Here is a 122,829-nt window from a genome sequence, read left to right on the forward strand (position 1 = left end):
TCCCATGTTAAAAAGAGGGGCGAATATGTCACTCCTCATGATACTTTCATTCAAGACCATGTCTTGCTGGAGAGAGCTATTAATTTTCGATCATTAGTAATTAATTGGCAAATGGGTACTTCCATCTCTGTTTGGTTGGCCGTTACAACTTCCTGATAAGGAAAATGATATTTCTAGGGCGCTGATACCCCCCCCCCCTAATGGCTTCCTGACGTTAAACGTTAGGATCTAACGTAAATGTCACTTTCCGACCGTTTGACCTCTCTCTCTCCACACACACACAACAGAACAGTTGGTGAGCCCAACAGAAACCGTTGGTGGAATGGTTGGCCCATCTTTGAACAACGTAGGGATTTGCCTTTTGAGAATTATAGCAGCCTATAATTAATAGCTAGGGATTTGCTAGGGAATTTCAAGGAAAGGGATCTCGTAGTGCTGACTTTTGCATGGAGAAGAGCCACCCAGATGAACTAAATGAATAAAACAAAATCTCCTGAAAAGTGAGTTGTTGTTCTCTCACGCAAAAGTCACCCAGCAAATGCCTTTCCGTAACCGCTAATTAGATAACGGAAATAATATCCACACCATACTCCCTGTTTTGATAATGTCACTCCCCACTCAATTAATGTAAATGTTGAGCCTGATGTATTTTGTGATTACTGAGCTTAGCATGAAGCAAATGGAAGATTATATAATGTAAAATAGCCATCAAAAGATGTTGAGAATGATGCCATTTTGAATGGTCTACTTAGACTACTTCCAAATGGAAACATTACAAGTTACAACATATCTAAGAAAACTAATCTTATGAGAGTGTAATCAACAATGGATGAAGTTCAATCCAGATGTGCCTAGATTGACCCTATAATTTAGAATACGCTAAAACACCATAACAAGTTCTATACAGCTGGACTTATGAACAGTGGAGGACAAGGTGATCTAACATACATGGCACACAAGGGACCCATGTACATTCTTCAACTGTCAAGGGGGGCACTGCACCCCTCCATGTTGCCCAGGATTGTTATAATTTGTACACGTGGACGGCCCAGATGGCGTCACAGGCCGGATGGCGGACACCTGGAAGAGAAGGAGATGCCAGCACAAGAGGAGTATAAGGAGAAAGGTGAAGGAAGCCATATGTCTATTGAGAGGAATCGGAATCGTAATGTTTAAGGATGTATGTGCTTGGTGGAGGTCGGGGGAGGGTGCATTTATAGATGGGACAGGGGGTTTGGAAACCATATTTCCAAGCATTTTCTCCCCCCACGCTTTTCTTGTCTTTTCCTTGTTTTTGCTTGGTAGGAGGGAGAGAGCGAGAGAGAGGGTCCAACTCCTTTAGGTTGTCTGGGAATCCAAATTTCCAAGCATTTTCACCCTATTTTCTTGTCTTTTTTCCTAGAAATTACAAGCAAAATGGGGTGAAAATGCTAGGAAAAGATGTGGAAATTTCCCTATGTTTCATTTTAATTTTCTTTTTGTGGAAGGAAGGTTTGAACTTTGACATGTTATTGGTTTGGTTGCCTCCCCTCAATGGCAACGACTCTGAACCCCAGGATCAAGACCGAGGAGCTCAAGAGTACAAGAGGAAAGTATAGTGAAAAAGGAAATCATGAAAAATTATTTCATGGAATATTCGTGGGCCCCACTATAAAAGATGACCTTAGAAAGAAGCACAGGTGGATAGAGTATGAGAAACTCCAAAATAATATCCCGCTTCAAATTGTTTGTTTTTCCAAGGGCCCTTCATGCTCTCACACTCCTCCCATCTCTCACAACTGACCCCACTAATATTCCCATGGAATAAATTTTCATGGTTACGAAACAAGCCCTTATTGTGACTAGACCCATTACTCTAATCTCCGCCAAATGCTCTTTAGAACACTTTGATAATATGGTCCTAGGCCTTTAGAGTTTAGATTCATTAATTTCGGCCAAATACTGTTTACGTTTCTTACGATCCTAACTGGGGGCATGCCTAGGTATGGGACTAGGTGGGGCCCATCCTGGTATGACAGATTTAAAGGGCCTAGTCTAACGCAGTCAGTCTGTGGAAAATCACTAAATTACATGTGCTTAGACATTAGTTTGCAAGTGTTAGTTACTTCAGTTCAGGGTTCAATTACCAAAAGGGATTTGATAGGCAATTTCTTGGAAAGTCATTGCATTTGCATGGCTGCCTTTTGCGCAAGAGAATATCCACACGGGTTCACTCTTTTGTCGATTTTGTCTTATTATTTAATTCATACTTTTTGCGAAATTGCCTAGCAAATCCCATTACCGAAATATATAGAGAGATACCTTGAATGGTTAAAGTTAATTTTTGAAAGTGAAATCAAGACCGTTGATCATATAGAACATCATCACTGACAATGGTGTTGGTCCCATCCTGAACGGAGGCCCCATGCATAAGATAAAATGACGAAAAATAAAAATTAATGATTTAGCTTTTCTTCGCATAACTCCAACTGATATTTAATAGATCAAGATCCTAGGATCATCCGATCAAGGTGTTCCAAATATCGTACGGAAACTTTACAAATTACAATATATCTAGGAAAAAACACTCGTGAAACCCTAAAAACTTGAGTGTAACCATGCAATGGATCAAATTCCATCCAAAATGTGCCCAGAATGACCCCTGTAATTTACTAGATAGCTAGAATACCCTAAAACACCATAACTGCACTTATATATAAACAGTAGAGGACAAGGTGATCTGACATACATGGCACACAAGGGACCCATGTTCAATCTTCAGCTTTCAAGGGGGGCACTTCTCGCTTCCATGTTGCCCATGATTGTTATAATTTGTACACGTGGACGGCCCCGATGGCGTCACCGGCTCTCTTGACAGAGATTCTAACTTCAACGGACGGATGGCGGACACTTGCAAGAAGAGGAGAGGCCAGCACAAGAGGAGTATAAGTAGAAAGGTGAAGGAAGCCATGTGTAGGTGGAGACAAGAATTGGATTCGTAAGGTTGAAGGATGGATGTTTGGGCTTGGAGGAGTGGGGGAGGTTGGGTATATATAGGGAATTTGAAGGCAATTTTGTGGAAAGCCATATCGCGGCGCACTTTTACATGAGAGAACAGCCACCTCGTAGCATATTTTGTCTTGTATATTCATTTCATTCATATGAAGGGGCAGTTCTCTCCTGCAAAAGTGAGTCGAAATAGCTTTTGTGAAATTGCCTAGCAATTACATTGCATATAGTATGGGACCGGAGGGTCTGGAAACCATATTTCCAAGCATTTCCACCCCCCTCTCGTGTTTTTTCATTGTTTTTGCTTGGGGGGGGGGGGGGGGGGGGTGGTTAGAGAGAAAGAGAGAGAGATTTCCAAGCATTTCACGCCATTTTGCTTGTTTTTTTACTATAAAAGGCAAGCAAAATGGTGTGAGGATGCTAGGAAAAGAGGTGGAAATTTCCTTATTTTTCCCTTTATGGATGAAACTTTGACCCAGAGAAATGAAGTTAAATGGTAAGCTCAGTTGAATAATAGCTGATGTAGTTTTACAGGGTCCCATTGTAGACAGCCTTGACACAAAGCGTGTTTCTCAGATTATTTCCCATTAGAAAAATAACTCCCTATGTCGGTAAGACTCTACAAATGATTAAATATTTTCTCCATTTGGTTACCTCCTAGGTGAAACGAAAGTTAAAGGGGGGCAGGTGGTTGTGCGTTGTGGTTCATTGATAATGAAACAAAATTTTATGAAAATATTCCATGAAAAATTCATAAAAATATTTCATGAAAAAATTAGGGAAGTGATATATCTGCCTCTTTTTGTTACTTGGGACACCCAACAGCACTGTACATGGCAATCGACCCTAATGAATCCTTCTGACGTGAAGTACATCAGCCCTTCTGCAGTCATTGATCCACTGCTGCTGGGTGTCCCAAGTAATCAAAAGGGGCGGATATATCACTTCCCAAAAATTAACAAAGAGGGCAATATTATGAAAAAATGGGAGATGATATTTTCACTCCCCCTCCATTACGCATGCGCCAACGTGATTTAAAGTGAGAAGTGGGCAACTTTAACACTTTTTAGCGGGCCACCATTATCAAAACATGGTGGTGCCACTATAAGTTAGGAAGATGTAAAAATATAGAAAATCATCTCATTATCAAAACATGGTAGTGCCACTGTCAGTTACCTAACCATGTTTCTTTTCATCGTCATTCCTATTCTTTCCAACAACTTTTTTTGACCCATGTTTCTATATATTGAGTGGGATCACTGATTATATTACACCCATGCATAGAATGAGCCATGAATACTAGCTCTTGTATATCGATCGTGTGTCGCCTCATTATGTTATAATATCAGCAGTCTAAACCATTGATTGTTCACTTTCTATTAATGGGATACAAGAACGGGAAAAAAGTGGGGAAACAAAAAGAACAGGGGAGAGGTGAAAAATGTGGGAGGCAGAGGCAGATGGGTCGAAACTTCTGGAGGCGAACTAGACCTTTTCGTAAATGCCGGCTACTCCGGCGCCGGAATTTCCTCCTTATCGGCCTTCGAGAACCTGACCGGCAGCCTCGCATGGTGTCTCTCTGCCACGAACCCCAATTCAACCTCCACTACCAAGACAAAATGTAACTACTTACTATCCCTCTCTCTCACAACAACACTTTCATTCTCACTGTGTGTATGAGTGTGTTTATGTGATGAATACGCGAAGAAGAAGAAAACGTACACAGATTAGATTGAAATCATGATTTTGTTTTTGGAATTATTAAGTTATTATATGTGCATTACAAGTACTTAGACATTAAAGAAAGAGGGGCATAGTTGAAGGGATTTTCTTAATTTTTTTAATACAACTTTTCGAGGAAATTGTAGAGAATTTAGGATTTCCCATTTTTAAGGAGGAGGGCTTAGTTGAATAAGAAATTGTAGATACTTTAGGATTTTCCATTTCACTGTCATTCCTATTCTTTCCAACAACAACTTTTTTTTGGAAAACATTTTTCCTTAGAAAATTGGTTTTGCAGCTGATCTCACGCATGGCATGGTGGGGCCCTGTAGACACCCTATTCTGACCTAACCCTAATTCCCCAAAATCGAATAAAGTCCCGAGGTCGAATGAAATCCCCAACAATTTTGAAATCTCTAAAGAGACTGCACCCTGAGCACAAAAGAACCCGAAAAATTCGAATATGCCCGTTTAGAGACCATTTTTCCGAAATACTCTAGAGCTCGAATGGTCCCTAAACCCCCATTAAGTCCCTTCCTTAATTGCCCCTGTCTTAATTCGAATATGCCCGTTTGGAGACCATTTTTCCGAAATACTCTAGAGCTCGAATGGTCCCTAAACCCCCATTAAGTCCCTTCCTTAATTGCCCCTGTCTTTTCCTTCATTTTTACAAATTTTATTTATTTATTATTATTATTACAAAATACCCCAGTGTGTTGATATTGGCACCCCATTGTTTGAATGCCCAAGGATTTGAGGATACGGGCACGCCCCTATCTTGATATTATCACTAACCTGTTTTGTCTTTCCCATGAGTCAATTATTAGGGAAATGATATTTACACCCCTTTTGATCACGACACCCATTGCCAGTGTACTTTGCAATCAAAGCCACTGGATTTTTATAACATTTAGTACATTAGCCCTCTTTTTGTCATTGATCCACAGACGCTGGTTGTCCCTGGTGATCAAAAGGGCGTAAATATCACTTCCCGTCAATTAGGACAGAAAAGTCAAGCCGAGATAGTGTTATTATCAAAATACGGGTGTGTCGATAACCCGTCACTCTCGAAGGCAGCAAAGAAAGGAAAAGACAAGCGGAGTGTGTGCCAAAAACCAAAAATGATGGCGCCAATATCATATCCCCTTAAAGTGAGGTCGGATTAGGGTTGAGCGGGGGATCCCATTTTTGGTGAAGGATTGGGGAGAAAGAGAGGGCTGCTAGGGCTTCAAGGGTTTAAAGAGAAGAAGAAGAGAGTGAGGAGGGTTTTGCCACCCCATCTCTAGGCCACCATCACCATCGCCCCCATCAGCACCAATCTTCCCCTTTCTCTGATTTTCCCTCAAACCCTTTTGAGATCCAAACCAAACCCACTTCAACCATTTCTTTTCCGATTGGGGTTTGCTGGTTTTAAAGAGAGATCAGAGAAAGAGACCAAACCAAACCCATTTCAACGATTTCTGACCTGCGACCTTGCCTGGTTTATCTCTGCCACCAACCCCCAATTCAACCTCCACTACCAAGACAAAATGTAATTACTTACTTTAGGGTTTTCCTTTTTAAATGAGGAGGGCTTTGTTGAATAAGAAACTATTTGAGGCATTTGCAGATGATTTAGGGTTTTCCTTTTTTAATATGGTAATAAGTTGCTTGGCAGTTGGGAGTATTTCAATTTCAGTTTGAGTTTCTTCTTTTAGGATTTAGCTAAAACGGGTTTGGGTTTCCCCACTCAAAGTGGCCTGTGATTTCTCTCTTAGGCTCAGTTCTTTTGCTTACTGACATGGCAAAAAAGAAAAGAAAGGAAAAATAAAGAGAAAAGCAAATAAAAGAATTTTGGATTGTCTCATGCCTTGTGATTGTTGTTAATCCCTACAATCTCTCTTGATTTTCTCTTGTGCTTATATTGTAATTACATTATTTACTTATCCAAATTGCTAACGATTTTAGCAATTTCCTGTTTTCTATTAGTATTAATGAAAGAATAAAAAAAAAGTAAAATGTTAAAAAAGTTATCGAACATGGGATGTTATAAATTGAGTAGAATTTGATGTGGAAGGTTAGAAGATGATTGATTTGGTCATATCTGTTTTTCAAATTTAGAGTATATATTTTTTTTAAATTCTAGAAAGATATTGTGGTTGGCAATCCAAGTTTAGGATTGGTTTGGTCTCTGCTTCCTTTTAAGTTTTGTTTTGGCTTTTGATTTTAGAAATCTTCTATGACCGTACCACTCGCCATAGTTGTTGTTGTTGTTGTTGTTTTTCTTTTTGTTTTAGTATGTGTGAGTGTGCTTGCATGCATGTGTGTGATTATTTTGTGCTAATTTCCTATTTGTGAGGTGTAGTAAAGTTGTGGAACTCATTGAATCAGCATTACAGTTGATGGGATGTCCATACCCTCTTCAAGCACGCCAAATTCAAGACCTTGACTATAAGGTGTTTATCCTGTTGCACAATGAATTGTCAGTCGTGTATTAACAATGCGAGCAGAAATGGGAGATGAGGTAATTGCCATTCAAGGTAGATATATTGCATGACAATCCGGACACAATCAATATGCTTGTGCTTGCCAAACACATGCATATTAGTTGTTCAGGTATTCACACTTGTGGTTACCAAACACACACATATAATAAAGGATATGTCAAGATTATCATTAAAAAAAAAGGGATATGTCAAGATTGTTTTCCGATTCAAAATAAAAATAAAAACCAATCTATCTATACCACGAATTCCACAGATACTCGTGGTATAAAAATCAATTTGGAAAGGTGGCAAACAAATCTTTCTTCAATTACCTTTTTTTTTTTTTTTGCCCCTTGGCATTTGAAACTTGGGGAAATCAATTTGGAAAAATGGGAAACAAATCTTTCTTCAATTACCTTTTTTTTTGTTTGCCCCTTGGCATTTGAAACTTGGGGCTCAATCTTTTCTAATCTCGCTCATTATACTTAGTGGTTGCATTTATGATAGAAGACACCCGGTGTAACAAGGTCCATTTCACAGTATACTAGCGACTCAGTGGGAGAGAATCTTCAAAGTGACGGGTAAGTCAGATTTACAAATTTCTAAAATACCTTTTTGAGGCAAAAATTCACTTCAATAGACTCTGTTTCTTGTATGATCTTTCTAGAGTCTATTTTCACTCGTGTTAAACTTATCGATATGTTTTTTTAATTTTTAAGGCCTCTTATCCAGCACTCTATGGAGGTTCCTGCTGTCACATTTGCGTCCGACATTGTTGAGAGATTGAATCCACTCACACTAGAAGATGAAAGTCTCTTGACACAAAAGGTACTGACATTTCCGTGCATATGGTTGTGGAAGATCCTGACCCTGACGTTTGCATGGGGTTGGTTGTCTTATCCTCACTTTTTTTTTTTTAATCATTGAATTCACCCAACCGGCATGAATATTTAAGATGAAACTTCAGGAAGTACTAGAATAAGCACAAATACTATTGTGCAGATGTCCTGTATTCTGACATTATTCAGTACTTTGACAAACTATAAGCCGCATATTAGGGTTACACGAGTGAGGTTTTCTTTGTGATTTCTTGGTTGGGATGGAGAGTTTGGTAACCCTAAACTGAAATGTGGAACTCTTCTCTCGTGGACACAGGCACAGTGTTGAACCACGCAAATCTTGTGTTCTTGTTTTTGTGTGATTGTGTTTCTCTCATCTTATCTTGACGTTTTGTTGCACTTCATGCATGATCCTATTTGAGAAGGTATTTTTCGGTTTTCTACAAATACATACTCAAAATCATCACATTAGCAAAAAAACCACCCATAATGATTTAACATCAAAGCCTAGTAACAGGCTCTCTCGCGCATGTCTGATAATCTAATAAATGTCATATTTCACATGTAATTAATAGAAATATTTATCCATAAAATAATTATGGAACTCATACTGGTATAGTATACAACTAATATACACTTACGGTTTGGGTTTCACTGAGTCTTCTCCAATCGCAATAAAACTGTCGTAAAATAATGTTCGGAGTGAAACTTTACGGTAAAAAAGTAACTTTTTTACCGCAAAGTTTCCCTTTTCCCTCGATCCATTGCGCTCAATAAAACGAGATGTAAAACAAAATGGGTAATCTAACAGACCACTAATTTTATTGTGTAAAACTCAATCTTTTATATGCCATCTATTTTCATCAAGAGCAAGCTTTTAGTGATGGATTTTGTGGTGAATGAGAATTGATTCGAAAGGCGAGTAGAAATCCCTATTTTCTACCTTTTATTCTTTCTAACTCCATCCCTTGAATTTTCATTTTCCTATCATTTTTATTTTATGGAGTATTTTGGAGTTGTGAGATGGTGGACAAAAAGGGTTTTGCATGGAGATAGGCAACTCAGTAAATTGGAGAGAAACCTATGTAGTATATCTTTTATAAATATTGTGGTCAGGGGGTGCACCGAAGGTATTAACCTGAAGCGCATTATTGAATTAAACTGGTTGGCTAGATGACTGAGATGGATTTATGTTAGTGACCGTCACTTGATTTGGTTGAATGTTTTAAAAAACAGCATGGCAATAAACAACAAACAAAGTTGATGTTTTAAACTTCCCTTAACCCTGACCATAATTTATTTTCCATGCCCATAAGCATGTATGCAAGGAACATACCATCCTAGATAATCAATGCATTTTTTGACATCTCTCACACTCCCCCAGTGAAATGGCACTTCATTTTTTCTCCATTTCTAACTGAAACATTTGATCTGTTACATGTGGGACCTTTTGGCACTATTTTCATGATTGGGCATTATATTTTGTATTCGTACTTATGCAATGAAATTCTGTGCTATTTTTTGTCCCTTTATTTACTTAATGAGATTTGGAATTATAGGCTGAATCTCTTAATCAATGCATGTTTTGACATCTCCCACTCCCCCAGTGAAATGGCACTTCATTTTTTCTCCATTTCTAACTGAAACATTTGTAGAATCTGTTATATGTGGGACCTTCTGGCACTTTTTCATGATTGGGCATTATATTTTGTTTTCATACTTATGCAATGAAATGCTGTGCTATTTTTTGTCCCTTTATTTACTTAATGAGATTTGGAATTATAGGCTGAATCTCTCACCCATGAGATTGAGAAGGAAAAGATTATTGTCCAAAAACTCGAGGAGTCGAGTTATGCAGAAAGTTCGCTATACGTGTTGCTTGCCAATTTGAATGAACATGTTAGTTAAGAAAATTTACCATTAAAAAAAAAAGGTTAGTTAAGAAAATTCTATATTGAAGATACTGTTTTATGTAAGCATAACTGTGAATTTCTTCAAAAGAAAAGAAAATAAAAGAAAAATTGCGGAAGGGGAAGATCATGCTCTATCTTCGAATCTGATCTGGATATACCCATTCTGACTAAGGTATTTGTTGTCATGATGGGTTTCTAAAAATATGCATATTATACATTTGTGCTTCTATGCAAGCCTAAGATGACAGTATTCTTCGTCACCTGGCACCGATATTCTTCTCAAAAATTCATTACAAAGGATTCACTTACCCTGCAAGAAGTCTGAAAACTCAGTCTTATTATCTTATTTGCTTCCAGTAGGGCCCCTATAATCCTTCATCACTTTCCCTTGTTTATGAAGACACCCACTATATCAATGGAGCCTGTATTGCTGAAAAGGCTACGATCAATGTTGAGTTTGAGGGTGTAAAATGGTGGAGTGACCCATCTAGTCTTATCTACATTGATCTCCTTCTAGTTATGGTACAGGTCTTGCACCATAATACACCAAAGCTCCTTGCGGCCAATGGATGGTTGAATTTTTAACGGCTTGCCTGAACTTTGAAATCACATTTCCAAAATATGACTTAATGTGAAACAACCAGACCAAAAGCTTAAGCTGTTGGAGAAGGCATTATTTATTCTTTTATACTTCAACACTCCCCCTCACGTGTGGCCCCTCTTTCTTTGGGTTGGCCTACACGTGGCACATGTGGCCCCACTTTTTGGGTTGACCGTTGAATTTTCAAGGTTGATGGTGTCCTTGCTGGTGATCAACAATATGTTGCTGCAAAGAATTAACTACGCAGCATAATAGAGTATTTGGGAGACATAGTGTTATTGGTGTTAGGTACTAGACACCGAGATCGCCAAGGTGAAATGACTGAGCTGACCATAGGAGATTTGCTTGGACTTGCCGAGCTCAGCATTATGAAATGCCGTATCTAGAACTTTTATGTGGACAATGCTGAGGGACTGGACGAAGGAATCCTTTGGCTCTCAACCAACATTGAGAGAGAGAGAGAGAGAGAGAGAGAGAGAGAGAGAGAGAGCCCTGAGATGTTCAACTTCGAGTGCACCTTTAGGGCTGTCATTGATATCAGCATGTGAGATCCAGTGACATATTGTATTTTCAATTTTTAAGGTAACATGACGTTTCTTTTAGCTTCATGCACATCTTAGGGGGTTATCATAGATCTTCTCATACGAGTACTAGGGAGAGACTTTATATTGAATTTTCAACGTTGATCGTTGCATGTGGATTTTTGACATTAAGGAGGTTTGAACTCAGGACCTTTGCTATCATACCATGTGAAACTACCAGTTACTCCAAAATAATGGTATCTTATTCAAACCATCAGTATCCTCTCATGCGTCAAATGCACTATCCTCTTTGCCCCTCTTAATTTTGAATCCACCATCAGTTGGTTTCATCAGTTTGAACATGATGGCTTCTTTACTGACCACATCAAAGCCGGCTAGCAAAATGTCCATCTTCCTTTTTTCAACAAAAAACTATCTACAAAGCTTCATCAATATAATTCTCGCAAAACGACCTATGTAGTAAAATAACGAATCACTGTCAGGGACGTATATTGAAATGTAGTAGAAGACATATAGCATTAACTGCGAATCACCATATACCGCTTCCAATCCAGTCAAAAGTCAAAATCAAGTATAAGAGGTCGGAGCGGATGACGGCGTCATCCCTCTAACAAACACCATTTGCGAAAATGGCGAGAGAGAGAGAGAGAGAGAGAGAGAGAGAGAGAGAGAGAGAGAGAGAGAGAGAAGGCCTATGTTATACATGATATGGAAGAGAAGATTGGTGGCAGATTTCTCACCATTTCCGTACATGGTTCCATACATGGCGAAACTTTTCAACAGCATATGGTGGATTGTTTTCTGGGTTCTTGACCTAAACAGCCTTTTGGTCATAGCCATCAATTGTGCAAGCGTAGTCATGGAGATCTTCTACATCTTCGCATACTTCATATGCTCTTGAAGAGACCAAAAGATTGGAGCCTTAAAATTCTTGGAGCATAATTGATGTTTATGGCCCTAGTCATTGTTGTTGTTCATAATCTCGAACAACATTTATTGGTTGCGGAAATATTACGTGCGTTGTTTGGCATCTTCATGTATGCCGCCCTTCTCTTTGTCATGAGAATAGCTATACAAGCAAAGAACATGAGGCATGTGCCTCTCCCTCTCTCTTTCTTTCACCATTTTCGCAAATGGTGTTTGTTGGACGGCTGATGCCGTCATCCGCTCCGACCTCTTGTACTTGATTTTCTCTCTGCAATTTTTTTATGTTGAATGTTTTAGTCTCGTCTTCTCTTCTAATTCGCTTTCCTTTATGTTTGTGCCTTGTGGGAATGAATACTCGTTTTTTTTTTGGAAGAAAGAGAGAAGTAAACATATTCTCACTTTATAATAATACATAAGAATCAATGTATCAGCTCTTATTCATAATTCATTCCCCTCTCTCCTACATGGTTTGGAGTCGCGTTACGAGATGATTTGGTCCATCATGGATCATGCTAAAAGTCTTATGTTCTTTGCGGATGACGGCGTCAGCCGTCTAATAAACACCATTTGCGAAAATGGTGAGAGAGAGAGAGAATGGCACAGGCCTCATGTTCTTTGCCTGTATAGCTATTCTCATGACAAAGAGAGGAGCGGCATACGTGAAGATGCCAAATAACGCACATAATATTTTCTCAACCAGTAAACGTTGTTCGAGATTAAGAACAACAACAATGACTAGGGCTATAAACATCAATTCTGCTCTAAGAATTTTAAGGCTCCAATCTTTTGGTGTCTTTTAGAGCATATGAAGTAAACGGAGATGTAGAAGATCTCCATGACTACACTTGCACAATTGATGACTATGACCAAAAGGCTGTTTGGGTCTAGGAGCTAGAAAACAATCCATCTTATGCTGTTGAAAAGTTTAGTCATGTATGGAACCTTATACGGAAATGGTGAGAAATCTGCCACCAATCTTCTCTTCCATATTATGTAAACATAGGCCTTGTCTCACTTACTCTCTCTCTTTCTCTCTCGCCATTTTCGCAAATGGTGTTTGTTGGACGGCTAACGCCGTCATCCGCTCCGACCTCTTGTACTTAATTATGAGTGGATTGGGAGCAGTATCTGGTGCTTCATAGTTAATGCTATATGTCTTCTACTACATTTCAATATACGTCCCCGACAACGATTTGTTATTTTACCACATAGGTCGCTTTGCGAGAATTATATAGCAGGAATTGATGAAGTTTTCTAGATGGCTTTTTGTTTAAAAAAGGAAGATGGACATTTTGATCGCGAGCTTTGATGTGGTTAGTAAAGAAGCCATCATGTTCAAACTGATGGTGGATTCAAAATTAAGAGGGGCAAAGAGGATAGTGCATTTGAGGCATGGGAGGATACTGATGGTTTGAATAAGATACCACTATTTTGGAGTAACTGGTAGTTTCACATGGTATCGGAGCAAAGGTCCTGAGTTTAAACCTCCTTGATGCCAAAAATTCACATGCAACGGTCAACCTTGAAAATTCAATATAAAATCTCTTCGTAGTGCTCGCATGAGCAGATCTATGATAACCCTTAAGATGGGCATAAAGCTAAAAGAAACTTCATGTTACCTTGAAAATACAATCTGTCACTGGATCTCACATGCCGATATCAATGACAGCCCTGAAGGTGTACTCGAAGCTGAACCTCTCAGGGCTCTCTCTCTCTCTCAATGTTGGTTGAGAGCTAAAGGATTCCTTCGTCCAGTCCCTCAGCATTGTCCACATAAAAGCTCTGGATACGGCATTTCGTAATGCTGAGCTCGGCAAGTCCAAGCAAATCTCCTATGGCGAGCTCAGTCATTTCACCTTGGCTATCTCGGTGTCTAGTGGCTAATACCAACAACACTATGTCTTCCAAATCCTCTATTATGCTGCGTAGTTGATTCTTTACAGCAACATATTGTTGATCACCAGCAAGGATACCATCAACCACAAAGATTAAACCATGGGCATTTTGGAAGTACTGCATTTTGTAGTTCCCACGTTCCTGCCGCGTGGAGGGGCGAGATTGTCCACGTAGCTTCCACGTGGAGAGGGAGATTGTTGGGGGTTCCACGTGAAAGCAAATATCCCACATCAGATGAGTGAGAGGATGTGGATGGGAAGGATTCGTGCACCCTCCCCTTAACGGCTAGCTTTTGAGGTTGAGTTCTACCCGGGTCCCAAGCTCCGATACCATTTATATGGAATTTAACCAGGTAGAACTCACGCCTAAAAGCTAGCCGTTAGAGGGAGGGTGCCCATTTCCTTATAACCCATCCCCATCCATTTCACTTATCCGATGTGGGACTATTTGCTTTTGCGTGGAACCCCAATAATCTCCCCCTCCACGCGGAAACATTGTGGACAATCTCGCCCCTCCACGCGCCGGCAATGTGGGAACCATGAGATACTACACCGAGGTTTCCGAGATCTTCCTCGAGGGACATTCTCGCCCTCGGAGGCAAACTGGGGTTACCACGCCCCGAGCTTTGATACCATGTGAAACAACCAGTTACTCCAAATGCATAAGCTGTTGGAGAAGGCGTTATTTATTCTTTTATACTCCAACACTAGACAATCCCACCAAAAATTGCCTGCAGAACTGAACTTTTTGTTTCTTGAATATAACTGAATGATATGTTTTGGCATCTTGGCTCATCATGATCCTCTTCTTGTTGCTCGTGCTATGCACCAGGATCAAAAGAAAGCAAATTTTCTCAATGAGATGCAACATCTTCGCCACAGAATTGGTCATGAGGTTGATAATAATATGGTGCAGAGTCTGATATTTCTGCTGCAGTCATTGAAGGTATACCGTTTAGCTAGTCTAGTCGTCATTTCTCTTCATACTCAATGAATTTCTTCACACTCAATGAATTTTGTTCATCGTCAAAGAAGATTCTTGGTTCTATGGAAATAGCCAACATCGTTGACTGGATTCTTTTTTTTTTTGTTTTTTTTTTAAAAGTTATCATTGACTGGATTCTTAGTTTGGAAATAAGGGTAGATATATCCATCTATCATATTTTTGTGTGATGATCACAAATACAACGGTACTTAGTTGTGTAAGATCAACTTTGTGTAGCATGCAAGCTTTGCCCATGATGTAGTTGCTTTTTAGTTTTTATAATAATAAAGTTGTCATTATAAAAAAGAGAGAGAAGGGGTTCTTGATATCCCTTGAGGATGAGTTAATTTGATTGTTAATGAATATATAATATTTTTAGGTAGATGATTATTCTTGCCTTGATATTCAGGCTTTTCTAAGTGGTGAGCTAGCTATCACTCACTAGGTGACGTATGATACCCACATGTGATTACAGATACTGATATGGACACCGGAATAGAAATATGAATCAGCATTTACGAGAATCTAGGACACGAATACGGATACATATGTCCCATACTATGAGATATGACAAAAGATGTGCATAAATATAATACCACAAAACTTAACTAATTTAGAAGATGGGACTAATAATAAATTTAAAATAGCATTTATAAGACACTTACAATTAATTGCAAATAAGACACTAACAATCAAAAGGCATGATAGTTAATCCAAAGAGTGTGACGTGTTTGAAACATTGTAGTTATTTTGACTGACAAACATGATGTATCAGAATACGAGTTTCAATATATATTTTTTAAATGGATGCAAATTTCATTCAAAAGCAAAAGGGAAGACCAAGGCAGTCAACCTGGAGAAGTACAAAGAGAGATAAAAGAAAATAGGGAAAAAGTAAATAAAGAAAATAAGGCCAAGGAGGTAGAAAATTAAAAAAAAATCCAATCCCTGCTTTTCTACTCCTTTCCTAGGTAGACGATTGGCAATACTATTGGCCGATCTACGGATATGCATGAAAATGATAGACGAGCCGTCAACTCGGTTATGAATCTCATCAAAGAAACGAGCAAATCTCCAAGGGGGGACAATAGATCCTCTAAGCCACCAAATTGCAATGAGGGAATCACCCTCCACAATCACCCTGTCTAGACAATCCTTATGCAACATTTTAATCCCCCGATGCACAGCTTGAACCTCTGCCCCACTAGCATCCGCTATCCCAATAGGCCCAGAAAAGGCCCATATGACAACGCTCCTAGATTCTCTAAGGATGTCTCTAAGGACGACCCCAATCCTAGCTAGACCAGGGTTACCCATACTAGAGCCATCAAAGTTTAATTTTAACATCCCAAGAGATGGAGGCTGCCATTCTTGAATAATAGAGGGGCTGATGCAGATAGTAGGCCATTAGGATTTATTTCCATGTTATTTAGTTTCTAGGTTTCTTATTTACACGTTATATAGTTTTTAGGATTTTATTTTCCATGTTATTTAGATTTAGGGCTTTTATTTACTTTCCATGGAAATTTTATTTCAGTTGCCTATAAATAGGCCTCATGTATCAGAGATTTGAAAGTCTTGGATGATTAATTGAATTTCTCCTCTCTAATTCTTCTCTTCTACTACTTCTAATATTCTCTTCTTTATAGTTCTCTTCTTCCCGCTTCTCTTCTCCCCTAATTCCTCTTCTCTTCTTCCCTTGTTATTCTATTCTCTTCTTCTTCTCCCCTTTCTTCTATTTCTCCATCCCGTTCTACATCAAATTTGGTATCAGAGCTGAAGATCCAAGTCTTCCAAGAATTGTTCCCCTGGAAATCACAACCGAAAATTTTCTCCTAGCCAAAACCCACGAATCAATTTTCAGCCAAACCCCAAAAACCATAACCGAAACCAAACTCTGCAGCCTTAACCCTATCGATTGCACCCCTTTGTGTCTCTCTAGTCTCTATACGCAAACTACTTGCAGACCCGTGCGATGCATCGGGGGAGGGGAAAAATTATTATAATTTTTTTTTTTGAAAAAAAGTAGAAACAATCGTTAGAAAGATATATCCGTAAAATATATGAGACAGATTTGTAGAGCTTTTCTTTATATATGGGTCAAAATTTATGTATCTAAAATGAATTTTTAAAATCACCCTTGAACTATTGCATGCTTCTTTGAAGATAGTAGTATCTTTCATGCTAAGAATTTTTTGAAATATTTTTGCAAATAAATTAGCACAATAAAAGAGTACCTCTGCCTGATAATAATCTTGGATCCGAAGCAAAATAAATTAGAAGAAACAGAGATGGGATTGACGAACGGTAGAGACAAGGAGAAGATGGTGTGGAGGACTATAGATTGGAATATTGAAGTTGGAATAGAAGGATGCATTGCTGAACTGTATTTAATTTGGTAGAGGGGAAGAGGCATTTTTGAAAAGACGTAATGTTTGATTAAATGATAGCTACCTATTCGCATCGATTGGTATTTCTCATCGATTGGTATTCGCATCGGTATAGACTTTTTTGTTGAATGGTGATTGGAATGCGGTTTACATATTTATTAATATTAATTTAATAAATAGGACATATGATTGAAAGATATATCTTGGAATGCGTGTAGATTTTATTTTTAGTTTTTTTCCGTAATTGTCATATTTTACTACATTGTTTTGGTATTTTTTCCGTAATTTTTCAACTTTGCTTATGTCCATAATTTTTCATTTTAAACTTAGTATTCTGCCAATCCTTTTTCACATAGCCGTAATGATTATTATTTTTTGTTAGATTTATTGCTAGCCACCTTTGCACAAATAGTACTTCGGCCAATCTTTGCACCTCGAAGTAAGCACAGGCGAGTTGTAGCCTCGGCGATGGTGTGGGTAGCAAAGTCCTACAAAAAAAAAATTTCTTAAAAAATCCGGTTATAGGGGGTGCCACGTGGCAGCACCACAGTACCACGGTTTGGGTTTTTTGTGTTTAAAAAAAAGGACGGTTTGGGTTTTTTGCCTTAAAAAAAAGGGCCGGATGCGGTTTGGAGAGGGGGTGCCACGTGGCACACCCTCAGCGTACCACATCCAGCTTTATATATAAGTAATAGATTGATTTTAAAATTTTGTCTCACCAGCACAGCTCCACCATCTCACCAGATTCAAACCCTTTCCAGCAAAACCACACCATCCTGTCCAATTTCACGATAAACTAGTCCCTAAAACAATATGCCACTTATTGGCCTACCTTTACTTTTGCTTTAATTTTGGTCACATAATTGACCCCCAATTTTTTCCAAAGGACATGCTTTACTTTTAAAGTAATATCAATACCCCATTTTCCTTCCTTGGACACCTCTGTTATATTAATTAACAGTTTGGAGTTTAGACCCCTCATTTTTCCCTGTGGACCACCCTCCTCACTTAAATACAACGCCCCCCCCCCCCCCCCCCCCCAATTCTTACCTTGGGCACTCCTCACTTACTCTCTTCCCACAATTAGACCCCCCTCTTCTACCTTTAAGCATCCCCAAACAAAATCAGAAAAAAAAACAAAAAGAAAGGAGAAATATTTCAGCCCTTAGTTTCTCTCTCCTATCAAGTTAGTTTTTCTCTCTCTAGTTTCGAGCTATTTTCACTCGAAATTAGCCCGCAACTCCAACACGGAAGTTGTTCCACGTGACTAGCAGAGCACATCCACCTCAGTTTCAGCAGCAGACAGCTGCTGTCAGCCCAGTTTAAGGAGTCATCTCAGCCATCGATCACTTTCCATCATCCGATCAGCAGCTTCCCGACATCCGATCTGAGATCCGTGAAAAGCATTGTCTTCCATTCGACATGACAGACAGATTAGCCGGTTGATTTCATTTTTCAACACCGATCCTTATGGCTCCACCATTTGTTCCATATTTTGATGGGTACGACGAAAGCTATTGGCAAGGCCACACTCACAATAGTTATTATGAGGATGCATGTATACAGTGGATCTATGCTTTTGATGCATATTATGTGTACTACAACTATGATGACAGAGCGCCCATCTACTGAGCCCGAGAAACTGTGAGAGGACAAGCTCAACATTATTGGAGACACATGGGAGGTGAAGCGTCGTCACTTAGGCGAACCTCCATTCCGTCGATGGGAGGAGGTTTGTGAGGGGTTTCTCTACGCTTATGCGAAAGTAGCTCTTTATCGGTACGAGTAGAGGATAGTACGCAAAGAGGCAGCTCGCCTTGAACAAGAAGCCACAGCCTGCCGTGAGAGAAAAGTTGTGGCCCGTCGTGCACAAGAAGCTGAAATTGCAGAAGCCACCAGATATCAAGAGGGTCACATGCGTGAGTCAGATTTGCAGAGCCACTTCACTACTTCCCCTGTACCAGTTGTTGATGATATTATTGAGGAACCAGATGCTAGTGTTGATGAGATCATTATAGTTGAGTCATTGATTATGTCAGATACTAAGTCAGAGATGTCCGATATAGAGCTAGAGAGTCCAGTGATTGTTGAGGCCGACGTCGACGAGCACGACGATTCAGAGATTCCTTCAGCACTAGTTGCCGAGCATCCAGAGAGACAGCTTCACACTTCCGAGGTAGATATTGTGGCAGGCTCACGTGAGGCTGCTGCATTGACTGAGTCGACCGAGCATCATCCTAAGTCAGAGCCGAGTGACCTGACTTTTGAGCCATTACTTGAGACAGATGATTGAGAGTATATCACAGAGGATTACCCTATCTTTGAGCCGATTGAGCAGATTGTCGAGCTTTGTGTTGACACTGAGGAGCATCGTGGCAGCGTTGAGTCTCTCGTGGATATTCCGACAGAAGATTTTAACACACTAGTCGGCAGCATTGAGCCAGAATGCCCCTAGCAGATGATTTTATTGATCTTTTGGAGGATGGTCATGAATTGATACTTCCTGTAGCTCTCATGCCAGTCCAAGAGGAGTACATTGCCATTTTCCAAGCTTCATTGATTCTCATGAGAGGTTCGCGTATTTATGATTCTACATGGGCAATTTCTTTCCTATCACTTGGCCAGCATTTCAGATCACTTTCACGGTTATCACGAGTCTTAGACATCAGGAGTGCCTCCTATGGATTACGACTACTACTACTTGAGTGTGTCGTCTACGTATTTGATCCAGGCGGACTAGAACTCTTAGGCGAGTTCTTTTCAAGCAGGGGAGAATGATGCAGATAGGAGGCCAACAAGTGGCATATTTGTCCATTAGGATTTATTTCCATATTATTTAGTTTCTAGGTTTCTTCTTTACATGTTATTTAGTTTCTAGGATTTTATTTTCCATGTTATTTAGATTTATGGCTTTTATTTACTTTCCATGGAATTTTATTTTAGTTGCCTATTGTTGACTCACCAACTTCTCCAAAAGCTTAAGCTGTTGGAGAAAGGCGTTATTTATCTTTTATACTTAACACTCCCCCACACGTGTGGCCCACTTGGCAAAGACTTTGGGCCGACCATCGCATGTGGATTTTTGCTATTCGGGAGGTTTGAACTCGAGACCTTTGGCTCTGATACCATTTTAACTTACCAACTTCTCCAAAAGCTTAAGTTGTTGGAGAAAGGCGTTATTTATCCTTTATACTTAACACCTATAAATAGGCCTCATGTATTAGAGATTTGAAAGTTTTGGTTGATTAATTGAATTGAGATTCTCCCCTCTAATTTCCTCTCTTTTTCTCCTCTCTAATTCTTCTCTTCTACTTCTAAAATTCCCTTCATTCTGGTTCTCTTTTTCCCTCTTCTCTTCTCCCCTAATTCCTCTTCTTCTGTTCGCTTCTTCTACGCCTCGTCTTCTTCTCTTCTTCTTCCCTTTCTTCTATTTCTCTCTCCCGTTCTACATCAGGGGTGACGCTCTACACTGAAGCAAATCTCCTTCCAACCCTCCCATAAGTCAAAAGCCGACATGAACTGTAATAGAGGAAGGCTTCTCACGCATGCAATAGTCAAGGCAATAGCCTTAATGAATAGAAATAAAGGAGACTTTGTCCACCCATCAAATACTCTAGCATTCTTTTCTTTCCAAAGAACCCACAACGTAGCCAGAAGAGACATAGCCTATAGAACTTGCCTTTTTTCTTCCAAGGGACCGCTAACCCGCAAGGTAGCGAGAATACGAGTTTCAATATTGTATTGTGTCAAACACGAGACTTGGGCTTACACAAGTAACAGGGTATCAAAGTAGGTTACATTCCGTGAAATCTTCCTTGATTAGCAACTTCAAGTTGGTATGGTAGAAACTAAACTAGAAGATCTTTTGCAGTACCCTCTCGATGTTGCACCCCACATTTATTTATATTGATAGTCTTAAACAAGCAATTCTTGTGAAGTTTATTTGTAAAATAAGCCAATTCATGTGAATTTTTTTTTTTCATTTATTAGCATTAGAAGGCACAACTTCACATGCCAAAAATCCCAAACATGGATCTAGCATAATCAATTCAAAGTTCAGAAAACACGCTACAGAAACCAATAGAGGACGAAAAAGGTAAAAACCCAAAAAATTCCTCAAAAATTCAAATCTGTAAATTGGGAAGAAATTCTGCACTATTTCATCGAGAACATGCCATCCCATTCCACAAATAGACTAGATTGGACTAGAACAGATGTTTGGGGAGAATGTTTCGTTGTGTTTTGTTTTTCGAAATAAAACAGAAGGATTTGACCATTCTGAATGAAACAAAACATGATCAATAACTAAGCTTCCTACAATTTGAGTAAATGTTGTTTGTACATAATAGTCTTTTGAGACAGATATTCGTTGACTCCTACTATCCATATTAGTCTTTCGGTGAGGTGATTACTGGTTCTAAAGCCCAAAGATCTGAATGAGTTTCTTTTTAACCTGAAATGCTGTTAAATTTTATTGATATTAAGAGAAAAATTACAAGTGGGCATGCCGCCTTGCCTCTTAACACCCAAAGAAAAAGGAAAGAATCTACTAAATCGAATACCAGGAATGCCCAATAAATCGCATCTCATATCTTCCCTAGCACATCCAGGGAAATCCTTCCTTGTCCATAACTTATTATTTCTTCTCAAAATACAAGCACGGTTGGCAAGAGCATCTGCTAATTGATTGCCTTCTCTATACCGGTGAGAGAACTGGGGGTTAATATCAAAGGTAAGATCCAAAAGATCCTTGCAGTAGTAGCTAATAGACCAAGGTAGCTCCAATACATATTGAAGTTAATCATATCTATCAACACCTTACTACCAAAACCTCTATGAACCCAAAGACCTTACAATATCCAAGGCCCTCTAAAATGCCTCTCATTCAGCCTACAAGTTAGTACCAACTTCATAAAAATGGGAGAAGGCAAAGATGATCTTACCCTTATGATCTCTAAAGATACCGCCACCACCAGAGATACCAAGATTACCTTTAGAAGCATCCTCCATATTCAACTTCATCTTCATGTTTCTAAGTTTATGCTAGGAAAATTTAAGGACCTCTTAGGAGAAATATTTGAATGAGTTCATTCAAAAAAAAAAAATAGCAACTTTCTTTAAGAGCTTTGGGTTTATCCTATTCTAGTTCTGCATTTGTCTCAAGTGTTGAAGTTGAATAGAGTTGTGGCTCACAATGGGAGAAATGATGTTGATCAAGAAGTGGTTGATCGATGTTGTTGGATTGGTCTAATCACCAATGAGAATGCTATGCCAGAATTAGGTTGTAGTTTACATTCCTGCCAATTTTGTGTTCCATAAAGAACAAACATACAGAAGTGGATGGTCATTATGTGGGGGAGAAAGTGACTAGTGAGGAAATGTCTCCATTGGATCCATGTTCCAATTAGCTAATATGTTCTCTAAGGCAGTTGGGATGAGAAGGATGATTCTTCTTATTAAAAAGTTGTGCTTGATGAGTATCGATACCATATTCGAGCTAGTGAATTTGATTTTATTTTTTTTGAATGGTAACTTGTCAAGGTAATTACATGTATTAGTTCCTTGCGATTAATAAAATAAGGTATTGAAAGAGGTGAATGGGTTCTTTTGAATTTTACCAAAGTCCTCTTTAATTGCTTTAACAATAGTATCCATTGTCACATCTCTTGTGTTATTCTTAAGCATGGTTTTTGATAATTGATATTGTTCGCCATATATAATGAGTGTCAGAGTTTATTTTTCACTTAAGTTCTTGTATTTTTGCTCTTAGATAAAAATAAAATGAAATTATTGGGTTTCTATTTTGCAAATATTTTTAATCATTGTTAATAACTTGCCACTTGACTTCTAACTTGGTTGTGTTGACCCATTTTACAGTCTATCAGGGTTTTTTTTTTTATAAAAAAGCTGCAGAGTTTCTTTTGATGGGTAAAGCTGCAGAGTTTATGACACATAAAGCTGCAGATTTTTTTTTGTTGATTCAATACCAAACCCGTAGAGGCAGTTTGGATGCAGGAGAAGTTTTTCCATGCAAAACTAAGTTTCCATCATTTAGTAAACCTTTTTTCGTGGAATTTTTATTTGAAAAAAATTCTTCAAAGCCCCTGGGAAAAGAACCCTGTCTGACCCTGAATTTTTTCTGTGGAAACTTTTCCAGTTTTACACTGCTAACCTTTCCTTTTCTTTTGTTTTTCTTTTTGGTATTAGTGTTTAATCTGGTAGATGTCACCCACGAACATGATCTAGACTGTTCCAGCGAGTCCACATCATGATGGGAGCCAAAAGTTGACCAACAACCCACTTCAATACTCAACTCAACTAAGCCTTTGTCCCAAACTAGTTGGGGTTGGCTAACAACCCACTTCAATTCATAAAAATATTCTAACTGGATGATTAGGATCTCCCAATTGGTATAGTTTAGGGTCACGGCACATCCATGATAGGGGCTTATCAAATGGATTACTGTATTTGCTGTATCTAATTATTGATTGCTGTATCTAATTGATTACTGTATCTAATTATTGCTGCGTTTACATTTAGTTTCTGACACTTAAAAAAATTTCCAGGATCTAGAGAGGAAAGAATCTGATTTCAGGTCATATTGCAAACAGAAACGTTCTGACATGCAAGCAGAAGTGCTTGAGCTGGAGAATCAAATATTGAATAGCAACAGAAACAAAAGTCCCTCCAATCATTTTGATCATTCTCTCTCTGTCTCATTGGGGAAGTTAAATTCAGCTAAGAGTGTAAGATTCTATTGTTCCTCGTGTTTTTTACTTGTAGTTTATATACTTGGAACACTGATGTCTATGAGCAGATGTCTTTTCTAGATTATCATTTTAATTGTTAGTTAAGTGGGAGATTTTATGATCATCCAATATATGAGTGCTGATAAAGCAATTTTACTGTCGCACTTACACTTGTTTATGTCCACCAGATGCTGCCTGACCTTTGGACTCAGCTGATGCCTTCATTTCCTCTCCTATACCCGAGATAATAGTAGTTCATGGCTAACCATCACCTTAGTATCTGTTCTACAGTGTCTCCCACCCCATCAAAACAAGAGGTGTAAAATTGTGGGCCCCACCCTATGCATGGGCTTGGGTGGAGATCATGGGAACCATGCCACAAAACATGAGGTAAAATTGTGGGCCCCACCATATGCAAGGATTTGGGTGGATATTGTGGGCCATACCATATCAAAACATGAGCTATAAAAATGGGTGTGAAATTATGGGCCTTACCTTGTCAAAACGTGTATTGTAAAATGATGGGCCCACATGTGCCATGCATGAGGTGTAAAAATCCACGATGGAGAAAAAAATCTAGTAAAAATTTTCCATGGAGAAAGTTTTCCAATAAATTTTTTTCATGGAAAGAAAACATATGACAAAGGAAAGAAACATGTTTTAGTATATATTAGAGAGAGAGAGAGAGAGAGAGAGAGAGAGAGTAATCACAAGCACCCTGGGTGCATTGTATTGCCATGCACCATAGCATGTATCGTACATACGAGGCTGACCATGATTGATCTAAGCTATTCATGTGATAGAACTCACCTTTGATGATTCAATGCCAGAAAATCTTTATGGTCTGGTGATTCTAAGTATCCGATCAAGATCCATCAAAAAGACTATACAAAATATAAATATACAATTCCAGATTTAACGACCAATAAAAACACGCAAGACATGATTAAAATGATTGATTTTTGGGCTATAGGCATAGAACCTGCAACATGAGCGGTTCATCTCTATCAAGGTATGTCTCATGTGCATGATAGGGCTAGGGTGCATTGTAACATAATGTACCTAGGGTGCATATATTGTGTGTATAGGTGTATTGTGTATGGTGTTTCACGTTTAGAACTTTAGATAGTGTAGTAAGTTAAAGCAATACACTATATATGCTGTCCAAGGGTAGACTATTCACTGATTTATTATCAATGCATCTAAGGTTGACCAAGTCAACCTGACTGAAAGTTGTACAAATGCCCTGTGGTCTCTTATTTTATTAGCATTTAATACTTATTAAATACTGGCTTCTCAAGTTTTATCAGGTTGGCATCTAACTCTTTGGGAAATTCCTAAACTGGGAACTGTTTATGATCATATCATGTGACAGATTTTTTTTCGTATGATCAACTTAAGCATTTGCATGGTTTATCATTTTGTGTTTCATTGTCAGAATGGATTTCGTAGCCATTCTCCTCAAGGTCCTTATCTAAAGTTTATAATGTTTATCTTGGAGATATAAAAATGGTGTTTTTGATATACTCAGGCACTTTCGGCTAAACTCAGAACAAATTTATTGCTAAAGCGACAACTTGGTGATGTGCCATCTCAGACAGAACTAATCCAGTATGTATTCCTTTGATGTATTTTCTCTCGTTTTTTTTTTTTTTTTTGCTTTTCAATTTGTTGTATTACTTTTATTTTCTTTCTTTATATTTCTTCCTCTATGTATTGATGCCTCCCCTAATATTCTGCCACTTTTTAACTTAGTTGAATAGAAACTCAGTAAAAATATGTTGTAAGTTTTTTTTTTCTATTATCTCTAGATAACTTTTCTTAATCATGCCACCTTTTGGTTTGATGAGGGAGTTTTCCTCGTTATGTAAGTATTTTCTTTGCCACCGGTAAAATTGTTGCTGCTTGTCTCTTTTGCATCCAATTTCCCATGGGTATTGTAGTGCACTGTATCAGTGTATGTAAAGAAGTACTGATTTCTCTTTTTGATAGTTCTGAGAATTTATCCTGTCCATTAAGATTTGTAGAAGTGTTCCTTTGCTACCAAAATTTGCCAATTATCCAAATTTCGGCGGGATTTTTGGGGATGAAATGAACAATGTACTGAATGTAGCTAACCAAATGATTAGAATAGATACAGAGAGATTGTGTTTGCCTCCAAGATGGGGATCATGCTTTCAGTGTCTGGAAGGACATTGAATAAATAAATCGGAAAACGATATGAAGACCTGTTTGTGTCAAGGCCATCCCAAATAGTCCTCATACATTTTAAAAATGGGCAAACATATTTTTCTTATAAAAAACAGTTATTAATTCATGCTTTGACACTTGGGCATTAGGGAGGGCTTTTAGAGGCATCCTTGACATGGGCATGTATGTCTTAATAGCAGCTCTCAAATGAATTTATTGAAGTGTGTAGGACATGGCATGCTTTGCCACATGCCTCTTCTTCCTCCAAGTCTTCTTTGCTGAATAGTGGACTTTCTCACGAACATTGGTTGTATCAGATCCTCATTCTCATTTACCTATTTTTGGGGAAAGGATTTGAACTTTTGAAGTACTGCCACTTCTGGGACTTCTATGGAGTCTATGACCCTATGAACTTACTTTGGTTGTTAATGATATTTTACCACTGATGCGTATTATTTGTTTAGCATAAATCTTACATGATTATCATGTATTGAATACTAGTAATTCTATTTTGTGGTAATATATGCTTGCTTATACCATTTTACATGGAACCATTTTAGGTTATCCTTGAAAATAAGATGAATGTGATGACATCTATATAAGTTGTTCGTTATCATTGACTTCTATAATTTTCTTGATTTTTTTCTGTTATTGTTCCTTCATCTTACTGATGCATAGGCTTACTCTCTTAAGTTACTCTTATATTGGACCACATTGTTTCTGCTTTACTTTTTATGAGCTTCTTATAATATGTTGGATTTTTTTTCTGGGGAATGATATCCCCCCTCCCCCCCCCACCTCACGTTATTCGTTAAGTTTTAATGGCAAAGAAAAACCTTAAAGGGAGTGAATTTATCCTCAAGCAGTGAACCATTCTCACAGAAACCGTTAAAGGGGGGGAATTTATTCGTTTAAGGCGGGGAAAATATCATTTCCCTTTTTTCTTATTTGTAAGATCTTTCAACCACAACTCTATTTAAATAGTTTCTTCTGGTAAATAGTTTCTTGTGTGATATGCAGTTGTTTATTTGATTATATTATCTTAAATTTCTGGCTGAAACTCTGCATAAAGATGTGAAAATAAATTGCCATATAATAGATCTAATCTTATATGCAATCTTATTTTCAGGTATGAACATCGGTTTTCAGAGTTATATGTTCAAATCCAGGTATAAAATAAGTTTGGCGGTTAGCACTTCTGTAATAATATTCTTTGACAATTCCTTCACTGGGTCAATTCTGTAGTGATATACTGGAATATGACCTGATCGATGCCTTGGAATCCACTTGTCCGCAGGAAAAGCTTCGGCAAACTCGTAAATACTATGATACCTATAATGCTCTTTTGGAGATAAAGGAATTAATGCTAAAGGAAACATCCTTATTAAACTCAATAATTTCACAGGTTTGTGCAAAGAGGAATGCAACTTCTGATTCAGATTATGTTTTGCAAGGTCATACCCCATTTTTGTGCAACTTTTTTGAGTCAGATTTTGTTTATTAAAGTGTTATATATATATATAGTTATAGTTATAGTTATAATATGGGAACTGATATCAGCACTTCAATGTTTTGATATCCATGCTCTCCTTGCTTGTCTTTTAGTCTTTAATGGGCTTGTGAGAGCTTTTTGGGAACTGTAATAACCAGTTGACAGCCTTTTAAATACTAAAGACAGGCTAGTAGAGCGTGATATCAAAACATTGGAGTGTTGATATCATTTCCCTATAATATTCATGCAGTTATAATATAAAAAGGGTTCCTGAGCTCGGGCGCAGATATCTTATCTGTGCTCGAGTGCAGGAAACAAGGGTGGGGCCACATTGTTGGGGTGATCCTAAGCATTCATTTGAAAGGCCCCATCATGGGTGGGGTGTGTACCAAAAATCAGCTGCATTGGATCATCAATAGGTGTCCATTTGTGGGGGTGAAAATGGACAGATACTGTTTGTCCGCTAATCTGCCCGTTTTTTCACCCCATTTATGGACACCCTAAGATGATCCAATGGAACTGATTTTTGGTGGACACCCTATCCATGAAAGGGCCTTCCAAATGAATGCTTTGGATCCCCCCAACAATGTGGGCCCACCCCTGTTTTTGCACTCGAGCACGTAAACCCTTTACTCATATATATATATATACACACACACACACACACACACACACACACACTAGTAAAAAAACCCGTGGATGCACGGGGGCAACAATAAACTCTTACCACACATAGGCACATGCTTGTTTTGCAAGATTTTGAGCATCAACTTGTTGAAACTTGAGCTCAGTTTTTATGTTGATTTGGAGAAAGATTTGAGTTAATTTTTGCCCATCCATCAAGAATGCAAAATAAGAATAAATTGCAAATGTGGAAATTCAGATTCAACGAATGAAAGAATCAGAAGTAAATCCTTAGGCAAGTTTAGAGGTTACAGAAAAGAAGAATAAACAAATTATTTATTTTCCTAAAATACCAAAAAGAGTAAAATTGCTAGATCCCATTAGTGGGAATCAATGAGTCATTTCATTTTGCAGACTAATTCGATTTGTAATTGGTAAGACTAATTAAATTTTCACATACTTTCAAGGATTGGCATTCTATAATTTCAGTTCCAGAAAATCCGATGCCAAGAACTGATGCCTTTATTTTCCTTATATCTCTAGTTACATGTAACAAAAACATTCCAATATGCATTGGTTAATTGCATAAATAACTCAAAGTACAATCTAAATAAATTTAAGCAGCATTAATAAGTCAAGATGAGTAGAATCTAAATAATTTCTCTTTGAAAATGAATTAGCATGGATAAGTATAAAATCAATAACCCATGACCATGAAACAGAGACAAAATATTATTTAATAAAGCAAATGATAAGTTTAACTGAGATTTGAGAAGTTTATTTGGCCTGAAGAAATGTCAATTGTTAAGTGAGTCTGATAGAATTCAGTGATTTTGGAAAATACATGATCTTATATAATCCAACTTGAAACAAAAAAATTTCCTGCATAGTGAACAACTTTTTGCTAGTTAATGGTAGTAGTTACCATGGAGGATACTATAATGCAGGTAGCACTCATGAAATAGGATGGAGAAGAATGTACAGTTCGTTTGATCGTTCGGAGAAAATGAATCTTTAAAATAGGGGCTGAAAAGCCTAGTTTGGCTTTGCTCAGGAGGTGGTCCCAACGTAATGCCAGCTTTCGCATCTATCTTGGAGGGGAAATGGAACTCCCAAACATTTAAGTTCATTGGAATCAGTACACTGCAGCTCGGAATTGAGAAAAGGAAAAAATGAAAGAAAAAAAAGATACCCTATTGAACTCAAAATTTGGGCCCTGTTCGTTTGAGATTGTGCCAACCAATTGAGTCCAAAACCAATTATTGGATTCAAAATTAAACGTAAATTTTAGTCCAATAATTGGTTTTTAACTCCACAATTGGTTGGCATAATTTTAACTCTGAACAATGACGTGTTAAATTGACAGAATTTACAGATAAATGAAAAAAATAGCACTTTTCTCTTCTGCTATATAATCCAATTAAACAGAAAATAGATTAGCTTCAAGATGGGATATACCGAATGCAGCAAGAGCATGAAGCGGGAAATTACTCAGAACACTAAGTGAGAAACAACATATGTAGCTATAAAAGCAAGCAAAATAAGAGCTATATAGCTGTATTCAAACGATGTGGATTTAAACGAAATATTAAAAATTGTGTATTGCATAAAATAAGGTGTAAAATGAAGCGCATGGATATAAATTACAGTGATCCGCATGAAGAGCATGAGATATGGTGAATCTTATATTGGATTTATGTTCATAATTGAAAGAAAATATGGAAAACACTTGAAGCCTAACATAAATTTTTGCTTAAATGGTGAAGCATCCCACTATCTCAAAATATATTAGAATGTATACTTCTTTTGGGCATTTCATCGAACAATAGCCACATGTTCTCCAACAGTCTTAATTTCATACGGTTTCAAGAAGTGGGTAGTATACTTGTTAGATTAAAAGTCATATGGTTTCAAGAAAGCAGGAACATTTATCCAAGAGGAACATAAAGACTCAAAGAAAACCAGAAACATAATGATTCAACAACCCATTAAATCACAACCCAATATTCAAAATCAGACCATTCTACAATTACATATAGAATCCTATAAAACACATTTATTTTTTCTAAATGAAGAAAATCCTAACCCTACAATATTTCCCACCTCCCATTCAGCAAAGAAAAAAAGGCAGTTTTAGCTTCCCCCTATCTCCCTTACTTGTTTAAGCCCCTTGAATGGAAACCCTCAGACCCTCACTTGTCTTCATCACTATCTTAACTTTTCCACTATATTTCATGGACCAGAGGAGTACGGATTTCCTCATTTCATGTCTCTACTTTATACAGCCATAAAATGTGTGTGTGTGTGTGTGTGTGTGTGTGAGAGAGAGAGAGAGAGAGAGAGAGAGAGAGAGAGAGAGAGAGAGAGAGAGAGAGAAGAGAAGAGAGAGAGCATAAGTGAAAATCCTTGATTCCTGCCTTCAATATAAATCTAAAATGTAACTGAGAAAAAAATGGAAAGAAACTAAAAGGTATTTACCAAATTTTCTCGCTCTTCTCCAAGAAATGCTTGAAACTCTCCTGTAACTTCTATTGATTTGCAAGCCAACCTGACCTTTGCATGACAGATAAATAAAATTCTGAAATAAAACCAAGAAGCTAAAAAATTCTAGAAGTTTTGGGAGAAAAAATTACAATTACATGGAAAGTAAAGATGGATTGCTGAAATAAAACCAAGGAGAAGCCGCAAAAATCCAAAAGTTGAGAGAAAAAATTACAACTAGATGGGAAAAAATATGGGTAACAGATCACGAAACCTATGGGAACCACAAATCAAATTGCTTCAAATAAGCAACTGAAAACCTAACATAATCAATCTACAATATAGATTACAGGTTGTCCTTTTACTTACCCAAGAAAAACAGAAACCCTAGCTTTGAAACGAAATCTGAATGTAAAAGGCAGATAATGAAGCAGGGGAAGGTTTGGGTGGTCTCCTTAGACTGTCTTGCTGGAGTTTTAGGGTTCTCTGGAGAAGAAGAGGGAGATCGATAGTCAAGAGAGTTACTTTTTTTTTTGGTATGTAAGAGACTTACTGTTTGAGAGAGAGAGAGAGAGAGGGCAGTTCCGTAGAGAGAGAGAGAGAGAGAGAGAGAGAGAGAGAGAGAGAGAGAGAGAGACTAATGCGTGGAAACGGGGGGTACGACTGAAATTAAATAGTCTAAAGGGGTGTATTTTGCGAGAAATGCAATGAAAGCTAACGTGTTAAATTCATAGAATTTACAAAGAAATGAAAAAAATCATTCCTTTTCTCTTCTGCTGTATAGTAGTAGATATATAATATTAATCACTTGCTGAGTGCAGGAAACATGGTGGGCCCACATTTTTTGGGTGATCCTAAGCATTCATTTGAAAGGCCCCATCATGTATGGGGTGTGTACCAAAAATCAGCTCCATTGGATCAACCTAACCCTTCCATTTGTGGGGTGGGCAGATTTGTGGACAAACAGTATCTGTCCATTTTCTCACCCACAAATGGACACCCTAAGATGATCCAATAGAGTTGAGCTTTGAAAGGACAAACAATATCTGTCCTTTCAAATGAATGCTTAGGATCGCCCAAAAAATGTGGGCCCACCCTTGTTTCCTGTCGAGCATAGATAAGCTATCTGAGCACGAGCGCAGGAACTGTTTACTCACACACGCACGCACGCACTTTTTGAGTTATAATTTACACACACACACACACACACACACACACTTTTTGAGTTATAATTATAGATTATATATGCACTTATAGATATTATCATATCTCTAGAATCAATAATTTTAATTGGGGAACTACTGAACTTAATCACTTGCTGCCTTTCTATACGTGTGTGTATTGTTTCAAGACATCACACACACTTACTTTTTGAGTTATAATTATAGATTATATATGCACTTGTAGATATTATCTTATCTCTAGAGTCAATAATTTTAATTAGGGAACTACTGAACTTAATCACTAGCTGCCTCTCTATATGCGTGTGTATTGTTTCAAGACATCCATTTTGTGTAAAAGTTATCTGTAGAGCTATGTATAGGGTTTTTGTTCTACGTAAGTATGAAACTAGGAAACAAATTTACTGCATTCCTCACTTTTTAATTATATATATAGCCAAATTATGCACTTTTTTATCGTGCCTTGATTAGAACCATCATTCATAAAATTGTTCTGTTCTCTATATCAACTCTAACTCATGTTGTTTCCACCTTTTTTCTAGTTTCAAGATGCCCTAACTAGCACAACTGGTCGGACCAAACTTATTGACTCCATGGAGGGAATTTTGAAGGGAATTCAACAGGTAACTATCACTTGCTTGTATAAATGATATGAGTTTGTCAACAACTTTTCTGTGACATAATAGCCATACTCAACTCAACTCAACAAAGCTTTTGTCCCAAACTAGTTGGGGTCGGCTAAATGAATCCTTTAGAAAAATTTCATGAAGAAGGTGAAAGGAATCTACCCGGCTCTAATCCTGGCTCTAGTTGGGTTCTTCTACGTGGATCATTTTCTTCCATTCTACCCTATCCAAGGTCATGTTCTCTGTTATGTTCCTAGCTATCAAGTATTTCCTCACTGTTTCTATCCAAGTTGTTTTCGGTCTGCCCCTACCTCTTTTTACTCCATCAATTTGGCACGAGTTGCCTCTTCTTACCGGAGCATCCAGAGGCCTACGTTGAATATGTCCAAACCATCTTAAGCGGTGCTCTCTCATCTTCTCCGCAGTTGGTGCCACCCCCCACCTTTCTACGAATGCCAGGCTACAAAATGACTAAAAGTGGTGAATGATCAAGGCTATTTGTATTTATATCATTTGTACCATGTAGATAAGTTCCCTTGGCAATATTTAATTGTGGCTTGCTCATACTCATGTAACCTTGACCAGTAAATGAAAATCTATTGATGTCATTCTACTGTGGATCTTTCATCAGCTTGTGATACAACTATTTACTTATAGTAGATCTCTTTACTTTGTTTCCTTCAAACATATTAAGGTCATGGTGTTTGAATTAAATTCAACCAGGACTTTGGATCTGTTTCAATTATGGTTGTCAAATCCTTATAGGGAACCTAAAGTAATTGATACTAGCATAACTAAGGCATCAATGCCTAGGCAACAACCTGCCTTGCATCCTAGCAATTTCCTAGGCACCTTGGTGACTTCGTGATGACCAAAAAAGTTGAAGTTGTTTGTGAGTAGTATATTCCATTTTTGTTACTTAATATGTATTTGCGTTGTGTTTTACTTATTATATGGGAAATGAGTAGTACTCTTTCTTTGATTTCACTTCTCTAATCGACTCTTAGAGGCTATTACAATTCCAAAAGCTATGAACACCCAATCAGAAAAATATAAATAAGTGAAGTGTGCCATTATCAAAACAACTGAGCGGATATCATTTCTTGCATTATATTATATGAGTAGTACTCTTTCTTTGATTTCGCTTCTTTAATCGACTCTTAGAGGCTATTACAATTCCAAAAGCTATGAACACCCAATCTGAAAAATATAAATAAATGAAGTGTGCCATTATCAAAACAAGGGAGCGGGTATCATTTTTTGCATTATATTATATACTAGCATTCAAAAGAGAAAACTAGTTGTGTTGCTTTATTATATTTTGTACGTTTGTACAGGGAATGAACGCAAGAATATTAGAAGAAAAACTTACTAGGCCACTTCATACTTACAACCACAATGGAATCACTATACAGGCCTAGACCCTAACATTGGACCTCAAACACCTTCCAAAAACAGGATGTGTTTGTTTTGTACAAGGTTTTAAGTTTTGTTATTGGTATCCATGTCAGTCGCCACGAAAATGGAAACATATTAGTTTCAATCATAGATTTCGGTGGAAATCCTATAAAATCATGGAAGTTTATGGAAATACTTGCAAACGATGGAAATTTAAGATGAAACTTCAGGACATGCTAGAATAAGCACAAATATGTACTTAGAAACTATTACATGAGCAAGACAACAGACAACATCCATAATGGTTTATAGCAAAATCAAGCACCTATTGACATGCATTATCAAGAATGTCTGGAATAGTAAGGTCCATTCTAAGATGAAAATGTATGCAAACACATTTACATATGCTTTGGATAAACATAAAATATAGAAAAAAAACACTCCTTTAATTTCATATAGAAACTATAATATAATGGAATGCAATATAATGATGTAAATTTAAAGAATTTTCTAAAAAAACTAATTAAAACAATTAATTAAAATAATTAATTTTTGAAGTAAAAAAATTATGGCTCATTTAATCGATATATAAGGAAAGAATAACTGACATATAAAAAAATAGAAACTAACATGCATATCTGATAATTAAAGGATATTCTAACATAAATAAATAAAATAATTAATTTTTGTAAAAAAACTGACTCCGTCAATTTGTGGATCGGGAAAGAAGACATATATAATAAAATAAGAAGATAACATGCATTTATGATTTGTTTTTCACAAATATACATTTTCTCAATTTTCAAATCATAAATCAATGAAAATGAAATTCATGAGCAAATGCATCAAATCAACAATTAGGTGATGCATTTGCACCATAATTAAAGAAACTAGCAAAAAATATAAAATTAACACTTACCTAGCACGAATGTGAAAACCCAGGCATTCTGCCATTTTAATTCATGCCCCTTTGTGGGTCAGGGTTTGGAGTCAAGGTCAGTTGTTGGGTAACATTAAGTGTTTGCTACGGTCTTCTTTAGATGCCAAGCCATCAATAGTTTAAAGCAGGTTGGTCTTCCCTCAATATTCTTTCAGTTTAAGGCTTAGGCCCATGTCTTAGTTGGAATGGTCTCTGAGTTGCGACCACAGATTGTGGATTCAAGACTGTTTACCTACCAAAAAAAAAAGTGGTCATGATTCAGCTTATGTTTGAAGGAATATAATTCTTTTGGTAGTTTCACTAGCAGGATATTGTGCTTATATTTAGCAAAGGGTTGTTGAAAAGATTTTATTATCTTGATTAAGTTGTTGAGATCACAACATTTGTCACCTACCAAAAAAAAAAGTGGTCATGATTCAGCTTATGTTTGAAGGAATATAATTCTTTTGGTAGTTTCACTAGCAGGATATTGTGCTTATATTTAGCAAAGGGTTGTTGAAAAGATTTTATTATCTTGATTAAGTTGTTGAGATCACAACATTTGGTCTGTCATGCATGTATTTTGTAATTTCACAAGATGAATTATTCTACTTCTTGATGCCTAACATTTCATTTGAAGCTCGTCTTACTATTGTTTCCTTTTGTAGAAACTTGAAAAGGTGCAACTTAGTCTTCATGCAGAGCAGAAAATCTGTGATGCTTTTAAACAGAAGTATGCTGCAGCAATTGCGGAGCAACGGCATCGCTCTTCTCTTTTAAAAGCTTTCCAGGTTAGTACCATAGCAACATAATAGTTACCAACTTATTTATGAATGCCATTTCAGGAGGCATTTCATTTTTCTCATTGGAATGGAACATATCAGTGTTCCATCATGTTCGGTGTTCTATTTCTGAAAAGGCACCTGTCAATTTTTTTAAATGACTGTAAATTTTAAAAAATAAACAATATGTAGAAAAATGTAAGAAACCATGGGGGCCCATATATAAGACTATTTGTTGTTCTGATAAGAGCAGTTCACCGCAAATAGAAGTCTATTTGTTATCCTGATATGAGCAGTTCAACTGTCTCTTGTAGGTAAGGCTTTGTAGATTATTATATTCGTATTGTTTGTGAAAAGTAAGAAAATTCACTGTGTGCATGAATGAAACCAGCCCCCAAAATCAAAAGGCGAGGATAATGGTGACGTACGATTAAAATGTCAATGGAAAGAGATTGGTCACTAACTATTTGTTATCTTGAAATGACCAATTCATCTCTCTTGTAGTTAATGCTTTATAGATTATTATTATTATTATTATTTTTTGAATGGAATGCTTTGTAGATAATTATCTTCATATTGTTGAGCAAAGTAAGAAAACTCACTGTGTGCATGAATTAAACCAGCCTCCAAAACAACAGGCGAGGATAATTACATGTGATTAAATTGTCGACGAAAAGAGATTAGTCACAAAAACACTGGCAATGGTCGATTCATGCTGTCCCATTCCATGCCAGTGCTTTGTCTATTATGTCTTTTCTTTGCCTTCTCTAATTATGGCTAATAATTTCCAGGATGAATGTGCGAGAACTGAACAGCTTCGGAGCTTGACTTCCATGTAGCACTTCCATCATGCAGTGATTATGTTTCCTTACACTCAACCAGTATCAAGTAATCTCATGCCATATCTTATATAGTAGGAACTCTTTGGAATATTTAAACCTTGTTGTCTAATTAATTGAAGTTACTTGCTAACATTACATGTCCCTGAGTGATGGGGATTGACGTCCCTTGCGAATTTTTTCTCTACGGGGCTCCTCTAGGGTTAGAAGAAAGGGTTTATGTTGTGTAGGTTGGGGTTTTTTTATTTAGGGTTTCAAAGCTATGTATCTCGGGCAGATTTCGGGGAAGCTTCGGGGCTTGGTTTAGCAATGAAGGTGGAGATCTTCAGCGAGCCTTCGAATTGATAGCAACCTTGGATCTTTGGCTCTGATGCCAAATTTGGTATCAGAGCTAAAGATCCAAGGTAGCTCAACCCACATCCAGTCCCATCATCATCCTCTTATTCTTCTCTTTTCCCTCTTCTATTTCTCTTCCCGGTCCAACATCATTGTGTCAGAAAATTCGTTATCCGTTAACCCATTTTTTCTAGCCACAGGCATCTACAGTCTGAAGAAAGCTATATATGTTACAACCTTCTACTTTGACATAACAATAGTCTCTTAGCTGAATATTCTTAAGAGAATCCTCTTATCTGTTTATATGCAAGACAAGAAGAGAACTGCGACCTCTTGTTTCCATGCCTCAATGTATAGAAGAGAGCTTCTAATAGTGTCAAGAGGTTGAAAGGTCTCTCTCTGGAATATGACTACTAGATTTTTTTTCTCTGACTATTACAAGTTTCCTCTTCTTTTTTTTCAGTGAGGATGTATTTTGTAGTACGGTAGAGAATGAGAATCATGATTCTGCCTTCTATAGTATACAAATTAGCACATGGTGATTGTGACTCACTAGTGAACATTGCCATTTAGGCTCCGTTTCTTTCGACGTAAAAATGGATTTAAAATTGGTTTTATGTTGTAAAAATGAACATAAAACAAATTTTACGTCGGAGCCTAATCACAAATTCAGGTAAAATCAATGTTAAAAAAAAAACACCGACTATTGAACAGGAAAAAAAAAGATCCAGATCTCGGCTCGATTGGGTTGGATCAGGACGCAATTAATAAATAAAAGAACAATTCGCAATAATAATGAAACAAAATTTCATGCAAAAGAAATTCCTTGAAAAAATCATGAGAGAAAAAATAATCGGTGTAATTTCCCTGTGGAAATTGACCGTTGCTGAAGTGATCCTTTGAATTATTTTGAAATAGAACAAGTTGCCATCTATAAATCCCTCCGGTCTTTCAATAAATTTCACTTCTTTAAATAAACATTCATTCGCATCGTATCATAACACTGTCCTCCTAATCTGGACAATCCATCAGTGGGACCCACAACAGTTGAGTCATTGCAGGGAAATCATAATCATCCGTTTCTTACAGCCATTGCAATTTTTTTTGGCCCATTGATAACCTCTAGTGGGGCCATCCACTTGATCAAAGGGTCCCACTTCCGTATGCCCAATCAATCAATCAAATTTACGAAAAAAAAAAGGGGTCCCATAATGTGGGCGTCCCATCAGCTTTCTTTTTTAATCTACATTGGACCATAGACGTGGTTTCTTTTCATGTGCAGGGTAATTGAGTTGATAATGGAAGAATGAAAGTATTTCTACCTATACAAGAAAACAAAAGGTAAAAGGGCAATTGCATTGAAGATAGAGGAACTCAAGTATGGACCACTGCTTGAGAAAGGAAAGGAAAGGAAAGGAAAGCTCAGGGGTGAAAAAACGAACAGTTCAAAGAGTTCAAAGTAACCATCTTCATATGTATCTTTCAAAATTTAAGTTTGTTAAAAAACAATAATTTCTAACCATCTTCATTTTCATGCCCTCTCTCCTCGTGCCTTCTGAAGATGTCTTTATGCTTGCTCCACTAAAGTACTTTGAAGAGTTCGAGAGTTTGATACAATGAAGTTGGTGATAATGGAACTCACGGCACTATAGGAGCAGGTTGTGAGCGTCATGAGAGCGGTTTCCATCTCTTCAGGTCGCGCTCCCCCTAGGAGGTCTTTCCTAAATAACACCAAATGGTGGTTCCGGGGTGAGAGCGGCACCCATGAGAGAAGATTAGATTCTAGCTTCTAAGATCATACCTCTTTTTTACATTCAGTAACAAGTTCGGCTGCTTGAGCTGCAGTTCTCGCATCTCTAATCAACCTACTGTTTTGATGCCCCCCTACAACCCATATAATACAGAATCCGCGATCATAATCAGCACTATGTAAATTTTGACCCAGAAAAGAACTACTATGTACTGGATGAATAGTTCAGAGGATCACCAGGGAACGAGATCCGTCCACCTTGACTCAATCCATGGCTTGAAGATCCGCGAAGAGATGGCCTTCCATTTGTATCTTGTGAAAATGCTATGTTATTGACACCCGTTTCGTTCTCTCCACTGGGTGCGTAAGTTTCGTTGAGGGGTGGACGCGCACTGGTCTTTGGTAAAAGTTTTGTGGACCATGAACCTCCATTTGAGCCAGCCAAGGCCATTATTGCATCTGCCTGTTATTTAAACCAGTCATTAATTATCATTTGAAAATAATGGAGCCAAAAAATATCCCTAAGATAACTTCCATTAACAGAAGAAACCAGATTGAATGCAGAGATAACGTATGATGAAAGCAAAAGACTGGTCTACCCTTGCCTCTTGCTTGTCTCTTCAAGTAGTGTATTAGTGACTAAAGTCGCTAGCAGACTGTTCAATTTGAAAATAGTGCTTTCTTCACTGGAAATGACTACTCAAATGAAGTGTCAGTCCACTTCAATGTACTTGTTATCTTCTCATGGACTATAAGATTAGCAGCTTTAAGGAATTATTGTCGATGAACAGATATATGGATCCTAATGAAAAGGGAATCCTGGTGCGTTAATCCCAGCCAACTTCCTTCTTGCCAAAGCTTAAATGCACAAAGCGGGAGCAGCTGGGAAGCTTATTTATCAACAAGTTAATAAAATGTAGCTACATCTAATAAAAAATATAATTCAGAAAACTTGCTGATTTACTTTCTTAGTTAATAGGAAATAAAATTACGAACGACGTCTGGAATCAAGAAACAAAAACGAACTACAAACATACAATATTAATGGCAGCAAAAGGTAAACTTGATAGAACCATGACAGCAGGAGCCAAAGCTGGATTGAGGGGCTAAATTCCATACTGGGGAGTGGCAACTTGGGTAGAAAATCCCTACCATTGAACCAACCACACAATACTCTCTGCTCATGTACTTTATCTGAAACTATCTAATGACTTTCTCTTCTATGAGACTATATTCTTTTTCAAAAAAGACACAAAAACATATTGTAATCTTTTGTGAATAGGAGAGCCAGCTCAATTACCATTCATAAAACAACTAGTGAGCCACTCACAGATCCTTTCCTGCATATGAGACCGATTTCCAAAAGCATGATTTAATGTAGCGTAAACTCTCATGACAACACATTATGTTATACTTTTCTAGGCTAATCCATGATGACTTACCAATTTACCATATGTATGACATGAGTTAAGAAGTTTCAAGTAGAAGAAGAAAAAGCTTCTCACAGGTAGGCCCGGAGTATGGTACTTAACATGCCAAAGGAAGCATCAACTCATAAGTGCTTCTATGAATTCTACCTGCATCTTCTCCTAGGCAAAGAGGATTTTTACCATTTGACCATATCCGCATTTTCCTAGTTCCTGATGGACGGATTCTATTATGTATTTCTGACCACATTCTCCATAGGGCCCTCTTATCTCTTCCTTCTCCGAGCTCGGGTTATGGAAGAAAGAACCGAGATGTAGGTATCAGCAATAACTGGCTTTATTACGGCATTGGGTAGACCTCATACTATCACATACTTCTATCTCCCATCTAAGCCTAATTGTCTCTCTGTGAAAGAATTGGGAGACACCCCATTACATACATTCTTGGCGGGGTTACCAAAAAGTTCCTAGCAAGTAGAAATAGGGAACAAAGTAACTAGAAGGATGTTTTAAAATCCCCTCTTCTAGAGGGATCATCTAGAAAGTGAGTTGTTCTCGGAATGGTATGCCTCTAGGAATATCAGGTACTTTCAATTTCATGATTGTATTATTATTTTGCGTTTTTTAAATTTGATTTGAATGGAAAAAAAATTCTAGTGCTAGTGACTCCTAAAAAATAAATAATAAAATAAGGGAAATGATTTCTGCGCTCCAATGTTTTGATAAATATGCGCTCCAAATTTTGTCATGTAGTATTTAAAGGGCTTTCAGAGGAATATTACCATTCTCAAAAAGCTCTTAAAGCCTTTAAATACTACACGAAAAACATGTGGAGCGCATGTTTATCAAAACATTGGACCGCTGAAATCATTTCCTTAAAATAAAAAGTAATAATAAATTAAGAAAATAATAAAAAAAGAAAATCAGAATTCATATAATATTAATAATATAATGTTATATCCATTTCAAAAAATAATATAATGTTATAGCTGAAAGTTTTGGCACGAGTTTAAACACCTACTCATGACTTTTGGATTGCCCTTCAAAAGTCTTTTTCTCAGCATGTTAAAGCTCGTATAATGCAGCTTCAGGTACAAATTCAGAAGTATAATAAAGGAGCTCATTCTATGCATGAGTATTTACTATAGACAGAGAATCTTTTTTATCAACTTGCTACAGTTCAGCAGCCTCTAGATGAATGTGACAAGGTGCGGTATTGCTTAGAGGTGCAACTCAGGTCGATTTTTGAGAATTCGGGTTGAGCTTTTACCTTGAAATCGGGTCGGGTTGATTCCAGTTCATTTTTTAGCAAAAGCTCATCCCGACCCAGCCCAAGTTGCATTGCGTTAATCCATTGGGTGATGACTACCACATCTTCAACACATACATGTTGACCCGCTCAGAGCATTCATCCTTCTCTTACAATATGATGGCTTCTTGCCCCAATTAAGGCATTTGTTTAGCCTCCTGCTCCACAGCCATCTGGCACTTTGAGGGGTTATATTCTGTTGGGTCTTCTTCTCATGGCAATGACAGAGGCCAAGGATACGGCCACAAAGAGAAATACTATCAACCATAGGGATTTCCACATCCTCAACCTAGTACTAATGACGCTTGTCATGGGAAAGGTAGGCAACAGTGTGATCTGCTCCATAAGCTACCCAACCTAGCATATGCTCCGCATCTTTAGAATTTATCCTCGTGGCCCACATCTTATGGTTCCTTACTGTATCGGGAGCTGTCAAATTTGTAGTCATCGAAACCACACAACAACAAATTGCTACAATCGCTACAACTCTTGATATCAGCAGTTCTCTCCAATGGTCATATGGAGATCCTTCCCTCAAATCTCCATCAGAAGCTTTGTGGTTTGTTGATACAGGTACTAGCCACCATCTGTCTGGTGACTCAAATAACATATCCACTCTAGTCCTTTATTTTCGTTCTTCTTCACGTATTTTTATGGGGGATGGGGTCTTCTCTTCTCACTTCCCATGTTGCGCATGCATCTATTCCACCTTCTTTTGTGTCTTATGTTCCAGGTGTTTATCAGTTTACAACACATTTCTCACACTACTTTATCTTTACACCTTCATATGCTCTTGTGAAGGATTTATGATCGAGGAAGCTCCTCGCTAGACATGTTCATCACAAAAAATTATACTACATGGCTACCTTTGATTTACATCTTTTACCTTTGGACTCTATTGTCAAGTGTATACCACCTCCATGTAATCACTATATTTGTCCGTATCACATCATTGACTATATCCCATATGAACATTCTGGAAATATATTCGGTTTGGATTCATCCCATTATGTCATGCTAAGTTAGTTTATATAGGCTAGTGTCAGAAAAAGTGATTATGAAGTGTCCTCTCTTTGTCAGAAGCTTTAGAGAAGGTGTATGTGTCCAATTCTTCTTCTTTTTTTTGAATGATGAAGATTTTTATTAGAGAAGAAAGAGGGGAAAACTCCGCAACCAAGGTCGTCAATTCAAGCAGCAAGAAAGAAAGCAGACTACGAAGCAGATAACAAAGTACAAGGATTGTTCCAATTTTGTTTTCGAAAGAAAATTTAGTCTAAGGACCCTCATAGGTACTTGTTGGTCAAATCTTTATTTTCGTTGTGTTCAGCCATCAACATCCCAACTTCACACTTTGTTAAGGTGTGGGCAGTAGGATACAAGGAATTCTCTGAGTAGGCTATGAATTAGGATGCAAATGGATTATAACCTAGATAGGTGGATCCGATCCAAATTGGGTCTGTTGACAGGCCTGATTGTAGTGACCCACCCAAGTCAAAATTTAGGCCTTGTTCGAGTCAAGTCATAATGGAATCCCAAGTTTCCCAACCTTGAAAATGTTATTTTGGAAGTGTTGCACTTATGCAGAAGGATATAGCCCCCACACAAGCACATTCCGAGGAGTGCCAATGGTGTGTCTGACTTGTTAGCGAGAAGGGCATTGCTAGGATAGAACTTCGTGTTGGACATGAGTGTCTACTACCTTAGCCTCTTTCCGTCTTTATTGTTTCAGCTTTTGTTTGAGCTGAGGGGCCATCTCAATCCTAGTTTCTATACTACCGGTTATACTTTTTAAAAAAAAGAACAAAAAGAAAGAACTTAGCAAGATAATATACCTCGATGCTTTGCAAGATTATACATACTAGACAATTTCAATGAACTTAACAAAAAAAAAGGGCAGCCTAGTGCACGAGGCTCCCGCCATTGCGGGGTCTGGGGAGGGCTAGATGTACGCAGCCTTACCCCTACTTTGCATAGATTAAATTCAATCGTTTTAGCTTCTCATTTTAATCCATCTACTACTGTCCCTAAACCTATCACAATCAAATCGTGTTTTACTATAACGTTTATACAATATGCATCACGATGACAGGAAACAAGAAATTCTTGAAAAAATAGTGAGATATACGCAACCTTGGCGAACAATATTATTCAAAACAAATTGATCCATTTACTGAGTGACAAAAACTGAAGAAATTAGGCAAACAAAGTAACGAACAAGCATAAGCTGACCTTATTTGGCTGAACATCATCAAATACATGTGCTTGGCCACCATAAAATATAGTCATCTGCTTACTGCTGGATGTTAAGCTGCTACAGCGACTGACAACAGAAAATATATAGGATCACATTAATTTCATTCAGTTGAATTCCACATCCAATTCATAGCCAAGTGGCTCAAAATTTGAGTACAAAGTAGAAGAAATACATGCAAGATAAAATTTACCTTGGAGGATTAGCAAAATCACTTTCCATGTTTAGAGGAACAGCCTTTAATATATTACTATTTGGCAACACCCCAGGTGGATTTCTCTCGGTGCCTCCACTACAGGAGTTAATGACATTCAGAATGCTCGATCCTTTAATGCCCGTTCTAGAACCTTCATCAGCGGCAGGTTGAGAAACAAGCGAAGTGCTAGCACTGATGTCTTTATGCTTGTCCTCATATGTTGCAGATTGGCCAAGGCGTGAAGGGTAATGCACTGTTGACCTGACATTCATTGGCATAGACCGCTCCCAGTTGGAAACACCTAAATGGGGTCTACTACTAATTGGGGTTTGTAATATGAGAGCAGAAGTACAAGCAGGCCTTGGTGATTGCATCGTGAACAACAATTCATCGTCTTGTGATCTTCTTGGTCGCTCTCCCCCCATCTCATTTTGGAACATCTGCACTTCAAGTTGAAAATGCAATCAAGGAAGAGGAACAGAAAAACAGCAAAAATTAAGACTGATGACAAAGCATGGTCATTTGGCAACAGAATGTGAATGCTCCTCTACAGGGAGTCTTCACTCTTCACCAAGTACTATAGCAAGAAAATAAGGCCATGTTTGGCCACCAGGAATTTTTTTCATGATAAATCGGCGTCTCGAAGTGGAGATGAGGGTGAAGTCGCTAAAAATCAGGAAACAAAAAAATCCACTCAAAATCAGATGGATCTTTTCTCGATTTTTAGCCACTTCTCATCACCGGAGACACCAGTTTCCTAGATTTTGTTTCCCGATTTTAGCTACTTCACCCTTATCTCCACTTGGAGACACCAATTTATCATGAAAAAAAAAATCGTAAGAGCCAAATGTGCCCTAAAGGTACAATAAATATGTTAATACCTTTACATGACGCAAGCTCTCGAGGGGATCGGTACCCATTGTAAGCATCCTATCTTTGTTAGGAGCCATAGAAACTGAATCAGAATTGCTCCTCTTTCTTCCCAAAATTCGGTTACTTCTCTCTGTCCCAGTCCCAGAAAAGTCACTCTTTGGACCATGGAACTGAAACCCCTCAAAATGGTTACCTGCCTGCCTTTCTGCTAACAATCAATGTAAAACAATGAATAAATAAAATTGAATTCTGCCCAAGGAAGTTTACAGCAAATATAAACAATACACACCAGAATCAACAGAAAATCAATCAGTTCCGCCAATATGAATAAATGGCCAACATTATTTCTGTACATCTAACAACAAAAAGTATACTACTCTGATCATCCAATTTTTTTTATTTTTTTTAAAGTTTGAGGACTTCCCAGGAGGAAAGTAAAAAGAAGAAGATTATCAAGGGAAAAGTAGAAAAAATTCATCACAAAGCTACCAACCCACTTCGGAAACTCGCATAAATAACTCCAGAACAATAACAGAACGAACATACAAGTAGACAAAATAGAGATAACTCATAAACTCAACAAACGAGTTCATAAAAAGCCCAAAATAAGGACAAAAAAATTAACATACAGCCCGGACTAAAAGGAAAAAAGAACATCAGCTTAACCATATCTGTGAAAATAAAAACATCAAAATCTATCAAAAGAAACTAACCCGAGCCCAGATCAGAACTCGCGGACACAAGGCCATGGCCGCCGGAAGAAGCTCCGATCGACGCCGATTCCGCACAGCTCATTCCGAAGAAATCGTGGAAAATCGGTTTCTCCTCTTCATTACCCATTGATCTCCATTTTCTCAGAAAAAATAGAACATCATCATGCTGAAAAAAAAAAAAAAAAAAAAAAAGGAGCTGTCCCAGCTTTGCTGTTCGTTGGAAGTCCCCAAAGAATCCCCAAAACATAAACTACTAGATGACTGCAAACGAACAAAATAAATAAATAAATAAAATAGAGAGAACAAAAAAGAAGCACGAATTTTGAGAACGCAGCAGAGGAGATGCAGAACACTTTTCGGAGCTCTGCCATGGACTTAAATAGCAAAAGGGTCTGATTTTTAAATTCCTTTTTAGTGTTGTTGCAGAGAGAGAGAGAGAGGGGGGCATATGTCCGTACGATTGGACAGGTGGGTAAAGGTTATTCGTTGGTGTTGGGTTCGTCGCCGTGTATCCCACTAAGCCAAGGAGGGGAGAATTTATTTTTATTTTTATTTTATTTTATTTTTATTAATTTTCGCATTTATTTATTCTTTAAGTGGACTTGTTGACTGAACCCATGGAATTGAAAATTGAATGCCTTTCTGTGTGAATTGAAAGGCTTTAACTTTTAACGGAGACAATGTAGGAAAATTCTAGATGGGGTCCATGGAATTAATGATGTAGCCACTATTTGAAGCAATAGGATTATCTAATATGGAAGAATTGTGGTGGACGCAGAATCAAAGGCAGTCCTGACTCCTTATTGTTGAGAATGAACATATGTGCTATGTTTGGTTGCTCTGGGGGTGGCTCGGAGAGTGGTAGAATAAGAGGAGTAGACAAGCATTTGATTTGCCTGGACTAATAATGGAATAGTAGGAGGTTAGTGATCTACACAATTTCTATTTGTGAAATTTCATCTTTTTAGGGAATTGTGGTTCTCAAGTTATTTGTCGATTCAAAGAATTCTTTCCAAGCTTGAAGATGGTAATGGTCACCTCCTTTTCTAGTACTTCTATCTCGTCAATTGATATAATTAGTGCCCATGCATGTGGGCCAGAATAACTAAAGGGTGTCATTCCAAGATGACCTCCCAAAAGATTGAAGTGGGGCTCTCTGTCCATTGGGGATACAGTGATAAATATTATCATTAGAAATATATTAGGAATATTTGAGAATATTTTAAAATCATTTTAGTTTGTCGACTGATATAGTTGGAGCTCCAAATAGGTGTTGTCCATCACCTCATCCTATACCCTTAGCCATGACGCTTCCTTTGTCTAACTTTTTGTCCTTAACATACCTATGTTTTTTGTGTACCTAGTTTTACACATGTATCCCTGGCAAGAAGAAAACACGACTTTTGCTACCACTAGGCGAAAGAGTGAAAGTCGCCCTGAGTGCATCTACCGCTGGTGCCACTACTATTGTCACACCATAGTCCATGTTGGGGAGCTTAAAACATGTTTCCGATTGTGAAACAACCAATTGCTACCAAAGCTTAAACCATTGGAGATACCAGTAATTGGTTGCTTCACATGGTATCGGAGCAAATGCCTCACTGCAGGTCCTAAGTTCAAAACCCAGCAACTCCTTGATATGGCTAACCCAAAAGAGGGGCCACACGTACCACGCGTACAGCCAACCTAAAAAAAAGAGGGGCCACACACGAGGGAGAGTATTGAAGTATAAATGATAAAATAACACCATGTCTAACAGGTTAAGCTTTTGGAGTAATGGGTTATTTCACACCTATGTACTTACCATACAATATGTACTTTGAACAACATTAATGTTCACTTGTATGTATACTTTGAACAATGTTTCATGAGAAGGTACTCCCTTGTGTGTGTGTATGTGTGCCGTGTGTGTGTGTGTAGGGATTTGCTAGGGTCCATCACAAAAGGCATTTCACGGCTGGTCTGTCGCATGTCATACCAGCCACCTCGTGAATGGAGACAAAGTTGTTGTCTCCATTCACGAGGTCGCTGGTCTAACATGCGACAGACCAGCCACGAAATTCCTTATGCGATGGACGCTAGCAATTCCCATTCACGAGGTCGCATGGACCAGCACGTCAGACCAGCTTTTGTCTCCATTCACGAGTTCACATGGACCAGCACGTCAGACTAGCTTTTGTCTCCATTCATGATGTGGCTGGTCTGACATGCGACAGACCAACCGCCAAATGCCTTTTGTGATGGACCCTAGCAAATCCCTTTTAAATGATACTATCTTATATCTTACATCATTGAATTTTTGTGTTTAAGTATTATGATGAGAGTATAAATATCAGCATAGGAACAATGTTTATTTATGGTCTGAACAATAAAATATAATGGATTATAAATACATGACGGGAAATGATATTCCCAGCGTTAAAGGTGTTGAATTTATCCTCAAGCAGTGAACCATTCTCACGGAAACGGTGGGGGGCGGGGATATCATCTCCCATATATGAAATATTAATTATTAGAGCCCCAGCTGTATATTAGTATAGAGGGGCGGATTCTTTGTTGAACCATCTGAATTATTCTCTCTTGTTTGAGTGGTGGATTCTTTGTTGAACATGCACATATTTCATGGACTGTGTGTATAAACCCAACATGCTCATACGGAGCCCCATAGGAGCATCACCACTTGTTAACATCAAAGTCATTTAGATACCATATAGAATAATATTGATCCCTCAACTCCTGGGTTCGATTGTCTCCGGCAAATAGATCGACCTTAATAATCAAACAGTGATAATTCACTTCTGTTTAGACTACAAAATCCTGGATTATACAAGCTAAACCCTAGATTTAATATGCTAAAACATGGATTGTACATACAATAGTCAAATACTGTACGAGGATATTTTAGTCTGCGACCCTCCATTCAAGTTGTGAGCTGTGACGACAGCAGGGCGCTCATTGTAATTTCACTTCTTCTCCATTTTCCTGAGATTTTGAAGTTTTGAACTGTTTTTCGTCCCGCTCACGCAAACCCTTCTTATTTATTTATGGGACCTTCTCTCACCCTCTCTTTGTCTCCATTTTCGTTCCCTTATCCGTTTTCCGGCCATTAAAGGTCTCGAAGCTCGGAAAGCAGGGTAAGGTAGATAAATTCCATCTACAATTTTTTATTTTTTATTTCCATTTTTTCATTTTCTATGCGTTTCAATTTCACTGCATTTTTTTTTTTTTTTAAATTTTTTTACATGCATTTGAAATAGCTAGGGTTTTGGAATTTTGTTGAGACATCGATAATCTTTTAGGTTCTGGTCAGAGATCTGTGGTGCGGATGGTTTTTCTCTTCGCATTTTTTTATTTTTTAAAAAAATTTGAATGTTTTAGAAGTGTGAGGATTATTGAAGATAAAAAAAGTCACGATTTGGAAGATCAAAGCACAAATTTTCCATTGGGTGCATGCTAAAAGAATTTTTTGGTTATGTTTTTTAGGATTTCATAAGACAATTAAATGATATCCTAAGACAGAAAATTCCTAAAAAGAGTAAATAAAAAATATTGAGAGCTCCCCAATCAATGCAATCAGGCTAAATTTTGACAGAATTTCGCTTTGCAATTCGAGACCAGTGACATTTGGAGGAATTTTTATAAACCATGATGGGAATGATGTTTGGTCATACTCCCCCAAGATGGAATGTTGTTTGATTCACAATAATTTTAATCCTCTTTTTAACTAGAGGGCTAAAATATTGAGGTGATCTGCCACTTTGTTAGGGAGGTAGAAAGGATGTTCCTTACATCAAAATGGAGGATTATCTTGTATATTAACTTAATAAAGCAACAGTTTTCAGGACATGGCTTCATGGTATTTTCTCTAAGATGGGCACGATTGACGTCTATGATCCGCTTTGAGTAATTAAATCTTGATAGATATTTAACTTCATGACATGGTGCTACTTTCTTTTGGGATGAGTTACCCTTTTAATGTTTAAGTACTTCGAGGAAGGGAAAGAGAGTTTTGTTTGTTATTCTTAAGTCTTGGGTTCTCGAACCTCGATGAAGGTGAATGTGAAGAGTGTGATTCAATTCATCCCTAAATGAAGTTTTCTATGAAGTTTCAATGCAACAATTAAGCAGTGATTTACGACACTTCTAATCCTCTTTTTAGCAAGAAGACCAACATATTGAGGTGGACTGCCACTTTGTTATAGAGGTGGAAAGAAAGTCATCGGTGTTCCTTACATCAAAATCGAGGATTAGCTTGTGTATGAACTTACTAAAGCAACAATTGACAGGGCATGCCATCTATGTATTTTTTCTACAATGGGCATGATTGCCATTGTGGTGTTACTTTGTGTTAGGATAAGCTTGTATTTTAATTTTTTAAGCACCTCGATGAAAAAAGGGAGAGTTATGTTTGTTATTCTTCAGTCTATTCTTTTTTTCCGTTTAAATATCTACTTTGTTTCTAACTTCTGATATAGGGCATTGCAGTTTCTCTCCTTGTAATCTTGTCACGGCCAAAGTGGCAGACCACTTCTATTTTCTTTGTTTGTTCATAAAACAACAAGCTGTTTTTTCCATGAGTAAGACAATTGTTGCTCATCTATGCCTTAATATAAGGTAGGAGATAGGGGCACTCTGTTTGTTGCAGTTACCTGGATATAATTGATATCTGTCTTTCATATTTTTTTGGAAACCAAAATGCTCAACTTTGTGGAACTATTCATATTAGCACTTGAGGAACATATCATGAATGGAGATAAGGGATCTTTTGATTGTAGGATGGCTAGAATACCTTGTCATACATGAGATTCTCTTTCATGGTCTTAATGCAAACTGGCCCATTGACCTTAATCTGCGTCAGCACCCTCTTTCCTGCTATTCGCTTTTCTGTTTTTCTGATTTTTCTTTATTATTATCTTCTTGTGAATGTGCAGGTTTGATGAGCTTTTTCATTTGATCCCCTTGCATCTATCCTTCTCCAGGGCCATTATGACTGTAATAAAAGAAAATAGACTAATTGCTGGTAATGGAGAGCCTACTGCTCGAATCACACGAGCTCAAGCTGCATCCTGTTGTTCAACTGGTGGGATGCTTCCGTTGAAACCATCATCTATGAAACAAGATCAAAAGCGGGTTCTTCGAAGAAATTCAAAAAGAGCAGCCTCAGATGAGAACAACAATACTGTTCCTGCCACCGCATCGTTTCAGCATAAAAGAAGGGCAAAGCTTATAGATGTCACAAATGTTTGTGGCGAGAATTCATATAAGAACTGCATCAATGCAGCGAAAAAACAGGTTAGACACCCTCCCTTTTGTTGTCACTATTATCACATATATGTTTTTATAAATTTAATAGAAGGGTTTTGAAAGCTTACCCGCATTTTATACAATAATAATTGCTGTTGTTGGTTCCTTGGAATCTGTAAAACTCAATTGTTGAAACTTATCATTTTCGCATGAGCTGAAAAAATAATTAATTATGAAGTTCTGTATGTTCATAGTTCATGACATTGGTTGAATAACACTTGATACTTTTGTGTCACTATTAAGATGTTATTAATATTCACTAATTGTTTCTTTGAAAATTTCTTATTAGTTGCATCTTTTATAGTTATCTTAGCACTGTGTGGTTTTATAAGTTTTCTATGTATTTTTTCCACTATAATCTGAATTTTGCTTCTGCTAATGCTTCTCTTCAGACTAGGATATGCAAGAAAGATAAGCCGGTTACTCGCAAAAAGGATCCCAAGGAGGCCCCTATTGTTTCTGTAGGAACTACATATATTCAAGGGGGTGCAAAATCGATGACAGCTGAAAAAATATGGAAAATGGACATTTTAGAAGGAATTACATTTCCAGCAGAGCTGGAAGAACATGTATTAGCTCAACAACATATGGGGAGTATCAAAGATGACAAGAACATAAGAACATGTGCATTGGAAAATCCTCTACTTGGTAAACAGAGTTCCAGGAAACCTTTTGAAGTAATGAGCCCTTCAAAGAAAGGTTTGCTTTATATTCAATTTTTTTTTTCAGTTGAAAAAGCCACAAACTCTTAAGGACAGGAAGATCATACCCATGACCAAGCTCTTAGTGACAAGTTGAGAGCTGGCTTCACAGGTTTGGAATCCTCAATATTACTGAAACTGTTTAACAGAATTGGTATATGACGGTGATATTTTGAGAAAATCTTAAAGTTGTCACTGTTGAAAAGCTTAGGATACTTGGTCATCTCAGAGAAGGGAGGGTTCTTTAGGTTAAATTGTTCTATTTTAAAGATATGAGCAACTGAGTGTGTGACATTATTTTACTTGGCTAATGCAGCTGAAGAGAAGCTTTGTGCGGATCTAGGGTGTTCACTTGATTTGAAATTCACAGACATTGATTCTGAGCACAAAAATCCTCAACTGTGTGGTCTATATGCCCCTGATATTTATGCTAATCTTCGTGTTGCAGAGGTTTGCATCTGAGACATTGCTTTTAATAATTGTAGGAACTAGACCTTTTTTTTTGTGTCATGGCGGTTCATGGTTGATGTCCATCTTTCCCATTCACTGTACAACTCAACAAGAAGCTAATTTTCTATTTCTTTTTTTTTTTCCTGATGCAAACTCTTGAAGTATTTGTTCAACTCTATTCATGAAAATCGGTACTGCCCAACGATGCCAGGGCTAAACAATGTTCCACTTGTTTTTCTAGCTACACAATTTTTATACAATCTGCTAATTGGTTAGAATTTATCTGTTTTGGCTGGGATTTAAAACCTTTTCGTCTCTGTTTTTGTTGGCAAGAATATAAAGTTATCTTTGAAAGGATATTCTTATTATTCTATACGAATACACTGGTGTTTTGGATTTGTTTTCTGTTTCCTGTCTACTCAACATGCTTGATGATCACTTACAAGAATGACCTTTCTTTTCTCAGCTCATTCGAAGACCTTGTTCTGATTTCATGGAAAAATTACAGCGAGACACCACTCAGAGCATGCGAGGAATGTTGGTTGATTGGCTTGTGAAGGTTTGTGTATTCTCTTTCATGTAAGCTTCATACATGTACGTCTTCTCGAAATCTTATTGTGTGTTTCTTTTTTCTTTTTCTTTTTGAATGACTCTAATTGTGTGTTTCTTATTTAACAAAAACACTGGAAATGCCATGCATATGCAATTGCAGTTCTGAAATTGTAAAAGTTCCATGACTCGATTTGAAGTTTTGAACTGCTTGATGGCCTTACTTCGATTTCACTTACTTTTATTATGTTCAATATCTCATTCTAGCTTAGATCTTTGAAACAGGTACTTCAGATAGGGTGCTATGTGCTTTTTATCTCATTGAAAGGCGCCCCTGTTCCTTGCTTGATGGCTATTGATCAAATGACATTTATTGCAGTTTAGGCATTATTACTCTATGGTACCTAGATACGGGTGTAGGTGTCGAATATTGTGAGGATTTGGTATGAGGATCCTCCAAGTTATAACATTTTAGGATGCATATACAATAATAATCCAATATTTGAGTGTGGGATATGGGTAATGATCCTTTAGGAAAATTATAAAATATTTTGATGTTTGAAAACTTTAAACCAAGTGTGGTTTGAAGTTTAAAAGCACACACCTCTTTCTCTAGCTTAGGATTCTCATCTCAAAAACATGTTTTTTTTGTGATATTAATCCAATATTGTTGCATTTTAGGTGTTTTTGCTATTAAATCTCATAAGATTTTTATCATCATTTTATTCTATTTTCCAAGCTTCATATTTTGTTTATATTGTTTCTCAATATTTTTCCAATAAAAAACCAAGACAACAGAAATATAAAATAATCCAGGATTTCCCTCGTTGAGAAACTCTCGTCAACAAAATCTTTTACTACATGAACCCAATGAAGGAATTAATATTTACTACTCCCCTTATCTTAACTTTAACCTTTTTCATTCGTTATGGCGTTTCATTGAGAAGTGTAACAACTAACAACACATAAAGGTTGGTGATCAGATAAACCAATGCATTAACAGGATCTGTCATATGATGGCACAATGCATTGTTTTATTTCAAAACTCAACTCAACTCAACTAAACCTTTGTCCCAAACTAGTTGGGGATTGTTTTATTTCAAAACGAGGAAATAAAAAGTACTTGAGTTCGTACAGTTTTACGATTTTCACGGGAAGATTGATAACCATTGCAACATACATTGATCTCTAAGTTCTCATAAAAGAAACATTTTAATGCTTCAATTAAGGGACTGATATCCACGCAACCGTGTTTTAATTATGGGACAAAGTCACCTTGTTTTACATGTTTTCTCCAGCTGTCAAAGGCTATTACAATTCTTAAAATTGTCTCAGCAGCCTTTGACAGCTGGCTAAAACATGTAAAACAAGGTGAGTTTGTCCCATTATCAAAACACAGATATCAGTCCCCTAAATTAAATGTATAAATTCGACATTGTTGCACTAACATATGATGAATGGTTATGTTGCTAATAGTTTGTATTCCGGTTTCAGGTTTCTGAGGAATGTAAGCTTGTTCCTGATACACTTTACCTCACAGTATATATCATCGATCGATTTCTCTCTCAAAATTACATTGAAAGACAAAAGCTCCAACTGCTTGGCATTACCTGCATGCTAATTGCCTCGTATGTTCTTTTAAGATGGATCTTTGTGTACTCTTCTGCCATTTTTCACTTAGAGAGCACTGCCAACTTAATATTAGATAGTTTTATACGACTATATGGGCTCAATTCAAAGTTTTTATCGTAAACAATTCACTGTGCTATTTTTACCTGAATGCTATATTAGTTAGATATTTTTCTTTGGAAAATTTTCAATTCTGTGGTAAAGTGGTTTGAAGCTTTAATTGTCATTCTTTTTAAAGATTGTTTGAAATTTAAGCTTTATTAAAAGAAGAGGAAGCCCAAGCATAAGAGATGGCGATAGAAAATAGAAACTGAACATCCAAACATTGTAAATTCTTAGTAAACATGAAAGAAATTCCTTTAATTTAGAAATATAACTATCCTTCTCTAATCCAATGTAAATTGCAAATATGATGATGTAGACTATACTTCATGATTTTGTGTTTGTTAACTTACCAACTTCTCCAAAAGCTTAAGCTGTTGGAGAAAGGCATTATTTATCTTTTTATACTTTAACACTCCCGCGCACGTGTGGCCCACTTGGCAAACACGTGGCACATGTGGTCCCACTTTGGGCCGACCATCGCATGTGGATTTTTGCTATCCGGGAGGTTTGAACTCGAGACCTTTGGCTCTGATACCATGTTAACTTACCAACTTCTCCAAAAGCTTAAGCTTTTGGAGAAGTTGGTTAGTTAGCGAGGTATGCCTTTCTCCAATAGCTTAAGCTTTTGGAGAAGTTGGTTAGTTAGCGAGGTATCAGAGCCAAAGGTCTCGAGTTCAAACCTCCCGGATAGCAAAAATACACATGCAATGGTCGGCCCAAAGTGGGACCACATGTGCCTCGTGTTTGCCAAGTGGGCCACACGTGCGGGAGAGTGTTAAAGTATAAAAGATAAACAACGCCTTTCTCCAACAGCTTAAGCTTTTGGAGAAGTTGGTAAGTTAACAGTGTTTAGACCACAAAGCAATTGCTCTTGTCAATTGTTTCTCTATCAGGTGATTTAAAATTGATGTAACTAAGGTATGTAGAGCTTGCATTCAACACGGTTTCATTTTTTATCGACTAGAATAGCCAATATCGGTTATGATTATATGTTATAAATTACACTCATCTTTTTAGTCAGGTACATATTAGACTTGCCTAGAGTCCATTCAAATAACTCTGCAATAGACAATAAGGATGTTAAAGAGCATTTTGGTCATGATAATGAAAAAATGGGTACCTTGTCTAGCTGACTTAATTTTACTCAAGCAGTGAAATCTGAGATTGTTCTACTTTTCCTTCCTTTTTTTCAATGACTTATAGCAAGTACGAGGAAATTTGTGCACCTCGTGTGGAGGAATTCTTCTTCTTCATCGACAATATTTACACACGGGGAGAGGTATGTGCTGCCAACTTTTTTGAATTTTGGTTGTTGTTGCATGCTTAAATTGGTACATGAATAAGAAAGAACATGGAAGGCATTTTTGATAAGGAAAGTTACAACACCAACTTTATATCAGTTACTAGGTCCACTTCTGTGGATATTTGTCATTTTCCTGTTCACTCATTGAAACAACATTATTACCATGTAAATTGCACCCAAGTCAATGTCTACTGAAGGCACACAGGTCATGGGGTTTGACTATCAAATATTTTCTTCTCTTCCCAAAGGGTATTTTGGTCATGTGCACTGTGTATGCAGTAATTTTTCCACCGATGTCATCCGAATCAGAAATATTTTGCTCTCTTAGTGCATAATTGCTTTCAAATTTTGACAACCCATCAGTCGTTTTGAATGAAATAAGTGCTGAGTATGACTGATATGTACATGAGTTAAAACCTTGAGAACAAGTAGGGTTATTGCCATGATGAGTTCATCGGTCTCTTCACTGTCACAATTAGTAGTCTCTATGCTTCAATGCAAGTAGGATCTGCTCTAGGTTAGTTTCACACACGAAAGAGCACACCACTAAATGCACTAGAAGAAACTGTAATAGCTTGTAGAATGACATGTGAGAATAGAGAAGAAAAGAGGAGACAAAATCAGGGGAAGATTGCATTAGATTTTCATTCCCGTCGCAAAAGAGATATTACAATGACATATATGGGAAAGTATATCTTTTTGAACGGTTCCATAGTTTTAAAACTCAACTGCATCATTGTGGACTCCCTCAACTCGACTTCCTTTTACATTGACCGCATTCTTGTCTCAGTCCACGTTTTGCCCTGCGAAGTCAATCAAAACTGTTTTGACAAGCAGTGTTTGGCCTCCAAATGCATTTGTAAAATCCATTGAAAACATTTCAATGTTTCATAAAACATTCCAATAAACCTTTTATCAAATCCGCCTGGCTAGGCTATATATAATAGTCCTACCGCTCTCACAAAATTGTAGATGTCAATCCCTAAATTTTAGGGCAAAGATTCCCTTATTGAGTATCACTATTGGTCCCGAGGGTTTACTCTAGGATATAGCTCTATCCGAATGTGACTCGAAACTAGAATCACTATGAGATAGACTGAGACCCTAGAACGGGCTGACAGACCAATAAGATCCCTCAGGTCTAAGGAGATGTGAAGGGTCCTGTCTGTTAGAACAACTTTATACTCTCTTGTCCACAAGTTGTTCTTTATTTGATCTGGTTCGGTTGCGTGATCCAATCGTCACACCCACTCTTCTTGCTTAGGGTCCACTACCGTGATGACCGAGATAAGTAACCTTATGACACATCCATGTAGGCAAGACTGGTGCTAGCTGTATACATAAAGAGATGTCCAGTCTCTTTCCCAACTAGGAACAATTAAGTATTGCATAGAACTAAGATGCCATATCTCCTTGCTCCCTTGGATCTATGAATCCTTGGAGCATAACATTTCTACTACACTACCGAAGGACGGACATGTGTCATAAAATAAGCACATTGTAGACACCTCAATTTTGCTACACTTTAAAAAGCAAAAGATTCGGTAGTTTGTCAAGTCTCGAGTCCATATTTCGTCCTGAGCTATGACTGCATCAACCGAGTACTTAGTCGTGTCGTGCCAAGTCGACTGTGATTTGCTTTGGCTGTGTTTTGAAACATTGGGTTAAACGACCAGTTCTAGGCTTCTAACCTACCCCTCATGCCGAAAGGTTCCTTGGAACATCTCAGCTTTCTAATCAAATAGATGTGATGGTGTATAATGTACCCTATGCCATAAAAAAAATAAAAAATAATGAGCCCCTTTGTGAACACATTTGCTACTTGGTCAACAATGAGCCAGTTTATGAACACATTTGCAGCTTCCAATGAGCCCCTTTGTGAACACATCTGCTTCGATCTAGATCAGGAGCACTATTTTATGAGGAGAGATAGATCCTCCCTTGAAAGGCACCTGAAGAACAATAACCCACAATCTTCTTTTTATCGGAAAACAAACTGCACCCAAAATTGATTGAAAGACAGTCTACAACTCTTCTTTTTCTTGGAAATCAAACTGCACCCAAACTTGATCGTGCATATTTTTCCCAAGTCCGTATAGTCCAAAAATAAAAAATATTGGGAGTTCTACTTTCCATTAAAAGAGAACTTGCCTTTAAAGAATTTAAATTGGTGATACCTCATGGAATTTTTGACCACACAGTTGCTAAAACTTATGTTATCATGGAAAAGACAGCATAACAGACCTTATACATGTTTCACAAACATCAACCATCATGATCTCATGTTATCAAAGGCTAAGATGAAAGTACTCTATACTTTTTGGATGTGGATTCTATATTATACAATTTTCTAATAAAATCCATAAAAGTAATACCTTCAGCCTGTGAACTAATGATCTTAATCCCACTCCTGACTTTACCACACTGGAAGTTAACTGGATCAGACCGCTCCACTGGATTACCACATCTGTTCCAAAATTTGTCTTGAATACTCCTGGTTGCACATATACCTATCAAATAAATAATTCTCAAGTAAATTGACAGCTGCTGGAAATGGAAATTCGAGTGTTGAACTATTTGGATTTTCAGCTGTCGGCACCCACCATAAAAACATTTCTGAGGTGAACTTACCTTCTCCCACATGTTATGTAATATCTCCAAAGTCGTTGAGTTCTATCTCGCTGGTTATTCAAGGAATTTTCTAAAAGACTTCTTCCCATTTTGTTTGCAGGAGATTTCTTCGGGCAGCACAAGCTTCTCACAAGGTATGACGGATGGTTTCTCTAGAACCTGCCGTAAGTTAGAAAATAACATGAAGTTCATGTCTTAATTGCTGTTTGGAGGAAATTTGGATTAGTGATCTTAATTACTCTAATTTGCAGGTTCCTACCCTAATCTTGGAGTTCTTGGCCAATTATCTGGCAGAATTGACATTGGTTGAGTATGGGTTCCTTAAGTTCCTTCCCTCACTCATAGCTGCGTCTGCTATATTCCTTGCTAGATGGACATTAGATCAATCTGGCCATCCATGGGTCTGCACTCGTCATTTTTTCCTTCTTTGCTTTTGGTTGCTTTATTTCAACAATTTAGGTGGCAGGTTCATTTATATTTGTTGCAGAATTCAACTCTGGAGCACTATACAACTTACAAGGTGTTGGATCTCAAGGCTACAGTTATTCAGATGCACAATTTGCAAGCGAACTCCAATTGCTGTCCCCTCAATGGTATACGTGAAAAGTATAGGCAAGACAAGGTTAGATTTCAAGGCCATATTAGGGTTGAATAAAACATCTTCTAGAAATTCTCAGTTGTCTCCATCAAGATCCAAGTTGACTTAATAGGGTGAAATGTTTTTATTAAATCCAAAGAATGCTCGATCGAGGACTTGAGAAAATTTGATATCTGATTACAGAGACATTTTAAATTGTAAACCTTGATTAATCTCTAGCCCGAGTTCTCGGTGAAATCAAACTCAGATCCCTCACAACTCCTGTGAACTTTCAAATTTTGGAATCGTGATTCCTACAGTCATAGCATTGCTATAACACTTTAAAGTTAACTGCATTTTATTTACTTGAGTATTTCTGCTTGATGGTTTAAGTGCTTGTGTTGTTTGGACAGTTCAAGTGTGTCGCATCTTTGACTTCTCCCAAGCTGCTGGAAACACTCTTCTGATGGTATTGGATGTGGATATCTACTATTTGCCAAACTGTTGTTTGACTAATACATCATCTCCAATTCATGATTTTGGCAGTTCTTCACTTGGGTCTATCCGATATCTATTCCTATTTTTTTAAATGTTGTAAGAGTTTTTTGTAAGGTCTAGATTTTGGTTCTTCCAAATCTGTCCATATAACTTGAAGCATTAGAAGGTGCAGAACAGTCTGAAATTAAAATGCCAAATGGCTAGTTTATTTCAAGTCTTTTATCCCATCTAAATTCAGTTGCAATATCTCAGATAAATCTACAAGGTTCTAAAAGAGGGAACTGTAACTGCTTGAAGGTATTTTTGTACCCCAAGCCTGATTCAAATTCTAATATTCTCACATTCACTATGCAAATATACTATTTTTTTTCTTCTTTTGCTTGATCTTTCTCTCAAATTATCATTCTATCAAGTTATCTAAAGTTAAGGGCGTGTTTGGCAAGGCTTGTAATTCTTAGCGGATGAAGCTGGAGAATCAGAATCTTAGGAAGTGACTCTGTGTAGCTTCGGAAAATCAGATTCTTCACTGCCATTTACGCTGCATTTTTTGAGAATTGGCCGTTGTGGGTCGAGTTTGCCGAATGCAATTCTCAGGTTTCTTTCATCTTTTTCCATTATCACAGCAGTAAAAACTGCAGAATTCTTTCTGAAGGGTTGCATAACGGAATCTAAATTTATTACTTTGAAATTAATTCTCTAAAGTTGAAACTGTTGGGAAGCAATATCTTAAGTTTGGTAGCCCTTAATTTGCATCTGATTAAAAAATAACACTGACTGAATTAAGCTAACAATCTGATCGAGGCCATATTTTAACTCAACCGACCTTGTAGGCATTGATAAGTGTGATTTTCAGCTTATTTCCATTCAATGTTGAATAGTTCTTACAAGGATGAGCCTAGATAGTATATGGTGGAGACTGGGATGAGTTACAATCATCTTTCCCATGCAAAGGATTTGTCAATTCTTGAATTCCCGAAGAGCCTAAAAATCACAATAATCAAAGGCCTGTGTGATCAACAAATTGCCTTTTCTTTGCTCAAAATATAATGGTGATCACATTTCTTGGTTTCACTTTAATTGTATTATTTTGACCTTTGATTAAGCATGACGAAAAAGATGCCATTTAATATATGCTTAAGCTGTTGATCTTTGCATGCCTCAATCTTGTGAATGAGATCTTTACTCGGTGTCGAATCTAGAACCATTTGGTTCGCATTGCGATGGACGGAGAGCCTATTGTTTTTAATACGAATACGAGACTCCTTGGTACTTGATCTCAAACTTTAATTAAAAAGTTCTGAAGGAAAGATGAGGTTTTACCCACTTTCTCATGGACATCATTGTGCTAATTTAGATTAATTTAGCATAACCAACTCTTAAAGCTGTAGCTCAAGGTGCTGGTATACCCATTCAAGTCAAGAACATAATATTTTTGATGGGGTGGTGGGGCCTGCCATCTCTACTGAAACTTGTGCTCCACCCTATGTTTTGATTGGGTGGGTCTCACAAACTCCATCCAAACCCATGCATGAGGTGGGTCCGCCATTTTACATCTCATGTTTTGATGACGTGGGTCCAACATTTTACAACATGAGTAGCATGAGCCCGGAATGCTAGTAGGCATATAATTTGGAAACCATTATCACTCTTTAGTATAAGCTTTACTTGCACATAATCAAATTTAACTTCAAAATTCAGCATGAAATGATGAGTTGTTTAATGAATAAAATGAAGAGAGTCAAGATTGAGTTGTGGACTTGTGGGTGGGTTTTGCCCGTCATTTTATTAACAACAGTGGGGACAAAATTAGGGAGTTAACAAATATAGAGAGGTTGTTAGAGTTTAGTCTTCACAGTGGCCAAAATGAGTTATCAGCCCTTGTATTGTTCGAAGGCTAACACAGAAATATAAATTAGAAGAATTTAGGCAACTTTCAAACACTACAAAGAAAATCAACGGCACGAACTTGAAAGAAATCCGAGGCCAATGAAGAAAACTGCTCCCAAAGGTGACGTTTTAGAAACCCTAATTCGCAGGGGATGGTGTTTCAGAGACGTTGAAGAGATCAATGGCTTGATTCAGATCATGGTTCCTGCAGAAGGGAAAGAAATGGGTTCTTTGGGTTTAATTGAATCAGAGCTTCTAAACATGGATTTGAGAGATATTGGTGGAAAATCATTACCTGACCCATCTACCATAAAGAAGTTATCCCATCTTCAAGGCCCAAAAATTGTGCAGGCAAGTTCTCTATCATTTATCTCTTTTTGCTTATATAAATTACTCCAAATCTACTCTCTATTTTTTTTAATTTTATTTTTTTCTTGTTTTCCATTTCATGGTTTCTGGGTTTTGTATGTAGTACTGGTTTTTTGTTGAATTTCGTTTATTTTTTGCTTGTTTTCCTTTTTATGGTTTCTGGGTTTTGTATGGAGTGCTGGTCTTTGTTGAATTTCGTCAAATTCCTTTTATATGTAGCTTTGTTTTTTGTTTATGGGTTTATTTGCCATGTAAACAGCTGGTATCTGTAAGGGATATACACCAAAACAGCATTGAGGCTTCTTTTGGAAGCTCACATGGGCAACGTCGTCTCCTTCGATTCTCTCTCACTGATGGGCACATGGAAATAATTGCTATAGAGTATGCTCCGATTCCATCAATCTCTCAAGATATAGTTCCTGGCACAAAGGTATGCATTAGACCTAAATTTGCCATACTATATTATCTGATTCTATAGATATTGCTGTATGGAATAAGCGTTTATGTTATGGAGGCTTTGCTAGATAAGGGCTGTGCTTTCTGAATGTCTAGAATGGGAGTGGTTATAGACAGTAGTTACTGATATCCCACATGAAAACTGTAATCAAGTACAAAATACAATACGCAGACACTATCCTACGAGAAAAATAAAGGAAACAACAATGTTATTTACTTACTCTCAAAATTCTCCCTCAAATTGGAGCATTAATGAAATCATGTTCTGCTTGCAAAAGGATAGCATGAAGTCTGTTCCTTTGCGTCGCCTTGGTAAGAATGTCTGGAAGTTGATCTTCATACTCAAAATAGAGCACCATGATCACTTTTGTTGCTACCTTTTGTCGTGCAAATATGCCTTGTTTTGTCATGGAGCAAAGGATTAGAAGTGATGTAAATAGCTGCTTGATTATCACAATGTTTTTATGTGAAATTTCAGTGTATTCCCATACCTGAGCCACATTAACTCACAAGACTGCACAATCGCTCGATATCAGCATCTGCATTTGATCTTTCTAATGTGGATTCTTTTTTGGTTTCCAAGTAACAAAGTTCCATAATTAAATCATTGCTAGTTACAGTAAGAGGAATACTTTCACATTTAGTCCTTGAGAACAAGCAGTAGGAGTAGATTGAGACGTTCCAAGGAGGAAAAAAACTAAACATATTCATGAAATAATAACATCCATAAAAAAAACACTTCCCTTTATTTGGGATGTAGCACTTGTATCCCTTTTTCATACTAGGATACTCCAGAAATACACATTTGATGATTTGAGCTCTAACTTTTTCCTCACCCTACAAAGAGCTTTACTCCTCGGAGAGGACCTCCTTTCCCATTCCGTAGGAGATAGAATTCCAGCAAATCAATAAGGGAGATATTGAATCTTGGAAGCTGACTTCAGTGAGAGGAAATTTTTTTTTTTTTGGGGGGGTGGGGTGGGGGGGAATGGTTTCAGCAAGGCCGAAATAAAAAATGGTCTGCCCTCTCTGAAAAAGGGATCAATACCTTGGGCCAGACAGCTTCTGCTTGGCTTCTTTTCCAAGAGTTTTGGGAGACCGTGAGAGGATATAATGAATCTGTTTGAGGAATTTCATAGGGTTCTATCTCTGGATAAAAGCACGGGAGCTACCTTCATAGCCATTATTAACAAGAAGAAAGGGTTGAAGCGCCTATCTAACTTTCCGCCCTATCATTCTTGTAGGTTGTGGTTATAAGCTGCTGGCTAAAGTGCTCACGGACAGGTTTAACGATGATCTATGTAAGATCATCTTGCAGACCCAAAGCGCTTTCATCAAAGGCAGTCAAATCCTAGATGTGACCCTGATTGAGAATGAGGTGCTAGAGTGACACTCTCGTAGTCACAAAAGAGGCGTGGTCTCTGTTTAGACTATCTTTTGTGTCTTATGAGATTTGTTTCTAGATGACGGGCATGGGTGCATATCTTAATCAACTGCTCCCCCTTTAGCTTCAAAACTTCTCGTGGCCTCCATCAGGGAGACCAGCTATATCCCTTTCTCTTCATGACAGTGGTTGAGACTTTGAGCAGAATAATTGATGAGGCTAGGAAGTGTTGCTTCATCAGGGGGCTTAGAGTGGGAGATCAGGAGTTGGAAATATCTCACTTACAGCTTACCAATGATATCCTGCTCTTCTGTAGTGCGAAGAAGAATACGGTTAAGAACCTTAATGCTGTTATCCTATGTTATGAGGCGGTAAAAGGTCAAAGAACTTACTTCCGAAATTCTGCACTCATGGGCATTCACCTTAGTGAGGGGAGACTAGTGACTAGCCAGTTTGCCAGTCCTTGGTTACAGCATCGGGAGTTTCCCTAATAAGTATCTGGGTGGAAGCAACCCCAGTCGGTCCCTTTGGGATTCAGTTATGGAGAAGATTGAAATGCACCTGACAACTTATGCGAAAAATACTGTCTGCCCCTTTTCAGATGCCCCTCGAGCAATGTTATCTAATATTCCTATCTACTGTCTGCCCCTTTTCAGACGCCCCTCGAGCATGGCCCACGGCATTGAACAATTGCAAAGAAATTTCTTGTGGGTTGACTCTGAGGAGAAAAGAGAAATTTCATCTTGTTAACTAGAAGTCTGTAGGCCTAAAAAAGGGAGAGGATTTGGATTTAGAAGGATCAAAACTTTGAACAATGCCCTCCTCGGTAAATAGCTTTGGCGTTTCAGGGAAGAAAGAAGTTTGCTTTGGAGGGGAGTTGTATAGGCGAAGTATGGAGCCCTTTTTGGGGATTGGTAACTGATGGGCCTTTATAGGATTGCACGAAAAACAGTTTCGAGAGAGTTATTTTGAAAGGTCTTCCATGCTTCATCAGGGGTACTTGATTTAGAGTTTGTAATGGAGATCGAGTAAAGCTTTGGTTAGATCTGTGGTGCAGAGATAGTCCCTTGGAACTCAATTTTTTATTATCTTTTTGCAGTTGCCCTGGACATGACAGTTCGAGATTCTTTGTTAGAGAGGGAGACCATGTTAGCTGGTTAATGCTGTTTCACAGAGACTTCTTTTACAAAGAGCTTGAGAGAGGGGTTCAAATGCTTGGAGTTTTAGAATCAAACTATCTGGAGAATATAGGAGAGTGTGGCTCTGAAATCATGAAGGGGACCTCTCAGTTCTTTCTTTCTATCAACTCATGTCACTTCCAGTCGCTTCCCTAGCTCGTAGAATGTGGGATACTCCGACCCCTCCAAGAGTCTGCGCCTTTGCCTGGACGACTTACCTCAACAAAATCCTGATAGTAGAGTAGTAGACCACGCACATAGCTGGAAGAGAATCATCATCGATCATTGTGCCTTTTGTCTAAAGGCGGGTGAGTCAATTAGTCACATATTCTTTCACTGTATGGTGGTCAGGAAGATCTTGTTTTTTGTTCTATTGCTTTTTGAGGTGCACTGGGTCTACCCCGAGCACCTCACCTATCTCTTCAATGGGTGGTCTTTCAGGTTATGGACCAAGAGGGGTCGGATTCTATGATCCTTGTCCCTCCTGGCGTTGATGCGGGTGCTATGGAAAGAGAGGAACAACCACATCTTCGAAGGCATGTCCAGGAAAACTTATTCCCTCCAGCATCAAATCTTTTCTCCTATTGTTCGGTGGGCCAGGGTTGTCCCTGAATTCAGAGGTGTCTCATAATCCACTTTGCGAAGACCATGGATGGAGGTCGGAAGAATTTTTTGCACAAGAACAAGATCACGCCCAGATGGAATCCCCCCTCCCCTTGCCCTAATTAAGCTTAACTTTGAAGGGTCCAGCCTTGGTAACCCAGGGCCAGTAGGATTGGGAGGCCTCTTCCTTATGTTGGACAGCATCACAATGAAAGCCTATTACGGTCCATCAGGAGCTAGATGCAACAGATGTGGAGCAAGTGCTTTTGACGGGAATTCGTCTAGTTGAGATAGAGGAATTTGAGACCGGCTTATCATGGGAGGAGACCCCCTAAACGTGATCCAATGGATGACCTCGAGGACTATGTATCCTTGGAGGTTCGCCACCACTATAGAGGAAGTCTTGGACAAAAAGCCACCTCGTCGCTTTCCAACATATTAAGAGATCAACAAATTGTAAGGCAGATAGATTGGCTCGCCTTGGAGTGGATAGTCTGGGGCTGGAGTTCTTGGACGATGTCCCCTTGTAATTTTGTTGTCATTTTTTGTTTGACCTGTTTCGGGATCATCTCGATCCTTCTCCCTTATTTTTGTTTGACCTGTGTCGGATCATCTCATTGTTGCCAGGTACATCGGATAGGACGACAGGAGAAAACTGTTATGAAAGAAGTCTAAACCAGGTTTTTACTTGATCCATCTCCCATTGCAAGCCAATCATGGCTAGGATGCCAATGCTATTCTCGGATATATCCTTGACATTAAAGAAGATCGGGGCATGCAACAATAAATATCGAGAGGCAGCTAATTAACACCGAAGATTACAATTATTCAATAGAGGGGATATCATTATGACGTATCTTTGGCAGGGGTGATTTCTGTAGGAAATTACGACAAGCTTAGGTAGAAACATTGGTCTGTATTGCCGATTGTTTCAAGTTTTAAGGTGACAACACTACCCAATGAGACAAATTTTAAGGTATTTATACAGAATCTGTTGATTTGAGATTTTCCATGGCAAGTTAATCCCATTTCAACTGTGAATAATCCAAGTCAGGCTGATTAAAGAAAGCCAAATCAAATCTTCTCGACAATGCCGAGTCAAAACCTAATTAATAACATTTAGTTGGCATATGGATTTCCTTGTGGTTATTGCATGATCTTGCTATTGCGCTCATAATTATTACTAGTCGAACATGTTCCGCCTAACCAATTTATTGAATAGATCTTTTTTCCTCCTTCTGCTTGCCAATAAAGCTAATGGTTTCTGATTATATTATGTAAATGTTGTATATTTACCTACCTTCATTTCTGTTGTAGATCCGTTTGGAGAACAAAATTGCAATACATAGCGGCATATTATGTTTGGACTCTAAAGCGGTAGCTGTACTTGGGGGTCTTGTTCAATCTCTTTATGAAGAGTGGCAGATGAGTCAGAAATATGCAGGCTTCTCTCGCTCATCTTTGAGGCTATCACAAAGTGATGGTGTTGGCCCACCACCATTTGAAAAGTTGCAAATTGGGGCACATCCATATCAAGTTGTTGAGCAACACAGTTTGCATAGTGGTTATTCTCGTCAGTATCCTGAAACTCTTCTTTTTTTTCCACTTTTCCCTCTATTTTTCATTCTAAAGATCTTTGTTTTCTATTTTATTTTTCGCTTGTCTCTGTCAAAGGTTTTTTGAAAATAGACATCTACTAGTTTTCTTATTTAGGAAAACAACAACCATTTTATTGTTCATATGTCATGCTATTAAGAGATACCTGTCTCTAGGGAGGAAAAATCAAGGACGTGATCCACGCCCTATCCCTAGAAAAAGAAAAAGAAAAAAAAAATGTGTCGAAAAACTTGGCCCTATCTCTAGAAAAAATGAAAATCAAAACCATGTGTTGAAACACTGAAGTGAGATAGAGCCCAGTACCCATGCAGATTTAGTTTATATCCCAAAGTCTTAGTGCTTTTATATAAGTTCGATAGGGCCCATCACTTGATGGTCCTAATGCCATGTTTTGCATATATTAGAAATAGAACATTGTAAATAAGATCATTCATGAGGTTGGGAGATAACACACACAAATTATTTCTCCTCCCTTTTCTCTTGTGCCTCCCCTTTTTTTAAAAGAGACGGAAAAAATTTGTTGATGAGGTTAGGGCCAAGATAGACCTAGAAAAAAAGGAATAAACACACTAAGCCAAAAAACAAGAAAGCAACAGCTAAGCAGTAGGAACAGAGCACGAAACAATAATCATGCCATTGTCAGCCATCGATTTTGTGAGATCATCCGCCATGGACTTGGCTGAGGGAGGGATTGAGAGCAAAGGATATGTTGAGATTAAGACACAAATCTCTAATCTTCATGATGATATTTGCGAACCTCTAGGGGCTGTGAGTTTGCCCTGGAGATTGCATCCGTCCAGTAGCCTTCCAACCAAATCTGTTGTCCATGAAATTCATAAAAAAATAAGCGGGCCTTGTAGAAGCGCTTTGACTTCAGCTTCATTTGAATCGGCAACTCTGGTAGTACCCAAAAAAGATTTCATAATAATACCCCTATCATCCTCACAGCTCCTCCATTACCTGCCAACCCAGATTGCCTTTAGAATTATCAAAATTGAGCTTAGTTGAGATTAGAGGTGGAGGGGTCCATTCGATTACCTTCTTGATTTTGATAATTTGCCCATAGAAATCCCCTTCCATTATCTAATAGTGTCAGAAATGTTGTATGTCCAGTGAGGGTGAGCAAAGATCCCCGGGTTGATGAGAATTTTTTTGTTGGTGATACGATACCCAATTCTGGTTTCTTTATCTTCAAAAAGTCTTCACGTTCCTGTCATTCCAGATAATAGAAAAGGAGCGGTGGGCCACATTAGTTTACTTTTCTATTCCTTTTATGTTTTCCAATCCGCCAACAGCTTGTCCATCTGTTTTATGAAAACCCAGCTCATTCCATAGCAGTTAAAAATTAGGGGTGCAACTCGGGTCAGGTCAGGTTGAGTTCGGGTCGGGTTTGGGTTCGGGATGGAAAAATGGGTTCCTCAGGTCGGGTCGGGTCGGGCCGGCCTCAATCCGACCCTACTCGAGTTGCACCCCTATTAAAAATAGCATCTGAAACGGAATAAGCAAGTTCACAGTGAATCAACAAGTAGATGACAGATTTCTCCTTACACAACGCTTGGCTAGCCCATATCTTTTCTTCTTGAGAACATTAACAATATTAATACTTTCAAATATTGCTGTCCAAGCGAAAGCAGCTACCTGTGGGTGAATAGAAGCCTTCCAATCCAGGTTTCTGGCCAGACTTAGCATTCGATACCTTAAGAAATTTTTTTGAGGAAAATTGACAGTTAGACTCCCATAATCAGCACCTGTAATCTTCTTAATGAGGGGATATGTATATTGATTCCAATCTGCTTACCAGGTCCAAGAACCACGGTTCTTCACACTCATTGAAATATCTACGGTGAGTCCATTTCCATTCAGCTTTATAAATCACCCACTTTATCACATCAGCCACCCAAACCTGCTTGTTAGTAGCTATGCTGTATAATTTTGGATATCAGTCACATAAAGGAAAATCATCAATCCAACAATCCTCCCAGAATTTTATGTCATTGCCAAGTCCCACACAAAATCTGGTTTTCTTAAAGAAATTATCCTCAGTTGAGAAAATGGCACGCAAAACTCCCGACCCCTTGCCACTTTTTGGGCAGCAAGTGAGCCAATTGCAGTTTGGAAAACCATATTTTGTATTTACGTCAGTTCTCCACAAATTGAAACTTTTCTCGCCATATTTCCTATGCCATTTACCTAACAGGGTCAAGTTCCTTTCTTTTTGTCAAACGGCCAGTTAGTCCAAAAGATTAAGCTTTGGCAAACATCCTCCTCACGTGTGGCCCCTCTTTCTTTGGGTTGGCCTACACGTGGCACATGTGGCCCCACTTTTGGGTTGACCATTGCATGTGTATTTTTTTTATATCAAGGAGGTTTGAACTCAGGACCTTTGGCTCTGATACCATGTGAAACAACCTGGCGATATTTATTCTTTTATACTTTAACACTTTTATATATCCAATCCACAATCCTCTCTCATTTTTATTTTTGCACACTTCCGAGTTCCGGTTTATAAGGTGCTTAATCTTTCTTAATCTCCTAACTGTCCTGAAGGAAATCCCTTTGGGTTTTTTCAATCCTCTCCCCATCAAAACTTAAATTCTGAATATGAACATGTAATACACGGGACGATTGGCTAAAGCTGCTTTAATGAGTGTTATCTTCCACATCGTGATCTTGGTGACATTGACACAGATACTCTGGCGCAATATGACACTAGATGCAATAGTTTAGAGTTTTGGTTATACACTTATACAGTACTTGATGTAGAAAGTAGGCATTTTAGAGGGCATAGGCCCCTAAACTTATGTATTGTCCTTGGGCTATGTAATGTTTTATATATTTTAAAATCGATACTACTTGGTCAAAATAATAAATAAATCCACAAGTATCTCTTCAAGGGATATCCAGTGTTAAAATTATAAAATCCATATTGAGTTGCACTTGCGGCAGCCCTAACGACAGTTACATGCCTGTAGTAAAAGATCCTTCGTATATGGGTGGGAATTGCGATGCGACAACCCTAATGATTCCGATTAAGGGATTCAATTGCTTCAAATGATGTGTACCTGCAGCAGTAATGAAACTTGTCTCATTGAGTATTTCTTTGACTCTTTTTCTTTCTATTTTCCTGTAGCAACCAAACCCATGTATATTTTACATTTCACCACTGGAGCTTCAAACATATGGGATCTATTATAAAGAAATGCATTTTTTTAGAAGAGAGATGATATCAGCATTTCTAGTTTTCGTAATGAATTCCTCTCTTTACCGTTAAAAAAGAAGAAGAAGAAGAAGAAGAAGAATTCCTCTCTTTGTTTTACATGTTTTGATTGACTAGGTTTTTGGGAATTGTAATAGCCTCTATCATCTAATTAGAAAACTGTAAAATAATGAGATGAGTGGAATTATCATAACAAAAGGAGCAGGGATATCATCTCCCTTATTAAAATTATCCACAAATTTACCTTTTCAGTTTCAAAATTTCAGCTGTATTTTGTGACTGATGCAACCCACGACTTCTTTTTATATTTGCACTCAATGTTTTTTTTTGGGTGACGATATAGGTGCACGCAATATTATACACCCAGGAAATAATATTCTTCCTCAATTTTCTTTTCATGAATTTGGTGTTATTCCTAAGAGTGATCATTTTCTGCATGGTTTCGAGAAATATTTATCCATATTGTGCTGTTTATAATCATCGGCGACTTGCAGATCCTCCTCAGTCAACCTCAAAAATTTTGTTGCCTACTAATGCCAAGTCAAGTGGAAATTCTGATGATAGACAAATGGGGAGGAACCTGGACAACCACCTTATTGACAGAGGCCAAAGACCTAGTGATCTGAAAGCAAATAAGGATTATGGTGATCCAAAGATTCCTTCCATAACTGGAATAATTGAAGAGAAACCAAGTAGCTCAGAATCTAGGCCAAAAGAGGGTATATTGTTTGATCTTTATACTTCTATTATGCTCTCTTGTTTCAAGTTTTGTGAAGAGGTGCTCATATAGATATTGGTGCACTGACAGTAATCGAAGCCCTTCCAGTTCAAAATCAAGCCGCTGCTCAGAAGCTTCTACAGAAAATGAGTCAGTCAAGCTGGGAGGGCAGACCATCCAGAGGTCCAAAATACAGAGGAAAAGGCAAGGAAGAAGACCCTGAAGTTTTCACTCTAGATGAATGGGAAAAGAGAAAAGGCGTGAAGCCTCTTGTAAAGGACAGGTTTCAAGATATTAGCCGTGATGAGGAGCTTGCGAGGCAGCTACAAAATCAATTAAATTTTGAAGATTACCATGTCAGCACCTTTCTTATCCAATTTTCCTATTCTGGGCATTGTATCTGATTGTTTTCGATAGTTAACATTAGTTTCTCTTGACTTATTCAGGTGAACAAAGGTCATGAAACAGAGGCAGAACAGATACGGATGAACATGTTTAACTTTGGGCGAGAAGAAGAAAGGAGCAATGATTCTGGAAAGGAATTTAGAGGAAGAGGAAGGGGACGGGGGAGGGGGAGGGGGAGGGGGAGGGGAAAAAAGAGCTTCGATTGAGTGTTACTCTTCTCCGTAGCTAATATCCCCAATTATCTCTTTCGTTGGTAGGTGTAATGTTTTTCTCTGTGCAGATATGTATGGCTTTTGAAGTTTACATGCTGAAATTCTTAAAGAATTTTTTTCTCGACTACCTGCGCTTATTTGTAATCCTATTACCGGCAAGTTTTATCATTTTACATTTTATAGGCATTGAATATTGTTGGGAAGTAGAAGTGAGTTCTTCATGCTTCAAAATTGACATATGACATCCTCGGAACAAAAGGTATGCGTGTTTCAATTCCTGCTTGCATATATATTGTTTAAATGAGTTTGGAATTCATTCTTTATCAATGATATTCTCTCTTCAAGTTTTGAAGCTCCAGCCCTGTATAAACTTCTCCTCTTTTTTCCATATCATCAGAAGTGCATGAAAATTGGAACCAAATCTTGGTTGAACATGGGAGGGATGGTTAAACTTAGTTCCAGACTTGCTCTTTCTTTAAGGACCTAATGATATGATTTCATTGCATTGAAGTCTTCATAACTGAGTTTTCTCCGATTTTAGTTGTATATGAGTTGATATTGTCTAAGATTTAAAGGGAAGACGGATGCTGAAGAAAATTGTCTAATCCGTTGATCAGCCATGAATGACTTATTTGTTCCATCAAGCTTGTAGACTCAAAGATTGATTGTCGCTTGTTATTTTTTGTCGCTTGTCATTTTCTTCGATATTGTTTAACCTTTTACTTGGTGTGACTATTCTAGCATTTATTTGCCTATCAATCTGTAAAATTGACGTAGAACAAGCTGCTGAAGAGTTCCTAAACATGTAAGATTATAAGAATGCAGTTTGAAGAACCAAAACTTCAAATGAGCTTGACTTTTGATCTGACCATTGAATCAGGGCTTTTGATATATTGTTGAAATTGTCTCGACGAGCTCTACAACCACTCGATCCTGCTATGCCAGATCGAGAGTCAGATCATTGTGAAAAGGCCAAGAGATGGAGCCATCTCAGTTTTTTGTCTATTTTACCATGTTGAGTAAATTTCATTCTTAGACAATTTAGAGGATTTTGTGAATTTCGGATTGTCCTCTTGCGAATTTCTCTACGTTATTTGGTATCAGAGCCAGGTTTTCCCTGGTTCGTTAACAAATGACAAATCGGATTCTTACAATTCTGCAGATGGTATTCTTGGAGATCAGCATGTGACTGTGACAACGTTTGAGGCATTTTAACAAGAGATGGGAGCAACGGTTGCACAATTGGTGGAATGAGCGCACCCATGTTCGCGACGATGGCACACACTGGGTTGTTGAAGAAGCTCACTATCTTCCTACTCGCAGAAATGGACCTAGACAGTCACGTAGACCACAATTCTACATAGAAGACTTCTCCAGGAAGAAAACTCAACATAGCAGATTCCATTTATGAAGCGCCAGAAGAGAATTCTCATAGGGCTAGATGGTGTTATTCTAAGAGGCTGCTAGACTGACTCACCAAGTCGGGAGTTGAACCCCTTGACCCAATCAAACCCAGTGCCATTAAAAAAAGGGGCTAGCTGGTGTTAATCAAGATTGAGACTAGAAACAACAAGATGAGAGTGGAGCTCTCAAACTTCAATGGCCAACTCCACATAGAGGCCAAGATGCTCACAAAGAGCCCAACTTACCCCCTTCCAAATTAGCTAATTATGCAACTCACAAGTATTGAGCATTTAGATCTCTTAGGTTTAGTGTTCGTCGCTCATGTGTTGAGCCTTGGTTCTCCTGTTTGAATGCAATTCACCTTAGAAGGCTGTCTATCCAAAGAGTAACTCGAGACAGAGATTTCTTTTAAGTGGGCCAATTGAATTGACGAAGAACAAGCTGCTGAAGAGTTTCTAAACATGCAAGATCAATGGACGAAGTTTGAAGAGTCAAACTTCAAACGAAGGAACTTTATATACATTACTCGAAGGTGCATGTTTTCTTCAACCTCTCACATTTTGGTGAATCACGTATCAATTATACATTACTTAAATGTGTACGTTTATTGGATACATTATGTACATCCATCGTGCATAATCACCAAAATAAATTAGGCACAATGGTGTACAAATGTTGCATGCATGCAATAAATTATGCACAATATTGTGCATCCATTGCATGCATTGTGTTTGTATATCAGACATTTTTAAAAATTTAACCTTATGGGATTTTTTATATAGTGTCTGCGCGTAGGTGCAAAAAGATACACTGGGTCCATCTTGTTTGAAGATCCAGACCATTCATTTGTTGGGCCCAACGCAAATAGGATGTGCCCCTAAGATTATCCTAACTCTCTGATTTTTGTAGATATCTATATGGTTCCATCCCTTGACAGATCAAAGGTTTAGGATCATCCTAAGAAAATAATTTTGAGAGCACAATGGGTCATACTGTATTTTTTTTTTAAAAATGCGTGCACCTATTTCATGTATTTTGCTTGTGTTTCACTCTTGAGACCCTACATGTGAACCACACTATGTGGACTATTATTTTTTCCGTGAGATGTTTTCTCATGGAAAACATGGACAAGATTTTTGTTTATGAAATGTCTTTTCGTACCGTATACTAATTTTGCGTGCTTGCACAAAATTACGTGATATTGCAATGCCGTCTCGATCAACGGTGGAGATCAATTCTTGCATCCCACATGGCCGACATGTAAGTGCAATCAGGCAGTGTTGGTCATATGCTGAACGGACATCCTATGTGTCAATAAATAATTACAAAAAAGGGAGATGATAAATTCGCACCCCGTGTAGGATAGTTCACACTCCTTTAACATGAATTATGTGGCGGACATTACTGTACTACTTTAGCGCTTTTTTCACTTTAAACTTTAATGCTCTGTATGGTTGCCGGGTTTTTTTTTGTTCCTGGGAGTTATGTGGGAGAAAAAAATACCCAGGGAGATAGGTGGGAAAAAAAAAGTCCTACAAGTATCCTGGTAAAATAAAAATCCCATGTTTGGTTATGTGGGAGAAAAAAATACCTTGGGAGATATGGTGGGTAAAAAAAACACCTTTGTTTGGTTGCTTGAACTGTTGGGTAGAAAAAAATTCTTCTCAAGCTTATTTTTGGTTCTTGAATTTATTTTTGTTCCTAGGGTTATCTTGGGATGGGATGAAAAGGCAATCATTACAAAAGTGGGATTAAAAATTTCACCCCACAAGTAATCATTACAAGAGTGGGATTAAAATAAACCTAGTGTTAAAAGGCAACCAAACATGGGATGGGACCAAAATTTAACTTACTCTCCCACAAAACTCCCAGGAACAAAAAAAACCCGGCAACCAAACAGAGCATAAAGGGTTGCGAATTATCCTAGAGAAAGAAAGTCACTTCTTATATGCTTCTTCCTAAAAGACACATTAGGACCCACTTATACCTCGTTTATGTGATAAGATTGGTTGATCCTGATAGCAACCATGAGGCCAGCGAAATGGCATTGAAAACCTGGATCCGATGGTTCTAGGCCATTGATCTATTAAGCCATGATCAATCCTCAATTGGGGTTTCACCAAGAGAATCTAAACCGTTGATCTGTGTAATCATTTATCTTACACATGGAATGTCAGTTAAGGACAGAACCAAGATCATGTAGTTCATCTCATGATCCACGGTCTTGATCTTACATACATGGCCCCCGGTAGGACCCAAAATTTACCTTTTTTTTGTCGATCGTAAAAGTGACTTTCTACAAAGTTGTTCTTTTTTTCTTGTCACCATTGTCCCACTCCCAACAACAGAAGTCTCAGCTCAATAATTTATACCTCGCACGTGACTTGTAATAACAAATGTCTGCCGCTCCCGCCTACCAAATGAGAAATCAACCAACTCCTGCCAATCTTGACCCCTCCATTGACTCGTCATTCATCTGCACCGTACACGTGGCATTTTTTAATGACCTAAGAAAAAAGAAAGAAAGAAGGAGAAATGCTATTCCGATACTCCAACTATAGGTACAGTCAATGGGGCCCATGTCTAACTAAGACCCCACACATTAGATCGAGGGTTCAGATAACTGTTTCATATTGTGGGCCCATGTATTAAGGTTGGGAGCCACAAGTCACGACTAACACAGACTCCCACTTCCCTCCATTACCGTAAAATGATTTAAAAAAAAAAAAAAAAACGAGCAGTCTGAGTCTCTGCCTACTGTGTGTGTGTGTGTGTTTTTTTTTAAATGTTTTTTTCATTTTAATTTCCTTAATATAGAAAGGGATCGATTCTCCGAGACCATTTATAATGCGCACGCCACCACCATTTTATCAGTTGAGAATCATCTGAGAATTTTGGTCTCAAAACCCTAATCCCTCTCCCAACAAGAAGAAGAAGAAGAAGAAGAAGAAGAGAGAGATTTTCAGAAAAAAAATGGAGAATCTCGCAATTCGACCTGTAATCTCTTTGATAATCTCATCTGTAATCGCGGCCACATCTTACCAGCGCAAATCCCTCGATCTATCCGGAGCATTAATGGGGTTTCTAGTCATGGCGATCCACTTTTCTGCAGGATACAGGTTTTTTCTCTTCTTTTCTCCGTCAGTTTGAACTTTTAGGTTTTCTTTTTCTTTCTTTTTGTTTTCATTTTGACACTGTAATTTTAATTTATTTTTTTTTGGATCTTTGCAGATTTGGAGCTCTGTTGCTGGTTTTTTTCTTCACATCGTCGAGGCTCACAAAGGTTGGTGAGGACAAGAAGCGAAGCTTTGATGCCGAGTTCAAAGAGGGAGGGCAGCGGAATTGGTGAGATTTCTCTCTTAGGGTTTCTGTGTTCTTCAGGAATCTGTTTTTTCTTGATACCGATTTTGTTTCTAGGATCTCACAGGCTTTCTCTTTCTTTTTTCTTTCTTTAATGATCATGTAATTACTCTCAGGCTCTGTTCACTTCTTTTCCCCGGAAAGGAAAGGAAAGGATTTCGCTTTCCTTTCCTTTCCTTTCCAGGTGACATGGCAGAAGGAAAAGGAATCCAGGGAAACTGTCAAGGAAAAGGTTTCATTTTCCTTGGAAAGCCTCTTTCTGATATATTTAACCAAATCTCGAGTAACAGGGAAAAAGTCAATTTCCGCGTCATTTTCAGCTTTTAAATAAGAAATTTCACACCTGATAATATTTTTCCCTGGAAAAGAAGTGAACACAGAAATTCTGTCTTGTCAGGGAAAAAAAGGCTGTTTTCCAGGGAATGGAAAACGGCACCAGGGAAAAGAAGTGAACTGAGCCTTAGGGGCCGTTTTTTAGAATACAGGTTTTTTGTTTGAAAACAGTGTCAAAGAGGGTTCATGATCAAGCTGTTGTATGCTGTCCTGACAGCATTTCTTGGATTTTGAGTGAGGAATTCAGGTTTTAAAAATCTCTCTCGCATCCTACGATTTCTAAAACTTGGAAATATGGGAGGATCTGCTGCTACTCTCTTGCTGATGGAAAGAAGGTCGAGTAGTAAAAAACAAGTCAAAAATGACGGCTGGTCCTCTTCTTCTCTTGTCTCTTAGCTACAATTTTGAAGAAATCCCGGGTTCTAATATCAGCGTATCCAAACAGCCCCTTAGGGTTTTCAAGTTCCATGCCTTCAAGAAGTTCATCTCGTACACTTGCTATGTGTATGAAAGTGTAGGAGGCAGATTTCGTGAAGATAACCTAAAACACATTCTACAGGATTATAATATAGACATTATACATGGTAAATTTCTTGAAGAAAACGTGATACGCGTTTTACATATAGAAAAGTAATAGCAGGACGTGCAGAGAGTGGCCGTCCCGGTCCTGAGGTTCTTCCTGTGTGCCCTCGTATCAGTTTCCTTACTGTTAATTTGATTCTTGGTATCACTATCAAAAGGCTATTTCAAGTGCATTGCTTTATGAAATTTTAAGTTATTGACTCTTAGTTTAATTAAGCACATAATTGTTAACACAAGAGGCAGGAAGGATTAGCCCCTATTCCAGGATGCTATGTGGGCGTTTCATGAGAAATTTTTTTTTTTTTTTTTGAATGATAGTTGAAATGATATTTAAAATTAGATTTTAGGATTTTGATGAATTATCGTATAGCCACAAGGTTTCTAGTACAGCCATGAGATTGCTAGTGAACTTAAGTGGACAAATGTGGCAATGAAAATTATGATGATGGGGCAGTGCATCCTTTTGATGTTTTGAGTTCAATGCTCTTATGAAAAACTTTAGATATCATCACCAATGTTGTTCCTGTAAATAATAGATGCTTTGAGATAAAGAGAGAAAGGTTAGAGAAGCGTGGTAGGTAGATTTCGAATGGACGAGTCTAAACCCATTTTATTCGTTAGCTTCACATAATCATAATAGATTGGTATATATAAATAAAAGCTCCAATGACCAAAATACCCCTAGGATGGATTTTGACCACCTCCTGGCTATTCTAGATGTAAATTTGTTAAGCAAAGTCAATAAAGTAGAAAGTATCTAGTCTCTGTCCTACGGATAACCTTGTAAGTCATCTAAGTGTTTAGATACTCGCCGCCGGATACGAATCACCCAAGGTAAAATTGAGTCAACTCTGTAAGTCAATGGTTTTCATGAGGAATTTATATTGGACTAGGGCGAGTCAAAGGAACTTTTGGCAAAAACCGGGTCACCTTGGGCGAGTAAATGTTAAATGAGGAGCTTTTAAATGATGGTCATAATTCCTCCAAAGTCTTCATCTTACAATTTATTCACACAAATGCATCCAAACATTATACTAATATTGGTACGAAAATATGGGGCTGTTTTCTGAAAAAGAAAATTGAGTTTCTATTATGGTTCTGATTTATTTTTTCTGCAAGTGTCCTACATGATTATTTTGACAATCCTCCAGCATGTACTTTAATATATTTTTTAAAAATTGATTATATAGATAATATATTTAGAATGATAGCGCATGAGATTGCTATCTATACTGTTTATCACTCGAACCTAATGTCCTTTTTACTTTCTTTTGATGGGATTGCCTTCTTCTGTACAGGATACAAGTTCTTGCTAATAGTGGAATTGCAGCTGTTTTGGTTGTGATTGTTGGAAATTTGACGGGATGGCAAGACAAGTGCCTGGATTCAAAGGAGTCGGCACTTATAACAAGCCTTATCGGTGGAATTATTGGACAGTATTGCTGCTGCAATGGAGACACTTGGTCATCTGAAATTGGGATGCTTAGTAATTCACAGCCTAGACTGATCACAACCTTCAAGGTAGATATATTGATTATCCTGGTTTTAAAAATAGGTCTGTTAATTTTCCAGTCTAGGAAATCTCTATACATTGTAATTATAAGCAGAACTACCTGATTCGTGCATTTCCCCCCTTTTGATTTAATTTTCTCTATTTCCATTTTAGTTTTAGCTTGTGGTTTTCTGCTTAGCAAGCATGGCCCATTTATTAGTCTCCAACTGCTGCTATTTTCAGTTCATTACCCGCACAAGAACATGGCACTTTTTACATTACCTTGAGAGTCTAGATTACTAGTAGTAATGACTCTAGCTATATGATAGATTACATTGCCATTTCTTTTTCATTTTTTGATGTAATGCCATTAGTCTATCTTGACCCTTACTCTTGATGTGATGCTCCTGCATTTAGCAGTTGAAAGGTGAAAGGTGACATTTTGAAATGAATGCTCCATAAAATCCTATAATCAGTAGTATTTCCATCCCTCACACTCTTAAATTTTCTATTATGTAGAAAAGAATTATTATAAATGGAATAATGATAACACTATATAGACTTCCTCAAGTTCGCATATGGCTGATGTTGTCTTCTTACAGACTTAGTATAATAAGGAAATCTTCTTGTTTGTCAGACATCCCATCTATCACCATTCATTTCTTATCAAATTCTTCGTTTGTTCTGTGAAATCAGTGGCCAACTTTTTCTGTTTAGATTATTGTTCTAAAGTTTGAGTTCGGCACTTTTCTCAGCATATGATGCTTTTCTTTCTTCATCTTTGTATTCACCCTTGTCGACTCATCATGAACATTGGTCGTATGTGAGATTCGTAGATTGGGTGTATTGTTGTGTAAGTGGAGCTTGCCTTGTTGTTGCACTTGCAGTGACAGTGAGACCTTTCAAGCAGTTGGAATTCAAATAGTTCCCTTGTATGGGAACTATTTTGTGCTTTGCTTTTATTAAAGTTCCCACGTTCATGGAATTTGGACCTCTCCAGTTTCTTCGTGGAATGTTGATCAATAGTATTACTTTGCTGTAGACGGAGACACAGTATGATTAGATACAAGTTCACTAGGTGATAATACACACATCATGAATAGATTGACAAAGCCTTCAAGTAACTTGAGTCCAATTCATAATTGGATTTTTGTAGTCTGTTGGAGATGTTGATCGAGAATCAGATGGGAAATTGGCATATCATGTGAGAGGATACGTCCATCGTGAAGAGGGGCCTGAATCTGTTAATCACTAAATCTGTTAATCCAGACCACAGAAAGAAAAAGGTGTCCCGCAGATTTACATCATTAAATCTGTTAATCCAGACCACAGAAAGAAATACAAACCTGCTTCCATGTGGCAGCTAACCCGATTAACCTACCAACTTAGAGTGGAATCACCACATTAGGACAATGGTACAACCAACAGTCAACTTCGCCTTGATACCCAAGCAGAACGGTCAGTATTAGTGATCCTGAGCCTCCATGATCTGCCACTCCCACTCCTTTGTAAGACGATCAGCATAATCATTTGCGAACCTTCTCATGTACAAGAACTTTGGATTTAGGATTTTGCACAGGTCCCTTTCATCAATAATATTTGATAGATTCCATGGTCCCCGCGCTTTGCCGCTTGCCTGCGATATGACATTTGATGAATCGCCTTCGATAATCAAGGGTAGATGATATCTATCCTTTACAAACCACTTTAATCTTTATTGGAGCCACAAATCCCGATTGGTCCAGAGAAGGAGATCGTGCTCCCGTTGTTTTCGCAAAACATGCCACTGATACAGGCACGGCCCGGGCTGTCCTCTTTCCTGAAGTTTATTAGATCATCTTCTCAAAGTTGTGTTTCTCTTTTTCTTTATCTCTCATCACCCACAGTTCTTGTTCTAAATTCAATAGGTGGGAGGATGCCAAATTTGCAATCGAAGATGCAACGACAGCACTTGAACCAGAGAAATCTATTCTGGTTTTCATGTTCCCATAAATGGGTGAGAGATTTTGAACTTCATTTCGCTTCTTCCATTTGAGCTGATATCTAAAGGAAGAGCTAGAGAGACCTTTAGTGGTGTACAAAATTTGAAAAGAAAAATCAAAATATATGATTGAAAATTTAGTTGATCTTTGTTTAGTTCTGGCACCAAGCTATGGTTGAGAGTCCAGGATGTATAATTTTAAGCCTATAAAACGGATTCAGGTGGCAGATGGATAGGCAGTTCTGGTCAGACATGATTGGTTTGGATAGGCACGTCCCTGTTCATCACCAAGCTGTTCTGCTGCTAGATTTTGGCATCCATTGACCAAGTATAGTCTAGATTAAGGAAAGGATCAATATCGGAGAAGAAGAATCACCTATTTTGAGTTTCCGAGCCAAGTAGCTTATAGTTATCATGGCGAAGTAGCCAAGTAGCAGCTCCCACCTCCCCCAACGCAGGTTCAACCTCTTCACTTTCATTGTCTTTGTGCCCCTCACAGAGCTAGTTGCTAAGCTGCAAAGTTGTCATCAGTGTTTGCCTATGGGTTTGAGGGGAGGCCCTTGGGGATGAGGAGACTGGTGGCTTTACACAGCAGTGGAGGCGGTCGACTTGTAGAAGGGGGGCACTATCGAAATGACTGTTGGTGGGTGAGGGTGTTGCTGGAGTGAGTATTTGTGTCAGATGCTGGCTGTACTTTTTGACTTTTCTTTTTAAGAAATAACTTTCTTAAAAGAGAAATTACTAGTCAGCAATCTATATTCTATACTGTCCCAGCCAGTCCTATATAGAAAGGGGCAAACTAGATGCGGTGGAATATCAAAATTTAGGGAGTGTCAATATCAGCTCACAATTACATATACCCTGACCATATTGTCCTAATCTTAATGCATATCATTGTAGACGAGACTTACTTTTATATAGTTTGGTTAGTGAACGGAGAAGAAATAAGTTTTTATTGAGTTAGGGGGTTTGTAAACCTCACTATGTAGTCCTTTTTTTAATGGTACCCGAGCCTGTAGTCCTTTCCTTTTATCTAAGAAAAAAATGCAGTTTTATGCATGGATGTGGCATGGGTGTGGTCCTTAAGCATCTGACACAACTACCTCTAGAACCTAGGCATGGGAATACCTCCATACAAAAATAAATAAATTAGCAATTAGAAAAAATTGCAGGATAAAATAATAAAAACACAAACTTAGTTTGAAGAAAAAATCAATTTAATTCAAATCAATATCATTTGGGAAAAATTTATACTCAGGAACAACCAATTAGAAATAATTATTTCACCAACTATGCCAATACATTACATTTTTTGCCAGCAAAACACATCACCCATATGTCTCGGAGTGTCTGTTGTGTCGAGTGTCAAGGCTCCTCAAATGTTGGCACGGTCTAGTTAACACGGAGAAAGGTGACATGTACTTAATCATGAATCTGATCAATGTTTGCAAAGATCTGAAAGGTCTTGTATTTTTGGGATTAATGGACAACGAGTGAAAGGCTTGGTCATTTGCCTATTTTGAGAAGTGATAAAGGGGGTTTTACTATGGTTTGGTTGCCCCTAGGTCCATTATGGCATATGTGGCTTAAGGTGTCTGGGAATGGACCCAGCCACCTGGTCCAATAGCCTAGATAATGACATTGAGTAACTAACTTGCTTTGCGGTCTTACATTACCCAAGGTTGTGCAAGCATTATGTCATGGTCACTTGGACACAAGCTAGGCCCAATATTGTCCTATTATTGAACTAAAAGTTACTTGACTTAATATGGTTTAAGTACCACCTAACTGCTTCAGTTTTTGCAAACATATGCATGTTCTGTAGCAAAGAGGAATGTTTATAGAAACTGACGAGGATTTTCCACTTCATTATAGAGTAACGAAAGATCCTATTCTCAGTTTCACCTATATGTAACCCGAGGAATGCTTTAGTAGGGCACGACCTCATTGTAATACATTGTGCCACCCCACTACAACATAGTGGGCCCACCTTTGATTGATCTGAGCAATTCATTTGATACCCCTTGCTTTGGATCTCCTATGGCCCAAAAATCATCCTGATCATGCAATCATAACATCCGATAATGTGTATTGTTTGTCTTTGAATGCAAACCATTTCTTTTTTGTAGTTTTTTAGCCAACCACTTTCAAGAACAAAAATTACATATTATGAGATGCTAAGATTTGATTATTGGGGCCATAGGAGATCCAAAGCAAGACCTATTAAGTGGACGGTTTTGATCTATCAAAAGTGGGATTCACTCTGACTTCATTATGTAGTGGGGATGCCGCATTGTATTACAATGACGTCAGGCCCTACTGAAGCATTCTTCTATTCGGCTCAAATACCATTCTATGCATTAAAATGTTGTTCGTTCATTGAAAATATTGTTTATCCCTACCACTGCTTCCATAATATTTTCATGAGAATGCCTAGAGCCTGATATTCTGAAAGCTGTGCCGATATCATTCAAAATGTGATTTACTTAATTCTTTATTAATTTCTAAACAGTTTTGTAGACAAAGGTGATCACGTGCTTAAGATTTTCAAGTGCTAGGAGTCTAATTTTTATTCTTAATCTCATTGATCAGCCGGTTAAGAAGGGTACAAATGGCGGAGTGACAACAACAGGACTTCTAGCAGCGGCAGCAGCAGGCGGTGTCGTTGGTCTGACATTTGTTCTATTTGGATTGTTCACAGCAAAATGTGCTACTGATGTAGCTATAAAGCAACTACTGGTAATACCCCTCTCTGCACTCGCGGGACTATGTGGAAGCGTGATTGACTCTCTTTTGGGTGCAACCATGCAATTCAGCGGATTTTGCACTGTGCGAAATAAGGTAAGAAGCACCCTTTCACACCTATGGCTGTCAGTGAGCTGAAAGGTCCATGTTCTTCTAAACTTCAGTCCATGGGTTGGTTTTGACCCTAACTTTAAAGCCCATGGGTGCTCCTAGGTGGGTTGCCTCATAAGGTGGGTTGCCTCACTTCATGCTCATAAGGTGGGTTGCACGTGGGCGCTGAAGACAGAGCCCACGGGTTGTCTCTATTACATATACATTTAGTTTCATAAATGGAAAACATCACTCTCCTCTTGCTGACATAGAAAGAGGAAGCAATAAATGAATTTAATTAGAAGTAAGAATTTTAATAGATATACAGTCTAGTTTCCTACTTTATTTTATTTGCTTATTATACGCCCCAAATAGTCAAAGTTTAAAACTTTATCTTCTCATCTGCATTTTTATGAGTAAAATCTACACGGTTCATACTGGGATGCTAATGTCTTCGAGTTCAACTTTGGGATTATAAATTGTGTTTTCTTATTCTTTTTCTTTTTGAAGATATCGGTGGAAAAGTCATTCCCGAACCAGATATTTCAAAGTTCAAACCATGAAAAAATTTCATTTTCTCATCATTTATCTATAATGGAAAAGATTGAGAAAATATGTATCTTTTTCGATGATTAATTGATTATAGTTAATATGAGTATAGGCTGGCCTGTGCCAGATTGTCTTGTATGTTAGTGGCCCAAGTCTAGGCTGTACATTTAGAGCCTAGCATGGGGTTTAATGGGGTTGTGCTTCAAGTCTTGGCAGGTCAGGTATGTGGTGATCTTGCCCTAGCCCCGCTTCTTATTTGCACCCCTCTCCATCACGCTTTATTTACTCACTAATTTTTGAAGTTAAAACTAATTTCCAATAAGAGCTTAGCACATTAGATAAGTGCAGATGCATATTTGACTAAAGTTTCTATGACTATCAACTTGGCTGATGCCTGGTTAAATGGTTGATTATTTCTAGTTGTGTTGAAGTAAGAGATAAAAATATTGAGAGTTCAAAAATCTACGTTTAATAGTAGCACTTAGTGATTTTGTTATTGAGAAATAATACTATGAGAATACTGAGTTTTGCCTATATTACCTCAGTGTGAGATATTTGTCAATTCCATGTGCCCAGCGCTACTGAAACTGTAGTATTTTTTATAGATCTGTCATTGTTGTTTTTCTTTTCTTGAAAAAAGATTCAGTGTGATGTTTGTGTTTTAACTTGAAAAGAATTTTGAGATGCTATTTTTCTTGTTGTTGTTGTGAAGGTGGTGGGAAAACCAGGGCCGACGGTGAGGAAGATATCAGGTCTGAGCATCCTCGACAACAACGCTGTGAACCTCGTATCTGTGTTGCTAACAACTCTCCTCACTGCCATAGCTTTTTTGTACATTTTCTGAGAATTCTCTTCCACCCATTGGCAGTCTTCCAAACTTTTCAAGGAAAGAAATAAATAACAGTTTGTTTCATTCTATATTCCCCTCTACAAAACAACTGCAATCCTATTTACTTTTCAGAGTTATGATCTAAATGTTTGGCAGGCATTGTTTATCAACAGGTTTTTGTTACTTCGGAGAAATTCATAGGCCATCTTTATAAAGGAATGGAACCATCTGGAGCCATAAGTTTTGACTAGGCTTGTCAATACCAGTCATGCTTAAAATTTAGAAGAAATATATTAATCTCTTGATCAACCTACCATATCTGCAGTCCTGATCCATCAATAATGCTACGATTACGTTGACCTGGAAACAATCAGCTGTTTTGGATGCCTTCAGGCTTCAACTCAATGTTAGTCGTAGACATGTTTAACTTGTGTCTGCCGACCTTTTCTGTTGCCAGCCACACACATAGGGAGGGTGGGAGAGAGCGACATAAAACCTTGTAGCATTGAGAAAAAAAATGAAATGGTGGATCTCATAAAAATCAGTCCGAAATTTTTGAGAGAGAGAGCGAGAGAGATGTCATCCGCTGGCTTGTTTGGTCCGAGACAGACAGCACAAAGCATGCTGTATGCAATCACTCTGGTGTATGTTTATATCATCCGAGCTTAAACATGATTTTTTTTTTGAGAGACAACGATTTATTGATGAACTATAACGGAATTACTTCATATTTCCCACTATTGTAACCACAATTACAGTATCCCTTGCCTGTATGTGTGCATCCTGTCAAACGACCAATTACTCCCAATGCTTAAGCCTTTTGGAGCAATTGGTTGTTTCACATGGTGTAGGTATTGGGTTCAAAACTCTTTGATATTAAAAAATCCACATGCAACGGCCAACTCAAAAAGAGGGGCCACATGTGTAACATGTAGGCCAACCCTAAAAAGAGGGGCCACACTTGTGGGGGGAGAGAGTTAAGGTATAAAATATTAATTAACAACATCTCTAACAACTTGAGCTTTCGGAGTAATTGGTTGTTTCACACGTCCCGCTCCCAATGTCCTCTTCGTGATGGGCAGCGGTCCCTAAGATCTTAATCCTTCTCTCACCCCATCACTCCCCCTGATCTCCATTGCCCGGTCCGGCTAAACGATGATCATCTCCTCTCTTTTGTGCACCTTCTTTTGCTAGTTTATCGGTTGATGAATCACCTTCTATGATTAGTTGGCCACTAGCATAGTTTGCGAACCACCTCAATCCTCATAATAAAGCCCGAGCTTAAACAAGATACTTTTTAGCTTTTCAACAAAATTTAAATTCGGAACTCGCTGGTATCACGACTAAACAAAGGCAAAAGAGAAGGATCACAGAATTAAAAAAAGAAGGTGCGCAAAAGAGAAGGATCACATCATCTCAAGGAAGAGGGAGTGCTACCATCTTTTCCACTTAACTAGCTAGAAGCTATCACATTGGGTTGAAGCACAAAATATGACCAGAAAATGAGCCGGCACAAGAATCACTGGACCTAAGAGGGAGAAAGAAGACAATGAGTTGAGACCTTATAGTTAAAGATTCATGTATGAGGTAAACTCATAAGGCAGGTAATGCACCACTGTGCCTTGACAGATGTTCAAATATGAGATGTCACTAGTTAATTGAAGAATAATTGCAGATTTATCTCCCTAATCAGTGTGTAATATGCAAGGTCAGCTCATTAGCCAACTCATGCACCGCCATGCTCTATGCTCCATTTCTTTTGATGTAAAGAAACATAAAGGATGTAAAGAAACATAGCGTAACTCTTTCTCATGTCTCTTATTTTCCTATTTCCACATTTCTCCTTGAATTGTTCACCTGCTTTAATGGATGGGTTATGTAGACATGAGATTTTATATGGTGTAAGCCCTTATAGTCCCTTATTTTCCAAAAAAGTATTGTACGTACCATATCATAGGATGATCCAAACCGTCCATAAGATGGAACACAACTTAATTAGGCTGTTCCCCAAAAATCATTTCCATAGGATCATTCCATCCCTCAGATCTATAGAGGAACTGTAAGGACCCTCTGTGGATCGGAGGGCTAGGAATATCCTATGAAAATGATATTTGGGGAACAACCTATTTACATTGTGTTCCATCTTATGGACGGTTTGGATCATCCCATGATGTGGTCCGTACAATACTTTTTGAGAAATACGGGACAATAAGGGCTGACGCCGTATAAAATCTCAACATGACCCAATTTTGTAACAAAAAATACCCTTAGTCTTCCCAACCCATCATTAATTTCATCCCTCTGAAGGCTACCATTGACAACGCTAAATCTCAAGGGTGGTGGGACATGACTCAGGTGCATCCACATCTCCTTGATCTTAAGCAAGTCATTGATTCTGGTCTCTTCTCTGACTCTGTCTTGACCTATCTGATATGGAAGCCAGAATCTGATGGAAATTTCAGGCTTAAGAGTGCCTAGAATTCCATCAGGACTATTAATCCTAAACCCCCTTGGACTTCTTCCATTTGGTTTGCAGGGCACACCCCGAAATTCAGCATCACCTCTTGGCAAGCAATGCAAGATAAACTTTGCACAAGAGATAAACTCCATTTCCTCGGTCCCAACCAAGACCATTCATGCCTCCTCTGCTACTCTGCTCCGGAAAGTACCAACCACCTTTTCTTCAACTGTTCTTATTCGGCCTGGATTTGGCGTTGGATTCTTCGCTGCATCTCTGTTAGGAAGAAGCAAAAGAAATCGCTCTCTAATGAGGAAAGCTGGATCCGGAATAAATTCAAAAAGAAGGGGCAGACATATTCACTAACCAGAATTCTTCTCATTGCTTCTATCTACCTAATCTGGCTAGAAAGAAATGCGAGACTCTGAAAACAAAAAAACTCACAAAAGGATCCTTCTTAGCAGAATTATCAGCACTTCGAGGTCTCGTATTCTCTCTCTAAACCTGAAAGACGAAACCTCCGAAGAAAATTGCAAAATTGCGAAAATTTTCAATCTCCCTCTGGTCAGCAAAACCCCAGAAGCTAAGTTCTGTTACTGGGCGCCCCCCTCTGAATCTGAAGTTAAGTTGAATTCTGATGCCTCCCTTGTTTGTGGCTCTGCCTCGGTTGGTGGCCTTCTCCGGGACCACTTGGGGACCATTCTCTCTTTCTTCTCTGTCAACTGTGAGCCTCTCCCAATTCAGGAATTAGAATTTGAAGCTATTCTTCATGGAGTCATTCTTGCCTGCCAACTTCCTGTTAAGAATCTATGGATAGAATCTGACTCTCTCCTTGCAGTCATGGTTATTCATCGCCTGTGGCCTTGTCCTTGGAGGAAAATCCCTTCCCTTGAAAAACTCAGAACCATCCTCAATTCTCTCGACCGCTGGACTCTAACTCACATTTGGAGAGAGGGCAACAGAGCTGCTGACTTCCTATCTAAACCAAATTGTATCTGTAAAGGGGACCCAATCCCTCTTTGTTTGGCTCCTGATGAGCTTTTAAACATTGTATCGGAAGATTTCTCCGGCATGGCTTATCAAAGATTGTAATTATGTTTTATTTAATATAGCTGGTGGGGTCTGCCCAAATTACCGAGCAAAAAAAAAAAAAAACCCAAGCATACACCAACTTGTGTACAGGTGTAAATATAAGAAATGTTCGGGACAACTCTGACACAAGCGCGTCGTCGTATCCGTTTCTATTCCAAAATAAAAACCCTTGATTATTAACTCGACAGTGATAACTCCACCCGTTTTCCTTTGCTTGGAATCCTACTCCCTGTGGTTTTGAATGTTCGATAACCACGTCCCCACGTTGTAGACGAAGGAATCTCTACGCAGGTAACTTAAAATCTCTCCAATCCAAATAAAACCCTAATTTTTTTGTTTCCTTTCTTCTTTCTCCCACAAATGGGTTATTCCTTACTCAAACCCCACATTTCATCTCGTTTTCTTTCTTCCAATTCAATTTCAATTTCAATTTCGGTTTTGGTTTGCACTCTGATGAGAATGGAAACGGAAACAGTTTGTTTGTTTTGTGTAGATTTCGGTGGAAATTTAAAACCATCAACGGTCACAAGAAATCAATCTAATTTGCACTTTTGATACCCAAAGAACACAATAAAAGAAAGGATTGAGGGGAGATAAATAGGGTGTGCGCGCGCGAAGTTCAGTATTTTTTATAAAAGAACAGTGTGTCCCACTTCATAGCATGATCCAAACCGTTCATTTTCTGGGCGACAATGTAAATGCGTTGTACCCCCAGAAATCATCTCCATATGATGATCATAACACTCCGATCTGTAGAGGTTTCTATAATGTGTAGTCCCTCTATAGACAGGATCATCCTATGGAAATGATTTTTGGGGTTACAATCTATTTACATTGTGGCCCAACAAATGAACGGTTTGGTCCATCCTATGAAGTGGACCCACTCTACTTTTTTGAAAAATACTGGACGTCATGCGCACACAGCATATAAAATCTCGATATTCTGATACCATGTGGAAATTGGAGGTATTATAGAATTTATGTGTTCTACTATTCATATACTAAGTTTTTTGCATGATAGTACTGAACTTAAGAACAAGACATAAATGTCATTCTGCCACAACTAAGAACAAATAATGACAACAGTACAAGTGACATGCCCTTTGGTTGATCATGAATAACTGGCTTGGTTAGTTGTCCATTACCACTGTACATGTGGACGTGCAGTTAGATGATTTGGACTGTCCATATGGTTGGCCCTTGCTTGATGGGTATCTATACGAAAGTCTCACATGTTGGACAATAGTAACATCTTATATTGAATGTGAGGTCGTTGATCATTTTTGTTTTTAACCTTCCATTTGAAGGCTACCCATTAGGTAATTAGGATTGTCCAAACAGTGTGCTAGGACAATCCATAGTAGCCAGAACCAGCCACCCCTGATGGTCTGGATTTGAATACAAATTATACCGTCTTAAATCTTTGTCATTCTTCTCATGTATTTTGATGTTTTTTTTTTTGCCTTATTTTAGAAGTAATAAGCATTCTCTGATGTCGTTTGAACAATAACAGTTCCATCCATTCTATTTATTGTTTTTAATGTTGGTATTCATCTTGCAGGAAGAAATGAATCTTGAAGATCAATCACAAGCTTCTCTTGTGTTTCACTTGTTACATGACAATAGAGGGGTGTATTAGAAATTCTCTTCTATTATTTGCTTCAAAGGGTGCTTCCTATGTTGCAAACTACCTAAATCTTCAGTGGGCTATGTAAGTTGGAAATTTACGTACTGTGAAGTCTTGTATATCATGTCTGAGGCAGAGTTAGGGCCTAGTGATAGCAATAAGGAGACTGTAAGGCGAAATCTTCCTTCTTGGATGAGCTCGAAAGATAAGGGGAAACATGTTGATGTTGGCATTCACGAGGAAGTTTATGAAGGCAAGAAGCCCAAGAAATCTACAAGTCAAGTTAAATCACATGATGGTAACCTCTATTCAGTAAAAACTGCTCCAAATGAAGTAACACTAGCTTCCAATGATTGGCAATATTTCTTTTAAGAAATATAATTGTGGTGAAAATTCTGCAGGTATAGGTGAAGTTGCATCAAATATGGGGACTCTGCAATTCTCAAAACTTCTGGTAAGAACGTACTTGAAGCTCTGAAATATAATTTCAATAGTTGGATCTATGCTTCTTTTTTCTTTTTAGAGAACTTTCATCACAATTCCTATTTGGTCAGGAAGGGGTGGTCTTTGTGTTATCAGGATTTGTTAATCCTGAACGCAGCGTGCTGCGATCACAAGCACTCTCAATGGGTGCCGTATGTCGAGCAGACTGGACCTCTGGTTGCACTCTCCTTGTTTGTGCATTCCCAAATACTCCGAAGTATAGACAAGTTGAGACAGATTGTGGAACTATTGTTTCAAAGGTTGCTATTCTTTTACTTTATAGCTATATTCTATACAGCTTTGTTAGATTTTCCAATACAGTGTATGTAAATGCAGTAGCCTTGAATGCTCTTAAATTAGGAATCTACCGGAAGGAATGGATATACTATTAGGGTAATGTGAATGAGATCATACATTTGAATCTGTGATTGGTTTTTGCATTAAAATTGTTAGTAATGACAAGGTTGTTACAATTTGTTGTCTAGGAATGGATATTGGAGTGTTACAACCAGAAGAAGCTTGTTGAGATCGACAGTTATCTAATGCATGCTGGAAAACCATGGCGTAATATGAATTGCCATTTGAGTAATCAAGGTAAAAGAAATGTTTGTTATAATGTTTTATAACTTCTAATTTTTAACTGATTTCATTTTTTTTCTCGAAGTCGAGCTTCTATAACCATAAAAAGTATGACTAGTTTTCTTAAATTTCCTTTATCTAGACTGGTCTTTTTAATGGCACATTTTACAGGGGAGACTATGGATGCTGAACTCTTTGTATCATAAGTGGAGCTTGTCAAAGAAAAGGGTAATTTGAATATCAAACCATACACCAAATTAATACCTTCATTTTTTTAGAATAGACCATGCCAGCACATTTGTGCTGATATGATCGCGCCCTTCCCAGAAGTCACCTATCCTAGTACTACTCTTGCCCAAGGACACTTAACTTCAGAGTTTTGATGGGATCTACCGCATTTGTGTTGGTATGATCGCTCCCTGTAAGGTAAAAATTGCGGGGTTTGGTTGAAAAATTGAATCGAACAATTCAAGAAAATAGCAAAAGTCGTGATCAAATTTTACAAATAAGGAACAAAAGCTCTCATTTCTTCAAATCTAACTCTTACTAACATCTAATCATAACCTACCATTCAAAAGCAAAAATCTAACCATAACCTTCATTGTAACCCTAATAACTCTTTCTTAGAAACACAAGGACTTCTAAAATTGAAATTAGAAACTAAAGCCATAACTCATCAGTCGCTTCTGGCATTCTGGTGGCTTACCATTACGAAAAATGTGAGGGATTGATTCGAACTGGAAACACTTCTCAATGATTCCTTTCCTCTTGTACTTAGAGTGGTCAATTTCCTTATGTTTGTTCTATGGCGAGTCACCACTCATCCTCTAGCATTCCCATCTCCACCCGATCCTTATTTGGCTTAAACAGGCAGAGGGGGAGACACATTCATGAAAAGTGAGAAGCTGTGCCTTACTCATAGGGGGCAGAGCTGACTATATATGATTAGATCTGAATTACGGGGAAAAACCAAAATGAAGGAATTTATTCAAAATCACCATAAGCTGAAAAGTGAAAACTCATCTGGAAATTCCCTACGTGTGACAAGGCTATTCTCTTCAATGAATTTTGGGCTACTTTTTTAGGCTTGCAACAATGGAATCTTGAATAATATTAGAAATAGTGATTGTAGATCTTGAAGAGACTGTCAAAACAAGATATAATTTGCTTTATACGGATGCTCAGGCACAAAGTTACACCTTTTGGAAGGCAATGATATCTGGACTTGCCTGCATCATGTTTTTCCTTCATAGTTTATATGGTAATGCATATTTTAAGCTCTGCTCAACTGAAAGGTGTTATTGATTAAAGCTAAAAATTTAAATCATTTTGTGCCATTTTGTTTATAGGCAAAAGGGATTGTATTGACTATTAGATGTAGGACCAAAGCCCAAAGAATCTCAACTCAACTCAACAAAGCCTTTGTCCCAAACTAGTTGGGGTCGGCTAAATGAATCCTTTAGAAAAAATTCTTTCTATATAGGATTCATTTCATAGAAGAGTGGCAAAGTTTTTCGGCCAGCTGCCAACCTGACGCCAACCCTCCTCCTTTATCTTGGCTTGGGACAGGCTGTGAAAAACACAGGCGGAGTTACCAAAGCCCGAAGAATAAGAAGGAAAAAACCAAAATACTGTACAAGATGCCCTCTCAATTCTTAAAGGGAGGTTATTGCCAATGTACATACCTCTCTACCCGCATTCTGATTTTCCAAAGTGTTACTGGCTGTTTGCCACAATTAATGTGTAGTTTTACTCCTCCACATCAGCTTGTATGCCAAATATAATGGTGAAGACATCTGATGAACACAAAGATGGGGAGATAGATGCAACTATGTTCCTTCTACCATTTACGAATGGAACTTGAGAACATATATGCCTCTTGGGAAAGGGCAAAATGGAAATTAAGAACATATATGCCTTTTGGGAAAGGGATCAACTCCGAAGTTTGCAGGTAATTTAAATTCAAAGTAAGAATTACTGTGCAGGTAGGTTTCATGTAATGCAAGCACCTTTTGCTTGTCGTTTCCTGACACGAATTTTTATTAGGATGTACTAAAGGCCTTGGAATTGCTCTGCAGTTAAAGGTTTTAGGTATAAGAAGGATGTTTTATTTTGAAATTGTGACTTGTGGCTGGAGGCAAGATGTATTAGTGATAATTTTCCATGAACCATGAAGTCTTCTGAAATATATGCACCAGGATATTGCATACAAAACACCTGGACTATGAGAGTTCTAGGGGAAAAAACCCAGTAGTAGTCCCTGCTAGATTTTGATTGGAAACCTAGGTTATTACCTCTTGATAAGAAAGAAATGAGTGCACAAACTGACTGGAATATCTTTATAGGCATGATAAGGACTAAAAGTTAGCCTTCTAATAGGTTCCAGATGTATAGACTCCAAGTGTAACATCTTTCGAGTAGAAAAAACAGTACAAATGCTGGAAGTCACTAGCCATTGACTTATTAAAGTGAAAGTTCATTTATGGGAGATTTTGCCTGGTAGGATGCACTAATAATGTCATGGTTCCTAAAGCAGAATGAACCACTATGAGAAGTGAATGTCACAACTTTTATGTGGTCCCAATTAGGGGTGCAACTCGGGTCGGGTTGAGGCCAACCCGAACCCGACCCAACCAACCATTTGCTCAACCCGAACCCGACCCGACCCGAGTTCCAACCTGACGAGGTTCAACCCGACTCTACCCGAGGAACCCTTTTTGCCAACCCGACCCGACCGAGTTCAACCCGACCCAACCCGAACTCAACTCGGGTTGAGAAAACTCAACCCGACCCCGAACCCGAACCCGACCCCGAGCCCGACCCTAACTCAACCCAACCCAACTTTTTTCTGGGTTGAACCCGTCGGGTTCGGGGCTCAGCCCACCCAAGTTGCACCCCTAGCCCAATAGAGCCCTTAGAATGCTGAGATAATTTGGAAGGAACTATGAAATATGTTGCTGATGAGACAGGCAGAACTTCAAGATACAATAATAAATAGGAATAAATTCTATACTTATGTCAATATTCTTGGAATATTTACAGAAGGCTACTTTGCCTGTAAAAGGCATAGCAATTAGAAGAGTTTCAGCATATGAGACTATTGTTAACTGCTATCATAGGGCTATGGAAGTATACATGTAATTATTTTCTCATTGTTTCTCCTTCAGCAAAGTTCATATTAAATTATTGCCTTCTGTTTGTGCAGCCTTTTGTAATCCAAGTTTCAAAGAGCCAATTGTGTTTTGAAATTTTCTTTGGTGACCAGATAATTATTTCGGCCTGTAGTTTTCAATAACATCAAATCTGAATACCATCTCTGCGCCTCTATGATCTTCTAGCTGTAATTCATTATTTTTACTATTTGCATGGATTGCAAACATTGGTTCTGCTGGTCAGTCATTCTATGTTCTTAACTTCAGGAGTTCTTGCAGATCAAGAAAATTCACAGAGTAGGAAACCTCACAAGCCAGTTGAAAAAGGACTGAATTCAAAGCCAATTGTCACTGCGAAATCTGAAGTGAGTTTTAACATCTAATACTCCTTGCATGAATGCCACACAAGTTTCCTTTTCAGGGAAGATGGTTTATGGGATGGCCATCCAGGACTCAGGTTCTTTCTTTTTTTCACAAACAACATCCGTATTTCTCGTGGGTTTTTGTGACTAAAATCGTATAACTCTATTCATAGTATTGAGGAGTAGCCAAAGTAGGTTTCCCTCAATCTAATACCACATTGTGGTGTACATGTAAGAAACCTGAAGTGTTCACTAGTAAACCAAACTTTGGATGGGCCAGAGCCCACAAATTGCATGGATCAGCAGTCTTACATTCTGATTGGCGGTTTTTTGCCGATTTAATATGGATCCTTTCTGAGTTTTGTTTTTTACCGCCCATGTGTAGGTTACCTATCAAATGTAGGGATAGTGGAATCAGTGCAACTTTTGGACTATTGCCCAACTACAATGGGCATGCCAGATGAATGCTCAGATACCATAAGCTTGTATTACTGGACAAAGGGCACATCCGTGTGCTCTTAAGGATATCAAATGGCTTTCCATTTTAATTTAGACATTAAGATTTCTTCCCGTGTACCTTTGTCCTTCTCTCAATGAACATGGCTGTACTAATGCCATGCCTTTTTGCTTGTAAGGGCATAATGATCAGACCACCATGGAGCATTCAAATGTATGACCATTTTGATGTTTGATATCTATTGATGGCAACTTATCGTTCTAACAGTCTTAGATTGACCATAATAGTTACCCAGTTCATTGGGACACTTTGTATGGGTTTGGATCCATGGCCTGTTTTTTAGCTACTCGTTGAATAAGTCACAAACTAGGGGGTAGGATTAGTCCGCTTATTTTTTGAATGTTTGGTCCGCCCTGATCATATCTATTAAATTTACATACTTCTATGTTATTCATAACTACATTTTTATAGTAATCTATGATAATTTTTGGATGCTAATTTATTTTTTTTTGAGGCAAAAGAAGATTCATTAAATAAAGGAAGACCGAGGAAGTCCACCATAATTACATAAGAAATGGATGCTAAAAATAGTGTAAAAAAAATAATACTAATCCTACATTAATGAGGATGTTTTGTTTCTTTGTTTATGAGATTGGGTAATTTAAAGAGTGTAAGTGAATATTTCAAGGTACAGTAACCTTCAGTCTTCTAGGTATTTACCCAATATGTAACTTTCACTCTCTCAGCACATATACATCACAGTAATTGCCTTGAGCTCATTTTCCTGGGTCATGTTCTGAACTTCTGACTACATCCTATTACTAGCATGGTTTTTGGTTTAATGTCTTATTGATGTCTCAACCATAGAGATATGATTTCACACGTTACTTTTTGCTAGTGCATTTGAATGTGATTTCTTCTTTTAGCAGAGGGTTTGGTTGCTTGTTTTTTTGGTTTTGCTGTTAGTATAACATAAGTTTCTTAATCAGTTCTATATGCTTCTGACGCTATATATCATCAATTCTCATGTAGGGTGGAGCTTCTAATGCCCCCAAGACGTACCTTTCTCCTTCCAAAGTGAAAGATTGGGCTGTTGATGATTTGAATAAGACCATGTCATGGCTGGAGAGTCAAGATGAGAAAGTGAGTTGTGGTTTATTTTGTTCAATTTCATGAAAATTTTTTCCGTCTTCTATTTATTTGTAAGTCCTGCAAATTATTTACACTGACACATCTGGTTTATACCACTGTCATATTCTATGGATTCTGAGGAATACTTTTAGTTCGATGTAATACTTATTCTTCCAAGTTTTCAAATCTCCTTCTGCTATCCATTTGCTTTTCATTCAACCATCCATGCCCATCTTTCCATTTTCATTTGCAACAATAAATTTTGTTCCAATGAAAAAGAACACAATTTTTTGGTAAAACAAAGTGTAATTTATGCTCTAGAGCAGAGGAAGAATAATATGTGATTACTCACATTGTATGTGAGTTGATGTGGTTAAAGACTTTTATGAAAGAGACGGTTTTTGAGATTGACAAGCAAATGAAGATGCTTCCAACAACCAGGCAGCTGCACACATTTCAACAATCCAGTATTCCATCATAGGACTAAGCGCATTAAAGCAGATTCTCATTTTGTTCATGAAAAGGTCACTAGCAAACCGATAGCTACTTTGTGCGTGAGGCTAAATATCAACTTGTAGATATATTCACCAAGGCACTTGGTGTTAATTTGTTTGGCATCATTTGTTCCATGTTCGGCATAGATGATATCTAAGCCAAGGTTGCCAGAGCGGGAATCGAAAGCGGGAGTCAAAACGGGAATCGAAAGCGGGAATCGAAGGCTCCCAAGGAAAAATCCTACTCAAGGTTTCCAGAGCGGGAATCGAAACGGGAATCGAAGGCTCCCAGGGAAGAATCCTGCTTCCTTGATCTAAGCTCCATCTTGAGGGAAAGTGTTAAAGAGTTTTGATAGTTTAATTTGCCTTTTCACATTATTTTTTAGTTAGGCAGTCATTTAAAAAAAAAATATTATTTGTCATGTGTATACTTGTTAATTATTAATTTATTATCCTAGCTAATTAGGATGGGGCCATCATAATGGATATAGGCTTCACTGCAATATTGACTTAAAGGAAGATTTTTTCTTGGAAAAAGGATTTTCGGGAGTGGTTTTGAAAGTTGACATGGAGAAAATCCAACTCCTTGCCGTGAGATATTGTTTGCGTGAGCTTGCCATGGGATCTTACGTGAACTCGCCTTGAGATCCTGCTCACTTAAGATGTTGCTTATATATTATCCTGCTCGTTTAAGAGTTGACTTATATGTTTTTCCTTAGAGTGATATTTACAGACTTGCCATTAATTAATTAAAGATAACTGATGAAAAAAAGTAAGAGCTAATTACAATTATGCCACTGGTACTATATATATGAAGCAATTAATTAACTAACATGCACATTCATCCATGAAGCAAGAAAATGACATCATGAAAATATAAGTTGCTATTATGATGAATATGTTGGACTTGTTCTTGCAATAGATATTCTGATTTTTTTCCTAATAAAGATCTTCTCCACTACATATTGTTTATCTGTATAAAATATTTAAAAATCATTATGTAATAGGTACTAATGTGCTTATGACTTATGAGTGAAACCTACAATGAATTTCTACTTCGTCTCCTTTCCTTTCTGTATTGACAGCCAGAGCCAAGTGAATTGAAGAAAATAGCTGCAGAAGGAATTTTAACGTGTTTGGAAGATTCCATGGCGGCTCTTGAGGAAAACCAGGTATTCCAGTCCTTTCTAATTTAGATATCTTATTTTTGTAAACTGTGGCAGTATTGGCAATTCAAATGTTTACTTATCATTTCAACTTGTGGGTGCACACTTAGTATTGCAAATTTCCTTTCAGCATAATATCAGATGCATACTATCAGAGATTCTCAGCTGGAATTCACTATACATTACTAAAGGCTCTTTATTTGCATAGCATGTTCAAAAACGAAAAATGAATTCCAAAGTTATTCAAGACACTGGTTTATGTTTTAAGTTTACCAAAGTTTTCTTGGAATTGTGGAAATTACAAAAGACATGATGATTTTGAAGTGACATGAATATCCACCAGCATTTCAGAATAACGCTCAATCAATCAAATTTGTGGAATCGATTTTTCATCTCTCCTTTTTTGTGAAATGAAATGTCTGATTTTCTGCAGTGACCAAAATGCCCTTAATATGGGGTTGACTGAGTCCCCATTTAAGATTGACTTGACATCCTAAATGCCTTCCTCCTGGAGCTAAAACCCCATATGAGATTGACTTGACATCCTAGGTGCCTTTCTCATCCTGCAACTATTTTTCTAACAGAATTTTCCTTTAGGATATTCAACATGTGACGGAGCAGTGGAAATTCGTCCCTCATGTGGTCAAAGAGTTGGCAAAACTTGAGAATATGAGGATTCAAACTAGATCGCTCTCAAAGGAAGAGCTTTGTGCGCTGGCTATCTCCTGTAAAGACATCTATCAAAAGGAGTTTGATAAGATTAGTAATAGTCCAGTAAAAAATAAGAGGCAAAAGACAGATGAAGGTGGCGAGGAAGACAGCGAGAAAACAGAAGTCATGTCTGATAATGCGGGGTTCGACAGTGATGAAACAATTGAAATGGGTAACGAAGAAGTAGATCTCGCCTGCAAAAGACTGGCTTCTAAGCATTGCAAATGGTACGGAAAAATTTGTATTTTTCATATATTCCTGTCCTTGCAGAAAGTGGTGTAAACTATTTATTATATACAAACAAATGTATCTGACGGCTTTATTGAGTAAACAGTGGCTTTATCTGTTGTGAGGTGTGCAAATTTTTCGCTATTGTTAGCTACTAATAAAATGATTCTAGTTTTCTTATTCATCTTTATCAACCTTGTTTTCCACTTGCAAATGGAAAGCTTGTTATGGGTAGGTCTGCATTCTTACCTTCTCTGTTTTCTTTGTCTATGTGGATGTAGATTGAACTCATCCGAAACTGATGGAATGACGAAAGATGACTCAAGACCGGGCTTTGCTTAATTTCTTTACGCTCCTACCATAGAGTTTTATGAGAATCTGCTGTGGATGAAACAGTAAAAGATTGATGTTTCCCTTACTATATGTGGTTTCAATTTGGAGCTTAACAGGTGGGATAAACAATATTAGATTTTAAGTGACTTTCTGGATCAATTTTGCTATCACATTTCTGTTCATTTTCTTGTTATTTTTGTTTCTTTTTCCTTTGGTATTGGAGGGATATTGGTGAAATTTGTTTCCTGCAAATGTTATATGGGAGTGGGTGAGGATGTGTGCTCATTTGGTTCATGGGATGATTTTATCTGTAGACATCAGTGTCTCTCGAGCTAACTTGGTAGAGAAGTAAGTATGCTCTGTGATTGGCATTCCTTCGACTCCAACCCATCTCATGAACCCATTGCTGCAATTTCATGTGCGTAGGCATATTGCGATGGTTGGGTCGTGTGATCATTGCAGTCTTTACGCAAGTGACCGATCAAGAGCGGGGCCAAGTATAGGTGGCTCGGGGGTTTCTGGACCTAAATCTGCTAGGAAGGTCCAAGGACTTGATGTATGTTGAAGCCTGCATCAATGGGAAGGTAACCCAAGCCATGAGACACGCGGGTTCCACTTACAATTTTGTCTCCAAGCAGGATTCAAGGCAATTGGGGTTGAAGCTCGAAAAAGACTCCATCTAACTTAAGGCAGTAAACTCAGCAGTACACCCTATTACCTGTCGTAAGCAACTAACCTCATTGCAGCACCCTTGGACGATTTCCATATCATATTAGGGAGAAAATTTATAAAGTTTTTAAAGCAAACCAATTTTTAGGATCCCTATTCTCAACACATCATGCATTGGACTTAGTTCAGATAGGGATAAACTGAATTGTCTACATGTTGTTGTCAGTGACTATCATAACATAAATTAGAAACTATGGGAAAACTTGGCTGACTTGAAGGTTATTTAAACCCTTATGAATGAAGTCTCTTTTATCTATTAAATATTTTATGAATGCAATTATATATATTTGGATAAAGAAATTTGCTATGTAAATGTAATTTCTATTTTTATATTATTATAAGTTTCGTTGTAGCTATTAAATACATTACAGATGTAGGTTTCATTTGCTAAGGACCATATAGCAGGAGGCATTTCGTGGGCCGGCTGTTGCATGAGAGAGTAGCCATCTCATGAATAAGAAATAATCTGCTGAAAAGTGAGCCTATGTGGCTGCTGTCTTATGCCATAGCCAGCCCATGGTGCCTTCTGCAATGGTCCCTAGCAAATCCCATTAAATTCAGTCACATATTTTTCGTATGGATAGTGCACGATAGCGCCTGCCAATGATCTATATCTAAAAGGGCGGACCAGTGCACAAGGCTCCCGCCATTGCGGGTCTGGGGAGAGCTAGATGTAGGCAACCTTACGCCTGCTTTGTAGAGGGGTTGTTTCCATGACTCGAACCCGTGACCACGAGGTCACAATGGAGCAACCTCACCATTGTGCCAATGATCTATATCAAGTATATATAAATTGAAATCTTCATGATTCTCCGCAAGAAAACCTCTGGCATAACGATAATCTTGATGTACCAAGTTTTCAACATTATGATGGTATATGGTCGTAGAATACGATTGCAAAATTGGATCTTTACACCTTTCTGAGCTGCTTTAACTACAACACAGAAACAAAGTCAAATTTGGTCTACAACACAGAAACTAGGGCCCCTAAATTCAACCATCGGTTCGGGACACGCTGCTTGTAGATGTTATCGTAGAAGATGTGAGCCATGCTCTAACTGTGCGTGCTGAAATTAACCAATGGGGGCACCCTTGAAGCTGATTTTTGCAGGGGCGTCCTTCATTCTATCATGAGAAGAATTTCTCTTGAACCAACCCTATTCAATTTTTACTTAAAGGAGCCTTCAATTTATCATAATATCCCTTTAAATTACTAATAATATTGCCTCCCTCTAAGTCGTAGGAAGAATTTTTTCCTAAGAAAAAGTTTTCTGTCAAAAATATTTTCCTTGCAATATGAAGAGGGCCTAACCGCCTAAGTTTGAGCATCTAACTTAAGGATGGAAAATAAGTGAGATTATTTTCTACATCAAACCAATAATGCCTTGTTTGGATTGCAAGAAAAATATTTCCGACAGAATTTTTTTTCTAATTTTTCATTAGAGAGAAATGATATGATTATGGTCAATTTAGAGGGATATTATCATAAATTAAAGGCCCCTCGTAAAAACTGAATAGGTTAGTGCAAGTTGTCTTGTTTCATATGTTAAAAAAAATATGTACTTTAAAAAAAAAATTCCTTTATAAACTTTTCCACAAAATTCCTGCAATCCAAACAGGGTATTTAGTTGTTAATGTTCCCAAGAGAAGGAAGGACATTTAAAATGGAGGGGTGTTTCTATAAAAACAAAGGGTGTGAATACCCATTAAAAGTATAAGAACGATAATATCTTCACCCCTTTCATAGTATGTCCATCTCCTTTCTTTGTCTTTTGTTTAAAATGATAAACAAAAGGAGGTGAAGTGCTATTATTTTAAGAAGCAACAGAGAGTGAGGAGGATGGAAAGAGAGGGATGGAGATATTATTTCTCAAGGTGTGAAGATAATAGGAGAATGGGCAGGTTACAACATGATGCAATGATATATGGATTTAGCGTACAAAATATTTAAAAGTTATTTTGTAGTGCAAATGCCAAAATTCTTAGCTCACCCGGAGTACCCACCTAAGTATTATGGGATTTGCTAGGGTCCAATCTCAGAAGGCATTTCGCGGCTGGTCATGCCGGACCAGCCACCTCGTGAATGAAGGCAACAACTTTTTTCTCCATTCACGTGGTGGGGTCTGACATGCGACAAACCAGACACGAAATGCCTTCTCCTGGACGCTAGCAATTCCCAAGTTTTATATATTAAAATTATAGGAATTTGCTAGCGTCCATCAAAGGAGGCGTTTCGCGCAACAGGCCATCTGCAATGGACGCTAGCAAATCCCAGATTATATTATATCATAACACTTTTGCTTGGTCTCATGGAGTTGGGAATCTAATAATTAGAGAATTTATATGATGGGTGGCTGTGAAAACACGTGAAGTCTCAAAAAGTAGGTACGGCCCACATTTTTTGATGATCCAAACCGTTCATATGTTTGGGCACAATGTAAATAGGTAGTGCCCCAAAAATCATTTTCATTGGATGATCCTAACCCTCCGATCTGAATGGATCTGAATATGGAGATGTCCAAAAACCATTTATGGAATCTTCTAAAAATCGGAGGGTTAGGATCATCCTATGGAAATGATTTTTGGGGCACAACCTATCTACGTTATGCCCAAACAGATGAACGGTTTGGATCATCAAAAAAAGTGGGCCGTACCTATTTTCCAAGACTTCACGTGTTTTCACGGCCACCCATCATATAAATTCTCCTAATAATTATTACTGTTGGTTAGACAGTATCGGAAAGGTTCTGCAGCTGATTTCACAACACGTTTTCGCCTCATGCACGGTGGAATGGTAGGGCCCATCAGTTTGCAACACATGTTTTGATAATGCAAGAGACCCTATTTACCCATGCACATGAGAGGGGATATTATTTTACACTTCGTGTTTTGATACCGTAGGACCCACCATCTTTACCAAAATCCGTGCATGTGGCCCAACCATTTACACTCCATTAGTCGGCCCACCGTTCTCTACCCAATTCCAATCACAGGGTAAGGCCCATCATTTTGCAACATTTTTTGATAGCGTGGGTCCTACCAGCTCCAACCCATTGCATCGGAGGGGTCCACTGTATGACAACTCATGTTTTGATGGAGTGGGTCCCACGATCTCCGCCCTACCCCATGGGTGGGGCCATAATATATTTTACACCTCATGTTTTGATGGATTGGGGCTCATTATTTTACACCAAAGAATCCTAGTCTCTCGGTGATCAGATCACCGTTGATATGATGGGACCCAATGGGTCCAAACTGGATACCGATTGAGACGTGCAAATATTAACTAGGACATCAATGACCTGGAAGAATCCAATGACGGTGCGATCAAGGGAATGGAGATACAACCTAAGCCCCTATTAAATGGACGGTCCAGTCAAAAAAAGGGGGGCATTGATGTCTAATTAATAAATTTTAGGGACTTGGAAGTCATTTGGAAAGAAAAATCGTGTACAGCTTAATATAGGCAGTTGATGTTTGCACTACCATGTTTTGATAACTGCAGTAACTTTTCTTGTCTTTTAATATTTAAACAGCGGCCAATACAGTTCCCAGAAAGCTCTCAGAAGCCAATTAAAGAAGACAGGACAAGCTGAATTTGTGCAATTATTAAAACAGGTAGTGCCAATATCACTAACCCGTCTTGTCTTTTTATGCATGTATGGACTCTGAAGCAACGGAAAAGAAAAGCTGAAGTCATTTTCTAGAAAAACGCGGAAAAATAAAAGGAAAGAGAAGAACGCGGAAAAAACAATCTAATTCTCTTCTGGTACGTTTTTTTTTTCTTCAATTCCTCCCCTCCTTATCTCTCAGAACAGAAAAGCTGCAAAACCCCCCTTCTCATCTAGGGTTTTGCTGCTTTCTGATATCTCTTTGAATTTCTGTTTCAAGTAATCAAATCTCGGGGTTGAATTCGATAGAGCTGACGTTATCGGTTAAATCGATGTGTTTTTGGCCCTTGATTGTGTGATCGTGAGTTTTTTGCTGGCCCTGTCAAAGATTAAATTTTATTTTCTCTGTTTTTCTTGTTCTTATATTAGGGTTTTTTATAGACATCTTGATTGGAAGTAAGAGCTGGAACTGAGATATGGGTTTTGTTTATAAGCATGAATTTGGTTGGGGGTTCCGTAATTTTCGTTTTTTTTTGTTTTGCTGTGATATGATTATGGTGTGGGTTGGAGCGCATTGTGGTTTGTTTTCCTTTTTGGTCTTTCGTTGAAATTAAGGCGATTTTAACATTCTAATTCTTTACCCTTTTCTAGTTTGATTCTTTTGCATTGTGATTTTGTTTATTTACAAGCATGAATTTGGTATGTGTTTTGTTGAAGGAATTTTTTTTTTTTTGGGGGGGGGGCGGTTGGTTGGTAATCTGGGATTGAACCTTCCACCTCAAGGTTTAAGAACAACCTTTATTGAAGTAATTTGTTTCCTCGATCATCTGTTAGTTTAATGTAGTCTGATTTTTTTATGAGCATACGCATAACAGTCTGCTTGAATTGGGAGTTATGAATTTGGGTGCTTGCAATTGGAAGTTATGAATTTGGTTTTCCTCTTTAGGTGTGATCTCTATAATGGGAGAATCTATGGATAACTTTGGTTTGGCGGGTGTCGTGTCTTACTTAGTAGATTGCAATTCATGATATCTTATGTATCTGTCTTTTGTTAAAATCAAGAACAATGTTGGGTTCATTTTAAATATTTTTGGCTTTTATTCTGATAGACCTATACAGTATTTCTGTGATTCCGTAAACTGGTCTACCTCAGCCATCAAACCTCCTAAAATTTCCCACACGGGAAAATAAATATCAGAACGATTGCTAATCTTGGTTGCATTCCTAATCATTTCTCTTTAATTTTGTAGGTTTTGCTCTCCCTAATACTTCATAATTTCTAAAAGAAAGAAGAGGCAGCTACAATTACTGGATCTGATGTTGCGGCAGCTTGTTTATTGAGTGGAATGAAATTTCTCAAGTAATTTCGTTTGAAAGTTCAAACTCCAGGTCGCTCTCTTGCATAATCCATCCTAATTAAGCATTTCTTCGTTGGTAGATTCTTCTACATTTTTGTTTCTTGAAACAACGTGAAATTAAAGAAAGAAGTTAATGTTTCTGATGCAGTTGGAGATTGGTTTTAAAACAGAATTACAGTTGTTGAAGAGGTTCTTCTGAAAGCGTTATGCTCAAACTCCAGATTGAGTTAGGTGGTCATTCTTGTAGCTTGAGAGTAGCAAATTGTTTAGAACGAGTTGGAATTTGAGCTGAAGGTGATATAACACAGATTCCAAAGTGTCTTGGAGGGGCAGTTGGGAGGCTTAAGAAAGTGGCAATTTCACTACTTTTCTATGCTTCTTCATATTTTAGTTCAGCTGCGAGTCTTTGATGGCTGGTGCCTCATTGGAACCACTGCGTGAAGGCCAAACTGATAGACACCCTTTGCTAATGGAGGAGCCCGAAAATCAGAGCGGCCACAAACATGTTGTTGATATCACAAACAGTGTTGCTTCTTCATCAGGCTCTCATGATGATCATCCTTGTGCACCAGATGCATCACTGCATGATGATGTACCTTCGAGTAACACACATGCTCCTCTATCTCAATCTTCTTCGTCTTATTCTACCACATCTAGTCCCAGAAATGCCACTTTCGTAAGGAGAGGGGATACTTATGGCCGTCATCGTCATAGAAGCCCATTGAATTCTGGGTTATGGATTTCCATTGAGCTTGTTGTCACCATAAGCCAAATTATTGCGTCTGTTGTTGTTTTGTCACTGTCAAGAAATGAGAAACCTCAAGCTCCATTATTTGAATGGGTTGTGGGTTATGCGGCAGGCTGTGTTGCCACTCTTCCTCTTCTTTATTGGCGCTATCTCCATCGCAACAATCAGGGCGCCGAGCAAGAATCAACACATGCACTTCAGGGTTCTTCTCAAAACAACCCTCCTCCTGATTACATTAGTATTTCGATTCCCCAGGCTTCAGAAGCTGAAGACCGCCATGCGGTTACGACCTCGTGGAACGGTCAAACTACGGGAACAAGAACTCTAAATTCAAGGTATTTTTTTTTACTTTGATCTCATTTATGTTTATTTAATTTATGTTTGTTTGACACTTAATATTTAAAGAATGGGATGCTTCTTGCTCAACAGGCTCAATGCACTGATAGACCACTTTAAAATGGCATTGGATTGTTTCTTTGCGGTGTGGTTTGTGGTCGGCAATGTTTGGATTTTTGGTGGGCATTCCTCTTCTTCTGAGGCTCCAAACTTGTACAGGTACTGATTGTCTTATTTTAATCTCCACACTTTCTATCCATCTTTTGTTACCATAAACTTCTTCCGTACACTTGCAGGTTATGTATAGCGTTCCTTACGTTCAGCTGTATTGGGTATGCCATGCCATTTATTCTATGTGCAGCAATCTGCTGCTGCCTGCCTTGTATTATTTCTATTTTGGGCTTTCGGGAGGATCTGGTTCAGACCAGAGGAGCTACCCCTGAATCAATTAGTGCTCTGCCAACCTACAAGTTCAAGTCTAAGAGAAACAGAGATGGAGAAGAAATTGAAATCAACTCAGAAGGTGCCAGTGAAGGTGGGATCTTGGCTTCTGGTACTGACAAGGAGAGGATAATTTCAGCAGAAGATGCTGTAAGCTTTCTGTAAACCTTTGAACTGCTTCTAAATTTTAGGCTTTACTTTTAGTTTTGGGGCAGGGAACCGAGTGGAATCTATCACACGTTTGAGAAGAAAGTAATAAGAAGATAAGAAAAGAATATTGGTAGAAAAGGAGTGGAGAAGAACGTGAGAAATGTCTCACGATCTCCCTTCTTGTTTATTCACTTAGGTGGGTTTTTTTATGAAATACTGAAGCTACCTTCATTTACATAACATCTACTTTAACACACACCCTCCCCTCCTCAAGCTGGAGCATAAAGATCATGAATGCCCATCTTGAAAAGTATAAAATTCAACTTATTAAAGCTTACAATCTTAGTAAAAATATGTGCCAATTGATTTTGGGAACGAAAAAAGGGAGTTGTCACTTGTTCACCACTTTAACTAGCTTAAAATGACAGTAAATCTTGTTATGCTTATTCTCCTCATGGAAAAAGGGATTATTTGTAATATTTGTAGCTGCCTGATCATGGTATAACTTCCATGGAGAGTTAACTTTACAATCTAACTCTTTCATAAAGGAACTAGCCAAACCAGCTTATAAGTAGTATGCTCCATAGCCCTATACTATGTTTTCTGTACTAGTAAGTTGTAACGCATCGGATCAAACGTGGAATTGCACCCGAAGCGTACGATCCGATAATTGCCCTAGAATCCACTAGGAAGAAGAAGAAGAACCCTATAATCCACTAGGAAAGGGGAGAAGAAGAAGAGAGAGATAGAGAGACAAAACATATTATTCCATTGTTGATTATTGTCACATACAAGCTCTCATATTTATAAAGAAAATAAGAAGCTAAAAATAAGAAACTAAATCCTACTAAATCAAAAAATATCTCTTTCCCACTCAAGAGACCAACAAAACAGGACACTAATCCTAGTGGAAAGAAAAGAAAGAAAGATGCTAATCCTACTTAGAAAATAAAATCCTAGTATCCTAGTGAAATAAGAAACCTACTACTAATGTCCTACGTCAACTTGACTGTGTTACTACATGAGCTTTCTACTTTTCCACATAACAAGATTTTCTCCCACAAATGTACAGTAGTCAGTCTGCTATTTGATGGTGAACCCGCCCAATCACCGTCTGTGTATCCTTCCACTTCTAGATGAACATTTGAATTGTAAAAAATATCTTGGCCAATGTTTCCTTTCAGATATCTCAAGATAATGAATAACAACATGCCAACATGGTATTCGTGGGGATTTCATATTTGATAACTACACTTAATGCACATGTGATATCTGGTCATGTAAATAGTCAAGATATCACCCTTCAATCTATGATATCTTCTTGGATCTTCATATAACTCTTCAACATAAGCCACCGATTTATCATTAATGTTCACAGATGTAATAATTGTTTTTGAGCCAAGCAATCCTATTTCGTCAAGAAAATCAACCCCGTATTTCCTCTGCGATAGATATTTGGATCTTGCTACTTCAATGCCCAAGAAGTAATGTATAGGTCCCAGATCTTTTTTTTAACATAGGAACACATATGTTGCTTCAAATTCTGAATTCCCACCGTATCATCTTCTGTGAAAATAATGTCATCAACATATACCACTAACCCACTCCTTTTGGAATCACGTTGAGCAAAAAAAAGAGTGATCAACTTCATTTCTTTTCATCCCATATATTTTTTTTGAATGGCATTTCTTCTCATCCCATAAGCGACTAAAACTTTGTTGAATTTGTCGATCCAAGCATGTGGGGGTTATTGTAACCCATACATTGACCTTTAGAACTTGCATACGTCCTCTCAGTCCCCCTCAGTAAAAAAATCCAGGCTGTTACTCCATATGGTTGATGTCTGTTACTCTGTACAACTTTTATTGTCTGTTGTAGACTTATAGAGGAGGCGTTTGCATAATCTTTAGAGGAATACTGGAAGGATCATAGAACTTAGAAGAAGTGCGTTGCTCAATTGGAAGAGGAATTGTAGAAACGGGTGTCAATGTGTGTTAGGTTGATTGTAAATAAATAGAAAAATATGGAGCGTTTTCAAAGAAATTAACATCTTGACTTACAAAATGCCTTTTCAAAACTGGACTGTAGCACCGATAACCATGTTGAGTGTGACTATGAGAATAACCCAAGAAACACACTTAACTGCTCAATTATCTACTCCTAAATCAAGGCACTGGACAAAACAAGTATAGCTTAACACAATAGGCAGTGAAAAAGTGGGACCATTATGAAATAAGATAGAGAATGAAGAGGTTTGCCATGGAGGACAAAAGATGGCATAGTATTGATTAGATAACATCTGGTAAGTATAGGCCTATATAAACCATTTTCAAAAAAAAAAAAAACATCTGGTAAGTATAGAATCGCGCGAATAAATTTTAGGAGCATTCATACGGAATATCAAGGAATGTGATACTTCAAGAAGATGCCATTTTCAAGTTCAACAACTCCATTCTTTTGAAGAGTGAGGGCACACCATGTTTGACGTGAAATGGATGCTGATCACATTAAGATTGAAATTGCTCACACATGTATTCCTAACTTGACATTTTGTTTGTTTTATGTAAAAACAAAAAAGAGACCCAGCTGTTTTTGAATTGAAGAATCACATACCTGAAACTCATATGACTTTTTGTTTGTTTTATGGAATATCCTTTAGATCAAGTAATTTCATTTACTGTAGACTGCAAGCATTAGGATCTTGCATGCTTATCCATGCATTCGTCATGTGCTTGAAATCTTCGCAGATATAGGAATATATTTGCATCGTTTATTATTTTCAGTAATAGTTTTCTCACCCTTGTCCCGCCTGTTAGATTCCATATTTGCAAACCTATTTTATTCTCTAAACTGTTACTTCCTAAAATCCTCTCTCTCTCTCTCTATTTTTATTTGTATTCCTAAAATCCTCTTACGTGTTATTTATGCCAATCCATTAGATTTCAGATTGGGAACCCTATTTTAGTATCTAAACTTTTACCTCCTAAATTTCTCTTTTCTATTATTTGTACCATTTATTCTGGAAATTTTGCCACCACCAAATTGCAAAATTTCAACCCTATTTAGTATGTATGGCACTTCCCATTTTTTTTGAACGGCAATGATTTTATTAAAACAGACTGAGGTGGTCAGATACATGCAAAGAGACATGAATAATAAAGTAAAATGACAGATACAACAACATCAGGGTTTTAAGATATCAAAAAACCCCAATGCTGGCCTGCCTAGGCCATCTCTTGCAAGCCCATCAGCCTTGCTATTTGCCGATCTCCATACATGACAGAATCTAACTGTATGCCCAGAAAGCCAGGATCTTTTCTATTGCGTCCACACATCTCCCTCGGAAGGGTTCACATATTATTATCCATCAAATCTATAGTTTTAAATTTCTGCCAAAATATTTCGGTGTCGGATTGGACCGAAATCGAAAGTACATCGAAGCGGAAAAATACAGGATTTTGCCTAAGTTTCCCCGAAATTTTCACCCTTATTTACAAAATTTCCACTGAAATGTTAAAGATTTCCACAGAAATTTTAAAAATTACAACTGAAAATTAAAGATTTCCACTGAAATTACCGAAATCGCCGAAATCTCCATCGAAATTTTATACATTCTGGTGGAAATTTTTTTAAAATCAAAATTTTTATCAAGGTTTTATATGATTTCAGCCAAAATTTTCGCCGAAACCCAGGTGGCCGAAACCGACACCTACATTTAAATCCTTGATCGGATCACATTGAGTGAGTCCTCTTCCACAATCTGTCAATCAAGGTTTACCTCTTCTATCAGACGAATGCCAGTTAGTAAAGCTTGCACTTTCGCATTTGTCGCATCCGATATGCCTAATGGGCTGGAGTAGGTCCTCGTTGTCCTCGTTGTTCCACCTTCTTCACGCCGGAGGCCTCCAATCCTCGACACTTTTATTCCCTAGATAGGATCCATTAAAGTTAAGCTTAGCACACCCTAGAGGTGGAGTCCATGTAGAGTCAATTTAATTTTTGTGATCCATTAAACCGAATAATATCACAAGATCTTCTAAGGGAATTAACCTCAATGCCCCTAAACTCGGACAAGCTGTTGGCCCAAAGCAGGATCAAGAAGATACAATTGTTACTTTCCTTCCAAATAATCCATAAAGAAGCTAAGATAGCTAGGACTCAGCGCTTTTGTCCCGTTTTGAGCCAAGGGGCTTAAGATCACTCCTCAAAGAGCTGATGTATGTGATCCGGGAAAACCTAGCCTATGCCAAAAATCTGAAGAATGGAGGCCCCTATAGGGTTAGTCAACCTTCAAAGGTTGAATAAATGATCAACAGTCTCACCTGCCTCAAAGCATAAGCCACAATGATGAAGGATGATCATTCCTATGAGTACGGAGATGATTCATGGTAAGGATTTTGGTGAGGCATGCCATCCACCCAAAGGCATGAACTCTAGGCGTGGTGGGAATTCTCCGAGCTCTGTGGGAAGGCGATAAAAACTTCATTAACAGGAGGCCATGGTAGAGAGAATGAACTTAAATGATACCATCCGGGTTACAGATCCAAATCCTCCAATTACTCTCATGGTGCTTAATAAAAGCCGTTTCAAGCAATGCCATTATAGCAGTGATGCTGTTGAATTCTCTGCCAAAGAATTTGCTGCAAAAATTAATCCTGCGACTACACTATTATCTCTGAAGATGGATTCCATGACTGAGCACTCGTGATCAAAAGCCACTAAGAATAGCTCCAAAAACTCATCCTTGAAGGCCCGCTGACCACACCCTGTATGTCTACAATTTTATTGTCACCCAGAAACTATTTGAATCTAATGCCTCTTTGGAGAAGCAGTCGAGCCCTCTTTATATCTCCAAATAGTTGTCCCCTTATGTTCAGTGCTCATCCAAGGAATATCAGTCTCTGGATCTAACTTCATATTTATATGATCATCCCTCCATAAATTGACTTTGATCCTCTATTATCCAAATCCACTTGCATAAAAGGACCCTATTCATCAATTTAAGAGTGTGTGCGTGCTCGAGCAAGAATTTTCTTATTCCACAGGGACAACCTTTTCTCAATTATTTTTTTTTGACGATGGGGTCCCCATAGAGGCCTTCTAGGTCTTCCATATCATATCAGGAGACTCAGATAAATACTAGGAAGGTTTCCCACACTGCACCCCAGCATATTGATCAGGGAATCTTGTTCCTCATCACTAAGGTTAATGCCCATCAACTTTGATTTATTTAAGTTTATGCGTTGGGCTGACACTACCTCATAACACTGAATGACAACCTTCAAATTCTTTATTTTGATGTCCTCAGCGCAACAGTAAGTCAATGTGTCATTGGTAAACTGAAGGTGCATAACCTCAATACGACAATACCCATATAGCCCAATCTGAAGCCCCCCACCAGACTCTGAGCCTTGGCCCTAAATTTGCAACCTTCCTTATCATACATTCATACTTAATTTCCCCACCGATTAACTTGCAAGCTCCGAACTCAATTTGAGTATTTTTACAATTATACCACTCGCACACTACATGGGAATAACGTGGTAGATGAAACTGACGCTGATAGCTGGGATGTGTAGAGAAGCAAAGATGGTTGAAGATTTGCTAAAGCAGCCGAAGAAAGACAACATTGCAAGCTCGGGGAATGACTGTTGCAAATGTAATTTCCTGAATTTCAGAAGACATGTGGCCTCTAGAAGATGCAACAATATATGGTCTATCTGGGATTCAGACATCCCATCTGAGTTTGTTCGGCGGGTTGGCTACACGTCGAAGAACAGGCAGGGGCAGCATGGTCTGAGAAGGGAATGTCAGCTGATCGTCAACCCTTCATCCCGAGAAGTCCTTCAAATCAGCACCACTTACTTGCAAGTCAGACTGATGGCCCTACCCTTGATGGAGAAGTGATTAAGTAGCGGTCAGATTAGCTATTTCCATGACAATTTTTGGGCATTCTTGAAGATAGGTGGACATCTTCCTTTTTGGTGTTAGAGGATTGACTCATGAGGACTAACAAATGAGGGGAAGGTTTCAAGTCCATCAGGTAGGGCCTAATGAAGTGGTCATTGAAGATTGAACTACCAAGGGGATTAATCAGTTGGATGATATAGTACGTATTTGGAAGCAAAATCCCAGTTCACTGTTTTCAGAATTTGCCTTTGTAGAGGTCAGAAGTCGCTTTGGGAAGGTAGTATCCATTGGTCACTATTGCATGCTCGGCTAGGATGCGTGGAGGGAAGATTATTCACGCGATTGTTTGGGGTTTGTCCGACAATGTAGTCCATGCGATTCCTGGTTGATGATACTATTTTTTGGATTAATTCAGACATAGAAGGTTATAGAGGGAGGAGGAGTAATAACGAGACGGTTTGAGAAGGTTTTAGTGGTCGGAATTGTGTGCTTCTTGCTCAGATTGACGGAATCAATGGAGGTGGTTGTTCAGGAACAACGTCAGGATGATGGTGTGATGATGGTGGGGCCCTTAGATTGTTCACAAAATTTGATATTCCCTGCAGTGGGCCCCCTTCTCTTTGGATGGATGATTTGCGACAGAACCTAGCTAATCCCGAAGATTTCAGAATTTCAAATTCATATTCAAATACCTGCGAGATAGCTGGTGGGACATAGTCTCCAAGCGCAACTGCTTGAGACAAGTATACAGATGTTGAAAGGGGAGAGAGAGGTATGCAGGGCTAGACTGGTTGTGGTTAATTGGACAGAGTGACTGCTGACCACTTATTCTTTAGAGAGGGACGTGTTGACAGGGTGCCTAGCGGTGGTGTTTTAAGACTGAAAACTGTTAGCTTGGGTCTTGGAACAACTATTGGCTTCACTGGGTTCGCTGGATCTAACAGATGTGCGCATTGTGAGGTCTAATAATGATAATATTTTTGGATTGGGCCCGCGTCAGATATTTCCTTTGGGGGGGTTTTGGACTTCAAATGTTGGGCCAACCTGATAGGTGCCTTTTTTCTAACCCATTGTAATCTGACTTGTCTAATGCTTATGGACCTGACCAAATCCTGGGTCAATAGTTTTGTGTGGACTCTTCATCTGGGCCTGAGACAATTCCCACTTGCTCTCTCAATTTGAGTAGGATTCTCTCGGGGTGTTCATTCGGTTATAACCGAACCGAACTAACCGATCCCAGTTCGGTTGCGTATATTAAGCAACTGAAACCGAAACCGAAATTTCTAAAAACCGAAACCGAGTAATGATTTCGGTTAAAACCAAATAATGAACACCCCTAATGTTTAATATATTTTTAAAAGGGAAGTGATATTCACCCTTTTTTTTAGCTTGGGACAGCCCTCTCTAGTCTATTTATGACTACTCTTTTACTCTAATGGGGCCTGTCCCAAGTAAAAAAAAAGGGGTGAATATATCCTTTCCTTTAAAAAAAAGTGCAAAACAAAACCCCTTCGGTTTTTCGGTTAAACCAAACTTTTTCTGACGAAAACCGAACCCGAAACTGAAAACCGAAAACCGAAAAATGGTAAAATACATAACCGAAACCGAACCGAATCACCTCATAACCGGACCGAAATAACCGAACGAGGTTATTTTGGTTATAACCGAATAATGAACACCCCTAGGATTCCCTAAGGTTGCTTTTGGGATCTACAACTCGGGAATGTTTTTTTTTTTTCTCACGGTTGTGAGGAGCTCAGGGTTAGCGGCTTAAATAAAGAAGATGGTTGAAGGCACTCAGACATGCAGAAGCTTCATGATCTTCCGACCCCGGAGGGATGAGGGATCCCCCACTTGACCTCTTCAATGCCACTATGGTACAATCAGGGAGCTTGTGTCTAATGAGGTGCTTGGAGTTCTTCTAAACATGGGTGGCAGGCATTGTGCTAGTAGAGATTTCCTTCAAAGAAGAGATGATTTTGAGTATGCTTCACGCTCTACAACACGTATGCCTTATTGAGACCCTTTTCTTAATTTGTGATCATTGACATCCCATGGTGTATTGGGGGAGACTTTAATGTGACTTGTTTCCTGGTGGCGAGGGCTGCGAGCCTGCGAGCTCTAGAATTTCGTCGGGCACGGTTAGTTCTAGGATTTTGTTTGTAGAAATGCCCTCGTGGATCTGCCCCTAATCGATGTGAATTTCACCTAAGAACCTGGCCAAATAAAAGTAAGTTGGACAGATTTCTCCTTCTCTCAATGAATCGCAACCTTTCTAGGAATTTTGCAACTAGCCTTGCCTAAGCCGATTTCAGACCATCGTCCCATCCTCCTTGTTCCTAGGTAGGGATCTTGAGGCCCTTCTCCCTTGTGCTTTGGACTTGCTTATGTGGAAGTTCCCTCTCTGAAAGATAAATTGAAGTCCTGGTGGTTCGAAGCTGAGGTGTCATGTCTGATCGATGTGGGATTAGGGTAAAACTTAGATTTATTAAAGCTAATGTTAAATTTTGGCCAAGGAGGTTCAGGAGCAGTGATTGACAAGCCAATTTTCTTGGGGTGTTCACTATTCGGTTTTTAACCGAACGAACCGACCGAACCGAATTATGTTTCGGTTTCGGTTCCGGTTATTTTTTATTTCGGTTCGGTTTCGGTTAAGAAATCTTGTTTCTTTCGGTTATCGGTTTCGGTTTCAAACAACATATTATTCGGTTAGACCGAATAACCGAATTGTATTAGTCCATTACCCACCCAGTGAGTCTATTTTGTATTTGCAGTCCATTAATGCTCTGACATAAAATAATGCTCTTACACCATCTTTATATTATAACACCCCTTTTTTAATCTTACGTACTGTTTTGTATATATAATATTTTTTTTTGTCTTCTTGGTCTACTATAGACCTGACAAGAGAGGATAGAGATGTCCACTATAGACTTGACAAGAGAGGATAGAGACAAATGAAAGTGGCCAAGTGGGCCCAACCTGAAGACCAAAGCAATCGATTGAGAATTTGAGATTCAAGTTATTCAAAATTTCAACTCGTTTTCTCATTTTCAGCAAAAGACCAAACCTAGGGTTTCTTCACTTTCTTGACCTTCTTCTCTCTCGAGTCTCGACAGCCACCACCTCTACTTCCACTGTTCCCCGTCGATGGCGAACCTTCTTCTCTCTTGAGTCTCGACGGTACCACTCTCTCTCACACAGACACGGGCCGACGGGTTTTTTCTATTCTTCTTCTCTCTCGACTGAAACCCATCTCCTTTTTGGGGTTTTTGCTCCAACTCTCTCTCTCCAACTCCGGCTTCAACTCCACGGTTAGAAGACTCAGAACTTAGAGGTGATTTATCATTTTTGTTTTCTGATTTTAGACTTTTAGGGTTTGTGTGCCTTTTTTAGGTTTTAGAATGTTTAAGTTTTAACTGTAAAAATGGGTGCAAAATTTGTTTTACCCCCAATCTTTAAGTCTAAAGAAACAAATTCAGTTTTAACCGAACTAACCGATTAACCGAATTACAAATTCGGTTTCAGTTAGGTTCGGTTAAATATAATTTCGGTTACAGTTTCGGTTATCGAATTAAGCTAACCGAATTTATTTCGGTTATTAATTTTGGGGTAATTCGGTTCGGTTAAAACCGAATAAACACCCCTACAATTTTTATGTCTGACCCATGTGAGACCAAGGCATAACCTTTGTTGTCCGAAGATTGGAACCACCCTAGGTTAGAGAACATGATGTTTGATATGTTGGATATTGATATTCGTGAGGGGCTGGAAAGACTGTTTATCGATGAAGAGTTTAGATTATCTATTTTTTTCTACAGTGCAAAGTGAGAAAGCTCCAGGGCCAGATGGTTTTTGTATAGCCTTTTTCAAGAGTTTTGGGAGTGGACCAAAGGGGATATCATGAAGTTGTTTGTTTCCGCTAAAAAAGTTACGGTGAAGTTGTTTTATGAATTTCTCGAAAGCAATAATTTGAAGGCTTGGGAGCCACATTCATCACATCGATCTCTAAAAAGGATGATGCGGGAAGTCTTATCAATTTTTACCAAGTAGCTTAAACCCTGTTTGTTTTGGATTTTGAGAACCGATTGTGAGTCCAAAACTGACTAGTGGACTCAAAATTAAATGTAAATTTCAGTCGAATAATCGGTTTTGGATTCACGATCTGTTCTCAAAATCCAAAACAAAAAGGGCCTTAGTGGTCAAGCCTTTATAACAGTTTAGCCAAAGTGTTGGAAGATTAGGCTTCATTGAGCATTGGGAGGCATCATTTCTAATACTCCAGTGTTTTATAATTGGTAGACAAATCCTTGATGGATCTTTACTTGCTAGTGAGTGCACGAGCGATGTCATCATTATTGGAAGAGTGGCATTTTATGTAAAATTGATATAAAAAACCGTATGCTTGCTGCTCCAGCGATACTAATAAGGGCGTGATAGGGGGCTTCAAAGCCATATGCTGCTTGCTACATTAGATCTTTAGATCTAAAGAATCTGAGGATCGACGAATCAAATGATATTTCCGTTCCAATTTCCGCCTCTTCCTCTCCCTCTGAATCAGACTTTTCCTTGCCATAATGGTCCAGTTCCTATTATTATCAATGATATTATTATCAATGATACTGGTCAGATCCTAGATGCGGAGTGGAGTAGGATTGTACGGATCACCTTACGGGTTTGATGTGCTTCGACTCTCGATGGTGAGGATGAATGAGATCTTGTTTCCTTAGTTTGGATTTTGGCCCTTGTTAATGGACCACCTAAAGGTTTCTTTAAAGCATCTAAAGGTTTATGTCTGGGCGACCTACTTTCTCCTTTTTTGTTCACTATTATAGTGGATGCTTTTAGTAAGATGATGTCTAAAGCTAGATTGTGTGGCCTGATTGAAGGCTTTTGCATTAGGCATATGTGTTTAAAATTTCTCACATATTGTACACTGACTATAACTTACTCCTCAGCTGTCCAGATGTGTGAAAGATTACAAATCTCAAGGTCGTTCTTAAATGTTATGAACCTGTCTCGGGGCAAAGCATAAATTTCATTCAGACTTTAGTTACGGGAGTTCGTTTGGAGGAAATTTAGACTGACGAAATTGCTAGGTTGTTGGAAACTGCCCCCACCATTAGGTAGCAATATTTGAACACTAATTATATCATATTGATCATGCCGAATAAAGGGAAGGCCAGTGTTTCTATAATTCTCTTGTATGTATTAAAGATGGGGGAGATGATATCGGCATATATTTTCATAATGTCAGTCTGTCTTCACTTGATTAAGATCTTTTCTTTTTGGCTGTTGATAGCTTTTTGGGGATCCTAATGGGCATTCAACAACCAATTAGAGGTTTAAAATGAAGAAACATGTGCCACTGTTAAAAATTTGTATCATTTCCCTTCCGCGCTCCCTTGTTTTAAGAATGTCACTCTCGATATTCTACCCTTTTCGATTTATGTGGCTAATGAAAATTAGCTTGTCAATCATTGTTCCTAGATTGTGAGATTCTTGTATAAAGATAGGGATTTAACCTTTGTATTTGATCTGCTACAGGTGTGCTGCATCTGCTTGGCGAAATATGCTGACAATGAAGAACTCAGGGAGCTGCCCTGTACCCATTTCTTCCACATGGAATGTGTGGACAAGTGGCTCAAGATAAATGCTTTGTGCCCTCTCTGTAAATCCGACATAGGTGAGACCACAGGTTCGGCATCTGGGTCAAATTCTGGCCATCACCAAGGCGAGAGGAGAGTCGAAAATGGGAGTGATGCTACCCACCTGTAATGCGGCCATTCAAAAAAAAAAAAAGTGTTTTTCTTTAGCACCCAATCAGTGCTTCAATAGCCATGGTCAACCGCAAGTTGGCCCGTCTGATCATATTGGCACGGTTTGGATTACCAGAGCCGATATTGAAAATATTTGGAATATGAAAAAAAATCGAAGAACAGAAAGGAATAGGAGCAGCTCAGCGATCAGGACGAAACATTCTGGTTTATAACAGTTCTTCCATCATCTTACTGGAAATGATTTGGGTGGTTTGAATGGATCAATCAGATAGGTAACTGCCTTGATCATCCTCCTGGAAAGAATTAAACTAAAGCCTTTAAGCTTATTTCGAATGAAGAACATTCTGTTATAATCAAAATTTAGCATGCCTTTTTTGTTCTTGTTTTTGCTTGAGACAGATATATAATGAGCTCAAAGTTAAAAGAAATGCCACCTTTGTTTCTGAAAGTGTTTTGGCAAGCAATAGGAACATCTCTCTTCTTACGATCAAAATTTAGGCCTTGTTTGGATTGCAGGAATTTTCTGTTAATGGTTGGAAAAGAACTTTTCCAAATCTTCATGATTTTCCATTGTTTGATTACGTATGAAACAAAAAGTAACTTGAACCGCCCCAGGACACGTTTTATTCACAGGGGCCTTTTAATTTAGGCGTGTGATATTGGCACAACCATGTTTTGAGAATCATACTAACTGACCCTGTCTTTTCTTTTTTAATTGGCTTTTGGCTGCTTATTGGGAATTGTAATAAATTTTGATGGGATTTTCTAGGGACATTGGCAGAAGGCATTTCGTGGGCGGGCTGTTGCATGAGAGAGCAGACACCTCAGATGAATTAAACGAATAAGACAAAATCTGTTGAAAAATGATCTTATGTGGCTGCTCTCTCATGCAACAGCCGGCACACGAAGTGCCTTCTGTGATGGTCCCTAGCAAATCCCAACTTTGACTGATGGTTAAATTATAAAAGACAAGGTGATATAGTGCAATTATAAAAGCAGGGTTCTGCCAATATCAATGCCCTTAATTTATAATGGGATTTGCTAGCGTCCATCGCACAATGAATTTTGTGGATAGCCTGTTGCATGTGACAGCAGCCACTCAGGCTCATTTTTGGACAGATTTTGTTTTCATTCACAAGGTAGCTGCTGTCACATGCAACAGACCATCCGCGAAATGCTTTCTGCAATGGACGCTAGCAAATTCCATAATCCCATTTATAATTATAACCCTAAAATTTAGGGAAATGTTATCAGCACTATTGTTTTTTGATGAGGGCACTCCTCACTTTATTAAAAGTACAGCGAGGGCAAGCCGGATATGGGGGAAGGTAATGGAGGATCTTGGAAGCAAGCGCAAGGCAAGAGCGAATTGGACAAGGGGAAGCTCACAAGTAAGAAGAAAAGGGACCTTGTGCACATTTGGCGGAGGCAAACTACCCAACCAAGCCGGCAGCAACCAAGCCATAGGGTGCAAACAAACGTGCAACCCAGTACCCACAAGGGTAGGGGTAAGCAGCCGAGCCTAGCAAGGTGTGCTCCAAAAGCCAAACAACGCACAAAGGGTGCAAACACGGCCAAATCAGTGGATTTTCAAGGGCCGCCGGGGGCGCACCGGACACCATGCAACTTGTGATGCTCTTCCCGCCACTAGACCCTACCTTCGGCTGAGCCGTTTTCAGGGTGAGCAAGTTGTTAAACAGAAAAGATAACTCTTCCCGAGGCCCCCGGCCCGCACCATAGGATTATCCAAACGTCTAAACGGGCCACAACCTCCTAACCTCTACAGATCGGATGGAAATGATTTTTGGGGCACAACCTATTTAGGCTGTGGCCCTTCTAATGGACGGTTTGGATCATCCTATTCGGGGGGAGGGGGCATAATGTACTTTTAATCAAGTGAAAAGTGCCCTCATCAAAATATAGTAGTGCTGATAACATTTCTCAAAATTTATCATTTGCCTGAACAAAAATTTCCTAGGAAAACTTTTCCTCAGGAAATAATTTTCTTGGAATCCAAACAGGGCATTAGACCTTAGGTAACCAAAATGCACGGGGACCACTATATTTTTTATGCACTGTCATCCACTATTGTAAAAACTAGAAAGAAATTGTGGGACCCATCGCTCTACCAATTAGGCAATTAGAGAATGAAACTGAAACTGGGCGGACTGACTCAAGTCCTCACGCAAATTAAAATGGCCCTCAAGAAGGGAAATGATATATTCGCCGCATTAGACCACAGGCCACCCCTTCGTAGTGTAAAAAAACTAGTCATAAGTTCACTACAGGAGGGTGGCCCGGGGAAGAAAATGGCACGAATATATCAAATGAGACTGAGCAAACTGAATTTAATTTAGGAACAATTACCAATGGGGGACAAAAATTAGGCGGAATTATCAACAGGACACATGCTTTTCAGAAATTATCAACAAGGGACAAAAGAGGTCTTGTCATTAAAAGCTGGACGAAAATGCCATTTTTTTAAGCAACATGTTTTGCTTTTCCACTTTTCCCTCTTCTCTCTTCTTTCCCTCTTTTTTTTATTTTTCATTTTCAACTTTGTTTTTTTTACCTTGCTAGTCATCTTCTTCATCATTTAGCCACCATTAGAGACGGGAAAGCTCAAAAACTTAAAACGTGAGTTCATTCCCATCTATCTCTTTATATCTTGGTGTTGTTTTTCATTTATTTTAGGGTTTTGCATTTCTCCTTCTCCCTTTCAACGGAGGGTGAGGAAGATGAATCGTAGGATGGAAAGAAAAAAAACAGTGAAAATGATTGAGAGAAAAAAAAACACGAAGTAAAAACGTGTTCATAAGGGGCTTGATAAGCCCATTCGGAATTTGGTAACCTCATTTTGATACTGGATAACCCCAACCCCAGAGACTTGAAAACCCCCTTCCAAAACTCCAGTACCCTCGCCCAATTTTAAGGTACTTGATAAGCTCATTCGTAAATTGGTAACCCAATTTTGATACTAGATAACCCCAATCCCAAATACTTGAAAACCCCCTTCCAAAACTTTAGTACCTTCGGCCAATTTTCAGGGACTTGATAAGCCCATTCGGAAATTGGTAACCTCATTTTGATACTTGATAACCCCAATCCCAGAGACTTGAAAACCCCCCTCCAAAACTCCAGTACCCTCTGCCAATTGTTAAGGACTTGATAAGCCAATTCGAAAATTGGTAACCCTATTTTTGATACTAGTAACCCCAATTCCAGAGACTTGAAAACCCCCTTCCAAAACTCCAGTACTCTTGGCCAATTTTCAAGGACTTGATCACCCAATTCGAAAATTGGTAACCCAATTTTTGTACTAGATAACCCCAATCCTAGAGACTTGAAAACCCCCTTCCAAAACTCCAGTACCCTCGGCTAATTTTCAAGCACTTGATAAGCCCCTTCAAAAATTAGTAACCCTACTTTTGAAAGTTACTAACCCCCTTCCAGAGAGTTGATAAACCCCTTCTGCTACAAAACCCCTTGCCTATAGCAACTCTTCTAATAGCATTACAATTCTGCTAATGATAGAAATAACAAAAGAAATGGATGTTGTTTTAATTAAATGTGCTTCATGTATTACTCCCAATTTGTGTATTACAAAAAAAAATTAAGTAAATCAAAAAATGTGTAGCCATCCATTCATGTATTACATTTATTTGTTCTTACACAACCACTTGTCTTCCAAAAAAGTGAGTGAAGCCATCCATGCATTATCTTCAAAACACACCCTAAAATACAAACCGCTTAAACCCTAAATAAGATAAGTCAGAAACAGATGAATGAAAAATAGTGCAAAACTCTAAAAAAGAAAAAAGAAAAACAAAACCTAGATACAGAGAGATAGATGGTAAGAACTCAACATTCAAGTTTTCATGATTTGCCAGCAACAATGGTGGCTGAACAAAGAGGAAGATGACTAGTAGGGTAAAAAATAAAAAAATGTGATAATAGAAAAGTAAAAGAAGAGGGAGGAAGGAAAAAACAAGGTCAAAACATGTTGTAAATGCCAAATGACATTTTTGTCCAGCTTTTACTGACAAGACCTCTTTTGTCCCTCGTTGATAATTTTTGAAAAGCATGGGTCCTGTTCATAATTTCGCCTAATGTTTGTCCCCATTGGTAATTGTTCCTTTAATTTATACTGTGTGCGCCAGCATAATTGTTGTATTGCCTCCATAGGTGAAGGGGGGTCAAGTGGTGGGCCCTTTTGTACGCAAAATAAATGAGGTTGCGTCATGTTTGATGTTTGGTCTAAGTGAATAAAAAAACACAGAAAATATGCTTGGTGGGTGGGGGACACATCTGCTTTCATCACAACTTTTCCCGTGTTTGAATGATACGATTGGTAAACCTGGTAAGAGAACGACTGGGGTTTCATTAGTCAACACTGAAATTGATACGAGAGAGAGAGAGACCTGTTCTCTTTGGGGGTGTTTGGATATATGGAAAAAATTACTATCATTTTCCATGGAGAATTGGGAAGAACTCTCTCCCTAAGGCCCCGTTCATTTGAGATTTTTATAGCCGCTTGTGAGTCCTAAACAAATTATTAAGACTCAACATCACGCTGGGGAATGAGTTTTCGCCTTATATTTCCAAGCCATTCGGATTTGATTAGATCAATGCTTATTCTTCCATGTCCGCCTGTTTGTCCTCTCTTCCCGCAGGAGAATGAGATTGGTTGCGTAGACCATGCCCTTAAGAGGAGCAATTGTTAAGAAAGAATGAGCACCCACATGACAAAACCAAGATCCAAAGCCTTCATTTGGTAAGTTCTACTGTGGAGATGAGATGAGATCGAAAATTTGTAATTATATGATGATTATAACTATTTTATCATTGTCTTACATATGGAAAGTATTCAAATGGTTACAAACAAAAGTCCGAAGTCAAAATAAGAAATTAGAAATGAAATTCGTTCGGATT

The 122,829-nt window shown here is 38.2% G+C and overlaps 7 protein-coding genes across 26 annotated transcripts; 6 read left to right on the top strand and 1 right to left on the bottom strand.

The window, feature by feature from the left end:
- Positions 1-5,851: 5,851 nt before the first annotated feature.
- On the top strand, positions 5,852-36,683 carry LOC143846967 (paramyosin-like protein). Of its 11 annotated transcripts, none has more exons than XM_077355591.1 (12): positions 5,852-6,241; positions 7,055-7,213; positions 7,686-7,756; positions 7,895-8,003; positions 14,725-14,838; positions 23,834-24,013; positions 25,548-25,627; positions 27,336-27,375; positions 27,504-27,611; positions 32,527-32,607; positions 35,596-35,718; positions 36,501-36,683. In XM_077355591.1, exons 2-12 carry the CDS (start codon positions 7,190-7,192, stop codon positions 36,546-36,548), a joined length of 978 nt encoding a protein of 325 aa, XP_077211706.1. In that variant the 5' UTR covers positions 5,852-6,241; positions 7,055-7,189; the 3' UTR covers positions 36,549-36,683. The 11 variants fall into 11 exon arrangements, with proteins under 11 accessions (XP_077211706.1, XP_077211707.1, XP_077211703.1 ...); XM_077355592.1 differs by having other exon boundaries at positions 7,089-7,213; XM_077355588.1 differs by having other exon boundaries at positions 5,853-6,241; positions 7,683-7,756.
- A 1,652-nt stretch (positions 36,684-38,335) lies between these two features.
- Positions 38,336-45,880, bottom strand: LOC143846969 (protein TIFY 8-like). 2 transcript variants are annotated; one of them, XM_077355600.1, is made up of 7 exons: positions 45,862-45,880; positions 45,404-45,569; positions 44,699-44,895; positions 43,815-44,257; positions 43,600-43,690; positions 38,872-39,097; positions 38,336-38,768 (listed from the first exon to the last, which is right to left on the bottom strand). In XM_077355600.1, exons 2-7 carry the CDS (start codon positions 45,528-45,530, stop codon positions 38,680-38,682), a joined length of 1,173 nt encoding a protein of 390 aa, XP_077211715.1. In that variant the 5' UTR covers positions 45,531-45,569; positions 45,862-45,880; the 3' UTR covers positions 38,336-38,679. The 2 variants fall into 2 exon arrangements, with proteins under 2 accessions (XP_077211715.1, XP_077211714.1); XM_077355599.1 differs by lacking the exon at positions 45,862-45,880 and having other exon boundaries at positions 45,404-45,839.
- Positions 45,881-48,379: 2,499 nt separating this feature from the next.
- LOC143846970 (cyclin-A2-4-like) lies at positions 48,380-59,524 on the top strand. Of its 3 annotated transcripts, none has more exons than XM_077355601.1 (12): positions 48,380-48,537; positions 50,335-50,695; positions 51,100-51,406; positions 51,725-51,858; positions 52,325-52,417; positions 53,902-54,035; positions 55,345-55,420; positions 57,989-58,065; positions 58,176-58,209; positions 58,327-58,476; positions 58,563-58,697; positions 59,066-59,524. In XM_077355601.1, exons 2-12 carry the CDS (start codon positions 50,390-50,392, stop codon positions 59,117-59,119), a joined length of 1,500 nt encoding a protein of 499 aa, XP_077211716.1. In that variant the 5' UTR covers positions 48,380-48,537; positions 50,335-50,389; the 3' UTR covers positions 59,120-59,524. The 3 variants fall into 3 exon arrangements, with proteins under 3 accessions (XP_077211716.1, XP_077211719.1, XP_077211718.1); XM_077355603.1 differs by having other exon boundaries at positions 48,388-48,542; XM_077355604.1 differs by lacking the exon at positions 58,327-58,476.
- Positions 59,525-60,978: 1,454 nt separating this feature from the next.
- LOC143846971 (tudor domain protein (DUF1767)) lies at positions 60,979-71,901 on the top strand. 4 transcript variants are annotated; one of them, XR_013234892.1, is made up of 8 exons: positions 60,979-61,388; positions 61,666-61,836; positions 66,345-66,600; positions 70,356-70,580; positions 70,670-70,935; positions 71,026-71,237; positions 71,380-71,455; positions 71,542-71,901. XR_013234892.1 is itself a non-coding variant. In XM_077355605.1 (7 exons), the coding sequence occupies exons 1-6, from the start codon at positions 61,137-61,139 to the stop codon at positions 71,188-71,190; spliced, it is 1,335 nt and encodes a 444-aa protein (XP_077211720.1). In that variant the 5' UTR covers positions 60,979-61,136; the 3' UTR covers positions 71,191-71,237; positions 71,380-71,901. The 4 variants fall into 4 exon arrangements, 1 of the variants encoding a protein (XP_077211720.1); XR_013234890.1 differs by having other exon boundaries at positions 71,594-71,901; XR_013234891.1 differs by having other exon boundaries at positions 71,026-71,455.
- A 3,416-nt stretch (positions 71,902-75,317) lies between these two features.
- LOC143846972 (integral membrane protein (Protein of unknown function DUF92, transmembrane)) lies at positions 75,318-84,650 on the top strand. The gene is made up of 5 exons (XM_077355607.1): positions 75,318-75,719; positions 75,832-75,945; positions 78,174-78,396; positions 82,941-83,189; positions 84,445-84,650. The coding sequence occupies exons 1-5, from the start codon at positions 75,574-75,576 to the stop codon at positions 84,574-84,576; spliced, it is 864 nt and encodes a 287-aa protein (XP_077211722.1). The 5' UTR covers positions 75,318-75,573; the 3' UTR covers positions 84,577-84,650.
- Positions 84,651-88,244: 3,594 nt separating this feature from the next.
- On the top strand, positions 88,245-99,149 carry ATXRCC1 (BRCT domain-containing DNA repair protein). Of its 2 annotated transcripts, none has more exons than XM_077355608.1 (10): positions 88,245-88,402; positions 89,673-90,036; positions 90,140-90,192; positions 90,293-90,481; positions 90,707-90,815; positions 94,220-94,317; positions 95,804-95,914; positions 97,482-97,568; positions 98,160-98,500; positions 98,783-99,149. In XM_077355608.1, coding segments are annotated over exons 2-10 (1,164 nt in total). In that variant the 5' UTR covers positions 88,245-88,402; positions 89,673-89,861; the 3' UTR covers positions 98,784-99,149. The 2 variants fall into 2 exon arrangements, with proteins under 2 accessions (XP_077211723.1, XP_077211724.1); XM_077355609.1 differs by having other exon boundaries at positions 94,232-94,317.
- A 4,084-nt stretch (positions 99,150-103,233) lies between these two features.
- Positions 103,234-118,345, top strand: LOC143846976 (RING/U-box superfamily protein). Of its 3 annotated transcripts, none has more exons than XM_077355610.1 (6): positions 103,234-103,332; positions 104,425-104,563; positions 104,681-105,615; positions 105,710-105,835; positions 105,913-106,207; positions 117,665-118,345. In XM_077355610.1, the coding sequence occupies exons 3-6, from the start codon at positions 104,942-104,944 to the stop codon at positions 117,893-117,895; spliced, it is 1,326 nt and encodes a 441-aa protein (XP_077211725.1). In that variant the 5' UTR covers positions 103,234-103,332; positions 104,425-104,563; positions 104,681-104,941; the 3' UTR covers positions 117,896-118,345. The 3 variants fall into 3 exon arrangements, with proteins under 3 accessions (XP_077211725.1, XP_077211727.1, XP_077211726.1); XM_077355612.1 differs by having other exon boundaries at positions 104,703-105,615; XM_077355611.1 differs by lacking the exon at positions 103,234-103,332 and adding an exon at positions 103,350-103,535.
- Positions 118,346-122,829: the final 4,484 nt, after the last annotated feature.

Source organism: Tasmannia lanceolata, unplaced genomic scaffold (assembly GCF_043159265.1).
Source record: "Tasmannia lanceolata isolate RefF3 unplaced genomic scaffold, GAP_Taslan_0.1 ptg000015l, whole genome shotgun sequence".
Lineage (NCBI taxonomy): Eukaryota > Viridiplantae > Streptophyta > Magnoliopsida > Canellales > Winteraceae > Tasmannia > Tasmannia lanceolata.

What these genes read in the sequence shown, in the direction of transcription:
- ATXRCC1 (XM_077355608.1), top strand. Translation starts at nt 89,862, where the DNA reads ATGTCTGAGGCAGAGTTAGGGCCTAGTGATAGCAATAAGGAGACTGTA. An exon ending in TTGCCATTTGAGTAATCAAG is followed by an intron (nt 90,816 to 94,219) that starts GTAAAAGAAATG and finishes TCTTAACTTCAG; the next exon opens with GAGTTCTTGCAGATCAAGAA. An exon ending in CGGCTCTTGAGGAAAACCAG is followed by an intron (nt 97,569 to 98,159) that starts GTATTCCAGTCC and finishes ATTTTCCTTTAG; the next exon opens with GATATTCAACATGTGACGGA.
- LOC143846969 (XM_077355599.1), bottom strand. Translation starts at nt 45,650, where the DNA reads ATGTTTTGGGGATTCTTTGGGGACTTCCAACGAACAGCAAAGCTGGGA. An exon ending in GAGTTCTGATCTGGGCTCGG is followed by an intron (nt 44,896 to 45,403) that starts GTTAGTTTCTTT and finishes GATTGTTAGCAG; the next exon opens with AAAGGCAGGCAGGTAACCAT. An exon ending in AGAGCTTGCGTCATGTAAAG is followed by an intron (nt 44,258 to 44,698) that starts GTATTAACATAT and finishes CTTGAAGTGCAG; the next exon opens with ATGTTCCAAAATGAGATGGG.
- LOC143846970 (XM_077355601.1), top strand. Translation starts at nt 50,390, where the DNA reads ATGACTGTAATAAAAGAAAATAGACTAATTGCTGGTAATGGAGAGCCT. An exon ending in ACCTGCATGCTAATTGCCTC is followed by an intron (nt 54,036 to 55,344) that starts GTATGTTCTTTT and finishes AATGACTTATAG; the next exon opens with CAAGTACGAGGAAATTTGTG. An exon ending in ATCAATCTGGCCATCCATGG is followed by an intron (nt 58,477 to 58,562) that starts GTCTGCACTCGT and finishes TATTTGTTGCAG; the next exon opens with AATTCAACTCTGGAGCACTA.
- LOC143846976 (XM_077355610.1), top strand. Translation starts at nt 104,942, where the DNA reads ATGGCTGGTGCCTCATTGGAACCACTGCGTGAAGGCCAAACTGATAGA. An exon ending in ACAAGAACTCTAAATTCAAG is followed by an intron (nt 105,616 to 105,709) that starts GTATTTTTTTTT and finishes CTTGCTCAACAG; the next exon opens with GCTCAATGCACTGATAGACC. An exon ending in GAGGCTCCAAACTTGTACAG is followed by an intron (nt 105,836 to 105,912) that starts GTACTGATTGTC and finishes GTACACTTGCAG; the next exon opens with GTTATGTATAGCGTTCCTTA.
- LOC143846967 (XM_077355588.1), top strand. Translation starts at nt 7,190, where the DNA reads ATGCGAGCAGAAATGGGAGATGAG. An exon ending in GAGCAGAAATGGGAGATGAG is followed by an intron (nt 7,214 to 7,682) that starts GTAATTGCCATT and finishes CATTTATGATAG; the next exon opens with AAGACACCCGGTGTAACAAG. An exon ending in CTCTTTTAAAAGCTTTCCAG is followed by an intron (nt 35,719 to 36,500) that starts GTTAGTACCATA and finishes AATAATTTCCAG; the next exon opens with GATGAATGTGCGAGAACTGA.
- LOC143846971 (XM_077355605.1), top strand. Translation starts at nt 61,137, where the DNA reads ATGAAGAAAACTGCTCCCAAAGGTGACGTTTTAGAAACCCTAATTCGC. An exon ending in ATATAGTTCCTGGCACAAAG is followed by an intron (nt 61,837 to 66,344) that starts GTATGCATTAGA and finishes TTTCTGTTGTAG; the next exon opens with ATCCGTTTGGAGAACAAAAT. An exon ending in TTTGCATAGTGGTTATTCTC is followed by an intron (nt 66,601 to 70,355) that starts GTCAGTATCCTG and finishes GGCGACTTGCAG; the next exon opens with ATCCTCCTCAGTCAACCTCA.
- LOC143846972 (XM_077355607.1), top strand. Translation starts at nt 75,574, where the DNA reads ATGGAGAATCTCGCAATTCGACCTGTAATCTCTTTGATAATCTCATCT. An exon ending in GAGGGAGGGCAGCGGAATTG is followed by an intron (nt 75,946 to 78,173) that starts GTGAGATTTCTC and finishes TCTTCTGTACAG; the next exon opens with GATACAAGTTCTTGCTAATA. An exon ending in GACTGATCACAACCTTCAAG is followed by an intron (nt 78,397 to 82,940) that starts GTAGATATATTG and finishes CTCATTGATCAG; the next exon opens with CCGGTTAAGAAGGGTACAAA.